Source organism: Rhinopithecus roxellana, chromosome 5 (assembly GCF_007565055.1).
Source record: "Rhinopithecus roxellana isolate Shanxi Qingling chromosome 5, ASM756505v1, whole genome shotgun sequence".
NCBI lineage: Eukaryota > Metazoa > Chordata > Mammalia > Primates > Cercopithecidae > Rhinopithecus > Rhinopithecus roxellana.
In genome coordinates this window covers 7111838-7256016 of record NC_044553.1, presented here as the reverse complement: position 1 = coordinate 7256016, position 144179 = coordinate 7111838, and the positions used below count along the sequence as shown (strand labels likewise).

Below are 144179 nucleotides of genomic sequence, written 5' to 3'. Positions count from 1 at the left end.
CCCCACGTGGCCCCAGAACAGCCTCACGAGGGCGGCCAGGACAGCCCCTCTTGCTGCGCCTGACAAGAGGCCCTTTGTCAGGCTGTCAGGACGGGTTTTATTTTTAGACTCAGCCAGGGCTGCCCTCCTGCCCAGAGCTTTTCCCTCGCACAGCTGTTGCCTCTGCTTTCCAAAGCCCTAGCCTACAGGTGCTGGGCTTCACTTGGCCTTGGTGTGGCTTGACAAGTTGGAAGAATGATGGTACCTTTAAAGAGAAGGGCCGGGGAGGGGTGAGCTCCCAGGCAGGCTTCTGGGCCCTTCCTGCTCAGCCCTGGGACAGCTTGCTTCCACCCATCCCAGCATGCAATTCCAACCCAGGCATTTTAAAACCAAACAATCCAGGGCCCCCTGGAGGGGCGGCCCCATTGCATTGGGTGGTTGGTTACCCCTCTGTCTGGGTGTGGGACACTTTACCTGGCACTGACCTGTTGAGTAGCCAGTGAGAAAGCTCAGAGCCAGGAGTCAAACTGCACAGCCACTCCTGAACCTCAGCCCCTTCCTGATCAAAGGAGTTACTTGTACGTATTATATTCTAGATGGCTTATTTCTTCCACGACAAAAGAAATGTGCATTTATTGTAGCATTTCCATCCAGCTCGACTCTCTATACAAATCTAGGCATAATTTTATGTTTCTGATGCCATACTGGATATGTAACTTTGACCCTCCATATGTGTATTTAAAATCCACACTGAGACAGGGACTATCTCTGGGTACTAGGATTAGGGAAATGGGGCATATTTGCTTTTTATTTTCGGCCCTTTTGTATTGTTTAATCTTTTCCCAAGAAATGAATTTATTGTATTTATTTCTTTAATTTTGTATCTTTTATTTTTTTTAAGATGGGGGTCTCACTCTGTTGTCCAGGCTGAAGTGCAGTGGTGCAGTCATAGCTCTTTGTCACCTACAATTCCTGGGCTCAACTGATCCTTCTGCCTTGGCCTCCCCAGTAGCTGGGACTACAGGTGCAAGCCACCATGCCAGGCTAGAAATGAATTATTTTGTAATGTAAAAAATAAAGGAAAGAGAACAGCTCTAACTGAAGTCAGGACCATCGCTGTGTTGGACATGCCTCAGCCAGGACTCGACATAGCAAGTGGGTTTTCTCTGTTCTTAAAAATATACTTACGTTGGGCCGGGCACGGTGGCTCAGACCTGTAATCCCAGCACTTTGGGAGGCCAAGGCGGATGGATCAGGAGGTCAGGAGATCAAGACCATCCTGGCTAACACTGTGAAACTCCATCTCTACTAAAAATGCAAAAAAATTAGCTGGGCATGGTGGCACACGCCTGTAGTCCCAGTTCCTGGGGAGGCTGAAGCAGAATTGCTTGAACCCAGGAGATGGAGGTTGCAGTGAGCTGAGATCACACCACTGCACTCCAACCTGGGCAACAGAGCGAGATTTCGTCTCAAAAAAATAAAATAAAATTATATATATAAGTTCTTGCTCCCACTGCTGTGGTCCCTTTAGCTAAAAGAGTTTGAAGTGGCTATAGTGTCCCTGAAGACCTATTTTTGAAGAGCAGGCTGAGACCTTCCTTCCTCTGCCTAGCCCCCTCCCCCATGACTTTTTTTCCTCTCTTTTTCAAAAGCCTGATGCTATCAGGCCCAAGAATTGGCCAGGAAAGGACTCAGTACAGACAGGACCACTCAGAGAAACAGTAAGATAAGTCCACGTATTTACAATACTCTGAAAAGCAAATTGTCCAGAGAGGGGAAGAGAACTAGTTGTTCTTTATTTTCATTAGCACTTTTGTCCTTTGATTTGTATTCTTTCTTTCCATTCAGCCTCTGCTATGGTCTGAGTGTTTGTGTCTCCCCAAAATTCACATGCTGAAAGCCTAACCCCAGAGGTGATGGTATTAGAAGGTGATCAGGTCCCTCATGAATGGGGTTAGTTCTCTTATAAAAGAGGCAGGAGGAAGCTCGTTGGCCCCTTCCATCACGTGAAGACACAGAGAGAAGGCTCCATCTATGAGAAAGCGGGCCCTCACCAGGCACATCTACCAAAACCTTGATCTTGGACTTCCCAATCTCCAAAACTGTGAGAAGTAAATTTCTGGCTCTAGGCGGCACCTGGGTTATGAATGAGGGTGCCACATCCCTGCCTGGAGGACGACGTGTTCAATTCAGGACACAGGTAAGTGACGAGGCTGTAGTGAGTTGGGCAGGTGAGCAATGAAGTCCAGAGCAGCCAGCCCAGCTCAGCCCAGCCCAGGCCAGAGAAGGTTCTCAGGATGGGGAGATGCCTGCATCTTAAAGGACTCATTAGGTGAGCAAAGACCAGGAGGAAGGCTATTTCCCCAGGGAAACAGGAACTCATAGCAAGGCCCCTGTGCTGAGCTTTTCTATACATCACGGCCCTGCCCTGCAAGGTTCTCATGTGGTATGTCACTGAATCCCCCACAGCCCTGCGTGGCCAGTGCCCTCATAACTCCCATTCTGAAGCTGAGGTCCCCGAGGCACAGAGGAGCCGAGGGACATTACCAAGGCCATCAAGTGACTGATGGAGCTAGGATTTGAACTGAGGCACGCTGGCTCTCGAGACCCCACTTTTAACCCCTCAATCATCCTGCAGTTTGGATAACTTAAGAAAGGAGGGATGGCTGGAACACGGAGTTGCAGGAGCTGGGTTGGAAAGGTGGACAGAAAGCCATGCCACACTGAGGAGCCTGAATTTCATCCCGAAGACAACCAGGAGGATGAAAATAGCCATGCAACCTGACCCAACCTGGGTTCTAGATAGGTCTGTGCCTTTGCAAGAAGGATTGGTGAGGCCGGGCGAGGATAGCAGTGTGGAGGCTGTTGTAGTCATCTAACGAAGAAGGCAGGCACTGGAGGTGGGTGGAGAGGGTGGCAAATCTGAGCTCCATTGAGGAGTCAGGGCTCCATCCAAACAGGATGTGTAGAGGGAAGCCTGATGCTCAGCTTCTGGTGTAGATGAGTGGGTGGCAGCAGCTCCTCTCGGGTATGCAGGGAACAGTGGAATAACAGCAGGCTTAGGAGAAAGGGGAGGACTCAGTTTGGGTGGCTGTGGTGAGTCCACATGGAGATGGGACTCTAATTAGGTCAGTGGCAGGAGGAATGGAAAAGGGGAGGTGATTGCCAGCGATCACTTTAAAACAGGTGTTCTTCACCTGGCCAGAGCTCAGGGGTCTGTACACTTGTGTAGGAAAAGCATTGTATCTTTTTCATTTCCTTCCTACTAAAGTTTACCATCTTCTTCAATTACTAATGTTAAGAAATGACTATAGTAATGTTAGCAATATCTATGACTTTGTCTTCAATAGAAATCACAGATTTTTCACACCATATTTTCACCTCACATTTCAGTTGTTGCAGATATTTTCAGATATCATTTATGTTCATCACTACTAGGTGTAGCGGCTCACACGTGTAATCCCAGCATTTTGGGAGGCCAAGGCAGGAGATTGTTTGAGCCCAAGAACTCAAGACCAGCCTGGGCAACACAGCAAGATGATGCCTCTACAAAAAAAAATTTAAAAATTAGCCGGGCATAGTAGCACATACCTGTAGTCCCAGCTTGCAACTTCACACACATACCTTCTTGCTGCTTGTAGAAATGCTATAATTCTATTTCACGTGATTCCCATTAAGAAAGAAAAAAATGGGCCAGGCATGGTGGCTCACGCCTGTAATCCCAGCACTTTGGGAGGCCGAGGCAGGCAGATCACTTGAGATCAGGAGTTCGAGACCAGCCTGGCCAACATGGTGAAACCTGGTCTCTACCAAAACTACAAAAAAATAGTTGGGTGTGGTGGCGGGCACCTGTAATCCCGGCAACTCATGAGGCTGAGGCAGGAGAATTAGTTGAACCCGGGAGGCGGAGGAGGTTGTAGTGAGCTCAGATCATGCCACTGCACTCCAGCCTGGGCAACAAGAGCAAGACTCCATCTAAAAGATAAGAAAGAAAGAAAGAAAGAAAGAAAGAAAGAAAGAAAGAAGAAAGAAAGAAGAAAGAAAGAAAGAAAGAAAGAAAGAAAGAAAGAAAGAAAGAAAGAAAGAAAAAGAAAAGGAAGAAAGAATATATGTATGTATGTGTGTCTTAGCTTAGGCTGCTATAGCAAAATACCATACACTGGGTAGCTTAAGCAACAGATGTTTATTTCCCACAGTTTTAAAGACTTGAAAGTTCAAGATCAGGGTGGAGTTCTGGTGAGGGCTCCCTTCCTGGCTTGTAGACAGACACCTTCTTGCTTATATCTTCACATGGAAGGGAGAGAGAGAGTAGGCTCTCTGATTTCTTTCCACATGAGGACCCATCACTCATGGCATCATCTAAACAGAGTCACCTCCCAAAGGCCTTATGTCCAAACACCATCACACTGGGGGTTCGGGCTTCAACATATGAAGCGGGGATTGGGGGAAGAGCACAAACATTTAGCCCATAACCATGCATTTATAGTCATAAATTCTGCTTTCTCTAATATGTTCCTGAGAGGGAAAGACTTCTGCTTTGACTGTGACCTGAGAGCCAAATCCTCCTATTCATTATTTTTTGTATTTAATTTTTTTTTTTAGCTATAGCATCTCACTCTGTCACCTAGCCTATAATGCAGTGGCACAATAATGGCTCGCTGCATCCTCAAACTCTCAGGGCTTAAGCAGTCCTCCCACGTCAGCCTCCTGAGTAGCTAAAACTGTAGGTGCAGGCCACCATGCCTGGCTAATTTTTAATGCTTTTGTAGAGACAGGATCTTGCTATGTTGCTCAGGCTGGTCTTGAATTCCTGACCTCAAGCAATCCACCTGTCTTGGCCTCCCCAAATGCTGGGATTATAGGAGTGAGCCACCATGCCCAGCTCACTTACAATTTTATATGCCAGAGAATTATCAGAGTTTTCCAAAGACTAACTTCTTGCTCTGCACATTTTGAGCCTGGTTTTCCTCTCTACCCACATGCCTCTGCTGCGAGGCTCTGTGGGACACTTTACCATCTCCATGTCCTGCCCTGCAGCACAGTGGACACCGGAGTCCTGGGGGCTGCTTCAACACCAGCATGACCAGCTGTAGCTGAAATCAGCAGGGAAATGAACAAACCACATGGACATTCCCACACTAAACCCAAACTAAGTGTCTCCAACTCAACTTCCTCTTAGCTGGATCTCCAAATGCCCATGGCCACCTCAATGCCACTAACATAAGGAAACAGATGGCATCTTAACAATTTGTGGTTAAAATATCTTACTTTTGCAAACTTGACTAAAGCACCACATGAACACAGTGTGAGGGCGCCTGTCAGAGACCTGGAAGGGGCCTGGCACGGGAGGGGCTCTACCTTCACAGTGAGTCCACCTCTGCCTCTAGGACACCAGTTATGGATGTGTTGGCCACGGTGAAACCACTGCTTAAAATAAGGTAGCTGACAGTTACATAGCACCTACCAAGGGAAATGCTTTGTATGTATTATTTAATCCTTATAACAACCCTAAGATGTTGGTGTTATGATAATCATCATTTTATAGATAGAGAAGGCCAGCTGACTTGCCCAGGGTCACACATGTAGTAAGGGTGGGACCTGCAATTTGAACCCAGGCAGCCTGGCTTAAGCTAGCATCTCATACACTTTCCACAGCAGCCCCACAGCCTCCACCACCATTCCAGGACTCTACAGTCTCACCTATCACCTTCCAACATAGCACACATCTTACTGATTTGCCCATTATCTATCCCTTGTTACTAAAATATAGACTATGAGGACAGAGCTGTTTGTTTTGCTCACTGCTGAATCACCAGCACCTGAACAGTGCTTGGCACATCATAGGTATGTAGTAAATCTTTTGGGATTCTCTCTTCCTCCCTCCTCTTTGTCCTCTTTCTCCTCCTCCTCCTCCTTCTTCTTCTTTGAGACAGGGTCTCACTCTGTCACCCAGACTGGAGTCCAGTGGCACCATCAGGGCTCACTGCAGCCTCTACCTCCCTGGGCTCTGGTGATCCTCCCACCTCAGCCTCCCAAGGAGGCACGCCACCATGTCTGGCTATATATAGAGAGAGAGAGAGCGCGCGGGGGTGGAGTGGTTCACCATGTTGCCCAGGCTGGTCTCCAACTCCTGGGCTCAATCCATCCGCCCACCTCAACCTCCCAAAGTGCTGGGATTAGAAGTGTGAGCCACCGCACCCAGCTGTGATTCCCTTAAATGCTTTACTTCTCCTCCCAGAAAGTAACCTATTTACTTCCTGAAAACTGCAAAAGAAAATAAAAATAAGAGGGGGAAAACACACGCCAAAAAATGTGAACAGTCTGGTTCACATGAAATCCAGGGAGAAAATACTTTTTAAGAAGGTAGTTAGCTCAGTCCTAAGTGTCAGTGATTCGTAGTACCATATATTTCAGATGAGGCAAGTTGTACAAAAAGCCAACTAAGGATGATCAAAAACTTTCAGATGATCTTGGCTGTTCAGTTGAGGTTCGAAATTAAAAATCTATATGAGCACCTGACTGTATAAGTAGGTGATTTTTTTTCCCAGTAATATAAAGAGCCAAGGAAAACAGGTGGGTAGGTGGATCCAAGATTGAGGATTTGTTGGTGGGCTGTGCCAGCAAATCAAACAAGTGTCCTTCAAGCCAAGAGCTCTGGAGGTCATTCGATGGGAAGGCTGAAGGTCAGATGCTTTGTTAAGACTGAAGCTTGGATTACAAGTGGCTCACACTTGTAATCCCAGCACTTTGGGAGGCCGAGGCAGGTGGATCACTTGAGATCAGGAGTTCGAGACCAGCCTGACCAATATGGAGAAACCCAATCTGTACTAAAAATACAAAATTTAGCTGAGCATGGTGGCGGGCACCTGCAATCCCAGCTACTAAGGAAGCCGAGGCGTGAGAATTGTTTGAACCCAGGAGGCAGAGGTTGCAGTGAGCCGAGATCGCATCACTGCACTCCAGCCTGGGCAACAGAGCAAGACTCTGTCTCAAAAAAAAAAAAAAAAAAAATTACTGAAGCTTGGTAGGATGAAGGTGTAGGGGAGGGAAAGGGTATGGGTTTGAGGACAGAGTGGAATTTCAAAGTTCAAGATTTCAGAGGAGAAGCAATTATAGGTGATGACCAGGTCTTGTAACAGGATAGGAGATATTGATGACAAGTGAGTAGAGCTCTAAGATGAGTCACAGGACATGAGAAAATTTGATATTATGTGGAATAGGCACTAATGTGTACATTTATGAGCTGGAGCTATGATTTGTAAAACCTACAAACTGTAACGCCAGCTTTAAATATCACCTTCTCCAACAATCTACTTTTGATTGAAAATACTCTGTTTATAGTAATTCTAGGCCGGACATAGTGGCTCACGCCTATAATCACAGCACTTTGGGAGGCCAAGGCGGGTGGATCACTTGAGGTCAGGAGTTCGAGACCAGCCTGGCCAACATGGTGAAACCCCGTCTCTACTAAAAAATACAAAAATTAGCTGCGCTTGGTGGCGGGCACCTGTAATCTCAGCTACTCGAGAGGCTGAGGCAGGAGAATCATTTAAACCTGGGAGGTGGAGGTTGCAGTGAGCTGAGATCGTGCCACCGCACTCCAGCCTGAGCGACAGAGTGAAAGAAAAGAAAAGGAAAGAAAAGATTCTAAAATAGCAATCCTCCTAAAAGTAACAAACCAGGATAGTAACATCACCTCGGTTTGGTAGGTTCATAAAGTTGGAGATCGTGAGTTAGGCTTGTTAAAGGTTGATTCTGTTCAAAGAATCATTTGCAATTGAACACATTCCAAAAAAGTGTGAATTTTATAGCTCCAGATTAAAGTCCCTTTTGAGATAATACTGAAGAATCCATATCTTATTCAGTGCTGCATACATCATAGAAGATCTTTAGTCTCCACAAGTTCACATTGCAAGGCTATGAGACACTCAATAAATACATAAACATAATGGTAAACAACAGTAGGGTGGAAAAAAGCACTTAAATCTCCCAGACACCTGATCTATTGAAATGCTCCAATTAGATGTAACCAGCTGATTTTCAGAGAAACAAAAAACATTAGTGGTTTTTTGTTCTCTGGTCACTTAAAAAAAAAAAACATAATAGGAGGTTGAAATTACATGCAATGTGTAGTGAGAAGCAAAATTTCAATGTTTTTCACTGTCAAGTATAGCTGGGATAGGGAGAGAAATTTTTTTTCATATTTTAAAAAATCCAGTACTTAGCTTGAAACATTGAAGAAAGAGATCATAAATCCCAAATCAACTGTAGCCTGCAAGTAAATTGATTATATTCTCCTTTGAGGAAATTCATAATAAAAGAACTAATATGTGCATTTCATTAAATTCACCTGAAGTGATAAGAAGCCTTACTGAACTCTTTCAAAGTAGTGGCTGGGTAAAAGGCTTTCTATCCCGTGAACTTTCCGACCAGGAAACAACTAAGCAATATCCCCTTTCCCTGCTTTGGAAGGCACAAGCGCCTGGAGCCAATGCATCTCGTTTGGCAGATTGACAGGCACCTGGGTAGTGTTGTGGACGTTGGAAGTGAAGGAATCCATGCACTAGAGCTTACATATGAAATAATTTTCAGAAATTTTATAAAACAAGGAAAACAATTTTGCCCTTTCCATTTTTCCTCTACTGAGTTTTCCATATCTCTGAGACAGATGGAGCACATGTAACAAAACCAACCCAATGCAGAGGATGCAATCTGGGATATTAAAAATAAAATCTTTTCCAAATCTTCATAAGCTCCTTTAAAAACACTTCCACCCAAGTGTTAAAGCCTCTAACAGAGGTATCTAAAAATGGAAGGAAGAAGAAGAGATGCCCCAAGGGCTCTTATTTCAAAACCAGTCAGAATTAATATTTACTTCTTTACACAATCAGCAAATATGACCACATTTAGTCATATGTGAACTAGAAAATGAGTATATCCCAGAGGAACCTCCATTAAGAATCTTAAAATATAAAAATGCCGAATTAAATACAGAAATAAGACAAATCAGCAAATGCAACTAATGCTCACATATTGTTAATATATTACTGGACTCCAAATAAACACTCTGTACCATTAAGTTTTTCAAAAAAACTAGTAAGTGTGTATGTATAAAATGCCATATATACCATTGTATATACAATTGTATATTATCATTGTATACAGACATACTTGATGCATATATATATAAATCTATATATATAGCTAGATTTTGACATTGTGTTCTCTACCCTTACTAACTATAAGTTCTTTATTATAGAAACATTGTAGCTTACATTTTCATAATATTTAATTTTATATTTTCATAGTATTTTAACATAGGAATCTATCCATAGTGGCTCCTGGGTTTTACATTTTCTATGAAAAACTAATTTATTTTGAGCCATATGTAATTTCAGGTTTTCTAGGGGTAGATTAACCTCACAAAATTATGTTCAAATATCACTATTCTATTCGCACTATCCAAAGAATGCATCAATATTCAATTATAAGTAAATAAAATTATTTTTTCTCCTTTATCTCTTTTCCACTGGGACATGTAAGCAACCTGTTTGAAATCTATTACTGATGGAAATTAAATGTAAATTGCTATTTTTTTTTTTTTTTCCGAGATGGAGTATCTTTCTGTTGCCCAGGCTGGAGTACAGTCTCACAATCTTGGCTCGCTGCAACCTCCACCTTTCGGGTTCAAGCGATTCTTCCGCCTCAGCCTCCTGAGTAGCTAGGAATACAGGTGCCTGCCACCACGCCCAACTAACTTTTTGTGTTTTTAGTAGAGATAGGGTTTCATTGTGTTAGCCAGGATGGTCTCGGTCTCTTGGCCTCGTGATCCCCCCGCCTTGGCCTCCCAAAGTGCTGGGATTACAGCATGAGCCACTACACCTGGCCTTTTTTTTTTTTTTTTTTTTTTTTTTTTTCCTCCAGATAGAGTCTTGCTTTGTCAGCCAGGCTGGAGTGCAGTGGTGCAGTCTCGGCTCACTGCAACCTCCACCTCCCAGGTTCAAGTGATTCTCGTGCCTCAGCCTCCTGAGTAGCTAGGATTACAGGCATGTGCCACCACACCTGGTTAATTTTTGTATTTTGTTTTTAGTAGAAATGGGGTTTCACCATGTCGGCCAGGCTGGTCTCGAACTCCTGACCTCAGGTGATCCACCCACCTTGGCCTCCCAAAGTGCTGGCATTACAGGTGTGAACCACTACACCCGGCCTAAATTACTTATTCTTAATTTATGAAGCCTCTATGCATTTGGGAACTTTTCTAGGTGATGGGTATAGCCATGAATCAGGCAAACAAAAGCCATTTAGTTGAATAGAGAACACTGGAAGCAAACTCATAAACAAGCAAATGAACAAAGACAATTTCAGATAGTGATGAGTGCTATGAAGAAAACAAAATCTGCCAGTGGGATGGATAGTGGCCGAGAGAGAGTTGTGGGAGAGAAAGGGAACAAGGTGGTCAGGAAATTGGAAAAGGTGGTATCTGGATCAAGACCAGAGTGGGGGAAGAGGCTAGCCTTGCAAAGAGCTGAGAGTGGTAGTGGGGGGATGCACGGACAGAGTATTCCAGGCAAAGGAAGGACCAGAGAACGCAGAGACCCTAAAGCAGGAAGGAGCTTGGGACTACAGTGTGGGGAAAAGCCAGGAGTGGGGCTAGTGAGAGATGAGATCCAGGAGTGAGGCAGGGCCAGATTATGTAGCAAAGAATTAGGGTTTTATTTTAAGGAGAAGAAGCCACAAGAACTGGGTGCATTTTTTAAAAGATCACTCTGTCTACCATGAGGCAAATGGAAGAGGCAGTGTACATAATAAAAATACATATATTTGATCCAGGCATGCTGGCACATGCCCATAGTCCCAGCTACCCATGAGGCTGAAAGGGAGGATCACTTGAGCCCAGAAGTCCAGCCTGAGCCACAGAGCAAGACCTCAGCTCTACAAGAAAGAATAAATAATAATATATGTACACACACATGCACACACACATACACACACACTTTCTGTTTTCAGTTCCTGGCACAGAGCCTCTAAAACCCTTGTAATTTCCTGACACAGAGTTCCTAATCCCTTGGATCCCTTGGAATTTCCTGGGTAACAGGACAGTCTTTTGTTCTAATGAAGAGACTCTTGGTGGCCTCTGCATGAGGGCTGGTCACTGGAAGGTCTAAGCCATGATTAGATGCTTACAACTTTCAGCCCTACCCTTCAGACTCTAGGAAAGGGAGAAGGGATGGAGATTGAGTTAATACTCCATCATGCCTTTATGATAAATCCTCCATAAAAATCTTTGAACTAGGAAGTTGGGCAAGTTTCCAGGTGGGTGAACCCATCCACTTGCCAAGAAGGTAACGCACCCAGCTCCACAGGGACAGAAGCGCCTGCGCCCAGGACGCTTCTGAACTTTGCCCATGTAAGTCTTCGTCTGGCTGCTCATTTTATCCTTTAAAATATCCTTTGTAATAAATAGGCAATAGTAAATAAGCTGTTTTCCTGGGTTCTATGAGCTGCTCTTGCAAATTATTGAACCCAAGAAGGGGGTCATGGGAGCCTCTGATTTGCAAGCCAAGTTGGGCAGAAGTTGTGGGGAACGTGGCAACCTATGACTTGCAATTGGCATCTGAAGTGGGGGGCAGTCTTGTGAATTTGTGCCATGAACTTGGAGATCTGCGCTAACTCCAGTTAGCAGCAGAATTGAACTGAATTGTAGGACACTCCGCTGGTATTGGAGAATTGGTTGTTTGTGGGGAAAAATTCACATATCATTGTGACCAGAAGTGTTCTGTGTTGAGTGTGAGTAGAGAAAAAACAGTTTGACTTTTTGCCGTAAAGGAAGGGACAAGAATGGAAGCAGGGAGACCAGTTAGGAGACTAACACAGGAGTCTAAGGAGACACTATGGTGACCTCAGGTAAGGTGCTGGCAGTGCTCACCATGGAGATGGTGAGAAGTGTTCAGATATAAAATATATTTTAGAGATACAACCTATACGACTTGCTGGTAGATCGTTTCATTTTGCCTAAATATTATCTCTCTTGAGCTACATTTCCAAAGCTTTTGCAAAACAACTTTAGATCCAAGCCCCTTGCCCTTACTTCCCTACTCATATGTACATCCACATACCCATCTTGTGCCTCAGAAAAGTTCCCCCCACCCTTTTTTTTTTTTTTTTTTTTTTTTTGACATGGAGTCTTACTCTGTTGCCCAGGCTGGAGTGCAGTGGCACGATCTCGGCTCATTGCAACCTCCATCTCCTGGATTCAAGTAATTCTCCTGCCTCAGACTCCCGAGTAGCTGAGACTACAGGTGGGCTTCACCATGCCCAGCTAATTTTTGCTTTTTTTTTTTTGATATGGAGGCTCATCCTGTCTCCCAGGCTACAGTGCAATGGCACAATCTTGACTCACTGCAACCTCCCAGGTTCAAGCGATTCTCCTGCCTCAGCATCCTGAGTAGCTGGGATTATAGGAGCACAACACGACAGCCAGCTAATTTTTTTTTTTTTTTTTTTTTTTTTTTTTTTTTTTTGAGACAGAGTCTCACTCTGTCACCCACACTGGAGTGCGTGGCATGATCTCAGCTCACTGCAAGCTCCGCCTCCCAGGTTCACACCATTCTCCTGCCTCAGCCTCCCGAGTAGCTGGGACTACAGGCGCCCGCCACCACGTTTGGCTAATCTTTTTTTTTTTTTTTTTTTTTTTGTATTTTTAGTAGAGACGAGGTTTCACCGTGTTAGCCAGGATGGTCTCAATCTCCTGACCTCATGATCCGCTTGCCTCAGCCTCCCAAAGTGCTAGGATTATAGGTGTGAGCCACTGCACCCAGACAATTATTTGTATTTTCAGTAGAAAAGGGGTTTTGTCATGTTGGCCAGGCTGGTTTCGAACTCCTGACCTTGTGATCCAACTGCCTTGGCCTCCCAAAGTGCTGGAACTACAGGCATGAGCCACCACGCCTGACTTACTCTTCTTAAATCACAATTGGTCCAAATGGCTTACCCAGCCATCCATTCCAGGACACCAAGTGCATCTAAGTCACTGCTGTGTCTGCAAAGCCCAGAAGTAACTCTATAGCTAACTGTTCCCAGGCCTTACAGTTCATATCCTCCTACAGGCTCCTAGAGAAATTATTTTCAAACTTGTGCATGAATCTTTGCATGCCCAAGACTTCTGCATCTCTGAGGGTCTACTCTATAAACCTCCAGCAGCCCCAGTGACATGCAGTCGATGGTTATCAGGGCCCAGCTCAATAGCAGGACTTTTACATGATTCATTTACTTAACTCTTCACCACTCTCAGAGAACAGTGCCTATGGCTGAGGAAAACAGTTCATAGACATGTTTTGCAAATTGTGAGACAACACCTAGGTAGGATTTAAATCAGGTGGAGCTCAATGTGACTGTTAACTTGTGGCCCCACTGAGAACTGCTTCTCCAAGAACTGCTGCACCAGGAACAACCCTTTCCCCGCTTAGTTAATCATCAGAGTTAAAACACAACTCTGGAGCCAAATTGCCTGGAATGGCATCCGAGTGTCACTACATTTTAGTTGCATTACCTTGGGCAAGGTATTTAATATCTCTGTGCCTCTGTTTCCTCATCCATAAAAGAGAGATAATCATAATGCCAGCCTCATTATAGGTGAGGACTAAGGGAATTACTATATACAAGGTGTTTAGAATAAAACCTGGTATACAACAAGTGCTATATAAATATTAGCTATCATATCTCATCATCATCACTCCCCTGTCCCAACCACTGACGCATCACCCTCATTTTATATTCGTGCAACAGAATTTCAGCTACGTGATCACTGAGCCATTACCAAAAGCCCCTAGGTAGGTGTCTCTTGAGTAGGTTGTTAAGGTAATGCATAGAAAGGTCATTACAAAAAAAAAAAAAGTTGGTGGGGCACAGTGATGAGGTGACTGTCAGAGATACGAAAGAGACACTTAATAAGTTGTGATTAATTTACTCTGAATAATGCATTGAAGTGAAGACATTTTCACAGCATTATTTGGATTAAATTACTTACTGTTCCAAGGCTCATTTCACTAACCAGGAAGTGTATGGGGTGGATAGAGATGAGTCTGTCCTTTCCAATATCTGTTTAGTCATTGACATATACTGCTCCCAATCAGTTTCCTGGCAACTCAGGGTTAAGGCCCTGCATCTCAAGCTCTTGCCTTCACTTCATTGTTTTTAGTACTACAGCGTTCAGGATGTCTACTAGTCAATATAGACTGCATGTATCTGAGATAACAAGAACAACACATTTAAGCAGCAACAATGATCAAGCTTATTTCTTGTCCATTCCACATGTCCGTTGTGAGAGGGACAAGAAGACCCTGCTTATTATAGTCATTGAGAAACAAGGCTGAAGGAGGCTCTGCCTCAGCATGCTTCCCTGATCACAGGGCCAGGGGAAAGGAAGCATGTCAAACCACATATTGACTTTTGAAACTTTTACCTGGAAATATCCCATCACATTGCTCATGTTTTATTGGTCAGAACAAGTCACATGGCCAAGCCTGGGCTTAAAAGGAAGAGTATGTACAATTTTCCTGCAGAGAAGTGCCCCAAATATTTGGAGACAATAATACAGGCTTCTGTAGGAAAGATTTGTCTGAAAGCAAAATAACCATCTAAAAGTGGCTTAAATAATTGAGGGGTTATTTTCTGACACAACAAAAAGTCTGGAGGTGGATCAAGGCCCAAGGAGGTAAATTTGACATCTCAAAGATGCTTTCAGGGATGCACTTTACTTCCATCTTTCTACTTTGCCATCCTTAAGATGGCAGCAATATCTCCCTTCATAGTTACAAGATGGCTGCAGCAGTGCCGGGCATCACGGGTAGACCAGTGATATCCAGAGAAGGGTAGCAGTGTTTCCTCCATTAGTCTCATATTGTTTTGTTTTTTGTTTTTAATTTAAAAATTAGGCCAGGAGTGGTGGTTCATGCTCATAATTCCAGCACTTTGGGAGACGGCATCTTTGGGAAGATGGCTGGAGCCTAGGATTCAAGGCTGCAGTGAGCTGTGATAGGGCCACTGCACTGCAGTCTGGGCAACAGAGTGAGACCCTGTCTCTAAAATAAACAAATAAATAATAAATAAATAGTAAAAGTAAAATAAATTAATAATTCCATAGTCTGGTTCAAGCACTGTGGCCAGCACTTATTCCACGGCCTCATCCCAAAACTCATCACAGTTAATCACGTGGCTCATCACAAAACTACTCTTGCAGTTTTGAGAAAATCCTTCTCAGAACCCCAGCTTACTTCCTTTTGGGTCCCATCAGCCGCAATGAAATCGTATGTTCATGACTTAGCCAGTCATTGGCAAAAGGAATAAGACTACCTTGACTACCTTCTGGGGTAAGAAAAGACCTATATTCCTTCTGTAGGAGCAACTCTGTTTTCTGTAAGAAATGTGGCACTGAGCATAAGAATCAGGTAAATGTAACCTTATTTCACCAATTTGGGGAAGGTCCTTTTTGCAGAGTGTAAATAAAGAGGGACCACAATGTCCATTAGTGAAAAGCCTTCATTTGTGCTTATGTCATTAATTTAGAGTGGAACAACTATGGGCAAATAAAGCAGTCAAAACAGGCATTTAATAGGGAAGGATCATTTACCAAAGGGTCAGGGAAATAAGAAACTACTTTGGGTTGATATTACATCCGTCTCAAAAGAGTTGACCAAAAGAATTCACCACTCCCTTCTCTGTGGCCCCCTGACGAGAGTCTCCGTTCTTCATCATTTCACCCACCACACTTACCACGCTTTATTGCCTTTATCTGTGTACCTGTCTGTCTCCACCTGCAAGATTGTAAGCTCCTTGAAAATATAATCTGTTTCATCTTTTTATTCCTGTGCATAATATAAAACAGTGGCTAAAATGAATTGATAACTCACTGTGTCCGAAAGCCCATTCTAAGTTCTAAATGAACTGACTCTTTAATATTCACAACATCCTATGAGGCATGTGTTATTATTATGTATGTTTTATAAATGAAGAGATGGAAAGTCAACAAGTCCTTGACCAAAGGTACATAACTGTTAAGTGGGAGAGTTGGGTTTCAAATGAAGGCAGCCTAACTGGGTTATGTTTAGGACATTTGCCCAATAAATGGGTGAACCCAATATGCTTTAATATATAATAGGAAGGGGAGAGAGAGAACAAGGGTGAAGAAAAAGTGATAATCTTTTATTTACACATAGAATCTGAAATCAAATATGATAGACTTATATTCCATGAGGGTAGAGATTGTGTATGTTTCACTTGTTTAGTGTGGTATCTCTAGCTTCTAGTATAGTCCCTGGCACACAGTATGTATTCAATAATTCCTGGGAGTGGGAGAGAAAGGGAGAGACAGGGGGAAGGATGAAAGAAAGGAAGGAAGAGATTGAATGAATAAACACAACCAATGACCTCTTTATCTTGCTTTCTATTTTTCCTGTCTTCTCTTCCTCCATTATTTTCATGCATAACTTTACTTCTTAAATCTACCTCTTGCCTAGGATAGGAGGAAGGGGTAGAGGCTCTAAGTATTAAGGGTTCTCAAAGAGAATTTAAATGTAACATTGTTGCAGAGTAGCAAGTCCTCTCTGCTGCCCTAATTCATTTGGCTTTTGAAACAATGTGTCTTGTATGAAGTAGACTTTTCCGCAAACTAAAACATTTTTTAACAATTTGGACTTGTGCTTTTTCTTCTAATTGTGTGCTGCTTAAAATGTCAATGCAATGCAGGGATGCCAATTCCCACATGGGCATATTGATTTTTATAAAAATCAATGCAGGCTGGGTGCGGTGGCTCATGCCTGTAATCTCGGCACTTTGGGAGGCCAAGGCAGGCAGATCACTTGAGGTCAGTAGTTCGAGGCCAGCCTGGCCAACATGGTGAAACCCTGTCTCTACTACAAATACAAAGATTAACCAGGCATGGTGGTGCACGCTTGTAATCTCAGCTACTCAGGAGGCTGAGGCAGGAGAATCACTTGAACCTGGGAGGTGGAGGTTGCAGTGAGCTGAGATTGCGCCACTGCTCTCCAGCCTGGGTGACAGAGACTCTGTCTCAAAAAAAAAAAAAAAAAAAAAAAGACTGTCTCAAAAAGAAAAAAAGAAAAATTAGAGCTATAGCCATAAGCAAATGAACAACAATAATCAAAGGCTAGGAAATGACTACTGTCCATTGATGGGACTAATACTCCAAAGCCTCTCTACAAAAAACTGGTTACATTACCCAGGTAATAGTGTGTAAACACTAAAAGCACTATTTTTGCTTCTTGATTTCAGCACTATTGTCATAGGGCTCTGCTTTCAAAGAATTGCTTCAAACAGCCATACAGACTTAACATTTCAGATTCAATCTTGAGACCATACAGACTCCTCACTCTAGTTTCAATAAGCAAAGTACAGTCGTGATGAAACTGAAGCATTGCATTCAGAATTCTAAGTGTTCCTACTCCTAAAGGATGTCTGGGTTTCTGTTGTTAATTTTGTTGTTTTGATTCCTGTCTGGAAAGCTAATTTTTAAAAGTATCTTTTTGTTCTAATTTTTTTTTAAGAGACAGTGTCTCATTCTGTCACCCAGGCTGGAGTGCAGTGGCATAATTCTGCTCACTGCAGCCTCAACCTCATGGACTCACAGGATCCTCCCACCTCAGCCTCCCAAGTAGCTGGGACCACAAGTGTGCACCACCACACTTGACTAATTTTGTTTTTTCCTGTAGAGATGAGGTCTCGCTATGTTGCTCAGGGTGAACTCAAACTCCTGGCTCAAGCAATCTTCCTGCCTCAGCCTCCCAAAGTGCTGGGATTACAGGCATGAGCCACCGTGCCCAGGCTTTTGTTCTAACATTGAACAAGAACTTCATAAGTATCCAAATATTCTGACTTTTTTTGTTTGTTCTTCATTCTCAGATTACTTTGATTCCATTCAAACGTATTTGAGCCATTGGGTAATTTTTTTTTTTCCAAAAATAAACTCATTGACTTTTCTTCAGCCTGATTTTCTCCTCCTGGCTTCTCTCTTGGTTAATGGCACCATTAACCACCGTGATCCAGACCAACACCTCAGCCACTTTTGACTTCTCACGTTATTGCCTCATATGTCCAGTTAGCTGCCAAGTCCAATTGTTCAATCTCTAGAGCTGTCATTTTCTTTTCATTCTCATGTCAAGGACTCTAAGTCAGGCCTTCATCATCCCCTCTTAAAATATTGCAATGACCCTCAGACTGGCTTCCACTATTTGTCTCTTATTCTCCAACCCATCTTTTATGTTTTTGCCCATTTGTTTTCCCAAAAGATTTATCATATTTCTCCCCTGCTCAAAAACGTACAATGGCTCACTATTGCCATTTTTTAAGACTTTAAAAGTCAAACTCTTTAATGGCATTGAAGACTCTTCCTCAGTTCATCCCAACCAACTCTAGCAACCTCATCTCCTATCACTCCCTGTCATTACTTTGATTATTCCTTCATTAATATATTTCCCCCAGATTTATTATGACATTTCTTCATTCTATCTGTCTGGAAAATTCCAAATTATGTTTCAAGGCCTTGATCAAATGCTCTCTCCGTTTACGGAAACTTCCTTGTTCTCCAGGCAGAATTAATCCCTCCTTTCTGTGTTCCGTAGCATTTTGTTCAGATTCCTATTATGCCCCTTATTGGGTTCCCAGAAGCAGTTCATGAGAGGAGGATTTGTAGGGAAGGGTTTTGTTAAGGAAATGCTTCCCAAAGAGTCTGGCAAGTGAATGAGGGAGGTAAGACAGAGAAGAGAAAGAGATCAAGCAAGGGTGAGAAATTTGGTGAAAGTCCCAAGGCGAGTAGCCCAGCTCTATTCCATAGGGGAGCTCTGGACATTAATTGATGTCCTTCTCTAAGACAAGGGAGCTGAGTTTGCTTTCTCCCATACTGAGCAGTCACTAGCTAGGGATTCAGTTCCCAAGCACTTCTTGCTCTCTGCATGCATTTGTACACAGCAGCCCAAGGGCAGCCACCAAAAGAGAGTCACAGGTGCAGGCCAGTGGCAGCAAAAGCACTCCAAAGTGGACGGAGGAACACACAGAAATGGTTAGAGAAATCCCAGAGTACCTGGGAGGAGGCTGACGATGTCAGCTATGCTTCTTAGTATAGTCTGCCTTGTATCCACCTAATCAAGGCAGGGACTGTCATCCCCTGCCTCCTCCAGCCAGTGGATGCTGAAGCACTTAGGAGCAAAGACTGCATCTTAGTCATCCTCGTGTCCCTACAGCAGGTAGGCTATCACTTTACACCTGGAAATTGCTTAAATAGGATTTATTGATTCAAATGGAATATTCCTTGTGCAACATTTTGCTTCTACTAATCGTTTCACAGAAATTTTTTTCCCTAGCTGATTTTAGGTCAACGACAATAAAACATGTGAATTCTGGAGTTTCAAAACCTCAAATCTTCAACTTTTCACCTCGCACTTTTATTCCTGGGGCAAAAACTTGCTCAGCACATCTCTTCCTAAATTCCAAGACAGGCTGCTTGTTCTGTTCAGTCAAGAATGCCAACCCAAGAAACATTTTTGAAAGATCACAGTCAACGTCATTGCCAAAAGAAGAAGCTCTTGGCACACAAAGAACCTGGTTCAATATGAGATGCCAGATGGTGATTTCAACTTCAGCTAAATTCCTGCTGAAAAGTGTTTGAACTGCAAATGAGAAAATCTTCTATGACAAATTTCCAAGTGTTAGAAGATTCAGAGGAAAATGGCAAGTGTTGATACCCTCCCTCCCTGCTGCCACCACCACCAACCACATGCACACATACCATGGAACATACCTGCATCTGGCAGCTAAAATTCCAACAAAGATGCCTCTGTCTTTTAAAAAGTCTATGGACCCTGATTTGATTTTTACTAAAAATGTATTAACTGAGTCCATTGGAGCAAATACCATTTGATTAATATGCAGTGCTTTTTCAAAGGATGTGTTCCCTTAGCATCAAAGATAAGGCTTTCCTGTCTACCAATAATTCTATTGTTTATTGATAATTAATTGATAGTCAACTGATACTCAGTGTATCTCCCCTCCCTAAATACTTTCAAATTCCAGGAGATATATGTGAGGCATAAACTGATGTTGCTCTGCCCGGTGCCCTGGAATACCTTTTGCTGGTTCTGTGTGCCCACGCCCCAGCTTCAGTGTGTTTTGTTTTCTAATGATGAGCTTCTGCAACTATCTTCAGAGGGTTGCCCTTGAACTGCTGGAGTTTCACCTGTTTGCACAGAGAACTGAAAGTACCTGGGAGCTTACTGTGGCTGTGAGGTGCCCACAGCCAATGAATTACTGGTACAGGAAACTGAAAGCCCAGCTCCCCCGAATCAAGTCTGGGAAAACTCTGAGGTGTAGTATACCCTCCAGAGCTCCAGTCAGCAATAGGCTGAGACTGGGACTCTGCCTGAATAACACCTGCACTTGGCTTTTTTCCCTCCTTCTCTCCCTGCGTTGCTCCTGCCTTCCCACGTACCCCCTTGGAGGTCTCTCCTCTAACACATCTTTCATATAACTCATATACAAATCCTTGTCTCAGGACCTGCTTCTGGGAAACTGACCTGTGATGATTCTGGGTAATGGAAAAGTTCAAGGAATATCCTGCTAATAAAGAAAACAGAAATTCTTTCTAGAGCAAGGAACATATGCATACTCACTTTATCAATCAAAGTCTCAGAAGGAAATAGCGGATAAAGTCAACGTAGGTATTTGGAGAAGGGTTAGTAATAAAGGGACTATTTACAAAGGTGTGGACTGGGTTCAGAGAAACAAGGATAAGTGCCCACCTGGAAGCTAGGATCAGGAGGTGCCGTTGCCAACTTTAGGACTCACTGGCAAAAGGAGAGTGTGGCTTTGCAAGCTGGTGACAGAGATGTGTGGAGAGGCTGTGAGACAGGAGCTGTGACTTTATGGGTTGCAGCCAGCCTGCAGAGACCCTACAGGGAGTAAGCACCAACCTTATGCTCCATCTTGTCTCCAATCTTTTGTCAGCGCTACCCCATCAGCTGAATATAATGGGAACTAGGGCTTGAGGGAGCCTGCTAATGTAGTACATCTAGGTTCGCCTCTTGGGGAACACAGCAGGTGGAGAAGAGTAGGGAGAGGATCTGATGGGACAAACAGAAGCTTTCCAGCACACTTGCCTATCTATCTTACACACACACACACAAAAACACACACACACCCCCAAACACCCCCAAACACACACACACCACACACACACCACACACACACACAAACACTCACACACCCAAACACACACACACACCACACACACACCACACACACACACAAACACACACACACACCCAAACACACCCACACACAAACACACACAAACACACACACACACCACACACACACAAACACACACACACCCAAACACACACACACTCTCAAACACACACACACCCAAACACACACACATACCACACACACACCCAAACACACACACACACCCAAACACACACACCCAAATACACACACACACACAGAGTTTGGCTGGTTCTTGATCTTGACCTGTGACCAGATAAACCTAAATAAACACCACTTTTCTCTCTGCTGCCCTTGTTTCCTTCTATATTATTTGCATATTGAGGGACCCAGAGATAGGCTGCATGATGTGTGAGAAGGGAACATCAAAAATCAAGTGACAAAATACATTTTTATTAAAGTCTGAGTATGGCATTTGGGTATCAGCATAGCCCCAGCACTTCAGCCTCTAAGACAATTTATGTAGAGTGAGATATGACTCACAGACCCCACTGCCATAAGATTTATCATCACTTTGATCTCAGTATTTTAGTACAGAGGTCTAAACTACATCTTTAGAGAATTATACCCATTCTCTCACAGTTGACAAAATGCAAATCAAAGATCTTTATGTTGCCTTTGGTAATGCCCTATCTAATTGCTTTCTCATCGGTCCAGGTGCAACAATGTCCTCGTTATTCGGTTTACTCCCCAGTGTTCTCATTATTGAAAGCAATGGTCTCTTCCTAGCGGGCTCATTTTCTGTTTTTGAAATGGTCACTTTTCTTGGATTTTGGCTTTGGCTTGATTCAGAATATAAGGCACTACAAAGTGTGCAGAGTGGGAAAAAAAAGGTCACTCAGTTATTTTAAGGCCTTTGAGATTAATCATGGCAGACAGCATGGGTCCCTGGGATGCTGGCAGGAGCCGATGTGGGTGGGATGGAGGATGGAAGACAGAAAAGCACCCCTCCCACACATCCCTGGAGGACAGGCAAGGCCCAGCAGCTACTGCCTCCTTGGCCTCCAACCCTCTCTCTGCCGGGTACCCTTCAAATGCCAATATAGCTGAGTCAAAAACATGTGGGGTGGACTTTAACAAATGGCCTATGGGGTTGTCATTTCTAAGTATTAAAATAGTATATATCGGGGCCAGGCGTGGTAGCTCACGCCTGTAATCCCAGCACTTTGGGAGGTTGAGGTGGGTGGATCACCTGAGGTCAGGAGTTTGAGACCAGCCTGGCCAACATGGCGAAACCCTGTCTCTACCTAAAAATACAAAAATTACAGGAGGCTGAGGCAGGAGAATCGCTTGAACCCAGGAGGCGGAGGTTGTGGTGAGCCCAGATTGCGTCATTGCATTCCAGCCTGGACAACAAGAGCGAAACTCCATAACAACAACAACAACAACAACAACAACAAAAATTAGCCGGGCAAGGTGGCATGTGCCTGTAGTCCCAGCTACTTGGGAGGCTGAGGCAGGAGAATCGCTTGAACCTGAGAGGCGGAGGTTGCAGTGAGCCAAGATTGTGCCACTGCCCTCCAGACTAGGCATCAGAATGAGACTCCATCTAAAAAAAAAAAAAAAGAAAGAAAGAAAAGAAAAAATAAATAAAATAAAATATTATAAATTGGGCTATTTTCTTCAGAAATTTTATGTCTAAGCATATTTTGAGGGGCCAATGGACTTAGAGGATGGTGATTGTTTTAAAATGTTAGTAAACACTGGATTTCATTCCATGGCAGCTGTCTGAGTCAGTCATAAGCCCTCTCAGGAGGCGAGTGCTGAGGTGGACAGGTCAGGCCTAGCGGTGTGTGATTCACTGTGTGATCCTGAGCAAGGCACCAAAGCTTCCTGAACACAGCTTTCTTTTAACAATAATGGAATTGGGTTGGACAGATTCCGAATCCTCTTCTTGTTCTGACACTGCATTTGTGGCAGCCACTAGCCCCGTGTGGCTGGTCTGAACTGAGATGTGCTGCAAATGTCAGGCACACACCAGGTTTCAAAGGCTTAGAACAAAAACAAATGTAAAATATCCCATTATTACTTTTTTGTTGATTACATGTTGAAGTGATTGTGTTTTGGGGCATATTGGGTTAAATAAAAATCTAAAAATTAATTTTACATGTTTTTACTCTTTTAAATGTGGCTACTAGAAAATTTTGAACTACAACGTGTGGCTCACATTATATTTCTACTGAACAGAAATGTTTTAAAATGTATGTTTCTGGGTTGCCATTTCTTTTGTGTGCACAGTCAAATTCTAGAGATTCAAAGTAGTTTTGCTTGGGGAAAAATGTTTCATTTTCCATTCAAAACTCTTCTAATAAAAAAGTAAAGATTTTATGTCATATTGGTTTAGTGTTTAAGAGTGTATGAGGGAGGGGCCGGGCGTGGTGGTTCACTCCTGTAATCTCAGCACTTTGGGATGCCGAGGTGGGCCAATCAGCTGAGGTCAGGAGTTCAAGACCAACCTAGCCAACATGGTGAAACCTCATGTCTACTAAAAACACAAAAATTAGCTGGGCATGGTGGCACGTGCTTGTAGTCCCAGCTACCCCATAGGCTGAGACAGGAGAATTGCTTGAACCCGGGAGGCAGAGGTTGCAGTGGAGGAGCTGAGATTATGCCACCACTGCCCTCCTGCCTGGGTGACAGAGTAAGACTCCGTCTCCAAAAATAAAAATAAATAAATAAATAAAATTTTAAAAAAGAGTGTATGAGGGAGGGAATGCGAATGTCTCTTAAACTAACATTTCATTTCCTCCCCCCTTCAAATGAAGCTAGAGTGGCAGTCCTTTGGCACTTACAGTCTCCAGAACAGTACACCATTGCCTGCATCCAGGCACATGAAAAGGGATAATTCCAAAAGTAAAGATCAACCCCCCCACCTGCCCATTCCATGTATACATATGCAACATCTCTTCTCCACATGAATGCCAAGTGTTTGGAAAGTACCTAAATGCTCAGTCCATGGGATCCAAAAGACACATGTGCAATAACCACTTCCTACTATGCTTCAATTGCTGGGTCAAATAATGAACAGATACAAGGCATTCAATACACATTAGGACTGATGATCTGGGCTGAAAGAGCAGCAGAGGGAAGATTAGAAGGTCCACATGAGCAGAGTGGAGGGAGGGTAGGTTTCCCGCAGACACTGAGGATACATACATTTGCATTGATCAGGAAGGACCTTCAATGTCAGGAAAAAGATCTAGGACCTGATGTGAAAAGCAATGTTCAGAATGCTCAAACAGAAGCCATGTTTTAGGGAAATCATTGCTCTCTTCTCTGCCTTGCTGTAGCGTGTGTATGTCCCCCAACTGGTGAACGTAATTGGAGTCCAATGCCACCTAACATCATTCCCTTACTGTCTCATGAGTGCATATTTTTACCTTCCGAAAGGAGAAAGATACATCCCTCAAGGGCAAGAAATAGGGTTGATTTTTGCTTCATTTTGTTTTGTTTGAGACAGGGTCTCTCTCTCTCACCAGGCTAAAGTGCAGTGGTATAATCATTGTTCACTGCAGCCTTGACCTCCTGGGCCCAATTTACCCTCCTATATCAGCCTCATAAGAAGTTGGGACCAGAGGCATGTGCTACCCAGCCTGGCTAATTAAAAAAAGGAGAGTAGAGAAGGGGAGTCTCACTGTGTTGCCCAGGCTGGTCTTGAACTCCTGGGCTCAAGGCATCCACCCACCTTAGCCTCCAGAAATGTTGGGATTACCGGTGTAAGCTGCCATGCCCAACCTGATGTTTATTTTGAACATCGTGTGACTTTCAGGACAGTATTAGGCACAGGGTAGGCAATCAATGCTTACTTAAAAAAATAAATTGTATGGAATCCTGGTTTCCTCCTCTTTCATTTTCTTCATAAGGAAAATAAAGAGATAATCCTAATTTCTAATAGGTGTCCCCCAGGGGCAAAAGTGTAAATCAGTTTGCCTTCTGTCACCTTCCCTTCCGTTTTCTATACTTTCCTTCTTTCTTCCTGGGTTCTTAACCACCAACATTTTGCTCCTGGAACTCTTAGCCCTTGACTTGTATGTCTGGAACTCAAATTTCTCCCTTTTTCCTTTCCTCATTCATCTTTCTTAGGGCCTTGGGGGGCTCATTGATGTCCCTTTCTTTCACGCAGTGAGTTCCTGGACTAGACTATAACTGATCATCTACTTTAACAATTTGGCTGTCCTTGACACAGCTCTGCAACTTGCCTGAAAACTGTCCTGCTGAGTTCAAATGGTCACAGAAATAAGAAAGATATCGATTAAAAAAGTTTAAAAGGAGCCAGGAGCTGCTACATGAGTGACAGGCTGTTTGACTACTCTGTGAATGAAAAATAGTTTATACCCAACTGTGACTTGGAAGAGGGTAGACCATGTTTGGTTAGAGCCTTTTTTTGACTAAGAAAAAAAAAATAACTTTTCAGGTTCCAGTAAGTTTACAAAGCCTGACTTTCTCTCTCTCTCTCTCTCTCTCTCTCTCTCTCTCTCTCTCTCTCTCTCTCTCTCTCTCTCTCTCTCGTTTGCCGTCTTGACTCTAAATTGCTAATTTCAAAATTACTTCAAGAAGAAACAAAGAGTAGGCCAGGCGCAGTGGCTCACGCCTATAATCCCAGCACTTTGGGAGGCTGAGGCAGGATCACTTGAGGTCAGGAGTTCAAGACCAGCTTGACCAACATAGTGAAACCTTGTCTCTACTAAAAATTCAAAAATTAGCCAGATGTGACTGTGCACACCTGTAATTCCAGCTACTTGGGAGGATGAATCAGGAGAATCGCTTGAAGCCAGGAGGTAGAGGTTGCAGTGAGACAAGATTGCGCCACTGCACTCCAGCCTGGGGGACACAGTGAGATTTTGTCTCAAAAAATAAATAAATAAATAAATAGGCCGGGCGCGGTGGCTCAAGCCTGTAATCCCAGCACTTTGGGAGGCCGAGACGGGCGGATCACGAGGTCAGGAGATCGAGACCATCCTGGCTAACACGGTGAAACCCTGTCTCTACTAAAAAAAATACAAAAAACTAGCCGGGCGAGGTGGCGGAGTCTGTAGTCCCAGCTACTCGGGAGGCTGAGGCAGGAGAATGGCGTGAACCCGGGAGGTGGAGCTTGCCGTGAGCTGAGATCTGGCCACTGCACTCCAGCCTGGGTGACAGAGCGAGACTCCGTCTCAAAAATAAATAAATAAAAATAAATAAATAAAATACATAAATAAAAAGAAAGAAAAGAAACAAAGAGTAACTTTCTCTTCCCTGGATTATTCTTTAGTAACGTTTTAGAGCTTTAACCATCTGAGAAAGCCAGTTCAGTCTTGTGAAATATGGCAGAAAACCCTTCAAAAACTTCATGTTCAAATACTTCAAGGATCCTGGGTCCTTGAACAAGTTTCTTTGTAAAGTGAGAGTAAAAATCAGAGGCAAATAAGCTGCAGCAGATAAGAGTGAAGTTTTGTTTGTAAAGTGTAATAACTCTGAATAAACATTTACTTTTTAAAATCTTATATTGGTTATAATGTAGAATTGGATCCTGGTTGCTACTTCTGCTGTTATTTTGTGTTTAATAGAGAAAAGATCAAGTGATGGGCTCTAAAGGAAGTCTCTGCTTTTTTTCCTTGTGACTCCAGTCTGGACTAAGACTAACCATTTGCTCAACGCAAACCAAATTGCAGGCCCATTGTGTTGAATAGATGATCTTTCTTGGTAGGGTTGCTTTTGCCAACCCACACCATGCAGTAACCATGTTCCATGCTTTCCCTGCTTTGTAGCAAGGCTGGAGATGATCCCAGTTCCCAGTCCCAGCGCTAACTCCACCCCACTTACTCCTCTCAAGAAAGCGCATCTTGTGTTTTTCAAATTACACAATCCCCAGTAATTCTGATCTTCCTGCACAGGGAGTGAATGCCACTTCCAATATCCCCTGACCCCCAAGAATCACTGCTTTAAACTAATGAGCAATATCATCCTTAAGGATTCTGCCAGTTTAAAAGTGATGCTTGGAGAGGTAACCAGTAGGATGACGCTTCCATGGCAGAGATTAGGTGAAACAAAAAAGACACCTCTTCATTCTTACCTTCTAAGACTGTTGGCTCTTTTAGTGCCCAGTGAGCATTATTGTCTGTCTTACAAGATGACCCCTATGTAAGTATTCTGGTAACATGTTAGCTATCCTCTTAATGAGCTCTGTGTGTGTGTGTTGTATAATTATTACTGGATGACTGAACAACCATGCATACAGTATAAGAGTGTGTGTGTTTGTGTGTGTGTGTGTGTGTGTACTTATTCAAGAGTGTTTAAAAAGGAGAGAGGAGCATAACTCTCTCTTATTCTGCAGGCACACTTATATGCCATGTTGAAAGAAGAGAGCCTGGACTTTTGAATAAGATTGATCTGTTTAAAATTTTTTAAAAAATTTTTGAGATAACTGTAAATTCGTATGAAGTTGTAAGAAATAATAGAGAGATCCCCTATAGACGCCTCACTCAATTTTTCTCAATGGTAACATTTTGCATAACTGTAGAACAATATTACAATCAGGAAATGGACACTAGTGTACTCCAAATGTCTTATTCAAATTTTATGAGAGTTTCACGTGCTCTCATTTGTGACTGTATATTCAGTTCTATGCAATTTTGCCACAGATGTGATCTGCTTTTGAATCTCAGTTCTGTGGAGTTCCTGCTGTGTGATTCCTGAGGAAGCTCTTTGACTTCTGCGAGATCCATTTTCCTCATCTGCAAAATAATGTCTGCCTCCTAAGGGTGATGTGAGAATTAGGTAACATAATTTCTGTCGAGTTTCTAGCACACTGGATTCTCAAGGAATGCTGGTTTCCTCTTGTCTATTGCTTGCTCTCTCGGAGCTACACCAGTTTCTTGCTAAAATAACCACACTTGAGGGTTGTAATCCATCAGGCGGATCCTTCAGGGGCAATACATTTAACACTGCAACTCAAAGAGAACCATGGCCTGGACTTGGGATCCTATTTGACTGCAATGTGATCAGAAGTGTAGGGATGGGGGAGTGAGAACGGCGACTCTGGGGTAGGGGTAGGAGGCGGTAAATATCGAGCAACTGTTGGGCTGGGAACCATCAACTCGAAGGAGTTTCCGTCCTGTGTGGCTTGCGACCGAGGGTTAGCTTCACCCGGAGAAGGCTGCACAGGGGTGGGAGCCTGTGAGGACCCGGTGGGCAGGGGTGGAAGCCAGTGTAGACCCGGCAGGAGGGTCGCGCTCGCTCTACAGGACACCGAGTCACTTCTAGAGCCCTTCCGCCTCCTGAACACCCTTTCCAATGTTGACGGCCAGTGGACACCCGAGGGTTGGAAAATCCAGGGCCGCCCGAGAGCAAAAGAGGCACAGGGATCCCCCCCTTAAAGTCCCGCTGGCTGAAGGCGGGGGCCCTTCCTCTGCGCGGAGACGTTGCTGCCCGAGTGTCAGCGGTGCGGGTGAGTGCAGGCGTGTTGGGAAAGAAAGGGAGGCGGACAGGCAGGAGGCGAGGGTGGCAGCGCCAGCCCCAGCTCGGCGGCGACCTCGGGGCGCCAGCCTCCTCCACCCGCACCAGGAGCCCCGTCGTTTCTAACTTCAGATCTCGGAGGCGGGCACTCGGAAAGGGAGGGCGCGTCCGCGAGAGCCCAGGCGCCGCCGCCTGCTCCTCCCTCAGCTGCCGGAGCCGCGCGGGCCGCAGAGGAGGAGCAGCGCCGGAGCCGGCGTCGCCCTGACTCCTCCTCCCCGCGCGGGCCGGGCTCTTCCTCCCCAGCGTCCAGAGCTCCGGGTGGCCGCGGCCGAGCCGGGAGCCGAGCGCGCTGGGCGCGGCCGTCCCGCCGCCGCCGCCGCCAAGCCCGGAGTGCGCCAGCGGCCATGGTTCCCGCGGCGGCGCCGGGCTCCTGAGCACCGGGAAGCAGTAAGTGGCGCAACCCCGGGGACCCGGACCCACGGCCTGGGGATGCACGGAGGCCTCGCGCTGCCCCCGCGCCGTCGGCGAGGCCCTGAGCGCCCGGAGCGAACTGGGTACCAGATCACGCGGGAGCTTCCCATTTGGGGTCCGGGGCCAGGGCGAGCGCAATCCCTGCGGGCCGGGAGGAAGCGGCGGCCGGGCGGGAGGACGAGGCGGGGATGGGGCGGCTTCGGAGGCGGGAGGAGGGGCCGGTCCCGGAGGCGCGGGCGGGGGGCGGGCCGGCGGGGGTGGGGAGGATGCGCGCTGCAGCCCGCGGCCCCCGAGAGCCGAGCTTTTGTAAGAGCTGGCCCCTTACATATGGAAATGACGCTCGCGCGGGTCCCCATTCGCGTCCTTTTGAAGGACACCCGCCCGGAACCGCGGCGCCGGCTGCGAAGTATTGTCCTGCTTCTCGAACAGCCCTAACAAAGCGTCCTCCTTCGCTTTGCAGAGCGCTGGAGGCGGGCGGCCGGCTGTGCTGGCGCTCCGGAGAGACCGACAGAAGGTAGGCGAGGGCGGCGGGGCCGGGGGGAGCGCGCTGCCTGTCCACACAATAGGGTGTCTGAGGTTTCTGGTGGTGGCGATGGGCAGGCGAGTTGAGGACGCATCGCAGGTGGCTAGGGACTTGGGAGGCGCGCCTGTCCTGCGGCGGCACCTTCGCTTCCCCGTCCGGCGGCACCCCTGGGTTTGGGCACCCCCAGTACCCCCGAAGCCCCGGCCGCCTGCCCGGAGCTGAAAGCCGCTTCTGTGCGCTGTCCGAGAGCAGACTTGAGTCCCCGAGGGAACAGGAGGGGTGGTGGTTCCGTTGGCATGTGCCGCCCGCACAGTCTTGTGATTGAGACGCTGAAGAGGAAGCTGCGTGGGGAAACCCGAGGTGTTAGCCTGGGCTGTCTGAGTAGCAGAGAGCTGCTTGGAGCCCGGAAAGTGGAGATTTTGGAAGGTGTTTGGGGTCGATGCGAGATAACAGTTTCCCGGTGTAATGCCTAGGAGAAGGGGAAAGAACAAAATGACATTTGGTTATTGCCTAAAAGGTGTGGCATGGAGGTGTGGAGTGTCGGGGAAGGAAGCTTCCAGCGGCTAGGCTTCTGTAGCTACCCAAGCGGCCCCTGACAGAAGGACACTAGGTGATGAGAACAGTCACTGCTTACAGCTTTCGCTGCGAAGTTAAAAGATAGAGACGGAAAGAGGCATTTTCCCCAACCCCAGCCGTGACGACCCGAGGTGAAGGCACCAACAAAATGGGAGCTGGAAAGACTACCCTACCATATATCATGTTTCCAGACAACTTGGATATTATGAGATCTGCTTTTTGCACCTAACTAGGACAGATCCTCTCCTGGCGTTGAGGACTTCTAAGATGGGCTTGCCATACAGCTCAACTCCTGAATTTATGACATCGAAACAGATTGCGTAGTTGTCTTTTATGACTGACGTGGTAGCTTTGTAGGATGAGAATCCTGATAAAGTCCATCCCGACACATGAGGGAAGCCCCTGGAACCACGACGTTTCTCAGTTGGGTCGCCTTAAACACCATAACGTACACATATGTTTGCATGCTTCCGGAGGCTTGATGATCTAACAAGGAACATTGCTTTTTTCTGTCAGTTTAATTTTACCTTGAGTCTTCTCTCGTGGTGAGCATATTATACAGGTGGCTGACCTGGAATATTGGTGGCTCCTGCTCTGGAGTTGAAGGGAGCTGTGAGGATTTCCAGAGTGTGTATAGGAGGAACATTACAGGCTGGCTGAAAAACGAGTTTGTGTGTTGTGGTCTCTTCAGCTGTTGTCAGTGTCCTTTGGGAGGTGATGTGGACTGCCTGGGAATTTGTTTGCAGATTTGTTTATTTTCCCTGTTCTCTGGTGATTCTTTAGAGGGAAGCATTCTGCAGAGTGGGGAAAAGGTAAGTCATATGAATGTTCCACAGGGTTGGACATCGGCAAAGTTATTGCCGATACAGGGAAAGGCTTCACAGGGGGCAACAGAGAGGAAGCCATCATACTCACAGTCTTTGCATTAAAATGTCGAGGATCAGTCATTTTAATAGGCACTTGCTCAGAATGGCGTAGGGTTCTTTTTTCTTATTTCTTTTTAATTTTAGATGTGTAATGACCCTTAATATCAAAAGATGTTAACTGTCACAGAGGGGGAGAATAGGGCTCCAGTGAATTCTGAACAGCCAATCTTAATTTAATAGGCAGTATTCTTATCATGAGTCAAATGTTTAAATAAATTGTTTTAAATGTCACTGCAAATGACTTTCTAAACTAACATTTCAACAATCTTGATGCTTCCATTTTATGATGATAATGAAAATACATTTTATCAGTCTTACATTGATAAAGGGTGGGCAAGCTTAGAGCATTTTAGAAGGATTTAAACAGCGTAAAGCCTTTTTAGAAAGCTTATTTTTATAGATGCCAATTCATTTGTAAGCCAATAAATTATCTGGGTTGAATTCTGGCTATTGAACTTGCATCTGTTGGGCAGGGGCTTATGGAGAGACTTAGTGAAGCTTGCAAAAAGATTTTTATCCTATTTATGAATAAAATAGAATTTTGAAAAGATTATGAGATTCTGAAAGTGAGCATCCTTGTTTGAAATTAGGACACTTCTTTATTGCAATTTAAGTCAGCAATTAACCATTTATTCAAGCTTTTGGATGGAAAAATTACAAAGCATCTATCTATACCCTAATGCTCACTTTAAAAACAAAGTTGGGAAAATATTGTTCATAGACGTGAGAAGAGATCACCTTCACTTACACCTCAGGGTGCCATACTCATAGCCTCAGGCATCCTAAATTAACGTGAGTCAATATGGCTCAAAAAGTGGAAGTTGTTATAAGCTTTCTCCTTTTTTTTTTTTTAAGTAACAAACTCTTTTTTTCAAAGTAACAAAGCTCTGTTTTCTGCTTCTATAATTTACTTAGTAGTTGATTACAGGTTATTGAATGCACGTTGTGTGAGGCTAATGGTTTTTTTTTTTTTTTTTTTTTTTTTTTTTTTTTCCTGCAGCTAACCTGAGTTATTTGATGGGGTAATCTACCAGTTATTAGCTTGAACAAAAGCATGGGTTTATTACATCCTTCAGAATAGCAAAATAATAAAGCTTGCTTACATTTTTGAATAAATGTTAGTAGGATTCCCTTAGTTAAATATTATGGTGTAGTTGACAAAGGTTGTTATTTTTCTTTTTCTTTTTCTTTTTCTTTTTTTTTTGACATGGAGTCTCTCACTGTCTCCTGGGCTGGAGTGCAATGGTGAGATCTCAGCTCACTGTAACCTCCGCCTCCTGGGTTCAAGCGACTCTTGCACCTCAGCCTCCTGAGTAGCTGGGATTACAGGCGCGTGCCACCGCACCTGGCTATTTTGGTTTTTTTTTTGTATTTTTAGTAGAGATGGGGTTTCACCATGTTAGACAGGATGGCCCTGATCTCCTGACCTTGTGATCCACCCACCTGAGCCTCCCAAATTGCTGGGATTACAGGCATGAGCCACCGTTCCTGGCCACTTTTTCAAATTTATTTAATGTGACTTTTTTCCTGTGCATTTTAGCTTTTGTGTTATATTTTTATACCATGATTTCATTCAGAGTGATATTGTTGTGCTTTTGGTATCCAGTTAGGAGTGACACACTGTCTGAGCAGAGAGGAGGCATTCTGACAGTAATCAGTTTGCTGCTAAGCAGCACTAGTTTTTGGCAGAAGTATTCTCCTATATAAACTCGTAAATGGCTGCAACTGCTTTTTCTATTGAGCTTTTACTAAACTTGAATTTATCCTTGTCACTCTTTCCTTTATACTGAAATTAGTCCAATATGGTGAGCCTGAAAATCTTTGCAGCCAATTAAAGTATTTGCGGAAAAGAGAGAAGAAGAAAAAGGAACACTTTAATTTGATCATTGGCATTATTAGGCTCCAAGTTGCCAAGTGGTGAAAGCTAAAGGCATAAATGGAGAGCTTTGCCCAAGTGGGGTTTGTTGGTGTTCATCACATCAGCTGTAGAGTAAGTAAATGAGTCACTGGTTGTCACTGCCTGGTCTGTGGACCCCCAACAGCTATGTCTGCACACAGGTCCAAAAGCATCTATTATGATGCCCTGTCAAGGAAAGCAGCTGAGCCGAGGGGACATGCAGACATTCCACAGAGCTCTTCAGCTGCTGAACCATCTGGAGGGGAAATAAAAGGCCTGGGCTAGGGGCTCTGGCATTGTGCATATTTATTATTTGGTTTTCACTTGCAAGACTTTGTCCCCTTTTTACTTCCTCTGGCCCAGAACAGACGTCCCCTTTAGCTGGGGTGTCATTCTTACAAGCTCCTTTCTGTCCCTTGGTTGAACACTGAAAAGTTCATAAATCCACATATCCACTCATGATTCTAGTCACACCTCCACCTATTTCATTTGCAGTCCTATTTGGCACTGTGATTTCATCAGCTGGGGTAATGAACACTACTGTCAGAGTCGGCAGCATTTTGGCAGCCTTATTTTGAGTTATTTGGAATGAAAATGCTCAGAATAATTGTCATGATGGGTGGTTATTGAGTGGTAAATGTTTTGATTAATGGTTCTATGCATCTGCTTCGTATTTAACCATCCCCAGTTAGAACTCCAAAATATTGCCCATACTGGTTCTTTCATTCCAGAAGAGTCATAAAGCCTTCTAACAATTTGATTGGAAAGGTAGGTAGATGGTGAGGAGAGGCCCAGGTTTATTATGGCAGGCTTCATAACACTGGAGCTCTTCTTTGCAATTTGGAGAATTTCTCACTCAAAATGTAACTTTCTTAATCTCTGAGTAAGATTCCTGCCTCTGGTGGGTACCAGTTAGGGTTTGACTCTGAAAAGCATTGGATTGCACAGATTATACATACTTAAGTATTTATTTAGGGGAAGTCATTTACAAATTATCAATTCCTGGACAATGCCCATTGTTGAAGATATGGGACGCTTCATGATCATTTTTATATAAGAATTTATTTCTTTCATGCCCTAAATCCCAAAGCTGCTTTAGAAAAAAAGGGGATGTGTATTCTATTTGTATATCCCTGGTGCCTTGTAGGCTATAATTATTCAATAAATGGATCAAGGGAGGTGGGGAGGAAGGAACTCTGCTTCTCAATTCCAATTTGGAAAAGTTTGTGGCCATGGAGTGTTCTGTGGGGATTTCTGCTGCTTAGTACTGTTCAACTGGCTGACACATAAAGGTGGAGATAAGTGGTTTGCCAATGGCATCATTTCAGAGGTCTCATTCATGTGTTCTATGTGCATGTGTAGGATTGAGGGATAATATAATTGAGCGTCGCACTAGAGTTCAAATCTTGGCTCCACCTCCATTTTGTTCAAGGAGATGAGTGCTGTATCCTTGGACAGTTGCTTAATTTTGTCAAGCCTCAATTTCTACATCTTGCAGGGAAAAATGAGAATATCTACTTCTAAGAATTGGGAGGATTAAATGAGATAATATACATAAAGTACTTAGTTTAGGCCAGACTCATAGTAAATGTTCAGAAGTAATTCCCAATTACAGTTCAGCTTTCTGCTTTTATTTGATCTTACATTTAATAACCTGCTTTTAAAGATAGAGGAAGCTCTGAACATTACCTGCTGCCATTATCATTTAGTAATATAATGATGTTTATGTACATAGTATACTCCCTGCCCATTCTCAGTCTGTTCTACAGCATTTCACATCTCCTGCTTTGCTTCTTTGGAGGTAGATCTGTAGATGATTCACGTGTTACCTCCTCTTCAGTTTACCACTCCTTTGTAGCTGCAGGTATTCTCTTGGTTATCTTAAATTCCCTCTTGTATCAGCTTTCTCTGGGATTAGACACTCTCACTTGCTTGCCACATTTAACTCTCAGAACAAACCTTCCAGATGCACGTTGTTATTCTCATGCTGTAATCGAGGGGACCTGAGAAAGGTTTTAGTATAGATTCTCCTCCAAAGTTCCATCCCATAGCAAGATAATGCAGCCAAAGTTTGTGAATCCATTTACTTAATTACTAGCCTATGGAATTAAACTTCAGACAGCACTGCACGGTACAGATTGGCAGTTGGTGTTGGCTTTCTACTTCTTGCTTATGTCTAAGGCTGAAAATGCCTTTGAGAAAGGGTGGGGTGGAGGAAGTGGAGGTGTGTAGGTGGAAGAAATAGACATTCCAAAATTTTCATATGCCAACTTCTGTAGACCTTATTAAGGGTACGTTTCCTCTCAAGGAGTGATCCATACAGGAAGTCAATCCATGATATTTACTGAATCCCTGGCGTGAAGAACAGACTGACTCTACTATGCATTTGGGGGAAGATGTAAAAGAAATAGGAACGTGGAGCTTATCATTAAAGAACTTTCTGCCAAGTGGGGAGAAAAAAAAAATTCTTGCACATGAAATTACTGATGAACATTTGGGAAATAATATCAACCAGTAAAAATGCCTTCTGTACCAGATGAGCACTGACAACTTTTCACCATGAGTAAGATCTCCTGGATGTTTCAGCATGAGCGTTTGTTCCACAGGAGTGGTGCTTTTCTCCCCTTCAGTCAAGCACAGTGTTTTGAAAAGGAAGGAGATGAAATGAAGAGATAAAGAAAAGAAAGCTGCCATAAAATGAAAGAGGTTTGATTTAGTGAAAATCCAATGACCTCCCAAAGAGTCGGTCGTGATAGTATATCAAATTCGACACCGTGGATAAGGTCAGGACATCTCAGTACATCAGTGTTTTATTCCTCTCTTTCATTGGACAAATCCCCGCCCCTTACAAGTGATTTTTAAAAAGGGAAGTGTTAGAATTCTTTCACTTTTGAGTTTTCAAACATGTATGCAAAATCAAGCAAAAGAAGAGTCTTGCTTTTATGAAATCGGTCAGATAACAGCCCAAGGGACTGTAAAACTCAGAATGAGACTGAGAGCTACCAACACTGAAAATCCTGGAGCACCTTGGGGATTCTCAGCATATCTTAGTTGACAATTAACTGGTGGACTCTAAGTGAATCTTGTTAGCCAAGTATTGGCCTTGTCTAAATTCTTAACTCCTGTGGCTTTGCATAACAACTTCGTATTTCTTTTCTGAGGCTTTGATGTTTATATAACACTCTCAACTTATTTTGAAAACATTTACATAGTGATTAGTTAACCCAGCAGACCAATCCTGGGAAGACAGCCAGAGCTTGCAGCACCTTAGTAACAGAAAAACTGATAATTAGAAGAGACCTGTCCAAGACCAGGAACCTGGACCAAAATTGTGCCATGTTGCTTTACTTTAATGAGTGGCCCCAGTAAAACCTGAGCTGTGTGGCAGAGCTGTTCACGTTTATCTTCTGTGTCCACCCAGTTCTGCTGAAACCCCTGGCAAGATCATGGCTCTGTTCTAGCTTGTCAAGTTTTGAACAACTGTCTATGGAAAGAAAGCAAATACAACCTAGAGCAACGCTGATTTGTTTTAGAAAGCTCTTTTATTTTCAGTTCTGGCTGTGTTCAACATCTTAGCTTACGTTTTTCATGTTGTAATGATCTGCTGTACGGATGATCACCTCTAAGTTAGTTTTCTCTAAGTTGACTTGGATTAAAGATGCTTGGTTAGTGAAAGCTGCTGCTTTTTTATAGTCAAGGGACTGGTTCTGAGAGCTTTGTTGCAGATGGCTGAGGTCACCATCCCAAGGGTGTATGTTGTGTTTGGCATCCATTGCGTCATGGTGAAGGCACCTTCAGATTTGTAGGTTTCAGGCTTTCATTGGAAAATCCAGCACATTAAAAATGAATTGTCACACAAAGAAAAAAAAAAAGATTTCATTTGTAAAATACGAGCTACCTGGAATTTTATGATGTATATTTTTAACAAAAATGATTCAGTTTTTGATGTCTCCAATTTTTTACTGATCCTAAGGAAGGTGGCAAAGTGGAAAGCCTAGAGTATGGGTAGGTGAGAGAGACGGAAGACAGGTTAACCAGGCATAAAGAGGTGAGATGCTCTAGTGAGTGGAGGTTCCCTGAGATGCTGTATGATTCATATAAACCAGTCTGTGGCTCCTTTAAACCTCACTGTCTGAAAGGTTGAAATAGTGTCTTCCCTTTTTTCTAGGCAACTAAGCATTACCTAAAACTCACTGGGACTAAAGCAAGCTTCAGGGAATATTCTTCCCGTCACACCTCATGTAATTGCACCAGTGAAGTTAATTGAGTTGCTTTTTGAGGAACTCATGTAAAAGGCATTTGGTTTCATGTAAACAGGGAGGTGGTTTTGTAGCAGACGTCGTGTTGATCTAGTGCCTCTTGTTGCAGCCCTCCAGTCTAGCTTTGATGGGGACCATCTAAGCTGAATGAAGTAGAACAAATCAGCTTGGCCACGCTGATCAATTGCAACATTGGGGCAGGTTATCTAAAGCTTGCCAGCTAGCATGGAAGTTCTGACCATACAGTCTGCTGTTGCTAACAATTAGTTCACTTGAATAGTCTTGTGGTCTAAGTGGCGTTTCACCTTCTTAAAATCCTTCTTAAAAAAGTGGCTAGAAGAGCTGGGAGAGAACTGCCTTCAGCCTTGAGTTTGGCAGTCTGGCTGTCCGCCTGAGAACCAGGCAAGAGAGGAGGGTGTCTCCTACTGTACCTGACCCCATCATTCTGGTAATGTTGCTCCCAGTGCGTTCTAACCTTGTGTATGTGGCCCTGGTGTGAGTGCATGCGGGAGTGTCACTGGCTAGGGCTGGTCCTGCAGAGACCGGAGGTCTTGCTGTGGGGTGCATCAGAAACTGAGTGTTCCTGAGCATTCCCTAGGGACTGGTGGGGTACAGAGAAGGGAAATGTGCCAGGGGGTGACCACAGTAGGACTGGAGAGGCTGCCACAACCTGTCCTTGTCTCTGTCCTGCACAGGTGAGCGCTGTGGGCTATGGGATGGATGAGGTGGAGCAGGACCAGCATGAGGCCCGACTCAAGGAGCTGTTTGACAGTTTTGACACGACGGGCACAGGGTCCCTGGGGCAGGAAGAACTCACCGACCTTTGCCACATGTTGAGCTTGGAGGAGGTGGCCCCAGTGCTGCAGCAGACGTTACTTCAGGACAACCTCTTGGGCAGGGTAAGGTCTGGGGAAGAACATGGCTGTGGGAAGTGGGGTGCGGTTTCTACCAGGGTGCTGGGGGCGGGGCAGACCACACATGTTGCAACTTGTTTCTAGCATCCTGGCTGTTACATGATAAAAAGAAGAATGTAATGGATGTGGCATCACAGTCTAGTTTGCTAGGGTGACAAGGGCCTGCTTTAATTTGTGCTCTGGAGTTATGGTGTACAGTGAACATCTTAGATAAAGAAAAAGAGGTAATGAAAGGATGTTTTCCAACTTTTGTTCTTTGTAGTTTATTTTATTGACTCCACATTCATCACTGGGACAGAAAGGAGGAGGGTGAGATTTCCATTGAAGAGAAAGAAAATGCAGTAAGAAAGCTATTGTTATGACTTTTACTCCCAATGAAGCTATTTCTTCTCTGGATTATTTCTGGGTGAAGCATTAATTAAACCTTCTACTCAGGAAATAAGACAGCGGGGTAAATAAATGCAGTGTAGGTTCATTTAAAACCCAGCACGACTTGCTTCCAGCAGGGATGTGTGTGTGCACGCCAATGTTAGCCTCTGTGTTTGACGACAAATAGTCATGTTATTACCATAGATCAAGTCACAGATATGAGTAAGGAGTGAGAGAGGGTCTTTTTTTTCCTCTTGCCAATGGTGGATATTTGATCTTCCATGACCTGAGATTGCCTTCCATTCTCATAATTATAGCTAATAGCTTTTATTTTTTGCCTTGTTTATAATTAATAGCTATTTATTATCAATAGCTTTGTTTATATGGCTTTGAGTCAGGTCTCTTGCTGTTGGATTTTGGAATGATTAGAGAGAAAGATGGACAACACTTTTTTTTGTTGTTTTTGTTTTTGTTTTTGTTTTTTGAGATGGAGTCTCGCTCTGTCGCCCAGGCTGGAGTGCAGTGGCCGGATCTCAGCTCACTGCAAGCTCTGCCTCCTGGGTTCACGCCATTCTCCTGCCTCAGCCTCCTGAGTAGCTGGGACTACAGGCGCCTGCCACCGCGCCCGGCTAATTTTTTGTATTTTTACTAGAGACGAGGTTTCACCGTGGTCTCGATCTCCTGACCTTGTGATCCCCCCGCCTCGGCCTCCCAAAGTGCTGGAATTACAGGCGTGAGTCACTGCGCCCGGCATGGACAACACTTTTTACACTGTGTTGCTTCATTCTGGTTTTTATCACATATAAATTGAGGAAGCAGTCGTGAGGCTTAACTTTATTCTAATGACTGAACTTCCTTTTCTTCATTTCATTTTCGCTGTCTTTTAGCTGACAAGGGAGGTAAGTGACTTCAGATATAGTACCATGTATTGGCTTTCTGTAGCCTAAGACAGGAGTAGCCATCATCCTGAAATTAATGTGCAAAAGATTATATTCTGAGGCACTTGGCACATGAATGTGATGTTAAATGGGACTCACACTTGGAAAAAAATGTGAATTCTTTGCAAAAACTGGAGCCATTCTTGGCCTCTCATGGGGGAGGGAGGGTTAGCTGTCTATAAATACATGTGGTCCCCATAAAAAACTAAAAATCTTCCTCTAATAATCTTAAAATGAAGCTTTGAAGATTGAACCATTTGCTCCTCCTCATGTCGTGCATTCACATGGTTTCCAGTTCTGCCTCAGTCTTAGACCCTGTGGGGAGCAAAAAAACTGGCATCTCAAAAAAACTGGCATCTCCCGGTATGGTCCTTGGGGATCTCAGTACTTTTGATGTCTAAAGGATAGTATCAGTGGGCTGATCTGTTTTAATGCTCATTAAAGCCTGAAAAGGCATGATACAACTAAGGTTTCCTTGAGTGGTTTTCTTAGAGTCAGCATAAATATGGAATGCCACGCCATAAACAGACTGCACCTTGGCAGCAGGTCAACAGTTTGCTCTCCAGATGTTGCACATCTTTACCCTCATTTGGTAGACTCAAACAGGGAATAGTTATCAATTGATTTGTTAACAACTTGACACTACCAGCCTGCTTTTGACGCTTGCTATTTGCCTGAATAATGAAAACTTAAGTGGTCTATAGTGTGATATTTACTTAGTGAGCCAGTGATAAAAGTTAAATAGATGGATGCATATTGATTTCATGCGGGAGGTCCCTGGTGATGGTCTTGAGAGTAGGGGGTTTCCATGAGTTAATGCACTACTGTTAAATTTGCATTTTTTAATGAAACCAAATTATTCTCCTCAGATGATCACACAAACTTGACCATATGCTATTAAGATACTCTATATGGTCTATAATTTTAAATTATAAGAAAAAATGCCATAGGATTCACTGGAGTTATCCAAGTATTACCATTTTCATGATGCATACAGTAGGGATTATAGTTGTAAAATTATAAGTGTTTTTTACTGCCAGTCATCTTTCTTCTCTTTAGAAGATATTTCTTTAGAAAAACTTATAAGGTTTAGCAGCTTGGTTTAATTAAAAAAGAAAGAAAGAAATGGTAGTATAACAAATCTGAATATATTAATCTATTCATTAATTCAACAAATATGTATTGTGTATGTCCTGCCTGTGAGACATTCCTGTAGTCTTATGGCATGGGGTCTGTATTAGCCCATTTTCACACTGCTGATAAAGACATGCCCGAGACTGGGTAATTTATAAAGAAAAAGAGGTTTAAGTTCCATGTGGCTGGGGAGGACTCACAATCATGGGGGAAGGTGAGAGAGAATGAGAGGAGGAGAGAAATGCCTTATGTGGTGGCAGGCAAGAGAGAATGAGAGCCGAGCAAAAGGGGAAACCCCTTATAAAACCATCAGCTCTTGTGAGACTTACTACCCCAAGAACAGTATGGGGGAGACCACCCCCACGGTTCAACGATCTCCCCCCAGCTCCCTCCCACAACACATGGGAATTAAGGGAGCTATAATTCAAGATGACCTTTGGGTGGGGACATAGCCAAACCATATCAGGGTCTAAGTTATTTATATTTACATTTACTGTAAACTACAGTTTTCCATTAAGTCGGCTTTTGGCTGCATTAGTATCCATCAACTTCCTGGATGCTTCTGGCTTTAATTTTGTCTTTTAAATCTTAATGAATATAATTTTTAAATCAAATACAACTTCCAAGTTTCCTCTATGGGACTTAGGCTGAATTATCTTAATGAATATAATTTTTAAATCAAATACAAATCCATCCATCTATTGGACTTGGGCTAAATTACTCCTTTTTTTCATGAAAAAGAAGTACGATGAAAAGCATTGTCTCGCTCAACCAGGAATACAAACATCGTGTATTTATTTTTACATTTTACAACCCATCTTCAATAACTTGGTTTTTTTTAAGGCCTAATGTTTAACAGTTGTTAATGAAAGTCTCGCTCTTAAATCAATTTGCCATTTCTATGTTTTTTACTGATAGGTCATTTCCCTCCAAATTATGTTTCGATTCATTTGTCTTGCTTTATAGCTTGAAACCATATTCACCTAAGCAAGGTGGTTACTGTACAAGTGTTTGAAATGCTTAAAGCTTGTGGATCCCTGATTTGAAGGAAAAGGGATATTGCCAATATGTGTTTACCACTAGATTATGAAAAGAGTTCCATCATATCTCTGTCATCAGTTAAGCACCTGTCAGCTAGGTGAGGCCTCATCCCAAGGGGCTCCTCAAGACACTGAAAAACTTACAATCTAGTCGGGTAATATATATGACAAATGAGTAGCATGGGGAGCAAATACTACGAAAATCTGAGGGAACCATGAACCAAGTTTTATCCAAGCAATCATATTAGTTGTAGATGCTTAAATGAAGTGTTTCTGCATACCTCTCTATCTCCTTTATTAGTAATCAGGACATGAAGCTAATTTGCCTTGGTTTTGTTGAAACATTTAGTTATATCCAGTGTTTTTCTTTGTTTTTGTTTTTGTTTTTGTTTTAAAGACAGTCTCACTGTCACCCAGGCCACCCAGGCCAGGAGTGCAGTGGTGCAATCTTGGCTCACTGCCAGCTCCGCCTCCTGGGTTCATGTTGTTCTCCTGCCTCAGCCTCCCAAATAGCTGGGACTACAGGCACCTGTCACCACACCCGGCTAATATTTTTAGTAGAGACTGGGTTTCACCATGTTAGCCAGGATGGTCTCGATCTCCTGACCTCGTGATCCGCCCGTCTCGGCCTCCCAAAGTGCTGGGATTACAGGCATGAGCCACCGCACCCGGCCATATCCAGTTTTAAAAATGCATTCTTGGCCAGGCACGGTGACTCACGCCTGTAATCCTAGCACTTTGGAAGGCTGGGACAGGTGGATTGCCTGAGCTCAGGAGTTTGAGAGCAGCCTGGGCAACACAGTGAAGCCCCGTCTCTACTAAAAATACAAAAAATTAGCCGGCATGGCAATGGGCGCCCGTAATCCCAGCTACTCGGAAGGCTGAGACAGGAGAATCGCTTGCTTGGGAGGTGAAGGTTGCAGTGAGCCGAGATGGTGCCATTATTCTCCAGCCTGGCGACAGAGCGAGACTCCGTTTCGAAAAAAGCATTCTTTCCTTACACAGTATACCAACTTTGAGACAAAACAGCCTGCTGAAGTTCTGAAGAGTTTCATTGCTGTATTCTTAAAATGAATTTGGATGCTGAAATACGCCTTGTCCCTGGCACACTTTAAAGTGAGAATAAGCCTCCAGGCAGCAGAAATCACCATTGGTTTCTAGAGTACCATAGGTATATCGACTTTGGTAATCAAAGACGTGTTGAAATTTTTAGTATTAAAATTTAATAGCTGTACAAATATATATAATTTAACTCGGTTCTCTTACATTTCTGAAAGGGTTTGAGGTTCTCTGATAAATTTCTTGATTAATTTCAGGTGGTGGATTTGTTTCCGACTCGAAAGCTTTTTAAGATTTCTTTTTCTTATGTACATTTTAATCATTTGAAGTGTAAATCGAAAATGGAGAAGAACTTCCTTGTAGTGCTTATTTGGACTTGTTCTCTGTATGCAAAATTACATTCAATATTAACTGCCATTAGTTTGTAATAGTGGTCCTGCTGATGGGGTTGTCATTATATAACTCAAACAAAAGTCAGACTGGTTGTCTCTGACTTGTGGAAGGGAGGCTAGGGAGACTTAAACCCATGGAGGGAAATGGCCTATGCTGTGGGAGAGAAAAGATAGCTAGGAGGAGGTTTTTTGCATATGTAGACTTGGATCTAATCTCTAACTTTGAACTCCTAAGGGTCTGTGGTTTTCCATTTATAGACAAGAAGACCTGATTAGGAGACTGCTCAACTTGCTTTGACTCTGTATTAATGCTTTCTCATCAAACTCATTGCAGAATTAAGTGTGTGTTTGTGTACAGTAGGTCGCTGTGTCTGTCAGAGATATTTAGTGTGACAAGGATCAAAAGGGAGAACTGTTGGGAAGGTCTGGACTCAGAACGGCAGGGAGGAACAAGTGCTAAATGACCATTCTCTTCTACCGACCTGGTTTCAGAATGTCTTATTTCTACGATTAGGGATGCTCATTAGATTTCATCATTATTTCCTGGATACTTTTATGAGTAGCTTCCTGTCTGGACAGAGGGGACTTAAAGTTCTTCAGTGTCTGCCTCAGATTTTAGACCTCAGAGTTCATCTGTCTGACAGAGAAACCTTGGCTTTTCCAAGGTCAGATGACTCATTTGTGTCAGTACCAGGATAGGATCCTAGATTTCCCAGCCCCTGTATTTGAATACGTATCTCCACAGTTTCCTCAAACTCCAAATTTGCAAAAGTGAATCTCCATTCCCTCACCCTGCTCCCCAAACACTACCAATACCGCATGCAGATAGTATACAGTTAAGAGCACAGGCTTTGAAGTCAGTCCTGGATTCAGGTTCTGCTTCTTGTCACATTTTCTTTCCCTTCAACTTTTAAGCTCTGGGGTACATGTGCAGGATGTGCAGGTTTTTTACATAGGTAAATGTGTGCCATGGTGGTTTGCTGCACAGATCAACCCATCGCCCACATATTAAGCCTGGCATCCATTAACAATTTTTCCTGATGTTCTCCCTCCCCGCACCTCACAGGTCCAGTGTGTGCTGTTCCCCGCCTGCCCCTAACCCCTACCAATTAGTCCATGTGTTTTCGTTGTTCACCTCCCACTTATTAGTGAGAACATGCGGTGTTTAGTTTTCTGTTCCTGCTTTAGTTTGCTGAGGATAATGGCTCCCAGCTCCATCCATGTCTTGCAAAGGACATGATTTTGTTCGTTTTTGTTTTGTTTTGTTTTTTTGACATGGAGTCTTGCCCTTTCGCCCCAGGCTGTAGTGCAATAGTGCGATCTCAGCTCACTGCAGCCTCTACCTCCTGGGTTCAAGCGATTCTGCTTCATCCTCCTGAGTAGCTGGGATTACAGGTGTGTGCCACCACGCCCAGCTAATTTTTTGTGTCTTTAGTAGAGATGGGCTTTCTCCATGTTGGCCAGGCTGGTCTCGAACTCCTGACCTCATGATCCGCCCACCTTGGCCTCCCAAAGTGCTGGGATTACAGGCCTCAGCCACCATGCCAGGCTGATTTTGTTCCTTTTTGTGGCTGCATAGTATTCCATGGTATATATGTACCACATTTTCTTTATCCAGTCTATCACTGATGGGTATTTGGGTTGATTCAATGTCTTTACTGTTGTGAATAGTGCTGCAATGAACATATGCATGCATATATCTTTATAATATAATGACTTACATTCCTTTGGGTATATACTTAGTAATGGGATTCCTGGGTCTAATGGTATTCCTGCCTCTAGATCTTTGAGGAATCACCACACTATCTTCCACAATGGTTGAACTAATTTACACTCCCACAAGCAACATAAAAGTGTTCCTTTTTCTCTACAACCTCACCAGCATCTGTTGTTTCTGGACTATTTATTGATTGCCATTCTGACTAGTGGCATCTCATTGCATTTCTCTAATGATCAGTGATGTTGAGCTTTTTTTCATGTTTGTTGGCTGCGTGAATGTCTACATTTGAGAAGTGCCTGTTCATGTCCTTTGCCCACTTTTTAATGGGGTTGTTTGTTTTTTTCTTGTAAATGTGTTTAAGTTCTTTGTAAACTCTGGATATTAGACTTTTGTCAGATGGATACATTGCAAAAATTTTCTCCCATTCTGTAGGTTGTCTGTTCACTCTGATGACAGATTATTTTGCTATGCAGAAGCTCTTTAGTTTAATTAGATCTCATTTGTCAATTTTTGCTTAGTTGCAATTGCTTTTGGCGTTTTTGTCATGAAATCTTTGCCCATGCCTATGTCCTGAATGGTATTGCCTAGATTTTCTTCTAGGGTTTTTATAGTTTTGGGTTTTACATTTAAATCTTTAATCTACCTTGAGTTAATTTTTGTATAACGTGTAAGGAAGGGGTCCAGTTTCAATTATCTGTATGTAGCTAGCCAGTTCTCCCAGCACCATTTGTTAAATAGGGAATCATTTCCCCACTGCTTGTTTTTGTCAGGTTTGTCAAAAATCAGATGGTTGTAGGTGTGCAGTCTTATTTCTGAATTTTCTATTCTGTTCCACTGGTCTGTGTGTCTGTTTTTCTGTCAGAACCATGCTGTTTTGGTTACTGAAACTTCATAGTACAGTCCGAAGTGGGTAGCATGATGCCTCCAGGTTTGTTCTTTTTGCTTAGGATTATCTTGGCTATTTGGCTCTTGCCACTTTTTAACCATATGAGCATGTTATCTTAAATACTCTGAGCCTCCGTTTTTTCATCAGTATAATGGGAAGAATATTTCCCTTACAAGAATGTGATGAAGGTGGACTGAGATTTGTGTGTATCAAAGGCTTATCATAGACCCAAGGACACAGTTAACTTGCTGTATCTGGCTGTATGCTCCTTTCTCCTACCCTCTACACATCCAGAATGACTCTTTGATAAATGGTGACTTCCTAGTAATGATTTACTGGGAAATATGGTTAGAGTGAAGAGTAGATTTGCTAGAAGTTCTCTTGCATGGTGGTAGTTTGAATTCATTTCCATCTGTAAATAGGATTCCTTGGATCAGTCTTGGAGTACAGCTTCATATAGTTGCTTTAGATTTTATAAACCTACCTTTTAAAATAGCCTTTGCCTCTCTCTACATTGTCTGCAGTAAATGAATATTAAGTTACAATATTACAATTTAATAAATGAATATTAAATACAATAATATTAAGTTAACAATTCAAGTTATAATAACCTAAATACTTGATTTAGAATAAAATAGAAGTGTATCTTTCATTATGAAACTGCCTCTTTTTTAGTCTATGTCATTTCTCTTTGCATAATGCTGTAAGCACTTTCCTGTGCATTGACTTCTGATAAGTCCATATTTCTGTAGCCATTTCAATTAACACAATTTTTTGAATCTTCTTTCATTAATTTCTCTTTATATTAGTAAAGACAAACCTACTAAGTTTGTATTAGTTACATAGACCTTTCTCTCGTTTCATAAACTCACCTGGTTTAGAGCTAGCTTGAGTTCTCCCACCTTGGGTCTATTCCCAGTAGTGCCTGCACACGTGAGGAAACTGCCTTTGATCTCCATGATTGCACGAGATGGGTTTATGCAACATTAGTTTCCTTGTTCCACTTCCTGTTACAGGGTTTGTGTGTTTGTGTGGTTTGAATGTGTTTCTTGTGTGATGCTTAAGTTCTTTTTTTAAAAAAAGCAAACTGCGTTTCTAAAAAAGCATTCCTATGAAATGTGGAGAGGAAAAGTGATGAGGTAAATTTCTCCTAAGAGGTGGTGACACGTGACAGAAAATATCAGACTTGACCGGTCTTCCTCTTAATTTAGTTTAAATGTCATGTGTGGTTTTCGTCAGTCGTGTAGTTTCCCCATTGCTGCAAACTGCCCTTTGAGGCATAGGAGGTATAGGAATGCTTGCAAAATGAATGGCAGCAATTATTATTCAAATGAAGAGGTACCAACCAGTGTATGCACAACTCGGAAACTTGTTACCTTGTGAGACTTAATTGTATTGTATATGTGTGAAGATTTCTAATTTTTAACAAAATACAGTAGTAAAGCTCCCTTGGAGGAGAAAAGTGGTACTTAAAACTTGGCAGTTACTGAACATGGTTAGCCCACTGGTGGGGGGTGTTCATCCACATTTCGGTTCTGGGTTGTGCCCTAAGGGGCTTTTCCACCACATCAGTGTTCATGAGCATTGATGGAAAATCGCAGTAGCCTCCTCCACAGGAGAACTATCTCTTTGAAAGATGAGGCATTTACTGCTATTTAAATCCAAGTCTACACTTGCAAGAAGGAAAATAAAGATCAATGCAAGACTTAAGCTGCTCTAATGGTTTGGACCAGCTGCTGTGTGGTGTGTGAATTTTCGGACTTTTAGTTGGGAAAAGAGGAATTCGACCAAGTAGACGTTATTGGGTTATGAAGAGCCTCTGAGTTAATAATCCTGTTTAATCTTTTATAGAGCCCCTTTTCATCTAAAATTAGGCCGATTTACTACATCATAAGTAAATTTTGGAAACCTTTAATCTCTGTCTGTGAAGATTTTAGAGAATTCAAGCGTTGCAAAACTGTCCCTCTTTTCCTCCCTATTGGCCAAGTAGGACATGCTTGTTTATCAGAGGCCCCTACCAGCTTTTGTCTCTCTTAGGCACATACCAACTTCTATCTTGTAGTTACTAATAAACCTTCCTCTCTTTTTCCCCATTCTGTCCTTCCACTTTCTGGAATCTGTGGGGTAACTGATAAACTCCTTGAGGGCAGAGGTTGTATGTCTTCTTGATCATGTATCTCCTGATCCTGCCTTATACCTGGTGTGTGCTTTACACCTGGTGGCTTCGTGTGAAGTTGAGGATTTGACTTCCAGCAGCAAGGGATTTCCCTGAGGGGTCAGACCAAGAGGGAAGTGGGCCTGAGCCAGGCAGGCTTGCTGGGCTCTGATGAGTCCAGTCAGAGGCCTGGTGCATGCCTTCTCTACCTCTCACCTTTCAATTTTGAGGTAGGGTCTCTGCCTTGACTGTGTCACATGGATATTGTGAGATTCAAATGACAAAATGTCTAGGAAAGACTGAACCTACGATAATACCGTCATTCATCTAGCATTATCCATGACCCACATTCATAAAAAAAAAAAACTTTTTTTTTTTTTCAGAGACAGAGTCTCGCTCTTTCACCCAAGCTGGAGTGCAGTGGTGCGATCTCAGCTCACTGCAATCTCCACCTCCTGGGGTTAAGCAATTCTCCTGCCTCAGCCTCCCGAGTAGCTGGGACTACAGGCACCTGCCACCACGCCCAGCTATTTTTTTTTTTTTAATTTTTTTTTAGTAGAGATGGAATTTCACTGTGTTGCTAAGGCTGGTCTCAAACTCCTGAGCTCAGGCAACCTGCCCACTTCAGCCTCCCAAAGTGCTGGGATTACAGGTGTGAACCACCGCAAAAGCTCATAAAATTGTTTAATAGCTCGAGCTTTTACCCCATTTAATGGTAGACCAAAAACAAAAAAAGGTTGACCACTGGGGATTCAAGGTTTTAGTTTTATCATATACAAGAGTAGATTAAACACAATTAGATTGTTCGTGATCATTTCAAATCTCCTGACCCATGAGTTTTTCTTCTGTGTTATAAGAGTAATACCCTCAAGGCCGGGCGCATTGGCTTACGCCTATAATCCCAACACTGTGGGAGGCCGCGGCGGGTAGGTCACCTGAGGTCAGGAGTTCGAGACCAGCCTAGACAACATGGTGAAACCCTGTCTCTACTAAAAATACAAAAATTAGCCGGGCGTGGTGGCGGGCACCTGTAATCCCAGCTACTCCAGAGGCTGAGGCAGGAGAATTGTTTGAACCCTGGGAGGCAGAGGTTGCAGTGAGCCAAGATTGCACCACTGCACTCCAGCCTGAGTAACAAGAGCAAGACTCCATCCGAAAAAAAAAAAAAAGTAATAGCTTCAGGATTCACTTAATGAATCCTTGCCTCAACACTAAGCATGGATACATGCCCCAACACCAAACAACCCCAGCCTATTAAGTTTTTGAATGCACATGTTGTCTTTTTTTATAGTTTATGTAGTTTTTAATAGAGTTTTAAAAATATGTTTGTAAAGTGTAAGAAGTATTATACTTTATTTTTGTTTGAAGGAGGATGGTTAATGTCTTTCTTCAATCTCAATATGTCAATAATTGCTTCTTTTTATTTTTTATGTTTTGAGATGGAGTCTTGCTATGTTATCAGGCTGGTCTCAAACTCCTGGCCTCAAGCAGTTCTCCGATTTCAGCCTCCCAAGTAGCTGGGATGACAGACAGGTACATGCCACCATACCTGGCTAATATGTTAATAATTACTCCTTGTACTTTTAGCTTGGAGTGCCCCTGTCTTTTATTTGCTGCTTCCAGTCTAGTGAGTTGGGAAGCAGGATTATGAAGTTTATAATAATCAGGTAGAGTAGGAATGTAGAAATACTGAACTGGTCCTGTGGCATTTTCTATGGGAAGAGTGCCTGGGCTTAATGGCACCTCCCTCAGCTTTTGACCCTCTGTGTTTCTTTCCTGGTTGTCTGCTGTACTCTAGATAGGTGAGGCTGTGAAATAAACTCCACATAAATGAAGCTTTACTGTCTCAAAAGCTTGTGTATTTGTCATACCATATTTAAGGTGTACTTAGGCCTCATGTAAAGCTGGAAGTGTGTTAGAATCAATTCCAGATTATAGATGTCTTTGTCATTTGTCAGGGAAAGTAAAATTGAGGTACATGGACTACTGAGTGACCTTCAAACAATGAGTTGAGCTATGTCAGGACCAAATTCAGGAAGGTTATTTCCAATGGCCTCCATCAAAACTTACACCTTTAGAAGACCCGGGGAGACCCACAGAGTCAAATGTAAAGGATGTGAAATCCTCCAAACACCTTCCTTTTGAAAGAGAGCCTTCTTTATGTTCAACTTGTAACTCTAGCAAGAAGAGACTTACATTTCATTCAGTCCGCTCCATTAATATCCTTGAAAGAGAGAAGAAACCTAGAGTTACAGGTCCCTAAATATAGCAAACTGGATCAGTTTCTCTGATGCTGCGCAACTCCACAGATCCCAGAGGAGAAGGCAGGCCCTTGGACCTCCTTGCTGCTGCCCCCACTTCTCACCCTTGGCTATCTTGGTCTCTCTCATGGCCATTAGCTTTGCTTGAAAATATGACCCTGATTCTTTTTTTTTTTCTTTTGAGATAGAGTTTTGCTCTTGTCACCCAGGCTGGAGTGCAGTGGCTCGACCTCGGCTCACAGCAACCTACGCCTCCTGAGTTCAAGCGATTCTCCTGCCTCAGCTTCCCAAGTAGCTGAGATTACAGGTGTGCGCCACCATGCCCAGCTAATTTTTGTATTTTTAGTGGAGACAGGGTTTCACCATGTTGGCCAGGCGGGTCTCAAACTCCTGGCCTCAAGTGGTCCACCTGTCTTGGCCTCCCAAAATGCTGGGATTACAGGCGTGAGCCACTGTGCCTGGCCAGGGCCCTGATTCTTTATAAAAATGATGGGAACAGTCAGTCACCCCTATTACTATACCTATTGGTACTATTAACTACCACTTGCTGGGTATCTTACAGTCCCAGGACATTCTTGATACTTTACTCAATTCTCATTTTATCTTCCTAACACAGGGAGGCGGTATTATAAATACCATAAAATACGTGCAGTGCTCTTAGCAGCTGCCTGGACACTCTGTGACATTTCCTGAGACTGTGAGCATTGTGGCACAGGGACTTGTCACTCTCATTCACTACTGTGTCACCAGGACCAAGTACAGTGCCTGGCATAGAGCAGCTGCTCAATAAATATTTATTGAATGAATAATAAATATCAGTTGTTAGTTGTCCTCAGTTTTCCAGACAAACGAACTAGAGCTTGGAGAGGCTTTGTAATGTCGCCAGTTCACATCAGGCAGTGAAGGAAGAGCTAGGGTTAGAGCCTGGACCCACCTCGCTGTAGAGTCTTTGTGTGTCCTCCTAACCCTGCTTCTGGCTGCTCTGAGAAGAATGAATGATTCTGTGGAAATTCATAGATGCTTGTCATGTGGCCCTGAGTGCCAGAGCTCTTGAGTTCATGATGTTTGTGAACTGGCTGATTGGGAAGCTGGCCTTGCCCATGTTAACTGGTGCCTATTTTTGACTCTGGGACAGTAGCAGGACCTGACCTCCCCTCCATCCCCCAGGCTGCTTGACTGTGAAACCTAATTAATGTAGCCTACCTTTCCACAGTCTTTCACCCTTTCAAGGATTGTACCTCCCTGGATCTTTAGCAGGTGCCTGGTTTTCCTTGACAGGCTTCTGCTCTGGCTCCTTAGGTTATGTAGATTTTTTAAGTCTGTATAAAGGTAACTATGTGAGGTGATGTATATTTTAATTAGCTTGAATGTAGTAATTATTTCACATTGTATATATATATCATGCCATCAAGTTGTACACCTTAAATATGTGCAATATAATCCAATGATTTCAGTAATTCCAATCAATCAAAACTAACACAGTAGAGAAATCACATATATTTTGGGAGAATGTGGTAAATTGCAAGCAGATACAATTTTATGACATATAAATCTCAATGGATTCCTCTCGTTTTGATTTGCACAGATAAGACATGATATGATTTTTTGTCCGCTGTTTCAATAACTAATGAAATTTGCTGCTTTTGTAAATTTGATTTGGAAGTTTATCTGTCACCTATATTAAACCTCTGGGCAGTGTTTTGTCATGACATCCAAAGAGACCCATCCCGTAACAGTACAAATTACAAATTTACCAATTTTGCATTTACATGGGGGTTCTGTGTCAATAGGTGCCACGTTATCAAACTAGAATTGTGATGAGAAGACCCAAGGTGAGATTACATACATTTAAGTTATAGAATATCCTCGGCCACAAAGAAAATGCTTTTACCTTTTCAACAAAGTCATATCCTAGTTCTGACTATTTACTTAAATAAAACTCAGGTTCTTTCCAACTTCAGTCAAGATAACTCTATTTTTTAAGAATTCAGGAAAATACTTCTTAAGATTCTTTTATCCTTTGTGCATCTGCTATTGATTTTTGCTTATTTATGGAGTCATAGGGGTCTTGGGAAATAAATATTACATACCTTCCCCCAAGGAAGACTGTATTCAAGTCATCTTCAAAAGACAACTTACTCCCTTCTAGAATATCTCAAGATATGGCAGCATCTTTGGGACACCATTACATTGGATCATTTGCTTGGGAAGGCTTTTCTAATGTCTAGCCTAACATCTTTCTCTTCTGGTCTTGTTCAGAAAAATAAAAGGAGCTAAGAGTTTAAAATATATCTTTTTCTGAGTTTATAAAGACGATTTTGCTATATAGTTTTTTCCTTGGGGGTGAATACATATTGATATGAGTGTTTATGGCACTAGGTGTCAAAATGATCAGCCTATTTTCCCTTCTGTCTTTAGAGAAATGAAAAAGGCAACAAATCGGGTTCTGACTCACTTCAAGGCTGTCAGGTTGGGAAGAAAACAGTTCTGGTACCTTGTAGATAGGTTTGCATTCTTAGAGTTGTGGAAATTACTTTAAATCTATTTTTATTTAGGCAACAAATTGGGTTCTGACTCACTTCAAGGCTGTCAGGTTGGGAAGAAAACAGTTCTGGTACCTTGTAGATAGGTTTGCATTCTTAGAGCTGTGGAAATTACTTTAAATCTATTTTTATTTTTTTAGGTACATTTTGACCAATTTAAAGAAGCATTAATACTCATCTTGTCCAGAACTCTATCAAATGAAGAACACTTTCAAGAACCAGGTAAGGGCACTCACTCTTCTTCTCTGCATTCCCCTTTAAAAGTTATCCAGGGAAGAATCTGGGGACCTTGAAGCATGTCTATGAAGGATTGGGGACATCTGCCTTTCACAGATTGAGCAGTTATTTTCAGTGACTTCTCTTCAATATTATCAAAAGCTTTGCAGCTGTTGAACACTAAAATGAGACTTCTCTACTACAGCAGCATAGTATTATGGAGAAAATAATTGGATTGTTTCTAGGCAATATGTCAGATGGTATGGCAATAACTCATTCTTGGAATGAGTAGAGTGAAGCTGAATGGTAACTGCTTTCATCCTTATTTCCTTTTACGTGGAAGGATATGATTTGGGGAAATTTTTTCCCGAAGGTAGAAGAGTGGCCAGTGTAGAGACAATTTTACCTAGTCGTAGTGAGTGGATAATGCTCTGCTATAGACATTATCATATTACATTATAATTTATCTGTCTCCTCCTCTCAAGTGATAATTCCTTGAGGACCATGCTGTTCATTTTTGTATTTCCAGTGCCTAGAAGAATGCTTAGCATGTAGTAACTATTCAATGAACGTTTCAAAATAAAGGACTTAATATTGTATTTCACTGATTTTCTTCTAAGCACCATAGGTTGTAAGACACATTGTTATTTCCTGTATCTCTAAAAACAAAAATTGTTGCCAATTGTAATGAAAAATGACATTAATTGCAAATTTTCATTTCAGAGTTTCTGGTGTGTGTGTGTGGGGTGTCTTCAAATCAATGAAATATGGTAGATGTATAAAGGGGAGTCTAAACACTGTGGACATTTGTATTACAGTACAGTCTGGTTTTATCAAATTCGTGGTTGCCAGGGCAGGGATAGGAGTTGACTACAAAGGGGCATGAAGGAATCTGGGGGACAATGAAACTTTTATATCTTGATGGTGCTAGTAGTTACAGGATTGTGTGAGTTTTTCCAACCCAGAGACTTGTGCAATAAAAGGATTAAATTTACTCTGTGTAAATTATGCCTCAATAAACCCTACTTTAAAAAAGAGAACATCAAAAATATGTCCAGTTTTGAAACTGAGGATAAATCATTAACATTTTGTCACTACAAGGAGTCATTCAGTGTGAACTATTTAGGTGAGGCACAGATGGAAACTCATTTCTCACCCTTGCTGGATGATCTAGTTCTTCATCCTGCCCTCTAAAGTGCTCTAGATTTGTGTTGTGTGGATGGACTCTACCTTTAGCAATGTTTTAGATTCTGAATTGAGTCTCCCCCTTTTTCGGTAATGGTGACACCCCTAGCAATGTTATTCTTAACTCTGACCCTTGATAGAGCTCTTTAGAAGCCCCCAGTGAGCCTGAGGGAGGTTATTGCATTCTTGAAATTTTCCAGACAAACATTGGCGTTTCCACAGGTGACCACTGCTAGAACATGGACTTTTGTTTTTTCATGTGGTCTCATTTTATTAGTGTTTTCACTTTTTTAAGGTTGTCTGTCATGTTGATAACAATGGTACGACATCTGGGGGCCTGAGACATCTGGGGGGCCTGAATAGAGCTATGGTGACATCACCACCAGGGTAGATATTAGCTAACATGAGCATAGGTCATATAAGCATAAATTGAGGGTTCTGTGTGCTGATAACGTGCTTTTATGTGGATTTGGAACCAACGGTCCTGCTGCTAATCCACATGATCCTCCTGCTGCCATTTCTTCAAAACCCGTACTGTCACTGTCACCTGCCAGAAACTTATCATAATAAATATACAGATTTATAGTGACTACAGATGTGAAGAGTCTTCACCCAGAGTTGTACATTGCTGGGATCCAAGCAGTAGGATGAGCTAGACCAAGCTTGTCCAACCCACGGCCCATGGGCTGCATGTGGCCCAGGACAGTTTTGAATGCGGCCTAACACAAATTCGTAAACTTTCTTAAAACATTATACATTTATGCATGGACCTCTATTTTTTTTTTCTAGCTCATCAGCTATCATTAGTGTTAGTGTATTTTATGTGTGGCCCAAGACAATTATTCTTCCAGTGTGGCCCAGGGAAGCCAAAAGATTGGACATCCTTGAGCTAGACAATGGCTGGTTGAGCTTGGTCACAGCCAGGAAGTAAAATTTATAAATCTAGCTACAGATGGTGGTTTCATAGTTATGTGTCTGCCTCACTGCTATGCAGGCAAAGATCATAATTTGCACAAGTCTTCCAGGACGACACATGGAAGGGATTTTTCTAGTTTTGCTGTGTGCTCCATCCTTTGGGTAGGCAGTAAGTCTTCATCTCAAAACTGCCCCACGTCAGTGTAATGCAGCAGAAAAGTACTTACTGATAGCATTTCTTGTAGCTTTTATGACTTCCCTAACATTTGTCCTGGCAGGATAAAATCTAGGATGGAGCCTGCGCTTTGAGATATGAGTCAGCTTTTCCTCCCACATTCCCCACTTTGTTCCTGAGCATCTCTGCTTTTTCTGTCTTTTGCCAGTTTCTCCTTGGCCCCTCCAGTTGTTCGTGGGGATCATGCAATTCTTTCTACTCAGACATTCTTCCATCCACTCTAAAATGTGACTCTTAGCCAGGCATGGTGGCTCACGCCTCTAATCCCAGCACTTTGGGAAGCCGAGGCGGGCAGATCACTTGAGGTCAGGAGTTCAAGACCAGCCTGGCCAACATGATGAAACCCCATCTCTACTGAAAATACAAAAAATTAGCCAGGTGTGGTGGCAGGCACCTGTAGTACCAGCTACGCAGAAGGCTGATGCAGGAGAATTGCTTGAACCCAGGAGGCGGAGGTTGCAGTGAGCCAAAATCACACCTTTGCACTTCATCCTGGGTGACAGAGTGAGACTCCATCTCAAAAAAAAAAAAAAAAAGGTGACTGTACCCTGCTACAGGCAGACTGGTTTGGCTGGGTAGAGACAGAGGAAGTAGGGTCGGGATTCGAATGCAGTACATCAAGAGGCCACCTTCATTTACCTCTCCCTCTCCCTTTATGGAAGTAACTATCCCTTAAATCATAGATCATAGCATGTTTAGGGCTGGAGAGAACCCTGCCATTTCATCCACGAGCAAATAGAGGCCCAAAGAGGTACGTAGCTTAATTGAAGTCTTACAGCTAGTGGCGAGGAGGGTGCTTACACTGTATCACCAAGGGATATGATTCAAGGAGGCTTTAGGTGGAGGATTTTAGCTTTCAGATGGGTGAGCCAGTCCTCAGTCAGTGCAACCTGGCCAAAAGGGTCTGACAAGTGGCCAGAGGCAGCAAGGAGGAATACACAAAAAGCAAGTTTCACCTGATAGTTAGGGACAGGGATGCCTGTGTCCTCTGCATTATTTGGCTGGTCATGCTTAGCTCATCTTAGAAAGGACCAGGTCTGTGTTTTTGTTTTTCTATCACCCAGGCTGGAGTGCAGTGGTGCGATCTTGGCTCACTGTAACCTCTGCCTCCCAGGTTCAAGCAATTCTGTGCCTCAGCCTCCTAGGTAGCTGGGATTACAAGTGCCCGCCACCACGCCCGGCTAATTTTTTTGTATTTTTAGTAGAGATGGGGTTTCACCATTTTGGCCACGCTGGTCTTGAACTCCTGACCTTGTGATCCACCCGCCTCGGCCTCCCAAAGTGCTGGGATTACAGGTGTGAGTCACTGCGCCCGGGCAGGTCTGTGTTATTTTTGTCTTGCCTTTTTGAAATCAATGGAGATGGTAGTCTTTGAGATAAAAGGTTACCTTTACACTATAGAAGGAGACTGAAAATAATAGGGGGGCCATAGTGCACAGCCTTGGAAACCAAGAGGGCCATGAATTGATATTTTATAACACCAAAGCTTTTTATAAATATCAGATATTGTACCAGACTATAATATAGAAAAGTCAGCTTGATTTAATAGAGCCACCCTTGAGTGAGGAGTTAAGAAATGCTGGTTCTGTCCCTCTAATTGGGTGATCTTATATATCATGACCTTAGTGGTCTTTGGTCACCTCATATGTGAAAGTGGTTGTGCTGAAAAAATACATAAAATCCCTTTCAGCTCCAAGATTTGATTGTGTCGCCTCCTTATATCTAAATGACATTATCCATATCTGTGAAAAATGCTAGCCTTGTGTTTGTGTAAGATTTTACTTAACATTCATTGAAACTATAAAGTTCTTCTTCCTAAGGACAAATGCATAGTATATCTCATGTTTTTATAGCTTCCTAATAAAAGGCAGTTGTATATAAATTCTGTAGAAACAAAGCTGTCATGGGATTTGAGAGGAGATGAAATGAAGTTATTATTTCCATAGTCTTGAGCTCTGCCACTTGTAACTCCTCTGAGGTACAGTTTCTTTATTTTTAGAATCAGGAGATATGGACTGGATTATTTTCAGCATCTTTTTAACTCAGATATTCATAATTCTAAGACTCTTAGAGTTTTTCCCCTAAAAAGCAATTTTATAATAACAACACAGTGAAAAATATTGAAATTCAAATAAAGGCAGAAAAATGGATTGGGATGTAGGGAGTCTTTTGTAAATTCCAAACTGATTAGCATTGCCAGTGGCATAATTCTCTCATATCTATGTGTACAATTTAATTTTTAAATTGTTCTTCTGGAATAGGAGAGGGGCAACAACTTAATTATTAGCTTTTTATTCAATTTGCCGTGGCTTTGGATTATAGGATTTTTGTAATGGAAATGCTGGCAGAAGCTCCAAGCTCCGTGGCATCAACATGCCAGCTGGATCCTGTCTCCAGAGATTTTGTCCTCGTTTGATGCATCTTGCATTAGATTTCTGTTCTTTAGTAGATGTTAGCATAATGCAGGAAGCCCTTTCTTCCTTGATGTGATTCATTGGAAATGTCTCTTTGTTTATTTGTGGGAAAAACTCAGGTTTGAAAAAGCCAACTCATTAAAAAATAGGACCAGGCATTGTTTTGGTGCAGATGATTGTTTTATTGTAACAGACCTTCCTAATTTCAAGGACTGCCACAATTGTAATTATTTTCCTTATATTTTGAAGAAGTGATACATACAGTTAACAGACATTTTTTCACTTACTCAGCAATTGTGCCTTGAATCAGGTCTTATGGCCTATCACTGGGCTAGCTATTGATTTCGGTGATTGAAGAGTTGTGTTTATAACTATGTTCAGAGGCCTTGGGGTAGGCACTGAAGTCGGGCTGAAGTCCTTGATTTTAGGAGGTATTACACACAGATGGCCCAAAGGCTCGTTCTGTTGTCCTCTCTTGGTTAAATAAGATAAGTAAGAACTTAGTCCCTATTCTGTTGGCGTCAATGAAATGCTAACAGTGAGGACCAGAAGTTTTCTCCAAGAGTTAAAAGCAAAACAAGCTGGGCACGGTGGCTCACACCTATAATCCCAGCACTTTGAGAGGCTGAGATAGGTGGATCACCTGTGGTCAGGAGTTCGAAATCAGCCTGACCAACATGGTGAAACCCCGTCTCTACTAAAAATACAAAAATTAGCTGGACATGGTGGCAGGGGCATGGAATCCCAGCTACTTGGGAGGCTGAGGCAGGAGAATCACTTGAACCTGGAAGGCAGAGGTTGCAGTGAGCTGAGATGGCGCCACTGCACTCCAGCCTGGGTGACAGAGCGAGACTGTCTCAAAAAAAAAAAAAAAAAAAAAAGACTGGGTGCAGTGGCTGACGCCTATAATCCCAGCACTTTGGGAGGTCAAGGCGGGCAGATCACGAGGTCAGAAGTTCAAGACCAGCGTGACCAACATGGTGAAACCCCGTCTCTACTAAAGAATATAAAAATTAGCTAGGAGTGGTGGTGCACTCTTGTAATCCCAGCTACTGAGGAGGCTAAGGCAGGAGAATCTCTTGAACCCAGGAGGCGGAGGTTGCAGTGAGCTGAGATTGCACCACTGCACTCCAGCTTAGGCAACAAGAACGAAACTCTATTTCAAAAAAAAAAAAAAGCAAACCATTACCACCACCAGTGCCAACAACAACAAAAGAGGATATTAGGATTGTGTTTATAATCCTGAAATTGGAAACACCCGCGCCTACTGATGTTTTGTAAAATGATAGAACGTTTCTAGGATTACATAAGATAATAGGCAGCAAGAACGGTAATAATGCTTTTGGCTAATCCATGCTACTCTCAGATTTTATGCTATGTATATAATTATAGATGTACATAAAAATGTGTGTATAAGGTTAGTCATTTAAAATAGTGAAAAAATATATATGTCGGGCATCCCTAATCCAAAAATATGAAATGCTCCAAAATCCAAAACTTTTTAAGTACCAACGTGATACTCAAAAGAAATGCTCATTGGAGCATTTCAGATTTCAGAGTTTGAGATTTGGGATGTTCGACTGATACACTTTATATTTTCTAAAATCTGAAAAAGTCTGAAATCTGAAACACTTCTTTCTGATCTCAAGCCTTTCAGATAGTGGATACTCAGCCTGTATAAAGCAAGTGAAGAAATTGGACAGTGTATTCATAGGCAAATCATGCTCTATCTATGTAATCAGTGATTAAGTAGCTATTAAACTGTGCTATGAAAGAATACTTATTTATGTGGTAAATTTACTAAGAGTAAAAGGCAACTTAAAAATATGTATATGTGCAAGAAATGCTCATGTCCTTTAAAATTAAATAGGACTGGTGAGAATTTTGATAATGAAACAGTTTACTTGGGAGTTGTGTCTATATAGATATATATCTAGACACACACACATACATACATACACACACATAGATAGATATATACACACACACACATATACATATATACACCTTATGTGGAGTTTCCAGGAGAGAGTAGTTGGGGAGGGAGGTGCTAATGCCCTTCCAAGCAGCTGCCTTGGAAAGGGCTTAGTGCACACAGAAGTGTGGTGAGGCTGCTTACTGGTGATGGCCCTAGAGTCAGGGAGTGCACTGGGAAGCAAAAGGAATGGCAGATCATGTCAGAAAGCTTTTGCTGATGGCTTTTTAATGTTTAACCTTTCTTGGCCTCCTCTTCTCCCTTCCCATCCTTGAGACATTCCCCTCCCCACTCCCTTGTTTCGTCCACGCTAGCTCACCTCTCCCCTCCTCCTCCTCAGTCTCCTACTCCACCCTTTCCCTTCCTGGTGGTCCTCCCACATCTATATCTCTTGCTCCCCTTCCCTACCCCTCCATAGGCCTCTAGGTCCCTATTATCTCCTGTTTCCCTACCCACTTCTTTCCCTCTCTTGGTCTCAGTCTCTGTCTCATCCTCTCTCCATATCTGTCTCTGTCAGTCAGTCTCCACTGGTCTCTGTCTTTATTTTTCTTGGTCTTAGTCTTGCCTTGGATTCTCTTCCCTTCTCTTATTTAGAATCAGGCGTGGGTTTGCGTTTTCACTGTGTAATCCCTGTGTGATGGTGCATTCAGCAAAGGCAAGGAGGCGGGATGCAGAATGGGGCTGGGTGAGGCTCATTTGCTGCATGACTGCCTTTTCCCAAGAAAGCTTCTTGGGGATGCTGTCCTGAAGGTTTGCGCATGCTTCATTTTTTACCTTTCCTTTTCAAACGATTTCAGCACTCCTGTGAGCTCAGCAGCAATGTAACATGAACATGGGCCTCCTGTGCTGAGGTTCTTTGGATGGGGGTGGTGTCTCTGGGAATGATTTCCCAGGCTCACTAAATGGGTCAGGAAGGGACATAGAAAGCAAAGTCCTACGCGAGCAATTCCAAAATGAGAATACCAGCACCCTAAGGACAGGGTTTTCTTCTTCAACCTTGGAAATGGCCTCAGGTCATTTGGGGAACAGGGAATTTTTTTATTCCAAAAAAATGATAAAATATCCATCTTATTCCTCAACAGGGACAACATAATGTTTTGCCTATGGCAGGTGTTTGGTAAATATGCTTATGCGTTAAACGAATCTACCTAACACTGGGGAGCATGTTTGAAAAATCTCCTTCAATTTCCCGGAAGCAGCTATGGCTGCCACTTCATTCCAGGTCCTGAGCTTGTGTTTTTTTGCAAAGAAAGCGTTCAATTGGATATCTAGTGTTCAGGTTTTGCATAATGATTTTAGCTTCCCTTAGCTCCTCATTGCTTTGGCTTTGGCCATTCATGCAGTGGTTTCAGGAGAGCTGAGCATTTTAAGCAGTGACCTGTATCACATCTGATGCAGACGTGGTGATCTGATGCAGTGGTCAGTTTTAGGGGAGAGCTTTGAAAAGTGTACTCTGTGTTGCTTGAAACCTGGAGTAGGGGAGGCTGTGTTTCTCCCCTCCACACTGCTAGTGGGAAAGGAATTGGGCGAGGAATGAGGCGGCTGTTGGTTATTTCCCCTGTCTGCAGCTGGCTTATCTACTCAGAGTGGTCATTTTCCCTGACACCGCATTTTAACTTTCTTTTTATTATGAGTGCAAGACCTCTGGTCAAGCATCATACATGTGCATGGTGGTTTATCCTGATTTGGAAGGGGAACATTATCACAGCTCTGGAGTTTCTCTTCTTGGGACAGATGCGATGTGAAATAACAAATGTGGCATGTGAGCATCCCAATTGTCGTTTCTAAGGGCAGAAAGAATAGTATTTTCTTCATCTTTTTAACTCCTGGATCAGATGTTTTTCCTACATGCTCTGTAGAGACTGTTACTCACTTCCACATTACTCCAGCAGAGGATTGAAACAAGGTTTCTCTATTGTCCCTTGCTCATAACCAAACATTTGGTTTATGGAATAAAACCTAGACCATTAAACTAGGTCAGGTTGGACTGCCTCAAAGCCACCTTCTTCTGATTGGTGTGTCTCATAATAAGCTTTCCAGGGATGGGGTCTGAGACAGCTCTAGGCAAGCCGGGCTTGTCTGCTTTCCTTTGAAGCCCATTTTAATTTTTGTAGTGATGCCAAGTAGGAGAAAAGGAAAATGGGAAAGAAGGAAAAATGGCTCAGAATTTTGACAGTCCAGGGAGAATCATAAATATACTTTCAAAGAACTCAAACACTGAAACACTGAAGGAATGGCAGTCCTTTATACTTTGTTTTGGTAGCATTTCTTTTTGTTTTGTTTTGTTTCTGTTTTTGAGGTGGAGTCTCGCCCTGTTGCCCAGGCTGGAGTGCAGTGGCACAATCTCAGCTCACTGCAGCCTCTGCCTCCTAGGTTCAACCGATTCTCCTGCCTCAGCCTCCCAAATATCTGGGACTACAGGCACAAGCCACCACACCTGGCTAATTTTTGTATTTTTAGTAGAGTCAGAGTTTCGCCATATTGGCCAGGCATTTCATGTCTCTTCTTGGAGGTGGTGATTGGAGCAGTTACTCTCACCTGTGTTAAAGGAAGCTCTGTGATGTCGATAATTTCATTTCTTAATAAACCAAAAGCCTCCATGTTATCTGACATAGGTAAGATTGTTCCAGAATGACACCCTGAAAAATAAAGGTTCCATCTGGATGTGCTCATAAAGTAAGTAAACTTAGCCCCCGGGTTGCAGTTTTGGATCTCTTCCATTAGGCATGGTCAGAAAGGCTCAAGGCATTCTTTAACTTGAGTGGGTAAGCGTGTCTTAGAGTTCGCATGGTTCCTTGAACTGTTGCTTTTCAGTTCAAAATCTCTGATTGAGATTGATAAGGAGAAACATAGTGCTTTCAATGCTTAACCCAGGAAGGGCTGTTGACCATGAATGTTCTCTCTGGACATCCTTACCTTTGCCATCTCTGTTCCCTTCGTATCATGTTAAGTGCAATGAGGCAGATGCTCTAAATGGGAGAGGGATGTGTGAGTGTGTCATTCTAAGAGGTGACTATTTTTAAATGGTGTGATTAATCCACTTAGTTATTGGTCACATGCGTGGTGATGAGAAAACTTTAACCCATTTTTCTTTGTGTGTGCTAATGTCTTTATTCCAGAAAGGTTACACAGTTTAGTAGATGTCTCTAGAAATTGACTTTATCATGTTTGTATATTCTATGAAGGATATTAACTTAAAGTTTGCTCAAATTGGTTATTATAATAAAATAAGATAATGAAATAAACGTTTTAATGCCTGGCAATGCAAAAAATAAATGAGTAAATAAACCAAAACTCCACAGGGTCCCTGATGGCTCATAATCTATTACCTTTTATTGTTTAGAAAAAGAGCTGTTTAGAATCCGCTACTGCATCTACACCATGCACTACATGGGGTAGTGAATAGTAAACAACTAGGGAACCATTTCATCCACGGTAGGTTTGAGATTAGATCACAATGGATTTTTAAAAGATAGTTGTGTTGTTCCACTGCTTTTTTTTTTTTTTTTTTTTTTTTTTTTTTTTTTACTGCTGATTAAGTGCAACATGCAATAAGAGCTCCTTCGCCACTTCTATCCCCAGGATACGACTTTGTTCTTACACTGGGAAAATACCATGGTTCATTATCCAAGGTTCTAAGTGTTCCTTTTAATCTTTTCCAAACCCTATGGTCACTAATGGTATATCTTGTCTGCCACCAAAATTTAAGAATAGGTAATAAATTAAGGATGGTTCTGCATTGCCTCTTATCTGACTAGCATCTGTGGGTGTCAGCTGCCAACAAGTAGCTCGGGTGTCTGGGCCGCTCCTGAATGGTCACAAGCTGACACACTGTCTTCTGATAAAAGGTACCTTCAAATATGCATGCAATTTTCAGTATAAATTTTGTATGCTTAAACACTTCCTGTAAGAGAATCACTCGACCTAATAAAATGACTTGACTGGGACTTTTTTAAAGCTGGATATAAATATCACTGGAAATGATATGGCTAGCATAAATACTTCACTCTGAGCTTTGCTGAGCATTTTCAGGATGTGTCTGGCCACATTTGTGAAGTTAGTGAAATCTGAGCTTGTCTCAGCGGAAGGACATGGCGGGGAGGTGGTTAGTCAAAGAGGGTCGCCAGTCCTCCCTGGGAAACTGTGAAGTAATGGCTGAACCCCAACATGGTTTCAGTGGTGGTAAAGGAACAGTCATTCTTTTAGTTCTTATCTAATCAACTATTGTCGTTTTTATAATATGTATACATAATCTCATTTAAAAGTCTACATGTCTGAGTTCAGACATACCTTGCTAAGACTCATGTTCAAACAGAATACATATCTGTTCTTGAGAGAGTATGTCTGTGTGGACAATCAGACAACAGAAATCAAAGCATTGCCATCTTTTGTACTTTAATGAAACATTTTATTCTAATCCTGTACAAGGTGCTAAAAAAAATCTATATCCGAGATAACATTTGAATAGAGTGAAGTATTTATTTTATTGCTTTAAAGCTCCAATTGTGGAAAAAGCTTAGCCTGTAGTTGTGGTGGTGGAGGTGGTGGTGGTGGTGGTGGTGATGGCAGTGGTGATCCAGCAGTGGTGGTGATGGTGACAGGGAAGGTGGTGAATGTTGAACCTGAGACATGTGATATCAAAATGCTGAAGTCCTTCTTTGAGGTCAAGAGATGACTCTCTCCTCATGCACATTCCTTTTTATTTTGTACAACACCGATGCTTACAAAGAGATAAAACAATACAGTGTTTTTGTTTTTGTTTTTGTTTTTTTACTGTGGTTTCACATTTGCTATTTTATTTCACTGCTTTTAATTTTACAATGAGATCTTGATGCCAGGTTTCATATAAGTAACTAGCTGTCATTAATTACTTAGAATGTGCTGTGTCCGTTTCTTTGTTCTGTCATCCTGCTTGTTTGATAGATCAGAGAGTGGAATGGTTAACAGCGGAATCACTAAGGTAAGGGAGGGTGTTTCAGACTAATTGATGTGGATACTAAGTTTACAGTGCTGATATGGTGTCCGTTGTATTACCATTTTCTAAGACTTCCTCCAAGGTGACTCTTTGTTAATATGATGTCTCCCCACCCTGCTGGAAAACCCAGCTTAATAAACAGAAGAACAAATGTGACCCCTCACCTTTTCCTGACCTTAATCCTCTACTATTAAGTCAGATCCCTTGCTGCCATTGTTGGATGGCTCCCATCATGTGCAGATATATACTCATGGTCCCATAAATCATTCAGAATTAGAAGGCGTGTTCTGCATCTGACCTGATGGTTCATATACACCCACAGCCACCACAACTGGCAAACAGTGGTGGTCTATTTTGAGGCTGGTATAAGAGGCTGTGTCCGATGGCTGTGAGTGGCAGCTAAGAACTGAGATTCTGATGTCATGTGGCCTCAACTCTTGTCTCCTCACTCAGACTGCTCACTAGAAGCTCAGCCCAAATATGTTAGAGGTGGGAAGCGTTATGGACGAAGGTCCTTGCCTGAGTTCCAAGAGTCCGTGGAGGAGTTTGCCGAAGTGACAGTGATTGAGCCACTGGATGAAGAAGCGCGGCCTTCACACATCCCAGCCAGTGACTGCAGTGAGGTAAGGAGTTGGGCGTGCACGTTCATCTGGATCACGAGCCCCACATCAGTGTAGGACAGAGACAGAAGAGCTGAGGGGGTTGATGACACAATGTGGGCTTTTCTCAGTTACCAACTCCTTGCTAATCTTATTACTTGCCTTTTGGACACATATAATGTTTCTATTTTTTGAATGTTTTTACCTCGTTTCAGCTTTTGGAGAGCTGACATTTCTGTGCATGCGTCATGTATACATTTAGAGTTCAGGTATGTCCACATCATCTGGGGTCTCCCACTTCTAGTTCTTGAATATCTCTCTCCTCTATAGCATGATCATTTTTAGCTATTTAAAAGGTGAACCAGCTCCTCCCCTCCCCTTGCCCCAAACTATAAAACAGCATCTATAGCAGGAAATGAAAGCAATGTGTTCAGGCATTTTGAGAGCCTGCATCTTATCTTTCATAGTGTGATAAAGCAGCTCGAACACTTAGTTTCTGCCTCAAGATACTGAGCCAGGGGTGCTTTCCAGTGCCCAGCAGTTGCCATGGTTCTTCCTGCTGGTTTCCTTGCACCCAGGACTGTCTCGTTCTCCAGCATGCAGAGAGTTGCCAGCCTCCCTCATTCCCCATCTTTTCATTTTGCATATTGCCATAATCTACCAATAAAGGAGGTTCAGTAACATTTTCTTTATTCTTTCTTTATGGCTCATTTACCAGCATCCCATTTATAGAACATGATTGAAAATGCCATGCTGAGCAAGCTGTAAATATTTCTTGCAAATCCCAGCTCAGACTGGGGCTGCAGATATTTCAGATACTAATATAAATTGGAAAAGAAACAAAGCACCTTAACTTTCTGAAAGTGGTCTGTAGATTGTCAGTGGACTCTGTGTGTGTGTGTGTGTGTGTGTGGGTGGGTGTGTTTGTGCACGCACACCTGTGTGTTCATTGCAGTCTAACATCCATGTTCAGCTTACTGAAATCTACAGGAAGCTTGCTCCCAAAAATGGCCCCAGCAATCAGACATCCGGTGTCCTCCTCAACTTTCCAGAATACCCCAAAATCCAAAAGTAACTAAAAAGAGTCCAAGTGTTGAGCCCAAATGTTGGCAAAAAATATGGATATTTGTAAGGACACATGCCCAGTCTGCTGATCAGAGGTCTGCATCATTTTTTAAAAAAACAAATGACACTTGTCCTTCACCATAAGTGAAGCAGCAGTGGCAGAAATGTTATTGAGAAGAGAGGGAGAAAAGCAACTAGAAGAGAGAAGAGGGAAAAAAAAAAAAACCCACAAAAGTGGTATAAGAGTAGTGTGGATGAGAAGTGACAGCTGAAAATAGAAAAAGCCAAAAGCAGAAAAAGCTGAGAACAGTTTCAGGAGTCCTTCTGCTTTCTTGGGTCTCTTTGCGAATTGAGATAGGGGTCTTTCCCCAGTAAAACACATATACTCATACACACAAAAATTTTACATATATAATCTCAGGGATGCAAGTAATTTACATACTTCAGTTAGTACAGCATTCATGATCATTTTCTTATTGTCAGGAAAGGTATCATAAAGTCTGTTCTATAACCCTGAGTGGTGTGGAATGTCCATCTTTATGAAAAAAATGGTTCCAATGTCTCAGTCCTTTAGGGGGTAGATTTTTGTTATTTGGAAAACACTTTCAAGTTTAATATCTCATTTCCCCAACTATTTCAGTCCCCAAGGTATTATTATTTGGTACTAAGAAAGTCAATGCTTACTTATTTTTTGACATGAGTTTCTAGTCCTCATCTAGGAATACCCAGAAAGCTGTTGGGCAGAGCTGACTTTGTTGCTGGCAACATATTTCTTATATCCTTGTTATATGTTATCTACTGGTGCCCAGGGAGATTTACTATTTTTAAAGTGAGACTTTGGTTTCATGTATAAATAAAGATAAGAGTTGAGGTCTGAGCCTGGGCAAAATCTTGTGGCTTATGTCTCAGTTAAAGGGTATTTTGGGACAATCATGTCACCCTTGATGTACTTACAACTTCCCTTAACTCCTCCAGAAACCTCTTAGATACAAACTCTTGATGCTATACACAGAAGCTGTAGCGTTCACCACCCTCCATCAACAGAACTGCAAAGAGAGGCCTAGGGCTGGTCATTTCTCTGGATTTCTGTTCTCAGCAAGGACTCCAACTGACTCAACTTTGCTATTCTGTTATATCCCACACCAGAGCAATGCCTGTAGGAATACAAGATAATACCTTTGTACCACACCTTTTTTTGTTACCAAAAGTAGACTCAAACCAAAGCCCATCCAACTGCTTTCTTGCCTAAAAATAAAGTGTTTTGTAAGCTGAATTGTGCCTGTCAGTTTTCAAATCACTTCATCTCTTTAAAAAATTAAGTTTCAGTGCTAGGCATGGTGGCTCATGCCTACCAGCACTTTGGGAGGCTGAAGCAGGAGGATCACTTGAGCCCAGGAGTTCAAGACCAGCCTGGGCAACATAAAGAAACCTTGTATCTACGAAACTTAAAAAAGTTAGCTGGGCATGGTGGTGCATGCCCTTTGGTCCCAGCTACTGGGGAGGCTGAGGTGGAAGGATCGCTTGAACCCGGGAGACAGAGGTTGCAGTGAGCCGAGATCATGCCACTGCATTCCAGCCTGAGTGACAGAGCAAGACCCTGTCTCAAAAAAAAAAAAAAGTTAATAGCTTCACACAAGACATTTTCGATGTTCCTGTTGGCAGTTAAAAGGGCAAAGCCCAGCTCTGCACAGCAGCTATGGCTATGGGTCACACTCGCTGCCTTCACTGCCGTGTATGCAGGAATCTTGTGGTACAGCCTTGTCAATGCGTCAGTCTTGCTACTTACTATTATGTCAAGACAGCATTCCTGTTTCTGGCCACTTTCCATATTAGGCTTAGCAGTTGAGGGCCATTCTGTTGGCCTTCAGAAGTTCATGCAATGGGCAGCACAAGCTTGCTCTAGAAACCTCTGTTCCTTCTACAGAAGCTGTGCAGGTCTCTGAGGAGACCCAGTGATCTTCCCTGTTCTAGAGTGGCCCCCAGCTGCAGAGCAGGAGGAAAAAAATTCTCAATGATGTGTGGAATCGATTTCCTCCTCTTATAATGAGTTCTGAATCTGACAGTTCTTGTTTTTGTTTTGTTTTGTTTTTCTCTTGAGATGGAGTCTTACTCTGTCACCCAGGCTGGAGTGCAGTGGCACAATCTCCCCTCACTGCAACCTCCGCCTCCCTGCAACCTCCGCCTCCCAGGTTCAAGCAATTCTCCGCCTCAGCCTCCCTAGTAGCTGGGGTTACAGGCACGTGCCACCACACCTGGCTAATTTTTGTATTTGTAGTAGAGACGGGGTTTCACCATCTTGGCCAGGCTGGGCTTGAACTCCTGACCTCATGATCCACCTGCCTCAGCCTCCCAAAGTGCTGGGATTATAGATGTGAGCCACCGCGCCCGGTCTCTTGACAGTTCTTTATTTTACTACTGGCTGTTTTTTTCTCCCTTTTGGTTGCTGAAAGCCCTTCTGTCTCCTCTCTTTGAGGATGTTGGGAATTTGGGCTCCCAACTTGGGCTCATACTTAATCCTGGGGCTACTGGGCAATGTGGAAGGAGGGACTGGGGTCGAGTCTCCTCTGATGTGACTATTTCATAAGGAGTAATAAGATGGGGAGTTGGAGCCAGGCCTTCTTTGTTTTGATTGCCATTTTCCTTTGACTTCGGGATCCCAGCTTAGGGAAAGGAGGGATTCTCAGCTCACTTTTGGACTTCAGTTTCCCCTGCTCTCAGACATGCCTCATTTTTCCTAAAATGACTTTTTCTGTTTGTGATGAAGACAATAAAAGGCCTAAACCCATCATCCGAAGTTAAAGAGAGGGAAATCTGACTGTTGCTACTCAAGAGAAGACGAATTTTAGCTCTAGGTTGCATCAAAGAATAATTTTATTTTTCTGAGGATTGTGGAGGGGTGGGCAGTGGAATGGAACAGTGTCACAATTCCTGTAAAAACTGTCCCCAAGGGGGCTGGCTTCCTTCTAGGAACTCATCCTATAGGGATTAGTGAGCAGACAGTCATCTGAAAAGATAAAATAATAGTTTCTCCTTTTTTGCCCTCTAAGGTGATTTCATAGTACGGGAAGTTGCTACAGGTCAGCCAGAATTCCTTCCTAGGCTCTTGGGTTAGTGGTTCACAATGTTTTCTCTGCGTCCTTATTTGGAGGGCCTTCTCCTATTGCCCATAAGCATAATCCAAATTACGGGTCATCCTCAGTGATTACTGAGAATCATTCACTGCAGTCTACTTACAACTCCACCCTTCATCTCCCACTCAAGAAAACATCTAGAAATATAGGCATGTGAGAGGGAGGCTATTATAGAGATTGCTTTGAAGCAACTAAGTTTATATTTAATGTAAGTCCACTGTGAAGCTTCAGGCTTCATTACTTACAAGGGACTTGGAGCTCATCTGGTGCCTATTCAGAGTGCCCACTGTGATGTGGTGGCACGGGTGGGAGAGCCCATATTGGCACTAGGGGGTAGCAAATGTTCTGCCACCTTGGCCTCCTCTCCTGAGTAGAATGTATGAAAATAAATCTTGTTACGAGTTGCTTTTGATCATGTTTTACTTTTGTTTTAGTTTGTATACGTTAAAGCCCCAACATAAATTGTAAACATTTTAGTAGTTTCCATCCCTTCCCCCATCCCATGCTTCTATCAGGCACTTTGATTCTTTCCTGCTGAAACAGAAAATATATAACCTAGCTATTAAGCGTGTCTCTTCTGCCAAGTTTAGTTTACAAGGCAATAAAGCTACTCTGTAGGGAAAGGCTGCTGTAACCTAGCCAGATTTTCAGCACTAAAATACGCATTTCAGAATTTCATTTGGAAATCCCGAAGCAGAATGTGCTAATTCATAAGTGACAGGTAGGTCCCACCATCAGGATACCATGAGGGTTCGACTTCCAATTTCACGTGTTTATCTGACAAATGGATTCCTTGGGAGTCTGACCTCTCATCTTGGGTGATATTGAAAAGAAAGTGGTGATTTTTCTTTTTTTATAGGATCATTTTTGCTCAAGTCAATTCAGTTGGCCATTTCTATTCTGAATTAATCCAGACTAACAAAGGGTACCTTCTTGATTCCAACCTATGGTGTGATTAATGAGAAGATTTTGGTTGTCACTGTTTTTGCTTTACTTCGTTAAGAAACAAGTGAGAGTCAGAAGAGTACATTTTTTGCCTTGTGTATTAATAGCTACTGAACTGTCCTTGAATTTTATGCTCATGTTTCTTCTGAGGGTAGGTGGAAAGGAAAACAAAACTAAACTAAACTAATTCTCAATTCTGTTCTCGATTACTCAGACCTGGTAGAAAAGGTTGTGCAATTAATACAATTGGGGCAGGGCCACTTTGCTTTCTGCCCTGGTTGAAAACAGGGTACACCTTGTTAACTGTTTTCCTCCACAGGGAATAAATCGGGTCTAGTAAGATTCTTATCAACAGCAAGGGTGTTATACAGTCATTTTTCCAACTGTAGACAATAGTAGTGTAAGCCAAAACCATTGGCTTGCACAGTGTGGTTTAAGTGAGGACCTGAGAGAAAAGTTAAAGCTGATTACTGCACTACAAGCAAATCCAGTCTTTGTGTTGGGACTGTGAGGGTAGGAGGATGGGGAGGTGGTTGTTAAAAAGCTTAAAAAAAGACAAACTGATTTTACTACCCTACATAAAATGAAACTTCTTCAAGAAGTGTGAAACTGACTTATCTTTTCCCTTATGTTCATTTTCATGTATGCATAACTTTGCAGTTTATGAATTATTCATTTACATCGTACAGAGTCAATATTTAATTCTGGAGTAAACTTAATAACCAAGAGAAGTTCTGCTAAGATCTTTTGTAGCTGAAATGCACCTATTTTCCTATTACTCCCTTGTTAAATTTTCTGTTCTGGTCTTTGACAAAGCAAGCAGTTTTATTGTTGATGCCATTTATTCTACCAAAGGCTATGATGTCTTCAGGATAGACTTTTTTTTTTTTTTAATGGAATTCCAGTCTTTTCCTTCATTGTCTTAAGTCTTATCAGATCATATGGCTATTCCCAGAGATGAAACATTCATTCAAGATGCAATTGTAGATCATTTGAAAGTGATAGAAAGAAGCCCCTTCAAAGCTTATAAAATGTCTTTTTTTCTGACACATACTTTTAGGCTTTGGTGTCCTGGTAAGCCTTCCTGACTTGATCCCAGCGGCAATTCTCTTGGAGACCAGACCCCACCCCCACCTCCTTCCAGATCAAAAATTTATAATATTTATTTTCTAACTAGAAACTAAAATAGGCAAGAAATCAAGAATTAATTTTCATGATGACAGTAACATTTTCTGTCCTACCTATCATTAACTATTTTCCAACAGAAAAGTAGTATTCGTTACTTACTGAGCAACTCTGAGGAGCAGGAAAGGTATTTTTTTAATCTCTTTCCTTTAAGGACTTTAAAATCCAGTGAACCAAAACTAGTCCCCATCCTTGCTTGGTAGGAGAAGAGGCTTAAGGCCCAAACTCTTAAATTCAGCATTTCCTTGAACCAGTGGTACCAAAGGCCTTTTAGCCTTCAGTGTAGCAGGACTCATCTAAATGTGTGTGAATTTATAATAGGACTCATCTAAATGTATGTGCATTTAAAAATCGTATTAATTCCTGTTATCCCCTGCATGCACTTGTAGCAGTTAATTGCCTTAAAAGATAAAGGCACTGATTTGCATTCTGGTCGTGACAACCCTGGCCTTAGGAGCTTGTCCCGGAGTTCAGAATGGAGAGATTGGGAGCTGGGCTGTCAGGCTCTCCATTGCCTTTGCCTTCAAAGGTGGCATAGTGGAAAATGAACCACAGTCCCAGGAAGTGTGTCCCTGCAGAAACAATAGCCAGCCCTGCCAGGCGCACTCAGCTTCCACTACCCAGCTCAGAGCACAGGCTTTGTAAATACTTAGGACTGTTAGTGAAATACACCATAAATGCTGTATTTTTTTTGAAAGTCTTGAAGTTTCTTTAATGAGCACTCTTCTTAAACTGATTTCTGGTTTTTCTCAGAGACTTCCTGTGCTTAGCTAAATGTGCTGCTCTTCTAAATGCAAACTACAGCTCAGTTTGGGGAGCTGTGTTACTCTAGTACATTTCCTTCCTCTTCTCTCTGGGTTTACAGGGCTTTCTCCTTTCCAAAGGAAAAAAAAAAATCTACGCCAGGCTCTGAGGCTGCTGAGATCAGCTCGGCAACCTCTGCTGGGAAAGAATGGCCCACATCTGCCCCCGTAATGATTTTAATTAGCCGTACATTCTGCGGGGTGCAAAGGTCTGCGCTGGAGCAGATGGCTGGTGGGGGTAGTGGCTGGGCTATTGTGGGCAGGGGCCACACCAGGACCACAGGCTGCAGATGCTGGCCCGGCCTTGGGACTGGAAGCTGGAGATCCAGGAGGCTCGGGCCATCTGCTCTGCAGTCCAGCAAAGCAGATGTCCCTCCAAAGAAAGCATTCCAAAAATCGGTGCCGCCTGTGCAGCCGCCGTGTGCAGAGCACCCTTGTCCAGCTGTAGGACAACGCAAGAGCTGGCTACAATGGCCAGCATGACATTGAGATGCATGGCCCACAGAGTGGGTTTGGGGGGACTCCCTTTGTCTGCCTTAGGGTGTGGGGACTGTCTTGTGAGCAGCCATTTTGGGGCTGGACAACCTCTGACCTTCTCCCCTCTGCCTACTCTCAAGTGGGGCTGTTGGCCAGTACACTGGCATGGTAATGAGGAAGGACAAGGCAGCCCCTGCCAGCCGTGGCTGCCTAGGGGACACTGTCTGCAGGGAGGGGCCCCAGGGGAAGCCCTGATCCTAAGGTGAATTGGCAGTTCATCGCCTCATCACAATCATCATGCTCAAAGCTATAGTTCTGGGGGATTTCCTTAACTTTATTAAAGTATGATTATAAAAGTTATGTACGTGTACAGTGTACAACATGATGTTTTGATATATGGATACATTGTGAAATAACTAAAACCAATTAACATATCAAGGCTGTAACTTTTAAAGAGAGTCTCTTCTGGGTTTGTTCTTTAAAGCTGGCACTGGTCTGTCTGCTGTTTCTTCTGCCCTTGGCCTAGTTTTACACATCCAAGTAGTAAGAATAGTAATTGTAATATTTATTAACAAATGCTTGGCACTTACCGGGCACTGTTGTAAGTGCTTTCCAAATATGAAGCACACCGTCAGAGGTACATGTTGTTATTCATGTACTCATGAGGAAACTGAGGCATACAGAGGTTAAGTAACTTGGCCAAGGTCACACCACGAGTAAGTGGTAGACCTGAAATTGAACTCAAGTGTGGCTCTGCAGTCTAAACGCCTAAACACATTATTTTTTCTGACTGAAATAATAACAGTAGCTAAGGTTTCCTAAGTGCCAAGCATATGGCTGCATGTCCCTTTGGGTGCACTGGAGTGCCCTCCTCACTTTGTAAGGTACTGAGGGGTCACGGAAAGTGGTGGAGCCAAACAGCCCACACAAGTGTCTCTGCCAAACCTTTTTGCTTATTTGTCCACAACGGTGCCTACAGAGTAGGGAGAAACTGAAGTCCCACCGGATGATTTTTATGTGTTTTAATATCCATTATTTCTCCAGTGGGAGGCTACATACATTTCAAGGGAATAAATAAACCTTATGAATTCAGTCTTGTGAACACATCTCAGCCATTGTCCCTTGCTTTCCCCTCTACTTTTCCAAAGATTTTTGTGATAATCGTCCTTCTAGTGTTCATCGCAGATCTATGTCTACAGGCCACCTGCCAGGCTTCCACTGTGCTGCGAAAGCCATCAGCAATTGAAGGACCCTCTTCCAGAATGATGCCTCCCTTTACTGGTGGTGTTCCAGTAACCGAATGATTTAATACTTCCCAGCCTTCTAACCTCCTCCTCTCCCTGCTTTCTAATTGGAACTACTGGCTCCAGGCAGTGAGAATGAAAATAAATGAGCTGTGAATGAATTGAATCTTCCTCCACCCACCCCCCGAAATAGCAATTTAATAACAAATGCTCAACCACCCTGTGCTTTTCTCCCTCTGATTAAGGGAACAGATCCTCGGTGGAGACTAGGTAGGATGAAGCACAGAATTCCTCATATCTGTGTGGTAAGCCCCATCTCCAACTGAGGTGGTCTTGGAATGAAAATGTAGCCATTAGTCTAAGCCTGTTTCTCCTTTTAGCAGGGTGGTCCTGGCTGGATCTGTGTTTCTTACAAAGGAATTCTTGGGATACCGCTGCTCCCAGAAGACTTTAAAACATGTTTAAAGTGACTCGGTGCAGTGACTCACACTTGTAATCCCAACACTTTGGAAGGCTGAGGTGGCTGGATCACTTGAGCCCAGGAATTGAAGACCAGCCTGGGCAACATAGCAAAACCCCATCTCTACAAAAAAAAAATACAAAAATGAGCCTGGTGTGGTAGCAGGAACCTGTAGGTGGGTCGGCGGGGAGGGCCAGAGGATCACCTGAGCCTGGGAGGTTGAAGCTGCAGTACAGAGTGAGACTCTGTCTTAAAAACAAACCCAAACAAAAACCATGTTTATCCTTTTCCCCCAACCTCCACCCCCACTTGCCTTAAGATTTTGTGTGAAATCATTGAAGATGAGGATGCTGTCTGGGCTTTCGAAGGCTGTGCCATATCTGACGCTTTGGGGTTGGACTGTCTCAAGAATGTCTCTTTGGGATGGTCTCAGTCCGCAAGGCAGGTCTCAGTTGAGTGTCTCTGATCTTGCCGCAGTCTGCTAAGTTTAGGAGGCGTTGGCATCCAACATTCACCAGCCTGAGCAGCACCTGGGCTTCCCACCAAACCTCCTCATCTGTCATAATATGGGGAGATGTTGCAGATGCTGCAGAGCAATATTTGCCCAAAGGAGGGAGCTTCCCTTTATCCCACCCCCAAGTCACAGGAAATGAATTTAGTGAAAACTTAGTGGGCAAATAGTGAGAGTTGTACCTGTTTCTGTTGCATAAACAACATTTATAACAGTAAAAGAATAAAAGGAAATTGTTTCCCATCATCCTTCAACCAAGATGCATCTGTTTTTATTATCTCCATTTCCTTCCAGCCTTTGTCTAATTGTATAAATATTTTTTCATCGTATAGATAGCATTTTTGTAATGGTCTTTCATTTAACGTTTCATAAGATGCTTTTCCATGTTCCTACATGGTTTTTTAATTATGCTTTTAATCGCTACATTATAATGTATCATTATACTTTAGGCTGTTGTTGAATATTTAAATTGTTTTTAATACTTTCTTGTTACAAAAAGTGCTGTGATGTACATATTTACACATATGGCTTTTCTTCCTCGATTTTATTGTCTTTGAATACCAAGTGAAATTATTGGACCAAAAAGTATGAACATTTTTATTGCTTTTGATACATAAAGCCATTACGTTACTAAAAGTAATAACCATTTACGGTGCTACCCATGACATATAAACAGACCTATTTTAAATCATAACCTTGATAATAGTAGAAGTCATGTCTTAAATACTTTGCTAATTTAATAGGAACAAAATGACCTTTTTGTGGGGAACAAAATGACTTCTTGGTTTTAATCTTTCTTTGATTGCTGTTGAGATGAACCTTCCTCCATTTTTTTTTTTTTTTTTAAATTATGTAGCCTCATGTGAATTGTCTGTGTTTCTTGCTTCTCTGCTGGGAAGACTTGGCATTTTTCTTACAAATGTATATGAATGACAGATACCTTCCCAGGCCGACCCAATTGAATGCTTTAAGTTTAAATATGGAAATTAAAATAAATTCTACATGTATCATATAAACATATGTCCAATAAAAATAACAAAACTGTATAGAGCTTACTATGTGCCAGGCACAATTCTAAGCACTTTACCATAACTCCGTGAAATACGTACTACTTTGTTCCCATTTTAGAGGCAGAGAACCTGAGGCAGAAGTCGTCAGAAGCTTGCCTAAGGCCAACCTGATAGGGAAGCCATGATTCAGCACCAGGCACTCTGGCTCCTAAGTCTACACAGTGGCCTCCGTACTCGATCCCTTATTAGTTAGGAGTAAGAATCCAGGGAAGAAGGCAGCAGGGAAGTGCTGTCCCAGAGAGTGAATCAGACATAAGCACCCAGTCCCATAGACTCATAAGACGTTGGAAACAGTATATTGGAGCATCTTGCTTCTCTGAATTCTGTGCTCACTATTTTCAGATGAACTGAGAAGTAAATGAGCCAATGCTTTAGTAATGACAAGGATTTTTCGAAGGTGTGTGCTTTGCATTTTTACAGCTGTATATTCCAACTGGGACTCTCTTTATGTTTTGGGGCCAGTGATAACATTCTCCTGCCATTTCTCCCATTTGTTTCTGCTGTTAGAAATCATCCCCTGTTTGAGATTTGGTAGGTTTTGACCAATGGTTCTGAGACCATAAAACCCTATTTTATTTGTCATAGGTGGAATTAGTGGATCTAGTTCTGGGGTGTTTCCAACTGGTATGCTAAATAATGAATTTTATAATTTTGGATGCCAGAGTAGTATGAGCATTTCAATTGTCTGCTCTGTTGACTAGGGAAATAAATGTGGAGGGACAGACAGGCAGGATGATTTTGTTCTTTTAAATTTTCTTTTTTTTTTTTTTTTGAGACAGAGTCTCGCTCTGTCTCCCAGGCTAGACTGCAGTGGCTGGATCTCAGCTCACTGCAAGCTCCACCTCCTGGGTTTACGCCATTCTCCTGCCTCAGCCTCCTGAGTAGCTGGGACTACAGGCACCCTCGCCCGGCTAGTTTTTTGTATTTTTTAGTAGAGACGGGGTTTCACCGTGTTAGCCAGGATGGTCTCGATCTCCTGACCTTGTGATCTGCCCTTCTCGGCCTCCCAAAGTGCTGGGATTACAGGCTTGAGCCACCGCGCCCCGCCCTAAATTTTCTTATGCAAAAACAATTTAATTCTGACCAGAAATGAGAATGTAAGAAAATTTATGAAGGACCGTTGACTTTACGATTCACTCCCCATCCCCACCATGCCTCAGACATCCACTAGATTGGAGAGACGTCTTTATGTAGAAATGTAGGCTGAGTGAGCTGATGAAATCGTTATCACAAGCAAAACTCACACCATGTCCTAATTCATTTTTCATTGATACCGTGTTTATTAGTGACTTTCCATTGTAATCTGCATGAATTGTAGTGAACTTCAGCATTTTGAGTTATGGCCTTTTGGTGTCTTCCGTTTGTCAGCAGTAACCCATCTCAGCATTGTCAGTTTGGTATGGTCAAATTAAATGAACTCTCTGAATTGATACTATCTTAAATATCTAAGTAAAACGTGGACCTGTGAAACCATGATAGGTGGTTGGACCTCATTTAAGAGGAGAGAACTACCACTGTTGAGTGTGGAGAATAAAGTAGATGAGGGTAGATTGCCTGAAAGAAGAACTTCAACTCATATTAACGTGAATGAACTACTGAAAAACAACATTTCATCTAAATTGTACGTGGCATACCATCTGTCATGAGGAATCCAAGTTCTAGAGACAGGTATTAATTAGGCTGACTTTCCTGTCGAGTTTATTTTCGGATTCTAAGAAATCAAGTCATCTTGTACAGGTCAGCTACCCAGAAAATGTGCTGGTTACTTGTTACCAAAGGCAGCTTCATTCATAAAGCTAGATCACTGCTATGACAGCAGCTGCATTTGGAAAGGGCGATTCACCTTTTCTAGCAGGGTTTTCTTTGATGGTTGTAGTAACCCCCCATAACAGTGATTAGTTTGGGGCAGTTTGCTGGAGAGGATAAAGCCATTTGCTGGAAGCCACAGCCACTGTGGACCTACTTGTTGCAACTGGTCAAAAGACGACCTGTACCGTCCCCAGCCAGTGGAGCAAGGGCTGAATTTTGGTCCTGACCTGTGCCCTTAGCAGGGCACTTTTGTGCAGTGCACAAATTACAACTGTATGCTGTGACTTTGGAGAAGAGGCAGGAGTAATGAAGCATGATAAGGTGGCAAAATGGTCCAATTCAGATAAATTGAACTGCCTTTAATGTAATTTACTGATAATGTACATTTTACTTACACTTTCTCTAGCCTACTTATTTTAAGTTGCATCTCTCTCCTCACTATGCCACAGATAAACCAGGCTCATTATTGCCTTCTTGCTTTAGCAAATAACAACTGTCCCCTACTTTTCATTTGGCTCTCTGCAGTTTATCCTTCGAGTCTCAGTTTAGACATTGCTTCTTCCCGATCTACCAAGTCTAAAGTATCCCATCTGTGTAGCCACATAGCATCTTGAACTTCCTTGTCATAGCACTTAAAATACTACCCTGTTGTATTTCCTGTTTTCTTGTCTGCTTGTCTTCATTAGCATATAAACTTCTTGAGGCAGGAAATACGTTTGTCCTGTTCATGGTTGTTTATGGTTGTATTACCAAGACTTAGCACAGTACCTAGCACAAAAAGAAGCACTCAGTACACATTTATTGAAGAATAAATTCATAAATGCATGTGTATAGATACTTGTTGGTTGATGATACTGGATATTTGCTTTGGCTGGGTTTAATTGGTTTTGATAGGTTTTGCTGTTGAATAAGTGACCTAGCAAATGAGGACAAATCATTGGTGAAATGCTGCAGAAGGCTGTGTGGTGTTTCTTAGGAGTCTCGTCCTGATTGGCTGGTTAACTGAAGAGAACTCATCTAGATGGATACACTAGAGAGTCCTGAAATTATGTGACTCACTTAGATGATGATTTCAGAGCCAGAGAGTGATCTGCTCTAAGAAAAGCTAGGATAGTTCTTTCTGAATAAGTTATAAAGCACACTAATCTTCTCTTGCCTCCTCTAGCACTGGAAGACGCAACGCAGTGAGGAGTATGAAGCGGAAGGTAAGAGCCGAGTGTGTCAGGACATGCCTGGAAGGGAAGGGCTGCCAGGTGCTCTCCACACCCCGTCTTTCTGATCTCTTATGCTGGAGGCCAGCTGGGAATTAACATTAAGAAAAACAGCAACAAAAAATTTATTCACAATTGATAGCTTTTAGTTTTAAAATCCTAGCATTTAATATCATGCAAGAGATGGTAACTGAGATACATAATTTCACTTATGGGCTAATTTCTCTCATACAGACTTTCAGATTAATTTTATAACAGTCCTAAATAGTGACCTATTAAAATGCATCCCTTGGCCAGGCACAGTGGCTCACGCCTGTAATCCCAGCACTTTGGGAGGCCAAGACAGGAGGATCACTTGAGCCCAGGAGTTCATGACCAGCCTGGGCAACATGGCGAACCCTGTCTCTACTAAAAATAGCCAGGTGTGGTTAGCACGTGCCTGTCGTCCCAGCTACTCAGAAGGCTGAGGTGGAAGAATCCATTAAGCCCAAGAGTTGGAGGCTGTAGTGAGCCGTGATTGTGCCACTGCACTCCTGCTTGGATAACAGAAGAGACTCTGTCTCAAAAAATAAAAATAACAATATAAATTAATTAGTTAACTTAAAAATGCATCCTTTGACAAGTTTCAAATGTGTTTCAGAAGCATCAGAACAAGTTGATCCTCTGGCCACAAGATGGCACTGTGGTTCAGCTAACAGAACCTCAGCCCACTTCACAACCCTCTGTGGATTAGCTGTACTTAAGTGTAATTACAACCTGTTCTCTAGGTTGAAACGCCACAGCAGTAATGGGCTTAATTCCTGTCAGTAAAGAGTGGGAGTAGCACTAAATATGCCTTTCAACCCTCTGAGGTTCTTCCAAGCACACAAAATTGTGCCAGTAATTATCTCATGTTTAAGTAATGACTTCACAGAATCTCTAATGTGTAAAGCAAAATTTACAAGTGAGGGCTTTTAATAGAGAATAAATAAGCAGTTTTGATTTTTAAATAAGTAGTTTGATCCTTAAGTCTTCAAATGAAATTTACCTTAATGTATAGATAACTGGGAACTTACAGCTTACAACCATTGAATTTTTTTTTTTTTTCAGTTGAACTGTTGGTTTCTGTATGTCAGAATATTCATATATAAAGATTTGGGAACAGGCTAATCTTGAGACTTTTTTTTTTTTTTTTTTTTTTTTGAGATGGAGTCTCGCTCTGTCGCCCAGGTGAAGTGCAGTGGCCGGATCTCAGCTCACTGCAAGCTCTGCCTCCCGGGTTCATGCCATTCTCCTGCCTCAGCCTCCCGAGCAGCTGGGACTACAGGCACCCGCCACCATGCCGGGCTAATTTTTTTGTATTTTTAGTAGAGACGGGGTTTCACTGTAGCCAGGATGGTCTCGATCTCCTGACCTCATGATCCGCCTGCCTCGGCCTCCCGAAGTGCTGGGATTACAGGTGTGAGCCACCGTGCCCTGGCCATCTTGAGACTTTTATCATGAGATTATTTTCTTTTCAGTAAAAGATGCTGTAGTACTTAGACTGGAAAGAAAGTGGAGGTAATACATTCTGGTAGCTATAGCTGAGATAGAGCTTATAGAGTTCTCGATAATGGCTCTCAACCAGCATTCTCTTATGATCACTATAGCCTAAGCTTGTGATGTGCTCAGTATTGAAATAAAACAAACCTAGAACTTTGCAATATTGCACAGGAGATTATATTTATTACACAGTAATGACTGTCAGGGAGCCAAAAAGTACCCATTTACTCTAGTTGCAGCCTTAGAACCATTGATTCTGTTTCATGGGAGCTTCAGGACCAAATCAAAATGGAATTGACATTTATTGTCTTTTTCTTATAATATTGATTTTCAGAAAGCACAGTTTTCTTTAAGAATAGGCACTCTCTCTTTGTCATTCCTTTAGAAACCGTGCAATATTTGCTTCTCTCTCAGGCCAGTTAAGGTTTTGGAACCCAGATGACTTGAATGCTTCACAGAGTGGATCTTCCCCTCCCCAAGACTGGATAGAAGAGAAACTGCAAGAAGTTTGTGAAGATTTGGGGATCACCCGTGATGGTCACCTGAACCGGAAGAAGCTGGTCTCCATCTGTGAGCAGTACGGTTTACAGAGTGTGGATGGAGAGGTGAGCCTCGCAGTGTAATTCAGGAATAATAGTGATGGTAAAAGCGTGGCTGGCCACAGGCTAGGAACAGCTGTGGTGTGGCTCTCTGCAGCTTGTTTTCTCCTAAGAAGTCATTCATAAAGATTTTTTTTCCTAAGAAGTCATTTTTCCGAAGAAGTCATTCATACAGATTCTGTCATTGAGGAGCTCTTGTTGTGTTGTGGAAAAGAAAAACTGACAAGGGCTGACACTTACCCAGCTATTGCAAGCTCACTGTGGTAGGCAGGTTACCCCGTGTGAAACTGTCAGGCACTAGCTCTGTGTAGCCATGATGTCACATGTATTTGTAGAGGTGCCATTCGCAGAGCAAAATGTGGGAAACATGTGGAGGAAGAATTAAGCAAGGATTTCAGTAGATTTGAGTTGGGGGAGTATTTTGTAGGCCAGAAGGATAAATTTAGGTTTTTGGAAAGAACATCTCAATATCATCCCTGAGTTCTTAAGCAGATTGAGCGATATAGAGAAAAATCTTGCTTGCTGACAGGAGCGAAACTGCTTTTACATATTGGCATGAAGAGAGCCTTGGGTGAGAGCAGCCAGCAGCCATCACAATATTCTGGTCATGAGAAAATGGTAAAGGGTAGATTGGTTGTTTTGAAAGTACTAAGAAGAGTTTGGAGTACTAAGGAGCCCCCAAAAGACTATTCTTTGGGAAAACTCTGAGCTTTATGTTTTCTAAAAAATTAAGAGAGGAACTGGTAGGACTGGGTGCATGAATAGCTGTGAAACCTAAGAATAGAAATAATTCTAAGATGTGCCTTTCAACGAGCTGAAAATAAGGACTGGAGAGAGTTAGGTTAGGGCTACAGTTGTCGCTTTGGGAATCTTTGATTATAATGATATTTGAAACCATGCTTTCTGCTTGCTCAGGAGGTAAGTGGTATTATTTTTCTAAACAAATAATAGAAATATTTGTTTAGTGGTATTTTTGTAAACAAATAATAGCTTTTGACTTATTATCAAAAGCTTCCAAGTAGCCTTACAGAAATTTTTTGTTGTTGTTTTCCCCTTCTTCCGTGTGTATTTGACCATTATATCCCCTTTTTAATGGCTTTATATACCCTTTTTAATGGCTTTATATACCTTTTTAATGGCTCAGTGGTCATTTATTTTTCATTGGTGACTATTGAGTCATAAAATTAAATTTATTCTCCTGAATTGTAAATCAGTGCAGTATGCAGAATCTTGGGTTGTTTTTGCCAAAAAATATTGCACAAACTTGGATTATTTATCTAAAACCAATTCTTGGAATAAATTGTAGCCATTTGTGGAAAGCTGCGTTTTCTTCTGTGGTGGAGTTTCCAAAGCTCAGGAAAAGAAATAGCACATTTAGTTATTTTCCTCTGGCCTGAGGACAAGCAGTGTGAATATAGCTTTTGCTTAGTGTTTTTCCTGCTAAAGAAAAATAGTGAAATACTGTAGTACTTAGTATTACTAGCTCTAAACCGCAGAGGAGCTGGAAGTTCAAGATGATCTCATTTACTTGGAATCCTAAAATTTTACAACTGAAAGCCATTTTAGATTTAGTCACCTCTCATTTTATAGGTAGAGAGAGCGAAATCATGGCTGTTCCCTGCTTCCATGAAGGGGAAATAGAGTCACTGTCTTATGCCTATAACTAGCACACTCTTTTCCAAAAGCAAGAACAGTGACGGGGCAGAGATGCACACTAGCATGCTCGATGCCAAATCTGGCCCCAAGCCTATTTTATTTGTCGTGTTCTTAAAATTGAACTTTTTGCTACATTGAAAAAAAAAAATCAGGAGATTTTTCTCAAAATCCAAAGATTTGGCTCCATTTTGTGGGCAGTAAGATGCAGCCAGCTCCTTTGGAGAGAACATGCACCCCTGTGTTCAGTTTCCCAGCACTCACTACTTTCTGATGTCTTAAACCCATCTTGCCTCATTCATTGACATCATTTTCCGGCCCTCTTTGAGTGTGTGGGTTTGTGATTATTTTCCAACTTACACTTCCATAAACCAACCATCCAAAGACCTGGTCCATGTATCCTGGAGAATTAGAATGTCCTCACAGTTACAGAGACAGCTCCTGCTCGAAGTGTAGAGCGTGCCCCAGTTGCCCATTTAACCAGCATTGTTTTCTGCCTAGCCCTCCCGGTCTTCTGAATCCACACTGTTTTATTCATCACTTGCCCACTCCACCACCTCAAATAACTGGAAGGACTTCCCAGGTGCAAGGTCTTTAGGCAGTCTGGAAGTGGTGCATTGATTTGGCTAATGTCACAGGTCAAGCAGTGTGGATCTAAGGTTAGAGCCAAACTTTTAACCTTGTTAACTTCAGTCAACACACCTGGACTTGATTATAATTTCTGGTATGATGGTCCTGAAAGCCTTGTCCTCTAGGAGAGTATTATTTTGGTTGATAAGAATAGGATAGAAAAGTTAAGGGATCTTGGCAACCTCAGAATCTTGCCCCAAATATCTCTCCATTGATTTGATCCTCTTTTAGGATTGTTGCTTCTTGCAAACGTTTCCACTCCTTAGAATGGATTTCTTGTTTCAGAGTTCCCACCAGAGGAAGTAGTATGAAAGCAAGAATGGAAACTGATGTTTCCTATTGGATATGAATTGGGGGGAAAACAACATTTGAGATGAAAGAATTGCCTCAAGCCCTTACACGAAGAATGAAATCAACAATAATGAGATTGTATAAATCCTAGCAGTAGTCCAGATTTACAAAATGAATATGAAAATTTTGAGAATGTGTTGCAGAGAATTTAGGTCTGTGTTAGAATGAGTCCAGTTGTAGACTCAAATGCAACAAGAGCAATTTGTTGCTTATTCTGTCTCCTTACTGCTCAGTGGCATGGGCCTCAACTGGGAGCTTATTAGAAATGCTGCGTCTGAGTCCCCACCACCAGACTTACTATATTAGGGTCTTCATTTTAACAAGCTCTCCAAGAGATTTCTGTTTTTTACATTGGAGGCATGTTCCTGTAGAAACATTTTAGCCCCCAGAATAAAGAAGAATCTGACTGTTAGTAGGAGGGTTTTGCCTTTCCTCCTCGTTCTGTGGCTTCAGTGATTCACGTTTCTCTGTTCACCTTCCCATTCCTCTGTGGAGCTAGGGAACCAGCCATCCCCAGGCAAACTTCTAGATGGGACTGTAGCCCAATCTTCCCTTCCCTATTACAGGATAGGGGCTATTTGATTACCATTAGAGAGTGCAGACTAGCCAGTCAAAACTCCCTTGCCTTTACATCTCTTGGAACCCATCTATTGCACACACATAAAATCTTTGTTTCTCCTGTGCTAAAATATTAAAGCAAAAAGCCAACACACTCAGTATTGTTACAAGTAAGGTTCTAAACCCTAGGTTATGGATTTCAGAACCCAAATCTGAATTGTAATCAGATCATTGTAATCTGTCCCAGACCAAATTCTGCTGTGTTAGCATACCAGTTTCAAAAATTCAAGATAAAGAAAATATCACCAAGGGTCACCACAGTATAAAGGTATAACAGATGTCTAACCACTTTCTTTCTGCTGTTATGACACTGGGAAGCTCTATCTTTTTTTTTTTTTTTTTTTTTTTTTGACAGAGTCTTGCTCTGTTGCCCAGGCTGGAGTGCAGTGGCGTGATCTCGGCTCATTGAAAACTCCGCCTCATGGGTTCACGCCATTCTCCTGCCTCAGCCTCCTGAGCAGCGGGGACTATAGGCGCCTGCCACCACGCCCAGCTAATTTTTGTATTTTTAGTAGAGACGGGGTTTCACCATGTTAGCCAGGATGGTCTCGATCTCCTGACCTTGTGATCCACCTGCCTCGGCCTCCCAAAGTGCTGGGATTACAGGCGTGAGCCACCATGCCCAGCCAGGAAGCCGTATCTTTGTATTATTTAGGTAATTGTTTTTAATTTGTAAGAATAATGTGTAACAACATTAAAGACTGCCTATTGTAGGAGTGTGAGTAAAAGAGAATATAGTTAATTGCTAAATTGCATAAGATTATGAATATGCTGGAAATTGACTTATTTAGTTTGTGTGAAGGAGGAGGGCATATCATTACTTGAAAGGGAAATCAGTAAAATGAGGATAAAGGGGCATAATTATATTTCTGGAGTCCTGGGACCAACCATGGTGCTGATTACTATTGGCCAGAAGTATACTTTGGGCCTTGTGTTATTTTCAGTGAAGTATTTAAAATATGTGGTGACTCTTTTCTAGATGCTCGAGGAAGTATTCCATAATCTGGATCCTGACGGTACAATGAGTGTAGAAGATTTTTTCTATGGTTTGTTTAAAAATGGAAAATCCCTTACACCATCAGCATCTACTCCATATAGACAACTAAAAAGGCACCTTTCCATGCAGGTAAAAAATAAGCAAAAGTGCTTTCTTTGTGAATAAAAGTTAGAACCCATTTGAGTAATGTCTAATAAATTAATCTGTTGTCTGAAACAAAATACTAAGGAAAGAGAGGGAAGCAAAAGAATTAGAAAGCCTTAACCATTAGGAAGGGAAGGGTGGGTCTGAGAAATGACCACAAATTACAATGGGAAGACGACTAATTATGCCTTGTCATGTCAGCTCTGGGTCAGAAGAAACCTGGTGTTAATTAGGGATGTATCTCGTCTATGTCATAGAACTCTCTTCCAAAATAGTTGGTCTTGATAAGCTCTGTAGGCTTGACTCACTTGGGAACAGAGATCAGAGAGGCTGCATGACTTTTTTCCTGGCACGGTAAATTAGAGAAACATGCCTTCTACCCATCGTGGTCAGGACTGACCAATATCTTGTTGAAATACCTGGAATCAAGCTAGGCTTACTTAAGTCTCTTCCTCCTTCCAGTCTTTTGATGAGAGTGGACGACGTACCACAACCCCATCAGCAATGACGAGTACCATTGGCTTTCGGGTCTTCTCCTGCCTCGATGATGGGATGGGCCATGCATCTGTGGAGAGAATACTCGACACCTGGCAAGAAGAGGGCATTGAGAACAGCCAGGAGATCCTGAAGGTGTGGCAGCTAAAATTGAGAAAAATGACAAACCGGAGAAGGGTTGAAAATTTTCAATTTTTTTTTTTAAACCGTGATTTGATTTTATTTCTCCCTAATGGTACATCTGTTCACAAGGTCTCAAAGATAAGAGGTAACTTTTTTTTAGCCCTTTTAACTAGGAGCCTTTTGTTAAGTATTTTCCATGTTTTTAGTCCCCAGATTACTGACATGAGAAATACTCTTACAATTGTGTTTATTTACAGGGCCAGATAGTTTTGTTGTTGTTGTTGTTTGTTTTGTTTTTTTGAGATGGAGTCTTGCTTTGTCACCTGGGCTGGAGTGTAATGGCGCGATCTCGGCTCACTGCAACCTCTACCTCCTGGGTTCAAGCGATTCTCCTGCCTCAGCCTCCCAAGTAGCTGGGATTACAAGCGCACACCACCATGCCCGGCTAATTTTTGTATTTTTAGTAGAAATGGGGTTTCACCATGTTGGCCAGGATGCTCTTGAACTCCTGACCTCAAATGATCCACATGCCTCGGCCTCCCAAAGAGCTGGGATTAGGGGCGTGAGCCACTGCAACCTGGCCAAGATAATTGTTTTTTCTTTTTAGCACAAATAACCATGTTATGCTTTCCTTAGAGAAAACTTAACTATGTTCTAGACTGATAGCTGTTCCTAAGCAATCACTAAAGCAATGGAATTGTCTAGTTTCTGGATCATTGTCAGCTCTCAGAGTTTGTGTAGCCTTCATGTTTTCTGCTTTCAGAGGATGGAATAAGTGATTTGTTTTTGAATTTATGCCTTGCTCTGATTTCTAGGCCTTGGATTTCAGCCTCGATGGAAACATCAACTTGACAGAATTAACACTGGCCCTTGAAAATGAACTTTTGGTCACCAAGAACAGCATTCACCAAGCGGCTCTGGCCAGCTTTAAGGCTGAAATCCGGCATTTGTTGTGAGTTGAGCAGAAGGTTCGCCTGCCCCATTCCCTTTCCTACTTGTCCAGCAAGTCATTCGGATGCCTTGGATAGACATCCTTCTATTCTGTATGCAAATGTTGCTCATCTTCTATCCAACTGCTGCACACATCTTCCTTAAACTATAGGAAAATTAAGGAGAACGTAGATTGACATGTGGGCTTTTGAAGGGAAAGGTGGAATGCCTTTTTGCTTTGGGAGGGTTTTGGTTGTCTTGGTTTTGCTTCTGCATTGATGCAAGCCAGATGAGAGCTTTTCTGGGTCTACTTGTTGCTTAGAAACAGTTTCCCATTAACTCAGTGTACTTATGATCCTAGGGAACGAGTTGATCAGGTGGTCAGAGAAAAAGAGAAGCTACGATCAGATCTGGACAAGGCCGAGAAGCTCAAGTCTTTAATGGCCTCGGAGGTGGATGATCACCATGCGGCCATAGAGCGGCGGAATGAGTACAACCTCAGGTGAGGCCAGCAGTGAGGCTCCTCCTCACCCACCACCCTAGCCCAGCGCAGTGGCGCCTGCAGCTGCAGGGGCAGAACAGTGCACTGGGGACTCTGCTGGCCAGCCTGTTGGCCACACCTGGCTGGAGTGACTCAGATGTGGCCACACTCTAAGGGAAAGCTGGGTACACTAGACATTTTATCCAGGTGCTTTTCATCTCTGTGCCTCTGTGTTTCCATTTTTGGTAGATCAATACTGGGACCTCTGAAAGACGTGATGGCAGCTTGTCCATTTTTCTTCCTCACAGGAAACTGGATGAAGAGTACAAGGAGCGAATAGCAGCCTTAAAAAATGAACTCCGAAAAGAGAGAGAGCAGATCCTGCAGCAGGCAGGCAAGCAGCGTTTAGAACTTGAACAGGAAATTGAAAAGGCAAAAACAGAAGAGAACTATATCCGGGACCGCCTTGCCCTCTCTTTAAAGGTAATCATCTTATTAGTTCTGTGGTCTGCATCCCTGCTGGGAACACCACATGGAAAACTACAGCTTTGGAAATGGGCATGTTTGCACAGGGTTCAGTCCAAAAATCCTCTAAGTTTGCCCAGCTCAGTCTTCACCCAGACTTGGCAGGGCGCTGCTAAAATCTGGATTTCAGCAGAGCTACCCAGGCTCCTGCTTTGCTCACGGTATTGATTAGCATAGCTTGTTCTTCTCCCCCACTGCGGGTTCACTAGGTCTTCAGGGCTGTTTGGCACCTGGCTGACCCCTTTGTTCCTCCCGCTGCTACTCCAAACCTGGCCCTCACCCTCAGATCCCCGTCTCCTCGCCTGCCCGCCCCCCTCATTCTCAGCAGATGGTCTTGCCTCCTGCTACATGGATGCCTGTTTCTCCCGGCCTCCAAATGTGCCTTTTCTTCTCTCTTTTTTGAGATGGGGTCTCACTCTGTCACCCAGACTGGAGCGTGGTGGTGCAGTTATAGCTTACCGCAGCCTCAAACTCCTGGCCCCAAGTGATCCTCCAGCCTCAGCCTGCCAAGTCGCTGGGACTATAGGCTCATATTATTATGCTCAGCTAATTAAAAATGTGTTTTGTAACCCCAGCACTTTGGGAGGTCGAGGCGGGTAGATCACTTGAGGTCAGGAATTCGAGACCAGCCTGGCCAACATTGTGAAATCCTGTCTCTACTAAAATTACAAAAAATTAGCAGGGTATGGTGGTGCATGCCTGTAATCACAGCTACTCGGGAGGCTGAGGCAGGAGAATTGCTTGAACCTGGATGGCAGAGGTTACGGTGAGCGGAGATTGTGCCACTGGACTCCAGCCTGGGCCACAGAGCAAGACTCTGCATGTAAAAAAAAAAAAAAAAAAAAAAAAAATTATAGAAGCGGGGTCTCATTATGATGGCTAGGCTGGTATCAAACCCTGGCCTAAAGTGATCCTCCCACCTTGGCCTCCAAATGTGCCTTGTCGTTCAAACATCCTCCCCTCTTTCCTGTGCCTCAGTAAAAGAAGTGGTCCTTCTCTTTACTGGACTCTTACACCAGAATATAAGGTGCAAAGGCTCTGGAGTCAGGCTGCCTGGTTCAGATCTGGGTACCACCACTTACTGAAAACTTAGATCAAGTTCCTCAGCCTGATGGGCACCATAATAATACCTACCCTATAGCGTTGATGTGGGGACTAAATGAGATGATGCACATACAGTGTCTGGGAAATAATAAGTACGTATGAAATGTTTGCTGTTACTGCTATCATGAAAGGTTCTTGAAACTCCATACATCAAAAACTGAGCTAATTATCACTCCCTAGCCATCCAACTGTTTCATCTCGTGAATTTCTCCCTAATCAACATCAACACCATGAGGTATAAGTCTCAGAAGCTAAAATTCTTCATCATCTTCCCTCATCATTACTCATCAGTCTGTAAGTTATGTTGATGCTCTGAAGTGACTCTCAGATTTATCTCCTTCCTCTGCATTTCCCCAGCCTCTGATTAGGTTCAGAATTCATCATGATGTCTCAGCTAATTAATGTGTATCCTGAACAGTTCTTTCTTCCATTTCTTCCACCTCCATATGGCTACCAGTTACTTAACTAAAGATCAGTTACAATCATGCTGTTACCACCCTTTGCAAAAAAACAACAAAAACAATGTGTTAACAGTCAAGGCTCCTGAAAGGCAGCTCGTCCTCATACCTTTCACACTTTAGCTGCTGCCAGCAAGTCCCAGTGCCATGCCCTCCTCCACCCCACTGCACCTACCTCAGTTCTCTCCGTTCCCCAGAGGGCAGAGCACATTTATGCTCCTTCACTGCTTTCCCCAACACTGCAGGCCAAATTACCTTTTCATTCCCATTACATTTACTTGTTTCTTGCCAAGAGATAGCACATTTCCTGTTGGGTCATATAGAGTTGTATCCACATCTGCCTCCCTCCCCAAGATAGCAACAGTATCTGATTTGTCAATCTCCAGAGCACCAGCACTGCCTGATACACAGAGATTACTCCATGTTGTTCTAGCCTCTACATTTAGACATACTTTGAAAGATTAATGTTATAGAACTGGCATTTTAGGGGAAGGTGGTGTTTTTTAAATGCTCCAGGTACATTATTTTTTACTTATATTGCTATATGAGGGTATGAACTAGAATATACTAAAAATATACTGGCTCTGTATTCTTTTGGCAAAATGTACTTAAAAAATGATGTTCTTCCAATCAGCCTTTAACATTGGAAAAGAAAAATGTCAAATGGCATGTCTGTGTGTGTGTGTGTGTGTGTGTGTGTGTGTGTTAGCAAATGTGGTTGGAAATCTTCCTTAAAAATACTATATATACAGATCCTTTTAAGTTAAAAAAAAACTTTTGTGGGTTTTAGTCAATGTGTTATTTTATTATAATATAAACATATACAAATTATGAGCAATGTATATGTACAGTTTTTACATCTTTAAACCAAAATAAATTTATACATTAAATATATACCAAATCATAATATCAATAAATTGATTATAGAGTTACTCTACTGTTTTTTTTTTTTTTTTTTTTTTTTTTTTTTTTTTTTTTTTTTTTGAGACGGAGTCTCGCTCTGTCACCCAGGCTGGAGTGCAGTGGCGTGATCTCGGCTCACTGCAAGCTCTGCCTCCTGTGTTCACGCCATTCTTCTGCCACAGCCTCCCAAGTAGCTGGGACTACAGGCGCCCGCTACTACACCCAGCTAATTTTTTGTATTTTTAGTAGAGACGGGGTTTAACTGTGTTAACCAGGATGGTCTTGATCTCCTGACCTCGTGATCTGCCCGCCTCTGCCTCCCAAAGTGCTGGGATTATAGGCGTGAGCCACCATGCGTGGCCTAGAGTTACTCTACTTTTTGTACTTTTTCTGAGTTCTCTTTTGCTGGCAGCTGAACAAGGTATTTTGTAATCATTTTCTTTCATTTGTCATTACTATGTATTGAGAATATTTTCATATTCTACTGCAATGCTGTCCAATAGATACACATATGTGGCTTACATTATAACTTCAGTTTGCAAGTAACCACATTGAAAGGTGAAAAGAAACAGGTGAAACTAATTTCAAATAATCTTGTTTAATCCAGTTATCTCTAAAACATTATCATTTTGATACATAATCAGTATACAAAAAAATATTACTGGGCTATTTTACATTTTGGGGCTATTCAAAGTCTGGTGTCTATTTTAAACTTACAGTTTGTACTAGACACACTTCAAGGGCTCAGTACCCAGTGTGGCTGCTAGCAGCTACCTGTTTGGGACAGCACAGTTCTATGTGGTCAAAAACAAAAGGGCAAACTTATTTTGTTGTTATAAAATAGATATCAACCTTTTTATATTTACTTTTGCCTCCTGTAGTCTACTACAACTCTTAAGATGGATAAACATCTTTAATCTACAGTGCTGATTTATGCTGTATATAAAATGGTACCACAGTTTGCTAATTTCTTAATCTGTGCCACATTTAATTTCCCCATACTTGTTCAGGAAAACAGTCGTCTGGAAAATGAGCTTCTGGAAAATGCGGAGAAGTTGGCAGAATATGAGAATCTGACGAACAAACTTCAGCGAAATTTGGAAAATGTGTTAGCAGAAAAGGTAAACCTGCTCAAATCTCATTTCCTGATAGGCAGCCTACTTTATGTAGTTTACTCAAAAGAACAGAAGCAATGCCACCAGAACGTTTTTATTAGGGAATTACTGGGATAGCTAAAGGATGCTCTAACTTTTGCAAGGATATAATTTACTAAGTTGGTTATGAAGGAGAACATGCCTGGCACTGAGAAATGATCCCTGTGTTCATTGAACACGTCACTCTAGTGCGTTCTCCCCATCACCCAGTTGGTGGTGTTTGTGTTTAAATATCACATTCCTATCATACTCAAGAGACTGGGTGAATACCAGAAACTGGGCCTTTGCTGTGTTGGGTCAAAGAAGAGCACTCGGGAAAAATGACAGCTTTGCCCTTTTCCCCTTCTAGTTTGGTGACCTCGATCCCAGCAGTGCTGAGTTCTTCCTGCAAGAAGAGAGACTGACACAGATGAGAAATGAATATGAGCAGCAGTGCAGGGTAGGTAGACACAGAGAATCGAGTAAGTGCAGGAGTGCCTGGGTTCAGACCCCAGCTTCACCGTTCCCTAGCTTTGTGACCCTAAGCAAGTCACTTAATCTGTGGGTACTTCAATTCCTCATGCATAAAATGGTAAAAATAAAAGTACCCACCACAAAAGGTTGTAGCGAAAATTCCTTAAGTGAGTATATGTAAAGTGCTTAGAGCAGAGCCAAGGATAGAGTAAGCACTTACATATGTTAGCTATTAATATTATTGTTCAAAAATTAGGCTTTCCTGATTGATCATTGCAGATCTAATCTAATGTGGTTTGGTTTTGTCCTGTGGGTTTTTTTTTTTCTTAATATATTTTTTACTCCATTTATTTATAAAATGCAAATGAAGCAGAAACATCTCAAGTCTTAGCTAGTAAATCATTCCCAATTTCTGCCAGGAGGGACGGAAACATTTTTACAAATAGCAAGAATCTGACTTAAAAAAGAATCCCCTAAAGTTAGGAATTTGAATTTTTTTCTTAAACCAGCAATATGTATTTACTTTAATGAGACAAATATAACTGAGTTCTGGCTACTTAGATAAAAAGTTTAATTGTGCAGAGATGAGGAAAAAATCATATTATGAAGTTACTCCTTTTCAGGAAATATATGTACACATTTAAGGAAAGAAACATTTCTACTGCTTTTATAATTAAATTTTAGCTCTTGGTTCTAATTAAATAGAGGTATTTTCTAAATATCTTTAAATGTAATGAATTCATCAGTAAAATCTGTCAGCTCTACCTTCAGAAATTCTCCCAGTTCTTCCACTTGTTTTCTTTCTTACTTTTTTCTTTAAAGACGGAATCTAGCTCTGTCACCCAGGCTGGAGTACAGTGGTGTGATCTCGTCTCACTGTAACCTCCACCTCCTGGGTTCAAGCGATTCTCTTGCCTCAGCCTCCCAAGTAGCTGGGATTACAGGCACCTGCCACAATGCCCGGCTAATTTTTTTTTTTTTTTTTTTTTTTTTTTTTTTTTTTTTTTTTAGTAGAGACAGGATTTCACCATGTTGGCCAGGCTGGTCTTGAACTCCTGACCTCAAATGATTTGCCCACTTCAGCCTCCCAAAGGGCTGGGATTCAGGCATGAGCCACCATGCCCAGCCTCATCCACTTGTTTTCTTAACAACTTTGTACACTATATGTTTTACCCATTGAAAGTATAAATTCAGTCTTTTACTGTATGGACAGAATTGTGCAAACATCACCGCATTCAATTTTAGAACATTTTCATCACGTCAGGAAGAAACCCGTGCTCCACTTAGCTATAATCTCTCCCAAGTCCCCCAGCCCTAGGCAATTATTAGTGTACTTTCTGTCTCTACAGATTTGCATATTCTATACATTTTATATAAATGGAATCTTAAAATATTAGCCCTTGTGACCGCTTCCTTCATTTAACATGTTTTTAAAGTTCATCCATGTTGTAGCATGTATCAGTTCTTCATTTCTTGAATAATATTCCATTGTGTAGATATACCACATTTTGTTTACTCATTCACCAGTTAATGGACATTTGGTGGGTTTTGGCTATTAGGAATAACACAGCTATGAAAATCTGTGTGCAATTTTTTGTGTGGGCATATACCTAGGAGTAGAATTGCTAGGTTATATGGTAACCCGATGTTTAACCTTTTGAGGAACTGCTAAACTTCTTCCAAAGTGGTTGCACTATTTTATACTCCCACTAGTATGATAGTTCCAATTTCTCCACTTCTTCACCAGCAGTCATTATTGTATGTCTTTTTGATTCTAACCACCCTAATGAGTGTGAAATGGTATCTTATTGTGGCTTTGATTTGTATTTCCCTGATAGGTAATGATACTGAGTATCTTTTACATGTATTTATTAGTCATCTGTATATCATCATTGGAGAAATATCAATTCAGATCATTTGCTCATTTTTAAAATTGTCTTATTATTGAGTTATAATAGTCTTTGTGTATTCTAGTTACAAGTCCCTTATCAGATACGTAATTTGCAAAACATTTCTACTTTCTTGATGGTGTTCTTTGAAGCACAAAATGTTTTGATGATATCCAATTTATCGTTTTTGTTGTTGTTGTTGCTTGTTGTTGCTTGCTTTTGGTGTCACATCTAAGACCTGTGATGGTTTATAAACCCCAGGTATTACAAGACCAAGTAGACGAACTCCAGTCTGAGCTGGAAGAATATCGTGCACAAGGCAGAGTGCTCAGGCTTCCCTTGAAGAACTCACTGTCAGAAGAACTTGATGCTAACAGCGGTGGCATTGAGCCCGACCAGGGTAAACACATTCAGACAGGCTGTAGATAAAGACTTTACCCTTGTTTTTAGAACCATGGTTCAATATAAAATTGCAAAACTTTGGCAACTTGAAAAAAGAAGAAGAAAAAAAAAAAGAATTTGGCCATACTTTTTTCTTGAGCTGTTTCACTTGTGGTCTGGTTTTTCATTTGTCCTTGAAGTTTTTATGAGAACATTTCCATCTGATTTTGATATGCATCAACAAAGGAATGGAAGAATCAAACCACAAGGGTATTTGCTTTGTTTAACAAAACAAACAAAAAACTGGCTGCAAATCTGGGAATCCAGGCCTTGGGAGTATTAGAGTTCAGACACTGAGCTATTGCTGTCCGCTTCGAGGAGAGTGCCTCACTCGTATGAAGATGGCTTTAGAGAGCAGGCCAGCCAGAAACTACAGAATCCATAGCTGGTTTGCTTATACTGGCTGTGTTGAATGTTGTATTACCTCAGCAGAACAAAGAGGATAAATTACGGACTGGCCTCCTGGGCCTTTGAGGAAGATTTTGAGTGGCAAGTTTGGAAGGCAGTTTGGGAGCCTCCCACATTAACAATGAGTTCCTTTCCTCTCTCCCGATAGCCTGCCTCTTTTCTTGGGGATGTTGAGTTTAAATTTCAAAGAGAGCTCATAATCAGTCATTCTGTTATAAATAACTTTCCCCAGTGCTACTTGGGATAGGAGTGTCATTCTTACACATGTTGTTTTTCCTCCTCTTACTGCAGAATAGTTAACAGATTGGGGAGGGAGGAGACAAAGAGGCCTTAAGACCTCCCTTCTGATTCTTAGCTTATTCTAGTCTGAGGATCTCACAATATATCTTGGGAGCTGTTATGGACTTTTCCATAGATGGCCAAGTGTTGGGGTTGTCCTCATGGGGACAAGAAGCTGTACCATCGTGGTGTGGCTCACACCCTGAGTGTTACTTCTCAGTTGGGAATATGCCATCAAATATGAAGGGCAGACCCAAAGCAAGACTGCTAGTTGCAGCTGCTAGACCTATACCCAAGAAAGTTCCTTTCTCCCATCTGCCTGTGTATCCCCACATGCAAAGCTATTTTGGGTCCCACTGCCTTAAGAGATTAGTCATAATCTTTTCTTCTATGTACAAGCTCAGCCCCCAACTTATGCTTCGCATTTTCAGTGTCATTCTCAGTCATCGTCATGGGCAGTTGCAGAGATGAGCTTATGCGTGAGTTAAGAATTTCTACCCACAGCTGCCTGTATCCTGGTTCCTAACCTATGCCCTATTTTTTAAAAATGTAGCTGATAATTTAAAATGGGGATCTACCCACACTCCAGGAAATTCATAGGAAATAGCCAGTCTCGGGCCGGGCGCGGTGGCTCAAGCCTGTAATCCCAGCACTTTGGGAGGCCGAGACGGGCGGATCACGAGGTCAGGAGATCGAGACCATCCTGGCTAACACTGTGAAACCCCGTCTCTACTAAAAAATACAAAAAACTAGCCGGGCGAGGTGGCGGGCGCCTGTAGTCCCAGCTGCTCGGGAGGCTGAGGCAGGAGAATGGCGTAAACCCGGGAGGCGGAGCTTGCAGTGAGCTGAGATCTGGCCACTGCACTCCAGCCTGGGTGACAGAGCAAGACTCTGTCTCAAAAAAAAAAAAAAAAAAAAAAAAAAAGGAAATAGCCAGTCTTCTGTAATTTTGGGTGATAGGTTGTGGAGAGTGTAACCCATGAAGCTAACTCCTCAGGGCATAACAACTCGTATGTTGGCCACTCATTTTCCTGCCACATCATCATTCAGTATTTGTTGGATGGGTAGGAGTCTGGTTGGTTTGACCAAACTACCTCATGCTATTACGTCAATTTGCAGCAGTTTCATTAGGAGGTAGCCACCTTTAAGCAACAATTTCCACCCCTACCACCACCTACTGTTCTAAGAGATGGATTCTATTAAGGTTTTTTCCACTGCCTATAGCTGAAAGAATCTGTTCACCTTCACTTCTTCTTGTTTGCCCTAATGCTTGAAAAGAGAAAAGACTTCTCTTGGCCTCTGTTAATTTCCTATTTTCCTGATTTCCTATTAGTTCACATCTGTGGCAGTTCAGGCTGAAAATAATTCCTTAGTTAAACTGGATGTCCCTCCTCAGATGCCACATTGTGCTATTGAAAGAACCTGCTGCAGGATCAATGAGTCCCATGTGTTTTCAGGGCTCGGTTCTGAAGAATGCAATCCATTGAATATGAGCATTGAGGCAGAGCTGGTCATTGAACAGATGAAAGAACAACATCACAGGGACATATGCTGCCTCAGACTGGAACTCGAAGATAAAGTAAGTCCTTCCCACCAATCCACTTCTCTAATTTCTTTTGGCTCTGACAGCCTTGTGTGTGTAGGGCATTTCCAATTCCTTTTTCTCATAGAGCAGCACATTCTATATTGGGAACCCACATGTTCAGGATGGTTTTGTAGGGTGATAGCCAGGCCCTTTTTTATCTGGAGAGTTTCTCCAAAATGTAATATCTTCAGCCCTGGCAATCATGGAACTTGAAGCTTGAAACCCATTATATTATCTCCCAATTTATGTTTTAAAAACATCTCAATGAAACCAAAACCAGCCCTTTGATGTTGCATTGCCTACTATATTAGGTACAAGTTCTGAACCTTGGCCTCTAAACTCTTCACCATGAGGCTTCAACGTACGTTTCCAGTTTTCTCTTACACCATTCTTCTGAGTTACCTTATCCTCCAGCTGAACTGGCTAATTCCCAGTTGTCCATCAAACTCTGTCCTCTTTTGCTTGTGCTGTTACAAACTATGCTGATATTAGTTTCTTTCTGCCTTTTGAAAGTCTACTTACCCTTCAGGATTTATATCTAATGCTGCCTCTTGCATGAAGCCATTCTTGAATTTCTCCAACTAAAATGTGATTTTTCCCTCCACTGAATCCCTGGGTTACATGGTAGCTGTTTTTTCTATACCTTTTATTTTCTGCCTTCTACTATACTTACAGTTGTCATATCCATGTCTAGACTGGTTTCTCCTGGATAGCAGGAACCATGTCTTACCCAGAGTGTTATGTTCTGAGGCCTGCAAGTACCTGATAGGTGTTCAATAAATATTTGAATTTAATTAAATATTTTAAGACACAGCCGGGTACAGTGGCTCACACCTGTAATCCCAACATTTTGGGAGGTTGAGGTGGGCAGACCACTTGAGCCTAGGAGTTCAAGGCCAGTCTGGGCAACATGGTAAGACCCCATCTCTACAAAAAAAATAATAATAATAATTAGCAGGTCAAGGTGGTGTGTGCCTGTAATCCCAGCTACTCAGGAGGCTGAGGTGGGAGCATTGCTTGAGCCCAGGAGATGGAAGGTTGCAGTGAGCCATAATCATGCCATTGTACTCTAGCTTGGGTGACAGAGTGAGAACCTGTCTCAAAAAATATGTGTTTCAAGACTTAAGTTTACGGTTGGAAAGGATGCACGGGAAGACAGAGGGTATCTATGTGTAACGGCTGCTCAGTTCTTAATAGAGCTGTTCAGAGACTAATAAAATTCAGCCAGTTAAAAGAGATATGTAAACCATGCCTGACCTAAATATCTTACTTAAAGTCTTGAATTCAGTTACTTTGAAACAAGATCGGGAAATGCGAAATGTCTTGTAGGAAAAAAAAAAAAAAAAAGCACTTGCTGCTCCGTCACTGCGCTTTAAGTGGCCTTGAGCTGAGTAATCTTGTGGTGCTGTCACTCTCTGCCTTCAGGTGCACCATTATGAAAAGCAGCTGGATGAAACCATTGTCAGCTGCGAGAAGGCACAGGAGAACATGAAGCAAAGGCACAAGAATGAAATGCACACCTTGGAAAAACAAATAAGTGACCTTAAAAATGAAATTGCTGAACTTCAGGGGCAAGCAGCAGTACTCAAGGAGGCACATCATGAGGCCACTTGCAGGCATGAGGAGGAGAAGAAACAACTGCAAGCAAAGCTTGAGGAGGAAAAGACTCACCTGCAGGAGAAGCTGAGGCTGGAACATGAGATGGAGCTCAAGGCTAGACTGACGCAGGCTCAAGCAAGCTTTGAGCAGGAGAGGGAAGGCCTTCAGAGTCGCGCCTGGACAGAAGAGAAGGTGAGAGGCTTGACTCAGGAACTAGAGCGGTTTCACCAGGAGCAGCTGACGAGCCTGGTACAGAAGCACACTCTTGAGAAAGAGGAGTTAAGAAAAGAGCTCTTGGAAAAGCACCAAAAGGAGCTTCAGGAGGGAAGGTAAGAAAGTGAAGGGAAACGGAACTACCTGGGGTACCATCCCTCAGGGCATTAGAAGTGCCAGTCGCAGCCGGGCGCAGTGGCTCACGCCTGTAATCCTAGCACTTTGGGAGGCCGAGGTGGGGGGATCATGAGGTCAGGAGATCAAGACCATCCTGGCTAGCACGGTGAAACCCCGTCTTTACTAAAGATACAAAAAAAATTAACAGGGCGTGGTGGCGGGCACCTGTAGTCCCGCCTACTCAGAAGGTTGAGGCAGGAGAATGGCATGAACCCAGGAGGCGGAGCTTGCAGTGAGCTGAGATCGCACCACTACACTCCAGCCTGGGTGACAAAGCAAGACTCCGTGTCAAAAAAAAAATGCCAGTTGCTTAAGAGACTTGGAGAAATCAGAAGGCATAGTAGCCCATTGATTGAGTAGATTCTTTTAAATATTTTTTTTACTGCTTTTGCCATTGTTTTGATGTGAACCTACCTTGGGATGATTGGAACTGTTTTTATTTTGTTATGTTTGTAAAAGAGGAAAGTATTCCTTGTATTCAGATTTATTATATCTTATAAGGCTCAAGAGGAGGATAAGATTATCCCAAAAGTGGCTCCTTCCTAGTTCAATCCTGTTGCTTTCTGAGAAAAGCTAAACTGGACTCCAGGCAAGGTTACATTTCCTACCAGAATTAAGAAACAGCACTTCGTGCTTACGTTCCTCATGTGAAGTCCCAGGTTTGTTTGAGGACTTTGTTTCATCACATCCTGATTGACTTAGTGCTACTTTGTTAAATAAGAAGTAAAAGCAGAATGAATTTGTTAATATGTGTCATTTATGTGACTGATATCCTATAATGCATGCTTAATTAACATGAAGGAATGGTATATATTTCCCAAGTTACAGATTAGATTAATACACCTTTGGTTATTTGTCTTTGGTTTAAAAATCCATAAACAAATACATCCGGGAGTATGCCAGAGAAATTAGTTTCTAAGATTTCCCCCTAGCTCCGGAGAGAGGTAAGTCTTTTAAATGAATTATGGCTGCCAGTCTTAGCTTTCAGAAATGAGATCCCCTTCCAGTATAAATGAATCACACAGGAGTAAGTTAAGACCATTTTTAGGGAGTATGTCAGTTGTTTGCTTAGCAGCTTTCTCAGTGCATGGGAAAATGGTTTTTGTTTGCTTCTGGAGTTGGCGGCAGTTTCAATAATGCTGTATGTTGACTACATTTAGGGAAAAAATGGAAACAGAGTGTAATAGAAGAACCTCTCAGATAGAAGCCCAGTTTCAGTCTGATTGTCAGAAAGTCACTGAGAGGTGTGAAAGCACTCTGCAAAGCCTGGAAGGGCGCTACCGCCAAGAGCTGAAGGACCTCCGGGAACAGCAGCGCGAGGAGAAATCCCAGTGGGAGTTTGAGAAGGACGAGCTCACCCAGGAGTGTGCGGAAGCCCAGGAGCTGCTGAAAGAGACTCTTAAGAGAGAGAAAGCAACTTCTCTGGTCCTGACGCAGGAGAGAGAGATGCTGGAGAAAGCATACAAAGAACATTTGAACAACATGGTTGTCGAAAGAGAGCAGCTACTCCAAGACCTGGAAGACCTAAGGAATGTATCTGAAACCCAGCAAAGCCTGCTGTCCGACCAGATTCTCGAGCTGAAGAGCAGTCACGAGCGAGAACTGAGGGAGCGCGAGGAGGCCCTGTGCCAGGCAGGGGCCTCGGAGCAGTTGGCCAGCCAGCGGCTGGAAAGACTAGAAATGGAACATGACCAGGAAAGGCAGGAAATGATGTCTAAGCTTCTGGCCATGGAGAACATTCACAAAACAACCTGTGAGAAAGCAGATCGAGAAAGAGCTGAGATGAGCACAGAAATCTCCAGACTTAAGAGTAAAATAAAGGAAATGCAGCAGGCAGCATCTCCTCTCTCCACGCTTCAGAGTGGTTGCCAGGTGATAGGAGAGGAGGAGGTGGAAGGAGATGGAGCCCTGTCCCTGCTTCAGCAAGGGGAGCAGCTGTTGGAAGAAAACGGGGATGTCCTCTTAAGTCTGCAGAGAGCTCATGAACAGGCAGTGAAGGAAAATGTGAAAATGGCTACTGAAATTTCCAGATTGCAACAGAGGCTACAAAAGTTAGAGCCAGGGTTAGTAATGTCTTCTTGTTTGGATGAACCAGCTACTGAGTTTTTTGGAGATACTGCGGAACAAACAGAGCCATTTTTGCAGCAAAATCGAACGAAGCAAGTAGAAGGTGTGACCAGGCGGCATGTCCTAAGTGACATGGAAGATGATGAGGTCCGGGACCTGGGAAGTACAGGGACGAGCTCTGTTCAGAGGAAGGAAGTCAAAATAGAGGAGTCTGAAGCTTCAGTAGAGGGTTTTTCCGAGCTTGAAAACAGTGAAGAGACGAGGACTGAATCCTGGGAGCTGAAGAATCAGATTAGTCAGCTTCAGGAACAGCTAATGATGTTATGTGCGGACTGTGATCGAGCTTCTGAAAAGAAACAGGACCTACTTTTTGATGTTTCTGTGCTAAAAAAGAAACTAAAGATGCTTGAGAAAATCCCTGAGGCTTCTCCCAAATATAAGCTGTTGTATGAAGATGTGAGCCAAGAAAATGACTGCCTTCAGGAAGAGCTGAGAATGATGGAGACACGCTATGATGAGGCACTAGAAAATAACAAAGAACTCACTGCAGAGGTTTTCAGGTTGCAGGATGAGCTAAAGAAAATGGAGGAGGTCACTGAAACATTCCTTAGCCTGGAAAAGAGTTACGATGAGGTCAAAATAGAAAATGAGGAGCTGAATGTTCTGGTTTTGAGACTTCAAGGAAAGATTGAGAAGCTGCAGGAAAGTATGGTCCGGCGGTGTGACTGCTGCTTATGGGAAGCCAGTTTGGAGAACCTGGAAGTCGAACCTGATGGAAATATACTCCAGCTCAATCAGACACTGGAAGAGTGTGTGCCCAGGGTTAGGAGTGTACATCATGTCATAGAAGAATGTAAGCAAGAAAACCAGTACCTTGAGCAGGGGAATACACAGCTCTTGGAAAAAGTAAAAGCACATGAAATTGCCTGGTTACGTGGAACAATTCAGACACATCAAGAAAGGCCAAGAGTACAGAATCAAGTTATCCTGGAGGAAAACACTACTCTCCTAGGCTTTCAAGACAAACATTTTCAGCGTCAGGCCACAATAGCAGAGTTAGAACTGGAGAAAACAAAGCTACAGGAGCTGACTAGGAAGTTGAAGGAGAGAGTCACTATTTTAGTTAAGCAAAAAGATGTACTTTCTCAAGGAGAAAAGGAGGAAGAGCTGAAGGCAATGATGCATGACTTGCAGATCACCTGCAGTGAGATGCAGCAAAAAGTTGAACTTCTGAGGTAATGTATGTACCTTCTAGACGTCACGAATCCCACAGAGCACCTCACCAGATCTAACTTCCGTTGCTTGCTGTGTCTAGAGAAACTAACCTATTAGTCTTCAAGAAGAGAGCAGTACTCTCTAGACTTCCTTCTGCTTCTGTGCCGTATTAACAAATAAAATAACCTTGTTTAGGAGGCATTCCCTTCCTCTGTAGCAAACAAATGTTCATATGGGGTGTGAAAGTTCACAATGGCGAGTGTTTGCTGTTTAACCACATGCATCCTCAATGTACCTCTTTAACTTTGTTCTAGCACTTATTTCATTTGGATGGATAGGGATTTTTTTTTTTTTTTTTTTTGGCTAAGTGTTACTTTCCTCATTTTGAGGAAACATATTATATACAAATGAATGACTTTTTGTGCGTTATTGACTTAGTAGATAAGAACTTATTTCTTATGCTAATATAGAAAAAATGTTCTGTCTTTATAGTTTTGTACTCATATCACTTGAAGCACATGCTGATAACCCATAAACAGTGCAAATGGCCAGGCACCATGACTTACGTCTGCAATCTCAACTCTTTGGGAGGCCAAGGCAAGAGGATTTCTTGAGGCCAGGAGTTTCCAGACGAGCCTAGGGAACATAGCGAGATTGCCTCCACAGAAAAATAAAATATATGTTTGCTGGGTGTGGTGGTGCACACCTGTGGTCCTAGCTACTTGGGAGGCTGAGGTGGGTGGGTTGGGTTGCTTGAGCTTAGAGGTCAAAGCTGCAGTGAGCCATGATCATGCCATTGCACTCTAGACTGGGTGACAGAGTGAGACCCTGTCTCTTAAAAAAAAAAAAAAAAAGAGACAAAACAAAACAGTGGAAATTTATCTTAGAACATATAATTTGAGGAGCCTCCAGATTCTAATAAATATGCTTGAAAAGCAGAGATAAAAGTAGAACTAATTTGAACCACTGTCCACTTGACATTGTAAAATATAATTGCATAGTCTTCTAGCAAATTTGTTTTAAAAAAAAAAAAAACTTGTAAACTATTACAGGATGTTTGAAATGTCTCTGGAATAATTTAATTCTGAATGTAGTTTTTCCTCTTCTTCAGACCATTTTTAGTCCTAAAAAGCAGAATATAATGAGATGAATAAAATCACGAAGTAAACAGTGTACATATTTCATTATGGCCCTTTGATTTACATAGAGAATTTTCTTTCCCTAGGTACCCAGGGGCCTAAAACTAAGCTAATATAGCTTTGTAACGTGGCTTATGTGTATTCAGAACAGGTAGGACTTGAGACTGAGATAAATGAAGTCATTTGCTCAAAGCAATATGCTTGCCATTGAGAAAAATCAACAACCAGAATGAGCATTGAGTCTCGATTCATTTCTCCAGGCTTAAGGTTTTTTTAGTTACACTTCTCTAACATCTTTTAGTGAAATTCTTACTTCCCAAAAGAAATGTGTCAATATGTCATTACTTGATTTCCAAGTACTAAGAGACTACTAATTTAGACTTTTCTTTTTAACTGGCATTGAATACTCATCCTTTTGGAAGTTACTAGAAAATATTTTCCAAAGATGCCAGATGACTGCCTTGTAACTATTTTTTTCAATCTCTGTGCTTCAGATATGAATCTGAAAAAGCTTCAACAGGAAAATTCTATTTTGAGAAATGAAATTACTACTTTAAATGAAGAAGATAGCATTTCTAACCTGAAATTAGGGAAATTAAATGGATCTCAGGAAGAAATGTGGTAAGACATATACTTACATTTTCCTAAGACATTTTTGCAAAGACTAAAATTCTTTTACATCAACGTTTAAAGTCTAACTGTTAAATTTTATTTTCATCATTCCTTTAGGCAAAAGACGGAAACTGTAAAACAAGAAAATGCTGCAGTTCAGAAGATGGTTGAAAATTTAAAGAAACAGGTAAGGAAATACTTAATATTTCTCAATGTTTTTTGACTCCAAAATTTTCCCTTTTTTTGAAATTTATAAATTTACAGTACACGGTAATGAATAACGTATAGCTAATGATGGGAAGGTTGTAAATTCTGAATTTGAAAATGGAAACTTACCTCATACTGACTCTGAACTTAGCTTCCTGTTTTATGTTAAATAATGTATATATTATTCTAGGCCCTAAGTGCTTAATAAAGCTTTATAATCAGCAGAGTTGGGGAGGTGATACGTCTAAAACCATACCTACGAAATATTAGCTCTAGCCTTTGTGCGGTTTCAGTTCATGTTAGCCCTTCCTTTTCTTCACCATGATTGAAAGCAGAAAGTTAAGGACAGAATTTCACATATACAGAATGCCAGCTAATCAGCATATCATTTCACAGAATTGCAAGTTATTCAGATAGCTGGTGCCATTCAGTGCTCAATTTGTGTAATCTTACAACATGCGGGTATAAAAAGGGAAGGCCGTTTAAGAATCTGTCTGAAGCAGTCAAAAGACAAGGACATATTGGGAAAGAGTATTTCCAGCACTTGAAATAGACAAGGTGTTAACATCCAAAATGTATTTTGGACTCTCACAAATAAATGGGAAAATCCAGTTGAAATATAGGCAGTCTATGTGAATGGTCAAGTCACAGAAAAAAAAAGAATACAAAAGATGGTTAGCCTTATTAGTGATTAGAGAAGTGCAAATTCAATATGTTTCTTTTTTAACCGATTGAATTAACAAAAAGTAATCTAGTATTTAAAAGGATGTGAGGAAATGACTGTGCCCATGCATTGTTGTTAGGATTATAAGGTGGTAGCACTGTGAGGAAGACATATTGGAGGTATCTGTTGAAACAGTAATGAATATATGTATGTATACAGATCTTCTAACCTAGCAATCCTACTTCTAAAAAATAATTCTAAATACAAAATGCTACCATGTAGAAATGGACTTTCTAAAAGATCCATTTAGAAGAAATAATGATTTTAAAAACTTTATCAATGTGGGAACAGATAAATACATATCTTACTACATGGAACATCCTGTAGCCAATCAAAAGTAGAGTATGTGGTGGCTGCTGAACACACTGACTTGGAAAGAGTCTTTTTTTTTTTTTTTTTTTGAGACGGAGTTTCGCTCTTGTTGCCCAGGCTGGAGTGCAATGGCGCGATCTCAGCCCACTGCAACTTCTGCCCCCTGGGTTAAAGCGATTCTCTTGTCTCAGCCTCCTAAGTAGCTGGGATTACAGGCACATGCCACCACGCCCGGCTAATTTTTGTATTTTTGTAGAGATGGGGTTTCATCATATTGTCCAGACTGGTCTCAAACTCCTGACCTCAGGTGATCTGCCTGCCTCGGCGTCCCAAAGTGCTGGAATTACAGGCATGAGCCACCATGCCTGGCCTGGAAAGAGTCTTTAAGATACTATAAGTAGAAAAAGCAAGCTGTCCAAACACAAAATTTCCAAATTTTTGCTAAAGAGAAGAAAAGAATCTGTATGTGTGTATGGGTTCTGTATATGCATAGAAAATGATCTGGAGGGACACGTATCCAGCTGTGGACAATGGGCTCCCCTGTAGAGTGGGGTTAGAGTGGGGTTAGACTGAGTGTCTCACTTCTTCATACACTTCTGAATGGATTGAATTTGTAATAATGAGTATTATTTCTGTTTTGAAATATATATATAGATGTATTTTAAACTTTACATAGAGAGGGAAAAGACAATTATGTCTCTAGATCTGTTTTTTTTTTTTTTTTTAGCACAAGTAGGGTAACAAGTTTTAAAAACTTATTTTAATTTTAACTAGATTTCAGAATTAGAAATCAAAAACCAACAGTTGGATTTGGAAAATACAGAACTTAGCCAAAAGAACTCTCAAAACCAGGAAAAACTGCAAGAACTTAATCAACGTCTAACAGAAATGCTATGCCAAAAGGAAAAAGAGCCAGAAAACAGTGAATTGGAGGAACAGGAACAAGAGAAGTTTAATCTGAAAGAAGAACTGGAACGTTGTAAAGTGCAGGTATGGTATGTAGCCATCCGGCAGCTTTTTTTTTTTTTTTTGAGGAAATCCCAAGAAATAGAAGAAATGTTTGTATTAAACTTCCTTAAACATAAAGCCTTAGTTATTAAAACAGTACGGTCCTGGCACATGAACAGACAAGTAGATATGTGGAATAGAAAGGCTAGAATTAGACCCAAATACAAATGGAAACATAGTATATAGCCAAGGCCGCTTCTCAACCCACTGGGGTAAAGATGGACTTTTTCATTAGTGGTGCCCGAACAACTGAGTAGACATTTGGAAACAGATAAAATTAGACCTGTATTTCATTCCATGCACAAGGATAAACTTAATTGGATTGGGAGACTAAATATAAAAAAAAAACTATACAAATACTTGAAGAAAATATAGGTGAATTTGTCTTTAACCCTGGTGTAAAGAAAGGCTATTTAACTGTAACTCAAAAACCAGAGGCAATAAAAGAAAAAATTGCTTATATGTAAAAAATGTTTACATGGCAACAAGATACCATAAACAAAGTTAGAAGACAGCTGACAAACTAGGAGAAAATATTCAAAACATATACCACAGTAAAAAGGCCTAATATCCCTATTAGTAAAGAACTCTTAAAAATGGAGGGACATGGGACCAAAAATTTGATAGCAAAATGGGAGAAACATACGAACAAATAAATCACACACACAAGATAAAAATGGGCCAGGCGTGATGGCTCACACCTGTCATCCCAGCACTTTGGGAGGCCAAGGCAGGAGAATAGCTTGAGCCTAGGAGTTCAATACCAGCCTTGACAACATAGCAAGACTCCATCTCTAAAAAAAGTTTAAAAATTGGCTGGGTGCAGTGGCGCACACCTGTGGTCCTAGCTACTCAGGAAGCTGAGGCCGGAGGATCCCTTGAGCCCAGGAGCTTGAGGCTGCACCACTACAACTCTAGCCTGGGTGAGACCCTATCTCTAAATAATAAAATAAAATGATTAAAATGGCCCTCAAATCTATGGGAAAATGTTCGGAATCACTCATAAGTAGAGAAACGCAAATTAAAACAACACTGTTGTGTAATTTCTCACCTGTAAGACCGGCATCAATTTTAAAATATGACAGCATACTCTGTGGGCACGGCTGTGGGGAAACAGACTCTTTCATACTTTGCTGGGAGAATGCAAACTGATCTGCATTTTTGTAGGTGAATTTGACAATACCTAACAAAATTACATATGTATCTAGCTTTTGCCCTGGAAATCTCACTTCTAGGAATCTACCCCAACAATATGAAAACTCGTACGCAGAGGGTTACTCACTGCAGCACTGTTTCTAATTGCAAAATTGTAGAAACAACATAGATGCTAATATGTAGGAGAATAGGTGAATAAATGTGGGGGGTATGTGCATACCATGAAGTAATATTGTGCAGCTGTTAAAGAAAAAGAAGAAAAGAAATCCCTATTTATATGAAATGATTTCCAAGACATACTGTTAAGTGAAAAAAAGTGCAAAAAAGTTATCTATAGAATGCCTTTGTGTGTGTTAGAAAGGGATATTAAAAATACATGTCTGCTCCATTTGTGCAAAACATGTCTGCTCATTTGTGCAAAAGACACATAAGAATGATAAACCAGAAACTAAAAAGGGAGGATGGGAAAGGGATGGAACAGAGGAACGAGAATGCGCTAGAAGGGACAAGAAAGGCCAGTGACACTTCTCTGAGTTTATCTTTTCATGTAGCTCTGACTTAGAACCACAATGATGTTTCACATACTCTTCACTTACCCCCAAAATAAGTGCACAAGTAAAACTAATCAATATGGTAGTGGTGGGGGAAGAAACCCAAAGGGAGCACATACATGAACAGATGAGCCTAACTGTATTATAAATGGATAATATAACCACACTGAGGAAGAAAACAATTATCTTAAGTAATTCAGAAATTAATATCTTGACTGGATACTATCTGGGCTAAAGACAAGATGAACTGTACCTACGTGCTATGATAATCTACTCAGTAAACAGGATTCTCATGAGAGGTATGGGTTAGTAATTCTGAAACTGTATGTATTACTAGAATTGAACAAATAATAGGTTGTGAGCAATAAGAACTAGATTTCTCACTGTTGGAGAAGTTGCAAGTGGGGCAATGGGGAATGCTAAGATGAGCCCTCTGATGTTAGATTGAGATCTGAGATATTTGTATAAATTCATGGTTTCTAACATATATAAAAAGCTAGATAGATACAGAAACATAGATGTGTATATATGCATGGATTGCCCAGATCTTGGTTACCAAGTAAGCACCATTCTCTTATAAAAGGAACCAGGGTTCCTTGGAAAAATGGTTCTAGAGCTGGGGCAGAGAAAATACAGGATAAGCCTGGAACATCTCATGGGACCAGAAGGAAAAAGGTGTTTCTTTGAAAAAAAGACAGGACATGTCAAAAGGACACAGGCCCCTAGCTGAAGGGGCTCCTAATGGCCAAAGCTGGAACAATTTGGTCATCAAAATAAATGATAGTATAGAATAAAATAATTATGAAATAAACATAGACTACAGTAAATGCCAGCCACGTATAGTGCCTTATGCCTGTAGCCCCAGCACTTGGTGAGGTCAAGGCAGGTGGATCACTTGAGCCCAGGAGTTTGCAGCCAGCCTCGCCAACATGGTGAAACCCCATCTCTACAAAAACTAAAAAAAAAAAAATTAGCGGGGCATGGCCCAGGAGTTTGCAGCCAGCCTTGCCAACATGGTGAAACCCCATCTCTACAAAAACTAAAAAAAAAAAAATTAGCGGGGCATGGCCCAGGAGTTTGCAGCCAGCCTCACCAACATGGTGAAACCCCATCTCTACAAAAACTAAAAAAAAAAAAAATTAGCGGGGCATGGTGGCATGCCCCTATAGTCCCAGCTATTCAGGAGGCTGAGGCGGGAGAATTGCTTGAGCCCAGGAGGTTGAGGCTGCAGTGAGCCAAGACTGCACCACTGCACTTCAGCCTGGGCAGCAGAGTGAGACCTTGTCTCCCCACCAAAAAAACTGAATAAATAAATATGAGTCCATATCGATATAAAAAAATTAAGCGGGGAGGGAAGACAGCAGGTCTAATTCCAATAAATGAAGAAAATAGAAAAACATCATTAGGCAAACACCCCAGTAATAATAGTTGTAGACAACGTGCATTGATAGATGCTAGAATTAATAAGCAGAAGTTTGAGGAGAAACAGGATTTGTATAGTCTCAAAGTATCTCCTCCAAGAAAAAGACAGTAATTTTACAGTGTAGAAACATGCAAAACTTACCTTAGAAATCATGAAGTCTTTGTCCATACCTATGTCCTGAATGGTATTGCCTAGGTTTTCTTCTAGGGTTATTAGGGTTTTAGGTCTTTTAAGTCTTTAATCCATCTTGAGTTGATTTTTGTATAAGGTATAAAGAAGCATTCCAGTTTCAGTTTTCTGCATATGGCTAGCCAGTTTTCCCAACACCATTTATTAAATAGGGACTCCTTTCCCCATTGCTTTTGTCAGGTTTGTCAAAGATCAGATGGTTGTAGATGTGTGGCATTATTTCTGAGGTCTCTATTCTGTTCCATTGGTCTGTATATCTGTTTTGGTACCAGTACCATGCTGTTTTGGTTACTGTAACCTTGTAGTAGAGTTTGAAGTCAGGTAGCGTGATGCCCCCAGCTTTGTTCTTTTTGCTTAGGATTGTTGTGGCTATATGGGCTTTTTGGTTCCATATGAAATTTAGTTTTTTCTAATTCTGTGAAGAAAGTCAATGGTAGCTTGATGGGAACAGCATTGAATCTATAAATTACTTTGGGCAGTATGACCATTTTCATGATATTGTTTCTTCCTATCCATGAGCATGGAATATTTTTCCATTTGTTTGTGTCCTCTCTTATTTCCTTGAGCAGTGGTTTGTAGCTCTCATTGAAGAGGACCTTCATGTCCCTTGTAAGTTGGATTCCTAGGTATTTTTATTCTCTTGGTAGCAATTGTGAATGGAAGTTCACTCATGATTTGACTATTATTGGCATATAGGAATGCTTGTGAATTTTGCACATTGATTTTGTATCCTGAGACTTTGCTGAAGTTGCTTATGAGCTTAAGGAGATTTGGGCTGAGACAATGGGTTTTTTTTTTTTTTTTTTTTGAGACGGAATCTTGCTCTGTCGCCCAGGCTGGAGTGCAGTGGCCAGATCTCGGCTCACTGCAAGCTCTGCCTCCCGGGTTTACGCCATTCTCCTGCCTCAGCCTCCCGAGTAGCTGGGACTACAGGCGCCCGCCACCTCGCCCGGCTAGTTTTTTATATTTTTTAGTAGAGACGGGGTTTCACCATGTTAGCCAGGATGGTCTCGATCTCCTGACCTCATGATCCGCCCGTCTCGGCCTCCCAAAGTGCTGGGATTACAGGCTTGAGCCACCGCGCCCGGCCAACAATGGGGTTTTCTAAATATACAATCATGTCATCTGCAAACAGACAATTTGACTTTCTCTCTTCCTATTTGAATACCCTTCATTTCTTTCTCTTGCCTGAGAAAGAAATTCCTGGCCAGAACTTCCAACACTATGTTGAATAAGAGTGGTGAGAGAGGGCATCCTTGTCTTGTGCCAGTTTTCAAAGGGAATGCTTCCAGCTTTTACCCATTCAGTATATTGGCTGTGGGTTTGCCATAAATAGCTCTTATTATTTGGAGATACAGTCTATCAGTACCTAGTTTATTGAGAGTTTTTAGCACGAAGTGGTGTTGAATTTTCCATGCCGTTTGTCTTTTACGTATAAGGATAAAAAATGGTCATAAAACAGTGTCATTGAGTTCATATTATTGCTTCCTTCCTATGGCCTTTAATGAACCTAGTAAGTTTCCCCAGTCTAAATATGTCTGTTGTTTGACTTTTTTTTCTCTTAGTCCTCCACTTTAGTGTCTTCTCTAGAGGCAGAACTCTCTGAAATTAAAATACAGACCCATATTGTGGAACAGGAAAACCTCCTTCTCAAAGATGAACTGGAGAAAATGAAACAGGTAAGGCTGTGTGCAGCTTAGGCGGGTTCACAGAACAATATGTACCTGGTGGGCTCCTGGTGGGCTGGTATTTCTAGCCACTAGTTGTCTTTTGTACCGAGTCCTATCAACTAGCTTGGTAGCTGAGGACTTGCTGCTTAGCAAAGTTGAGGACCTAAAGTGCAAAATCAGATTTGTAAAGGCTATTGCTAATTATCCATGTGTCTAATTTATATATGTTGTACACTCTAAAATTCCCCCCCTTTTTTTTAAGAGTTTCCTTCTTCCCTCTGTTGCCTAGGCTGGAGTGCAGTGGTGCAATCTCAGTTCACTGCAACCTCTGGCTCCCAGGCTCAAGCAATTCTCGTGCCTCAGCCTCCCGAGCAGCTGGGATTACAGGTGCCCACCACCACGCCCAGATAATTTATGTGTTTTTAGTAGAGGTAGGGTTTTGCCATGTTGGCCAGACTGGTCTCGAACTTCTGGGCTCGAGCATTCCGCCCACGTCAGCCCCTAAGGTGCTGGGATTACAGGTGTGAGCCACTGCATCTGGCCCACTCTAAAATTCTATTATCATGAATGAATCCCAACCACTTCAGTTTAAGAAATTGTTTTCACCCAGTCAGGTTATAGATAAAGTAACATATGTTTGTCTAAAAGGAGGGGGACCATCTTGCTTATAACTTTTCTAATTCTGTTCACACTGATTTGTGAGACACTGATGAAGCTGGTCCTTCTGCCTTTTTCTGTAGCAACTGAGGCATCAGTTCTAGAGCATGATGGCATGCAGTCTCACTTATGAATTTGGCCTTCAGAAGCCTATTTCAAAATTTCAAAGGCTTAACTTTAGACCAGGCGCAGTGGCTCATGCCTGTCATCCCAATACTTTGGGAGGCCGAGATGGGCAGATCACTTGAGGCCAGGAATTTGAGACCAGCCTGGGCAACAGGACAAAACCATATCTCTACAAAAAATTAGCTGGGCATAGTGGTGTGCACCTGTAGTCCCAGCTACTCAGGAGGCTGAGATGGGAGGATCACCTGAGGTCGGGAAGTCAAGCCTCCAGTGAGCTGAGATTGCGCTACTGTGCCCCTGCACTCCAGCCTGGGCGACAGAACACTCTGTCTCAAAAAGAAAAAAGGCTTATTTTTAAATATGAAAATTGAAAGAGATCTCAACTTAAAAAGTATATCCTCTTATGGAGAAATGCATTGTTGGAAAAAAAATTGTGTCCTAAACATTGTCCTGTTTTAATTTTCAGTATTTACAGGAGTCTTTCAATTGGAACAATACGGATTTATAGTAGGAAAATTTAGTTATTCCATTTGTTTACTTCAGCATCAGATTGTGATGGCACTCATATAAAATTTTCTTTCTTACATCTGTGTCTTCAGCCTGTAAGCGCAAAGTTGTCCTCTCCTGAATGTGGAAACATTGAGTCTATACCATCTGGTATTATGTTTATGTTGATCTGATTGACTCCTATGAGTCTGGCTTTCTTAATAGCATTATAAAACCCTCAGGGTATGTGTGTCTTCCATAATGCCTAGTACAGTACTGGTACTCAATAAATGCTTTATAAGAACCTTTTCAAGTCAACTACTGCTATGCAAAATGCATGTTCTGCTGTGACTAGAGAAGTTGCCTGTCCATACAAACATAACAGAAGTTAAAACTCATAGGGCCTTTCTGTGGGGTGAGGTATTCCAAGGCCGTTATTACCAACTTTATCCTAATTAACTTGAACATTCTTTTTTCCTTGACTTTTTGAAAGCCTATCTGTTGTTCAGCCTTTAGATGATAATGATTGGTTTCAAATTCATAGTATGGGAAATGTGTGCTTTGTGGCTTTGCTAAGCTGGAGAACAGAAGGAAAGGAGCAGAGCTAGGAGAAAAATAACATGATGAGGACGTCATTCAGCACCTTTTCATTTATTTATTTATTTATTTTATTTTTTAAACAGAGGCATTGGTATAAATAGTGAGATGAAGAAATAGCCTGGTCTGCTTTTGGTAGAAAGCTGTTTTATCAGGCACCTGGATCCTTTTGGATCCCAAGAATAGGGTAGTATCAGCCTATCATTGCTGTTATACAACATGGACCTAGAAGGCATGTGTCACTGTGTATGCTACTGTGATTCATAGTTCACGAAGCACATCTATGTGTGTTATTTGTTGCACTGAAAGGAAACACAGATAGCATTAGCAGAAGTCACATGCCAGTTTACAGACATCCAAAGTGGTATCAAGCTTTATGGGTGTCTGGAGGGTGGGGAGGCAAGGCAGTGGATAAAGTAGAAGGTCCTTTATTAAACCAGTGCCCAGGCATTTCAAAATACATTTTCCTATATCCTTCTGACTTGTTCAGATTTGTAAGGTATGCTGGATTTGTCGCCAGTTGAAACAAGATTCATCCCTGAAGGTCTATTCCTACAGCTAAATGTGAAAGAATTTCAGGTTCAGGAAGTAGAAAGATGGTCGTAAAATCATAATAATAAAGAATTGAAGAGCCAGGTGAAATAGAGGAAAGTTAAAAACCTATGAACTATGGGAAAGGGTTAAGTATAAGAAACAGCCTCTTTAAAGCGTGGGTTCTCAACAGGGTGAGGGGATGAGGATTGCTCTCCCACCCCAGAACATTTATCAGTGTCTAGGCACATTTTTTACTTTCACAACTGGAAGCTAGGGGGTTACTGGCATCTTGTGAATAAAGCCAGAGATGCTGTGAAACAGCCTACAATGTCCAGAATGTCCCCTGACCCCCAGCTCCTGACGAAGAATTATCCAGCCCAAAATGAGATTAGTACCAGCATTGATGTGGAAAAGGAATAAAAACAGTATTTGGTTTGTCTTGATTTCATCAAGTAGAGAGGAAAAGCCAGTGTGTTCACGCCAACAACATTTTACCGGCCAGTCAGCGTAGGCATCTTCTGAAAGGAAGAGTACAGGGAACAAGCTGAAAACACGGTTTTATCTTTAAACTTGCCTTTGGGTTTTGCCGCATACCTTGTGTGTGGTCCATGCCAATTCTAGGGTGCTTTTGTTTTGGAGACAGAGTCTCTGTCGCGCAGCCTGGAGTGCAGTCATCTCGGCTCACTGCAGCCTCCACCTCCCAGGTTCAAGCGATTCTCCTGCCTCAGCCTCCCAAGTGGCTGAGATTACAGGCGTTCACCACAATGTCTGGCTAATTTTTGTATTTTTAATAAAGACGGGGTTTCACCATGTTCACCAGGCTGACCTCAAACTCTTGACGTCAAGTGATCCTCCCCACCTTGGCTTCCCAAAGTGCTGGGATTACAGGTGTGAGCCACCCCCACAGCCCAATTCTCTAGTCTTGACTGATTTTTTGAAAAACATTTTTCTAGTTAAAAGCATGAGGAAAATGTAATATACCACATGTGTTAAATTGATGACAGAATGGCAGTATGTTATTTTACCCTGAAGGTAAAATGGAGAGCTAGGATCATTATTTAACAATGTCTGTCTGGTTGAATCTACCTAAGCAGACATTTCAACAGTCAACTGGGGAGCAGAGAGAAGCCAGAAGGGAATCCTTGAAGTTTATTATAGTCTCTGCTAGAGTTTATGTCCTCTGAAATATCTACAGATAGGCAAATAGCAGCAGCTGTGAAAATGCCTTATTTAGAAATACCCCTTTGTACTTACAGCTATGAGATATGATGGGATGGCTCATTTGTTTATCTCTTACAGCTGCACAGATGTCCCGATCTCTCTGACTTCCAGCAAAAAGTCTCTAGTGTTCTAAGCTACAATGAAAAACTGCTGAAAGAAAAGGAAGCTCTGAGTGAGGAATTAAATAGCTGTGTTGATAAGGTAGTAAAAATAATAAGACTTTGCCATCATCGTATACAATACACACTATAATGAACCTTTCTCTGTGAACAGTGGCACAGGGGCCTTCTGTGGTAGTCTGTTGTTCCAGAGTGTCCTGGAGCAACATTTCTTTGGCATTCTATGACCCTAGACTTCCTGCAGCCAAGACTGATGGAGTCTAAATTAGTTGTTTACTAATTATATTATTAAACTCGATAATATAAAATTTGTCTCATCATATCACAGTACTACTTTATACTATTTTGTTATAATATAAATGTGTTTAATAATCTGTGGTCAATTTTATAGACAAACACTTTTTCTATTTTATCTTCTTTAGCAAATCCAAAAACACCACCTTTTTCCCCTACTTACCTTAATAGATATTCTGTGTTTTCTTCCTGTGGTGTGCTCTTGAGATTTTTAACGGCCTTCCAGCTTACCATCTTCCACCCTCAAAACATGAAGCAGTAGAAAAGAAAAATAGGAAATTTCCAAAAAGAAGCAACTCCTCAAAATTAGGCGTATAAAACAGTCTTTGGTTTGTCTTGATTTGGAGCTAGGAAGACCATTTCCTTTGACCTTGTCCTGCTCCCCCACATAAATAGATGGTACTTATTCTTGACAATGTAAGTGCAGGCATATAAATTAAGGCTAGCTATGTTTGCAAAAATGCCCTCTTACCTCTTTTTCCCTTCCTGAAACAGTTGGCAAAATCAAGTCTTTTAGAGCACAGAATTGAGACGATGAAGCAGGAACAGAAATCCTGGGAACATGAGAGTGCGAGTTTAAAGTCACAGCTGGTGGCTTCTCAGGAAAAGGTATGTGGACAATTCTTGTTTCATCTTCACAGTTAGTATTCTCCTAGATCTTCCAACAAAAATCCCAGGAAAAAGAATGTTCCAGGTAGAAGTAGCGTAAAAGGGTTCCAAATGATTCAATTTGACCAATGTTTGATGTGTGTTTATAGCGTGGCAAGGCTGGGCATGGTGGCTCACGCCTGTTATCCCAGCACTTTGGGAGGCCGAGGTAGGGAGATCACTTGAAGTCAGGAGTTTGAGACTAGCCTGACCAACATGGTGCAACCTCATCTCTACTAAAAATTAAAAAAAAAAAAAAGCCAGCTGTGGTGTCACGTGCCTGTAGTCCCAGCTACTCTGAAGGCTGAGGCAGGAGAATTGTTTGAACCTAGGAGGCGGAGGCTGCAGTGAGCTGAGATCACGCTAGTACACTTGGGCCTGGACGACAGAGCGAGACTCCATCTCAAAAAAAAAAAAAAGTAAATGTAGTGTGACAAAATGATTTAAATAATATTTCAAATATATTGTGGCACAATAATTTAAATAATATTTCCCTCAAAGTTTATTAATTATGAAGGCTTCAGAATAGTGCGTAAAAGTGACTGCTTGTTCCTAATTTATAAATAGGACTTCTAAGGCAGTGTATACCCTATTTTAAAGATCTGTATCAACATTCCTTTTATGAATTTAAATTTTTTAAATTGGAATTTATATGCAATATTAGCGTAAAATAGGATTCTTCTTTAAGAGGTGATGTCTCAGCCAGGCGCAGTGGCTCATGCCTGTCATCCCAGCACTTTGGGAGGCTGAGGCAGGCGGATCATGAGGTCAGGAGATCGAGACTATCCTGGCTAACACAGTGAAATCCCGTCTCTACTAAAAATACAAAGAATTAGCCAGGCGTGGTGGTGGGCGCCTGTAGTCCCAGCTACTTGGGGGGCTGAGGCAGGAGAATGGCTCCCGGGAGGTGGAGGTTGCAGTGAGCCAAGATCACACCACTGCACTCCATCCAGCCTGGGCAACAGAGCAAGACTCTGTCTCCAAAAAAAAAAAAAAAAAAAAAAAAGATGAGGTCTCCCTTTGTATCCCAGGCTGGATCACCGCTCACTGCCACCTCAAACTCCTGGGCTCAAAGGATTCTTCCACCTCAGCCTTCCAGGTAGCTGGGACTACAAGCGCACGCCACCACACTCGGCTTTTTATTTTTTGTAGAGATGGGGATCTTGCCATCTTGCCTAGACTAGTTTCAAACTCCTGGGCTCAAGCGATCCCCCTGCCTTGGCCTCCCAAAGTGCTGGCATTCCAGGTGTGAGCCACCATGCCTAGCCTAGAATAGGAGTCTACAAGTATACATTTTCTTTTTTTTTTTTTTTTGAGAAGGAGTCTGGCTCTGTCGTCCAGGCTGGAGTGCAGTGGCCGGATCTCAGCTCACTGCAAGCTCCGCCTCCCGGGTTTACGCCATTCTCCTGCCTCAGCCTCCCAAGTAGCTGGGACTACAGGCGCCCACCACCTTGCCGGGCTAGTTTTTTTTGTATTTTTTAGTAGAGACGGGGTTTCACCGTGTTAGCCAGGATGGTGATCTCGATCTCCTGACCTCATGATCCGCCCGTCTCGGCCTCCCAAAGTGCTGGGATTACAGGCTTGAGCCACTGCGCCCAGCCACATTTTTATTTTCAACTAAGAGGGCCCTTTACAGTCCAACATCTCAGGCTAAAACATAATTTCTACAAAAATCAGTGAAACCATCTTTTGTGATACCAGTTGGTACCCACTGGTTCTGTAAGATACCATTTAGTAATCTACCAGATGACTATCAGCAATACCTTGCGCCAGACATAGTTCATCATTGTCCTAAATATAATTTAACATCCTGTAAATATACATACTATCCTGGGTTTCCCCTGAGCTACTGACAAGAAAGCTGGATTTAGTAAAGAGAAACAAAGGGACCTGAAAGTTCTTTTGTCCTTACTCATTCCTGAACATGCTAGAGGTGAGACCACAAGTTTGTGTAGCGGTAAAAGATCATTGTCATGATACAGGTTCAGAATTTAGAAGACACCCTGCAGAATGTAAACCTGCAAATGTCCCGGATGAAATCTGACCTGCGAGTGACTCAGCAGGAAAAGGAGGCTTTAAAACAAGAACTGATGTCTTTGCATAAGCAACTTCAGAATGCTGGTGGCAAGGTGATTTGTTCTTTTTTTATTTAGGTATAAGTTATTTACAGTAAAGCATACACATCTTAAGTCTACAACTTGGTTATTATATGTATATGCATGTATATATAAATATGCATATTTTATGTATCTGTATGTATGTGTTTGTATAACCATCACTTAGATAAAAAGGCAGAAAATTTCCAGCACCCAACAGGCTCTCTCTTGTTCCCTCTAGTTGGTAACCCCAAGGGAACCACTTTTGTACCCTCTGCCACTGTAGTTTAGGGATGCTTTTTTCTAAACTTCATATAGATGAAACCATAATGATATAAAACAGGTCTTTTTTTTTGTATTGAGCAAGTCAGAAGACCATGACTGAATTGAGTTTTGTAATAACAAAACTAAAACATTTTGTTAAATGGTAGATAAAAGTATTTGTGGACCTTAAAAAAATCAAGTGAAGAAAAACATGGAAAGAAATTAATCTGGGAACATATACACAGACTTGCAAAAAAGTACAACTTCTGCTAAAAAGGCATAAAACAATAGTATTGACTTTCAGGAGATAATTCATTGCTACAGATAGGTTGCTGTGGCACGAGAAAGTCCAGGAAGAACTGATTAAAGCGTTAGCTGGCTGACACATTATGGTGGTGTGGTAGAAAGTGTCTCATTTTAGTAAGTTACAATGCTGCCTAATCTGAGTGCAAATAAATTAAGAACAATGTTATAGATGTCAGTTTTGGGGTAGATGTCAAGATTTTGTCCTACAATAAAAGTAGACACTAATTCTCTTGGTGAAATTTTTGTAAAAAAATAAGATAGTTGTTTTGGGCTGGGCGTGGTGGCTCATGCCTGTAATTCCAGCACTTTGGGAGGCTGAGGCAGGCAGACTACTTGAGGCCAGGAGTTCAAGACCAGCCTGACCAACATGGCAAAATCCTGTCTCTGCTACAAATACAAAAATGGCCGGGTGTGGTGGCTCATGCTTGTAATCCCAGCACTTTGGGAGGCCTAGGCGGATGGATCACGAGGTCAGGAGTTCAAGACCAGCCTGCCCGACACGGTGAAACCCCATCTCTACTAAAAATACAAAAGTTAGGTGGGCATGGTGGCAGGTGCCTGTAATCCCAGCTACTTGGGAGGCTAAGGCAGGAGAATCTCTTGAACCCGAGAGGCAAAGGTTGCAGTGAGCCGAGATCGTGCCACTGCACTCAAGCCTAAGCGACAGAGCTAGATTTTGTCTCAAAAAAAAAAATTAGCCAGGTGTGGTAGTACACGCCCCCGCCTAATCCCAGCTGCTGGGAAGGCTGAGGCATAAGAATTGCTTGAGCCCAGGAGGTGGAGGTTGCAGTGAGCTGAGATCGTGCCACTGCACTCCAGCCTGGGTGACAGAGTGAGACTCTGTCTCAAAAACATTTACATTTTTGAAATTACTTCTGGGTTGACTTTCTCAAAATGAGATTGTACCTTTTTTTTTCATGTTTGGTTTAAAAGGCAAGAGGCTTATCTATTTGTGTTATCTTTTTTATTTTTTAAATCATTTTCAAGATTCAGAAAATCACTTTGGTAGCTGAAAGCACATTTTTGAATTCAGATGTTAATTACATGGACAATATGTGCTTTGAATTCTAAAAAAAGGATATGATTGCATATGTGAAAATGAAAGTAGAGTTTAGCTTGTGAAAGCTTTCGAGTTAGCAGTGCATTTCAGCTTTCTCTTTATGTCCTCTGTGAATCAAATGAATATCTTCTGGGCTCAAAGATAACTTCATAAGAATGAAGCAACTTTATTTATTTATTTATTTAGAGACAGAGTCTCACTCTGTTGCCCAGGGTGGAGTGCAGTGGCGCGATCTCAGCTCACTGCAACCTCCGCCTCCCGGGTTCACGCCATTCTCCTGCCTCAGCCTCCCGAGTAGCTGGGACAATAGGCGCCCGCCACCATGCCCGGCCAATTTTTTTGTATTTTTAGTAGAGATGGGGTTTCATGCTGTTAGCCAGGATGGTCTCGATCTCCTGACCTCGTGATCTGCCCGCCTCGGCCTCCCAAAGTGCTGGGATTACAGGCGTGAGCCACCACGCTCGGCCAGAATGAAGCAACTTTTGAGCCACCAATCTCAATGCACTTGAGTCCTTTATGGAACTGGACCTTGCCCTTCAGTCATATTCACTATTGGAAATGACATGGCTGTTTTGTCAAAGACCATTTTAAACAGAGACTCTCCAAACCTTTTTTTAAAAATCAAACTTCAAGAATATTGTTTTATTCTTATTTATATGTACATACACATACTTTCATTAGAAGACTGAGGGGACAATTGAAAGGTACTTACTAGGCGTCATTGTCATTGGGTAAATATGACACCTGTCTCAAAACAGAAATTACCCAATAGCTTGTTTTATAAGGCTTACACTCTACAATTCTCTTAAGAGCTGGGCCCCAGAAATAGCTACTCATCCATCAGGGCTCCATAACCAGCAGAAAAGGCTGTCCTGGGACAAGTTGGATCATCTGATGAATGAGGAACAGCAGCTGCTTTGGCAAGAGAATGAGAGGCTCCAGACTGTGGTACAAAACACCAAAGCAGAACTTACACACTCCCGGGAGAAGGTAACTTGAGAAGCTGCACATCATGGCATATGTTTGAAAATGACTAGTTTGATATGAAAATGAATGTTGGATATGATTGGAATGGTTCTAAGGTATGGATTTGAGTATCTTGCTATATAGCAGACTTATTTTAAGAATGTGTAATTTATCATTTACTCACATATAATTTTATCCTGATGTTTATAAAATATTACAGTAGTTTTATATTAAAATATATTTGACTTTAATCTTCATATCCAAAATGTAGACTCATGGAAATTATGTGAACCGTGTATTCTTCACATTAGCCAGCCACCAAGACTAGTGTACAAAAATGGTAAAACCAGACTCAGATCTTGCAGGTCTAAATAACTTCTCACGAGAGAAAAAGGTGCCTCCTTTAAAAGACAGCATTTAGGCCAGGCGCGGTGGCTCAAGCCTGTAATCCCAGCACTTTGGGAGGCCGAGACGGGCAGATCACGAGGTCAGGAGATCGAGACCATCCTGGCTAACACGGTGAAACCCCGTCTCTACTAAAAATACAAAAACTAGCCGGGCGAGGTGGCGGGCGCCTGTAGTCCCAGCTACTCGGGAGGCTGAGGCAGAAGAATGGCGTGAACCCGGGAGGCGGAGCTTGCAGTGAGCTGAGATCCGGCCACTGCACTCCAGACCGGGCGACAGAGCGAGACTCCGCCTCAAAAAAAAATAAATAAAAAATAAATAAAAATAAAAGACAGCATTTCAAGGTTAGAATCATCTTTAAAGGTCTTTTCCAACCACCAACTTGGTGCTGGAATTCCTTACCTCTGGTGCATAGTCTCCCAGTGATATTTAACCTATGCTTAACACCTCTTTTGAGGAGGAACTCTGAAGAGTCGCAGATATTTATTTAGAACGTCTACTCCATGCCAGAAGCTGCTATCACTGACGCTGCAGTGGTGAGCAGGACAGACGTGGTTCATGTCCTCATAGAACTGTTTTAGATGTGAACAGTCCAATAAGAGCAGATGGGACTGTCAGCCCATTCTCTCCTAAAAGTAGTGTTCATGTCAGAAAAAAAGGGCCTGGGACTGCTGTGCCTGCTTTCCTGGCAGCCACATCACATACACTGGTGACTCCTGGAGAGTTAGTAGACCCAGAAGTCTCCTCTTCCCTGTCTTGTTCCTACAGTCTTGGGTTTGTAGACCTAAGCAGACTTACCTAGAAAGGGTCTTTTGAAATCCAGAAAAGCTAGCTTCGAGTATTTACAGGCTTGACTGAAAAAGAAAGTTATAACAGGACCCAAGTACTGAATTAAAACTTGCCCTATGTTTGTTGTTTTTGCTGGCTGGGTGATTGTATTAGCATTTCTTCCTCTTACATTTGTTCTTGATAGGTCCGTCAACTGGAATCCAATCTTCTTCCCAAGCACCAAAAACATCTAAACCCATCAGGTACCATGAAACCCACAGAGCAAGAAAAATTGAGCTTAAAGAGAGAGTGTGATCAGTTTCAGAAAGAACGATCTCCTACTAACAGGAAGGTGAGTTTTTGAGAATATATGGCGTGCGTCTGTGTTCTCACTATAATATGTTCCTAAGTGTGTTTCTTCTCAGGTGTACTTCTAAGGAAATGATTACGATGGCATATTTTGGCATATATCTCTTTATGCTGATGTTCTCTTGTCAAAATAGCATCATGGTTCTTTTTGATTGAATAATGGTTGGAAAAAAACAACAATTTGGCTGGGTGCGGTGGCTCACACCTGTAATCCCAGCACTTTGGGAGGCCGATGTGGGCGGATCACGAGGTCAGAAGTTTGAGACCAGTCTGGCCAACATGGTAAAACCCCATCTCTACTAAAAAATACAAAAATTAGCCAGGTGTGGTGGCACGTGCCTATAGTCCTAGCTACTCGGGAGGCTGAGGCAGGAGAATTGCTGGAACCGGGAAGGCAGAGGTTGTAGTGAGCCAAGATTGCACCAGTGCACTCCAGCCTGGGTGACAGAGTGAGACTCTGTCTCAAAAAAAAAAAAAGAAAAGAAAAACAATTTAACCTTTCTTAAAGAAGGCAGTTAATCATCTTTATTAGTATTAGAAGCTTTATAAGTTGGCAAAATATTTATCACCCGAATATTAGAAACATCTTAATATGGGCTGTACGTTTTATTGTTATGTAACAACTTAAAACAACATTTGTTGTCTTTCTCTACAAGTTAAGAATTCAGAAGCAGCTTAGCTGGGTGGTCCAACTCAAGGCTCTCATGAGGATGCAGTCTAGATGTTGGCCAGGCCTGCAGTTGCCTGAAGGCTTCACGGGGGCTAGAGGATCTACTTTCCAAGCTCATGTATGCAACTGTTAGCAAGAGGCTCCTGTTCCTTGCTGGCTGCTTGCCTGAGACCTCAGCTCTTCACTACCTGGGCCTTTTCTTAGGGTATAACATCTGGCTTCCCCTAGAAGAAGTGATGAAACAGACACTGAGACCAAAAGACCAAGACAGAAGCTGTGGTCCCTTGTATGATCTAAGCCTGCAAGTGACATACCAACATTTCTGCTGCATTGTATTTGTCACGCAGACTAACCCTAGTATAGTGTGGGAGGGGACTGTATAAGGGTGTGAATACCTGGAGGTGGGGCTCTTTACGGCCTCTGGGAGGCTGGCTACCCTATGGTCACAGCTCTGTAGTGCCACTCAGTTTGCTTTCTGTAATTTGTCCCATGAAGTTAGAGTTCAGACCAGACTTCTCAGAGTTGTTTTCTTTTTCTAAACTGAAACTCAGTTTTCACTATTACCTCTTTGTTAAAAAAAATGGTTTGTTTAGAAATCTGAGAAAAATATTTCATTATAAAATATTCATAAAATTTTTGTTTTTTGTGAAAGTTGTGACCATTTGCAGTAAGAAGGCCTGGTTGTGCTCTAAAGCCGAAATGTCATTTAATTTCAGGTACATTCAAGTAAACTTTGCAGAAAGAAAATGGGTTTCATTTAGCTGCTCTTTGGGGGAAAAATGTCTGTGGCTAGGCTTTTCATTTATATTGAATTTTAAAACGGACCTGGAAGACTACACTTCTGCTTCACAATTCTTGCTGTTCTCTTCAGTTCTTTTTGATAGAAGCAAAATCAGCTTTCTAAGATAGTGTTGTATGTTTTTTACTGAGCAATATTCTGACTCAGTGTCCCATAGCTCACTAGGTTCTTCCTGTAGTAAGAGTTATAAAAGTGAGGCTGGATGCGGTGGCTCATGCCTATTATCCCAGCACTTTGGGAGGCCAAGGTGGGCAGATCATGAGGTCAGGAGTTCGAGACCAGCCTCACCAACATGGTGACCCCTCATCTCTAAAAAAAAAAATACAAAAAATTAGCTGCGCACAGTAGTGCACACCTGCAGTCCCAGCTACTCGGGAGGCTGAGGCAGGAGAATCGCTTGAACCCAGGAAGCAGAGGTTGCAGTGAGCTGAGATTGTGCCACTGCACTCCAGCCTGGGTAACAGAGTGAACTTCATCTCAAAAAAAATAAAAATAAAAAGCACTCATGAAATCTTTAAAATTGAAAAGTTATATAAATCAGGTTTTATGTACTCTCAATTTTAAGCCTTTAACTTTGCCTTAAGACAGTATTTTTCCCACTGCAGATCCATAGTAGAGGATTATGAAATCAACTTAATGGAAACCAGCATTTTTTATTAATAAAATACACAAAATATCAGAGTACATGGTCCATGGTAAGGATATTTCAGTGATATGTACCTATGTACTGTACATATGTATGGGTGTGTGTGCTGTGTTGTAAGATAAAATGTATTTCTTATAGTGGGTGGCATCCAAGTTTAAAAGCCAGCTGCCTTAAGGAATCTATTCTCTATGATGACAGGTGATTAAAACTATATCACTTAAATGTAAGCAATACACTGAATTGTATTATTTGTTTTCTGTCACTGAATTAACTTGGCTTTCTTCCAAGAGTCGAGATTTCTGACAACCGCAGATTTGTCAAAATAAACTAGAGCAACTCAAGTGTTTTTGTTTTTGTTTAAAGGGAATATTTTGTTTTTTTAAACAGGTCAGTCAGATGAATTCCCTTGAACAAGAATTGGAAACAATTCATTTGGAAAATGAAGGCCTGAAAAAGAAACAAGTAAAACTGGATGAGCAGCTCATGGAGGTAAGTTTCTCAGCAGATGGCCTTAGCTATGAAGAATATTTTAATCCATGAATGAGCCATTTGTTGGGAGAGACTAGACATGGCATTGAATTTCCGTTGTGAAAATCTAAGTACACTGCCAAGTTGAATTCTTTGGTCTGTCTTACCAAGTTTTATAGACAACTTTGCTTAATTATACTGTCATAGGAAGCCATACTGCTTTTCAGAGGAAGTAATAATGATGACCTAAAATGCAAAGACCTGTACCTCTGCAAATCCAGGTTGCAGGGACTCTCTGATCAGCCAAGGGGCCCTGAGCACTCTTGCCATCACCGTGTTTATGCCAGTTCCCCTGATCCCTCCTATATTGCAACATTTTATAGACATGATTGATCTCTAGCACCCTCTTCAGTTGGGAAATCCATGCGGGAAATTTGAGAGCATTAACATTTGGAAGTTTTCATTTCAAGTGCTGCTATTCTTCATTACTACATTTAGAACTCAGTACTGCTTTTGTGAGAGGTACATCTAATAACTATGAAAATGTATTTGTGGCCAGGCATGGTAGCTCACACCTGTAATCTCAGCACTTTGGGAGGCTGAGGCAGTCAAATGGCTTAAGTCCAGAAGTTCAAGACCAGCCTAGGCAACATGGTGAAACCCTGTCTCTACAAAAAAAAAAAAAAACACAAAAATTAGCCAGGTATGGTGGTATATACCTGTAGTCCCAGCTACCTGAGAGGCTGAGGCAGGGGGATTGCTTGAGCACAGGAGTTGGAGGTAGCAGTGAGCTGAGATCACGCCACTGCACTCCAGCCTGAGCAACAGAGAGAGACCCTGTCTCAAAAAGAAAGAAAAAGAAGAAACTGGATTTGTAAAACTAACTTGTCAGCTTGGACTTTGGGTTCCAGTCTTCTAGATTGTTATATCCTATAATTAAACTAAGTATTCAGAAAACAAACTTATGTATAAATCCTTCTTAAGGATTTCATTGATATACGTTGGGTAGATGAAATTAGTCAATCTAACATTTAGTGAACTATAAGACTTATGTAAGGCAGAAAAGAACATGTAGAAATTCTTTTTGTGCTCTTAAAAAGTACTATGTATACACATATTTTTAAATCCAGAATTATAAGAAGAAATGGGGCCAGGCACAGAGGCTCACACATATAATCCCAGCACTTTGGGAGGCCGAGGCAGGTGGATCACCTGAGGTCAGGAGTTCGAGACCAGCCTGGCCAACATGGTGAAACCCCATCTCCACTAAAAATACAAAAAAATTAGCTGGGCATGGTGGTGGGCGCCTGTGATCCTAGCTACTCAGGAGGCTGAGGCAGGAGAACTGCTTAAACCCGGGAGGCAGAAGTTGCAGAGAGCCGAGATCACACCACTGCACTCCAGCCTGGGCAACAAAGCCGGACTCCATCTCAAAAAAAAAAAAAAAAAAAAAAAAGAGGAAAAAGAAATGGAGCCATTTTTTTCTTTTATGAAGCTGACCACATGCAAAGGTAGCTTTTAAAAACCAAGTACCAAGCACTGATTTTTAATGTGAAATATGGGCATACATATAGCACTAACATTTAAGTCACCAGTGAAGTTTGTCAATTTTGTGTTCTCTGATCTGTCAGCTAAAGGGGAAATTCATGAAACTTTAGTGAAATCTAAACCATTTTTTCTTTTTTTAACAGCAATAAAATGAATGCATTCAAAACTGAGCTGTGGGCTGTACTTAGATGTAGACGTGCTTTTCTCATGAAATATAATTATATACTCTGAGGAATAAGATGTCTAAAACTAAGCCCATATTGTCTAGTATCAAACTGAAAAGTAGCAGTGTGTACTTAGTCACCGGAGAGCCTTTCCAGAGGCTCTGCCAAGAGGCCAGTTCTTCTCCCGCCTGTTCCCCTGTCTTACCAGGGACCCGTTGACAGTATTAGCCATCATAAGCAATTTCCCCATGTTTTTTTCTGACCTAGTAGTAAATATTTGCTAACAGAGGAGGAAAATTAAGTGTTCTTGACACTGGAGCCAAATAGCTAAGGAAAAAGCATGAATTTTTCTATTTGAACACTGAAATAGCTGTTTATTCAAATGAAGCTTTCATTAGGAAATGGAACCGAATTATTGGCTGGGTGCGGTGGTTCATGCCTGTAATCCCAGCACTTTAGGAGGCTGAGGCAGGCGGATCACAAGGTCAGGAGTTCGAGACCAACCTGGCTAACATGGTGAAACCCCATCTCTACTAAAAATACAAAAATTAGCTGGGTGTGGGGGCGTGCGCCTGTAATCCCAGCTACTCAGGAGGCTGAGGCAGGAGAATCGCTTGAACCTGGGAGGCAGAGGTTGCATTGAGCCAAGATCACGCCACTGCACTCCAGCCTGGGCGACAGAGCAAGACTCCATCTCAAAAAAAAAAACAAAAAACAAAAAAACAAAAAACGCTATAGATTTATACAAATGGGATATTTTTTTGAGATTCTGTCACCCAGGCTAGAGTACAGTGGTGTGATCACAGCTCACTGCAGCCTTGAATTCTTGGGCTCAAGCAATCCTCCCGCCTCAGCCTCCCAAAGTGTTGGGAGTTCCCTGATCCCTCCTATATTACTCCAGATTGGAGTGTTTAAAAACAGTGTTATTGGCCGGGTGCAGTGGCGTGCACCTGTAGTCCCAGCTACTCAGGAGGCTGAGGCAGGGAACTGCTTGAACCCAGGAGGTGGAGGTTGCAGTGAGCCAAGATTGCACCACTGCATTCCAGCCTGGGTGACAGAGCAAGACTCCATCTCAAAACAGACAAACAAAAACAGTGTTATTTAGGTATAATTCACATACTATATAGTTCACATATTTCAGGTATACAATTCAATAGTTTTTAGTATATTAATTTTTAACCTGTGATAAACATATAACTAACATAGAATTTGCCATTTTAACCATTTAAAAATGTACAATTCAGTGGCATTCATTAAATTCACCACATTCTACAACCATCAGCACTACTTCCAAAACCTGTTCATCACACCAAACAGAAGCTGTAGCTATTAAGCAGTAACCATTCCCCCTCCAGCCCTACAAATTGGATTTGTATTTATAGTGTGATATCTATAGAGCAGGTTAATTTGGGGGATGTACAGCGTGTCCCAGCTCACCTGAGGGGTAGGTAAACTCCTTCTCACTCTGGCAGGGATTCTTACCTGATTGGAGCAATGGTGGTGGGCTGGGCAGGGACAGGTTTCTACATCAGAATCTCTGGAATCGGGATTTGAGCAAAGCTGTCTTCCAGGTTCTGATCTGACCTGTGCACTCCCTTGGGGGAAGTAGTCTCTCCTCATCTCTATGTACTAGTTTAACAGTCACGGTTCTAATATAACACATCCCCCCACAGTAATTAAAGATCACAGATCACTAGACTAGGAAAAGGGAAAATTAGGGCTAGAATTTGACTCCTACTTCAGGACTTTTTCAATGTGAGCGGTTCAATAAATTCGTTTTGAACATTCAGCAGAAGGGTTACAGACTATATCAGCAGTTCTCGAGTCTGTTGTGTACCTCTCTGATAGCCAACGTTTCAGACACTTAACAAAAATGGTTTATACTTTATACTTCTTTCTGCATCTCCAAGTGGCAAGAGATTTAACGTCAGATCCATTCCATACTGGACCTGGAATAATCTTTTTTATTTATTTTTAAACAGAATCTGGCTCTGTCACCAGGTGGGAATGCAGTGGCACGATTTCAGCTCATTGCAACCTACGCTTCCCAGATTCAAGCAATTTTCCTGCCTCAGCCTCCCACGTAGCTGGGATTACAGGCGCACACCACCATTCCCGGTTGTATTTTTAGTAGAGACAGGGTTTTACCAAGTTGCCAGGATGGTCTCCATCTCCTGACCTCATGATCCGCCCACCTTGGCCCCGCAAAGAGCTGGGATTACAGGTGTGAGCCACCACACCCGGCATTTTTTTTTTTTTTTTTTTTTTTTTGAGACGGAGTCTTACTGTCACCCAGGCTGAAGTACATTGGTGTGATCTTGGCTCACTGCAATCTCCGCCTCCCAGGTTCAAGCAATTCTCCTGTCTCAGCCTCCCGAGTAGCAGCGACCAAAGGCAACGTGCCACCACGCCTGGCTAATTTTTGTACTTTTAGTAGAGACGGGGTTTCACCATGTTGGCCAGGCTGGTCTTGAACTCCTGACCTCAAGTGATCCACCCACCTCGGCCTCCCAAAGTGTTAGGATTACAGGTGTGAACCACTGCACCTGGCCTGGACCTGGAATCTTCTACATCATTATATTGAGAGGGGCACAAATAGGATACAGTAAGTGAAGATGCACTTGCAGAATTAGAATTGTAGGACATTTTAATGTCTGTAAAATTTATATACAGAAAAATGTAAATGTTGGTCTTTCATATGCTCTTATTCATGTATATAATAGACCTAATTAGTACTGTTCTTTCTCTTTTTATAACTCATACTTTTCTCTTTTTATAACTCCTATAATTTTCTCTTCTTTTTGTTTTGTCTATGGCTAACCTGTACCTAGAATTCAGTGGTTGGAAGTAGCAGAGAAGGGTGCAGTTCTCTGCCTGAGATAGTGTGTGAAGGTAGAACATTCTCTTACAATGAACTTTCATAGCATGGAGCCATCTCATTAAACCCCTTGCTCATGTTATCATTTCTATTGATTATAACAGTTAATAAGTACTTAAGCTAAGAGCCAGTATTCATTTTGTTTTAATGGTATGTCTGTTTACATCAAACTTTTCCTCAGTATTTAAAGCATTATTATGTATGAAGAAAATTATCCCACTGATATAAAATTATGGGATAATTCTCCACAATTTTAATCATAAAAATAAAGTGGTTTTCTGAATCTACAACTAGAAGTATCTCAAAGTGGGCAATGCGCCTGTCCCCACCTAGAAATTTAGATATAAGGAAATGGATAGTGGCTCTGACATTTCATGGTAACATTTAGTTATAGCCAAGTCTTAGAGGTTCTTTTCCACCTTTCTCACACAAGCCTGGAGGTGCCGCTTCTTGAATTTAGTACTTGGTCATGTTTGTTGCATGCTCTGCATATTTATAGATGTGAGGTGGCCTGCCTCACTGGCCAAAATGCCGTGCATCCTCCTCCCTTTCCTCTCCCCCACTTTGACTGGCATGTTGGTACACATTTCCTCATTGTCTTGAATTCTTCCATTCCATGTTCTCCAGTTCCCAGATGTTCTAGGATATTATTGCTTTATGCCCCAGAATTGTCTGTTTTGTGCTCTTTAATCTAAGGGTATAACTACATACCGATAAACTAAAGGTAGGTTAAAATAATTTTAGATGCAAGATGAGGTTCTTCAAAAAAATTGCTAACTTGGGGTTGGAAAAAAATGTAGTCATTGAACATTTAAGAATCTTTATGAATGGTAAGTAAAGTGGTAAAACCCTAAAGCATAACCACTTTCTCCAACCCCAGTTTTTAAAAGGGGGGAGGCAGTTTTTCCAGTGTAAGAAAAAATGAAATAGAATTCAGATGCATTATGTACATCGTGCCCTTAATATCACTCCAGAGTTGGGAAGGGCTTTTCTTTTAAGCCTAAAACTTTTAAGAAAGGCTACTTATTAAGCATATTATCTGCTAAGTGAAATAGCTTTTCTCATTTCCTCAGGCCCATATGCTGTCCTATTTCCAAGTTTCAGTGGATCTGGGGTTATTAATGAATTCATAGTCTTCATTCCTCACTGCCTGACACCATCAAGGGCAGTTCTGGGATTGAAGGGACTCAACTGACCAGGACTTTGCCCTTGTCCTTCAGATGCAGCACCTGAGGTTCACTGCGACGCCTAGCCCGTCCCCTCATGCTTGGGATTTGCAGCTGCTCCAGCAGCAAGCCTGTCCGATGGTACCCAGGGAGCAGTTTCTGCAGCTTCAACACCAGCTGCTGCAGGCAGAAAGGATAAACCAGCACCTGCAGGAGGAACTTGAAAACAGGACCTCTGAAACCAACACACCACAGGTGTGAAGCTCTCTCTTCTCTAGTAGTAGATCACCTGTTCATCACCTATTAATTTCACCTGTTTATTTGAAAGTTCTACCAGTTCAAAGGTGGAGAGAAAGAACCTAAATCTGATGGCACACACCTGTAGTCCCAGCCACTTGGGAGGCTGAGACGGGAGGATCGCTTGAGGCCAGAGGTTTAAGGCTGCAGTGAGCTACGATCATGCCTGTGAATGGCCACTGTCCTCCAGCCTGGGCATCATAGCAAGACTCCATCTCTTAAATTTAAAAAACAAAACAAAATCACAACCCTAAATCTTCTTTCAGAGTTATATTTTACCTGTATGACAAATCCACAGAACTGCAGTGCTGTTTTTTGGGCTGTGCAGTGTTACTTTAGAGTTCTCAGCTTCTAAGCTGAGTCATTTAGTGTTCTGGGTCTCCTTTGCCCGTTTGTAATAGACAATGAAGTATCAGGATCACTTAAACATAGTGTACAATTGGCCTAATGTTCCCATCCCATGCCAAAAATATTACAAAATTTAAATGTGGCTAGGATATGCGCTACTAACAAAGTATACTGAGCTTCCCTGTGCCAGAGCCCTGCAGCCTGCTGCATCCCATGAAAATCACAAATGAGGACTTTTCACAACAAATAGAGTATGTAGTCAGTGACATCTTTCTAGTTGACATAGTTCATACAACTATTTAAGAAAGTAAAAGTCTTCTCATTGTTAGCATGATCCCAGCTCACCACCACATCCAATCTTATATTACTTAGATTTTCAAGTATTCATAGTTATTTCTCTTTAGTGCCTCATTCATCATCCCTTTCTCAGAATTTTAACTCTTGGGGCTTGCCCATTTAGTTAATTCAGAATTAGGAATAAAACAGAAAGTCCTTCTTTGTGGAATTCAACGTTAATGCTTTCTGGTTTGCATGTGCTTGTGTGTTCAGATACCTTGCCTCTCAGATACCTTGCTTGATAAGGAATTTCCCATCTCTTATTTGAATCCCCTCAGCATGACTTTGCAAAGTCACATTAGCCCTGGAACTCTACATAGGAACAGTTCTGTTTCTTCTGCTAGTATCCATCCATGCTTAATTACTAAGTACTCCTACCACTTGTCAGTTCTAATAAACTTTTCCCTCTACATCCATACCTATGCTGTATTTCTAATGAACTTCAGAAGGTCTTTGTCTTATGAGCTTTAAAATCTGTTTTTGGAAGCTTTATACATACTTCTTCAACTTCCCAATATTAAAGTTCTTAAATTGTGATGGTCGAGTGTTAGATGCTTTAACTCTCCAGTATATAATTGAACTACAAAACTTTGATCTCGGTTTTTAGTGGACCTTCTGACCAAATGATCCACCAGGATTCTACGCATTGCTCTCGTACACACTATTTTCAAAGCCTGCTGTTTCCAACCCACCCACCAATGTTAAAAAAAAATATCCTTTTCCTCCAATTCCTTCAGGATTAGACAAACACTAAGATTTTTGAAAGAAAAAAAAAATCCTCCAACCAGATGACAGGGTGGACTGCTTATTACTCTCACCAGAATGCTACTGCAGGCTCACTTCCCGCTGCTGAGCTGACACTAATTTTAAGAATACAGAATATTGTTAAATCTGCACGTTTCTGTGTGTGGAGTGATGTGATCTCTTCTGCATTCTGTGTTGCTTTGCTTGCCTATGTATTGTTAATGTGTATGCTTTTAACAATTGTTTGCATTATAAATGTGTGAATTTAGACTCCCCCTAAAAACTCATCCTGACATGAGGGTGAAGTGTACCACTTGCCTTCTTTCTCTAGGCCTTGCTACCGGAGCAGCGAGCAGTGCATGCAGATTCCTACAGAAGGATTGGGCACCTGTGAAAACTGGGCTGCTATCGCTGGCATTTCTTACCATGGCAGACAGATGCACACACCCACCCATGCACACACACCACACACAGAGACATAAGCTGTGTTGGAATTAAGTGCTCTTTTGAATTCTTTTATTATTTTTACTGTTAAACCTTTGCAGTATTATGTCTCTTATTTATGTAGAAATGACAGATCTTGTGAATCAAATTCACAAATATCAACTTGTTACAAATCATTTTATTTATACCCTTTAAAGAGTGTGGATTTAAGATTCTTGAAAGGATGTAGTCTATATATTTTCTCATTCCATATGTTGTAACTATTTTTAACAAAAGGTACTACTTTTATATATGGAATTTGAAGAAAATCAGGGGTATTTATACTGTTTTGTATAAGATGTATAAATCTTTTTGACAGGAAATTTTTGATGAAACAATAAAATAAATTTTAAGTATATGACTGCCTTTGTTTTTCCTGTTTTTCTACTCTTTTTGCCAACTCTTCTTTGAATTATCTCTTATGTTTTTTTGTTTTGCTTTGTTGTTGGGCACATAGACATCAGACATTTTATATTTATATGTTTGAACTTTAAAAAGCTATTTTTTTTTTTTAAATATAGGCCTTTTTAAAAGCTAGATGTCCTCCAGGCCCAATTTTTTGTAACTTACTTCCTGCATTAGACCTTTGCCTGTTACAGTTTTTATCCTCAGGATAGTTACTACAATGATTTAGGGTTTCTTTTATGATTAAGTGTTATTACTTAGTATCCAAACAGATGGTGGCCTTTGACTCATGTTTGGTCATTCTGCATGTCTTTTAAAGTCTTTCTTAACTACCATCAGCTATTAACACCTTTATGAAATCTGAAATTCCTTATGGGGACATTTAGGTGGACTGCAGAGGGATGGGGGTTGCATTCTAGGTCTCTCTCCTCTCCAAAACCCACTTACTCCTTAACCCATCACTGTTGTGTGAGGAGATTTTTAATTTTCAATCTGCTCTGGTAGTAAACTCATCCTCCAATCCAGGTGTGTGCTTCACGTTTACAAGTGGGAAACAGATGACTAGAAAAATTGGCAGGAAGAGGCTGATTATTATGAAGAAAGAAAACCACCCTCACAGTTATCAGCCACGTCAAAGGAAAAACAGACATGCATATTGCAAGCTGTTGGAAATGTTGGGAAACCCTGAATCTATTCCGTGCTTGTTTTGGTGTTGAGAGACCCACAACATTGCAAAGTCCCAAATCACAGATGGGACGTTGATAACTGTCTTTTAAGTTACTTTGGATTTCCATTTTACTAGAAGTACACACAGGTATTAAATTTTGGGTTTTAAGAATTTTGCTTTATATCAGGGGGATGATGGTAACACAGGTAAGATTCTTTTGTTTTTTAAATCTGATTCTTTCTCTGATAGGGTTACTTTTCTGACCTGTGCAATCCATGCAGGGCTCAAAACTCTCATTTCATGAGAAATCCATCCTGCCTGTTACAAAGGCAAAACATTTGCTGTCCTTTCTTTAGGCATCTTGTGGGGAAAATAAACCAGTGTTTTCTTTTCAGTGTGACATGATTTTCGAATAATATACTTTTCTTCCCTTCAGGGAAACCAGGAACAACTGGTAACTGTCATGGAAGAACGAATGATAGAAGTTGAACAGAAACTGAAACTAGTGAAAAGGCTTCTTCAAGAGAAAGTGAATCAGCTGAAAGAACAAGTGAGCCTCCCTGGTCATCTCTGTTCACCCACCTCACATTCCAGCTTTAACGCCAGTTTTACATCCCTTTATTGCCATTAACTCATTAACTTACGTTGTCTAATAAAGGCAAATTCTATTATAAATGTCTACAAGAACTTAGGATTTCCTGTCCCTCATACCGCCCCAAAAATATGAACTGTGTATTTTTTCCAAAGCTCTGTTTAAGGCATGTTTGTCCACAATTTAAAAGTGTAAATCTTTGCTAACATGATTCACATGGACCTAAGATTTTAAAGATCAAAAAATATATATTGATTCACATGGACCCAAAGCATATCCATTCACATGCTTTAGGTCCATGTGAATCAATAGATTTTTCTCTGCCCAAGACAGGAAATACTCCTGTTTAAATTGAAAAATGATATTGGTTAAAAAAAAAAAAATTGGGAGGTAATAAATGGAACTTTAGCTTTCCTGTTCCCAACAGCTTATGAAAACCTCAAAAAGTATCTTATTGCTACAGCGACTCCAAAAAGATGTAGTTTGAATTACAGTCTAGACCCCAGATTCCAGGACCACTAAACAGCCTGCTCCTTTTCACCTGCTGGTGGCAGATGTGGCTTTGGTGTTTAGAAATTAGTTGCGCCTCCACTAAAGAGACAAGCAGAAAGTACTACCCTCTGGGAGAGTGTTATAGCCTCTCTGGAAGCTGAGATAAGCATGTTGGGTGGGGGGCAGAAATTGCCTAACCTAGTTCTTTAGATACTTAAAACCTAAGAATAACCCCAGAGAGGGTCTGAATTCAGCTGTAGACAGGAACTTTCTGTTGCCCTGTATCTTAATACACAGGGAAGAAAAAGTCCCGTTTAGTAAGCATTTATCCATTCAGTTCTTTACGTATTCAAGCATTCAGCACATAGTTACTGTGGGCCAGGTCCTGCCGTGGGCACATGGATACAACAGTCGCTGCCCGTATAGAATGCACTTACAAGGTGCCAAACATTTGGCCAAATGGTAGGTTCAGAAGTGAGTGGGATCCGTCCTGTTTTCAGTAGAGGGGAACACAAGAGAAGAGATACTTGATCCAACCCAGGAGTTTAAAGAAAGCTTCCTAAAGACCTCTTAATCTGCATCTTGAGGGTTAAGATTTCACCCAGTAAAGAAAGTGTGGGGAAGGGCATCCTAGGCTGTGGGAACGTCATGGAGTTATGACCACATGTGGGGTGTGGACACGTATAAACACTTCAGCATTGCCAATTCACACTGTCCTGGGAGAGGCAGCAGGAGAGACTGGAGAGGAAGGAGGAACAGGACAGTAGGCCTCCAGTGCTGAGCCAAGAAGCCTGATTTTTATTCTGTTGGTGATGAAGAAATATCAACGTGTTTTTTTAAGGAAAGGAAGGGACGGAGGAAGGAAAAAAAGTTGTATTTGGGAAGTTCAACAGAGAATAGTTTCTGAAATGTTATGTGATGCCTGCCAAACATCTAGGTTCTGAGCTTGAGAGTGCTGTCATCCTTATCCCTGCCCTAATAGGTTAAGTTACTCTTTAATTACTCTTTATTCTCATAAACCTTTATACTTTTAGATGCCTTACTTGAAATTGGGTGTAAAATGAACACTTAAAAGGTAACATGGGAAGGGGGTATGGAAAATATTAACCAGAACAACAATGAAAGTATCCCAAGGCTGCTAACAAGTTTTCCCACCCCAACCTAGACCATATATTCTAACTATAACGATTAGACTAGACAAAGCCCCATGCAAAACAAAACAAAACAAAGACATTTCAGGAAAAGTAACTGCCCAAATCTTATCTCTGTTATAATACATGAGCTATATTTTTAGATAATCAGTGAGTTGTAGTTATGAATGGGAAGTTCAAGCATCTGTTACAAGCAGAGTTAAACAGTCCACACCTGACACCTCAGGAATTTAAGGTTTAAAAGTATTTTATGTTTTTAAAGAATAAATAAAGAAATAATGCCTATTTAGGTAGAAAAAACCTTTTGTTTTGGTGCCCTCTAATATCAATCTGTTCTATTAGTAACCTACATCAACATCTTATGCAAAGAAATAGCTTGGAAAAAGTGGATTTGCTCCAGTGGTATCCCTGATGCCAAGTCTGATGTTGAAGCTATATTGTAAAATAAAACAATATAATTAGAAGAAGTGATTTGCCTTTATAAAACAACAGTCCTTATGTCAGACCTTAAACCAAAGGTTTAAGAAGAGTTACAGAAATGGAGTCAAGATGTTTCTGGTTCTGTTTCTAGCTCTGCAAGAACACTAAGGCAGACGCAATGGTGAAGGACTTGTATGTTGAGAATGCCCAGTTGTTGAAAGCTCTGGAAATGACTGAACAGCGACAGAAAACAGCAGAGAAGAAAAATTACCTCCTGGAGGAGAAGATTGCCAGCCTCAGTAATATAGTTAGGAATCTGACACCAGCGCCACTGACTTCTACACCTCCTTTGAGGTCATAGCCAAACCAAAGGGTACACTCATATTTGTGCACTTTACTGAAATAGATGGAACATTTCAGAAGGTTCTCAACTTTTTTAACCTTTATTGGCTTAAAGTTAAAATTAAGCAACAGAACTGGAGTTTCCATTTATCATAGTTTTTCTAAATAGACACTTAACGGGAGTTTGAAAATAAATACTCACATATTTCACTACTTAAATTATTCCCAAGATTTGAGTTTATTTTAAAATTCTAATAGCCACCAAGAATGTGGATGTATGAAAACAATTCAAGAACCTAAAAAATAGCAGTTTTGAATGAGTTTTTGTGGTTTGGTTTTTTTTTTTTTTAATCATTATTACAAATGTATGTATAAAGTCTAGATATTTGACGTTTGAGATCTGATGAGAATGGTTGTTATAAACTATATTTTAAAACCAAATGTAGGTGTTCTTACATATTTAAATACTGGAAAGTTATTGTAATAGTTTTGGTTCTTTTAATTGGTAGACAATTAATTGGTAGAGTGTAATTGTTTGGTTAGGAGGCAGGGCTTATTAACCACTGAGGTCAGACAAACCCAAATCTGTAGAATTCTAACCTTCTAACACCTGTGGCAGTATTACCACTCTTTTTGTATTATAGATTTAGAAGTGATTTACTCAATTGCACTCTTAACTAATGTTAAAGCTTACTTGCTTTAAACAGCCTTTTCTTTTCTTCTTTCTCTTAGAGGTTTCATTTGGGGAGCTGGTCTTCTAAGAAATGGATAAAGCCACATAATTAAAGCAGTTGAACTATAGGGAAAGCACTGAACAAACCACTTTGGAGTAAATAGCTACTCTTAGAAAAGAGGGATAAGCAGACCATGTAGGTTTTCTGTCTCTCAAATCTTGGAGTTCATGAACTTACTTGAGGTTGCCTCAAGAACTCAGGGAACAATACTGTAAACTGTCTTCCTGAACTACTGTAGGGCCTCTCTAAGAATCTGAAATGTATAAACCATGTGACCTCATTTATTTGTCTTATATATTTACAGCCATAGTAGAATTTTTATTTCTACGTTTTTAGTAAATTTAATATTCTGGGGAAAAAAAGGCCTTGATTTTAGGGTTAAAAACCTGACTTACAGAAGAGTTTATTTAATATAGATCAAAATTTTCCGTGTTTCTTATTCCTTCTATACCTCAAATCTGATTCTAAGAATTTCTTACTGTGATAATCATTGGCATGCCACCTGAGGTCAAGGAGTGCCAAATAGGACTCACCACTCATGCTCAAGATCAAAACTTTATAGAACAGTTACACATTTTAGATTCGGTAACTTTTTCTTCCAATTATAATCTCTGCTTCTAGCCACTTCCGCCAGCAGTTGGTGGAATACTTACTAGGTGCAGGGCACTATCCAAGCTCATCACAACAACCTGCTTGTTTTCATGAGACAATAATCCGAAAAGTTCGCTTTGATATATTCCTGGAGGGCCAAGCCCATCCATTTACAAAAGGTGTAACAGCAAAATCGAGCACTGCTTTATGGGCAGGAACACAAGAGAAAGCAAACTGCCCAAGAAGTCATCGTGTCAGAAACTCAATCTCAACAAAACAATTTCCATCAGGGAATTTCAGGGTTTCTTGGGGCTTATGAGTCTCACCGGTCAACCCAGGAGGCCTCACTACAAGAGCCTTGACAAGGCACGGTTTTTTGTGGGACTGGGAGTTCACACTGATGAAGCAGACCTTTGAATTTTTGCACAGCTCTTGTCAGAAAGCCCTGACTTCTCCCTGGATATAGAGTTAATTTTAATCCTTCCCTATTATTATACTTCAAAATATTTGACATCTGCTATCATGCCTTCTTTAGATCTTTCTTCTGCGGTGCAAACATTTCTAGTAGGTGTTTAACTACTTGTATGGCATTAGCTTTCACAGAAAATTGTTTCACTTAAAACTATGGATTGGCCTAGGCTAAGGACAGACATAAACTAAGTACCTGTAGTGTATTTGTGATATGCGCCAAGTTACTCAAGGTTATTGCTGTCGGAACTGAACAATAATATTTCCCAGATAGCTGGCCTTAGCATGTGATCACAGTTGTTGTATTTTTAATTTTCGTCTTTTACACGATAAGAGGTGTAGGTTAATTTGTGTATTACCTATAAATTTGTATTTATGTGTATATAAAATGTACAATGAATGTAAATATGACTTTCTGGAAAGTTTAGACTACATTTAGAATCTCTATTCAAAATCAAAATGCTGCTCAAATGAAAGTGAATTTAACCAATATCTAGGTGCTTAATTTCTCATTTTACCCCACTTATGAGATTGATGTTTCTCATATTGAGGTTTTTCCCATACAGATACCTTAAATGTATACATTTGTGCAACAATTTTTGAGAAGGTGAGTGGCAATTTATAATTTAGTTGGCAAATTGTAATAGAGCTTATAGCTTTTAAAAGACCTTTTAAAGAATTAAATGTAAACTTAAAATTATGTTTAGATGTTGTTTCCAACTTTACAATAGCACTCTTCAAAATATTAAGTTATATGTATTATAGGCATTTAGTTGCTTATTAAAAGCACTGATTTTTAAGCTTTTTTATTTAAGAACAATTATTTAAGATCATCTTAGAAGATGGGATCTTCATTTCAAGGAAAGGGAATCAAGTTTGCTTTTGTGATAATATGTTACACTAAGAAAAGGAAAATGTAGATAGTAAAACCCACCTCTCATCCTATCTTACTCTCATCTGTTCTTTAGAAGCTTGCACTTAAGCTCAGATTTGTGAAGGGAGAGTAGAAGGGGAGAGGTAGAACCAGTGTTTTATTTATTTTTCTAAAATTCTTACTAAATCCAGAGTTTTAAAACTGTTTTAAATGTGAATTCTTCCCAGAAACTTCAATGCATTGCATATTTTACATAAGTAGATCATGAAGTCATAGACTTTCAAGGCATAGGAAGCGATATTACAGGTCTAGTATTTTAATAATGCACTAATACCCAGGGCAGATATTATGAGAAACTATTTCTTCTCTCAAGAATAAGGGTTTATGGCCGACTTTGCTTTTTTAACATGTGAGAAATGAATTTTTTATTTTGTGATTTATGTGATTTCTTTTTTTGCCAAGTGAAGGAAAAGAGAAATTGTTGCTATTGTCAGCATCTTAAAGGTATTTCCAATCGAGGCAAGGCTAAGTGCTTTGTGACAGTGTTAAGCAAGTCATGTTTTGAATGGATTACCTGTAATGACGCATTGGAATGATACAATTATACAAGTAATGCCAAAAACCAAGTCAAAGCCTAATTGACCAAAGCACTCATTTAAAAATCATCATGTTTGGACCTATTTGGACCTGTCAGCACTGTCAAGTAGTTTTGGTTTTGTGGCATATGAATAGCTGTTTAACAAATCAAAGTTAGCTTTTTGCTTCTCAGCTGTTTTGGACAATACAAGTTCTTAATGGGGAGACATTATCATGGCATGACTTAAGGGAACATTGGTTTTGTGAAGAAAACAGATTATCTAAAGCCATCTCTATATTTCTGTTCAGATAAAGATTAGTGAGTTATGTGTTTATATCAGCTTTGTATATTTCATCTTAGCCATTCTATCCTAGAAAGATTTTAATGTGAGCTTAAAATGTAAATAAATAATTTTGCAAACATGCCTTTTGGTTTCTATATACCCTGACTTTTTAAATAAAGTTTCAGTGTATTTTTCATTGGTCTTTAGAATGATATCAAAATATTTCACCAAACACATTCTATAAATGCAGAATCTCAGCCCGCACTCCAGACCTACTAAATCAGAATCTTCATTTTAAAGAGATTCCCCAAGTGATTTGTGTAGGACTTAGAGCATTGAGATTCCATTTCTATTCTAGAAGGATGACTTTCACACCAGCCAGCTTGGGGTCCCTGTATACTGTGGTGGTGCATGCAGAATCATGACTTAACCTTGGGCAAGGCCCCATTTGTGATTTTGGGTGCTTCAAAGGTGGCTTTATTTCACGTTGCCATCTTTATGGATGGCTCAGAGTTTAATTGAGCAGCTCATGAATGATGAGATATACATAGTTGGAAACTCAAACAACTTAAAAGCATGTTAATATGCTGAACACCGAAATGTAGAATTGGAAATGTTGGCCAAACTAGACCCATCTCGTGAGCCCCGTTGTATTGAATTTCAAAGCTTTTATACCAACCTCACACTGCCTTTTCCTGGCAGAAACTACCAGTATTCCCATTTTATGGATGAGAAAAATAGAGCTTAGCACACTCAAGGCCACACTGCCAGCTAAGTAGGGGACTTGGGACTAGGGGCTTAGGTTTGTCTGAGTTGCAACACTTGTATCAATTCCTACTTCTGGCAGAACATTTTATCAGTATTGGTTCAATGGCAACCATGTACACTGCACTCTGAAAGGTACTGTATAAAACATTCCTGCCATCTGTTTGCGGTAGAGTGATAAGATTTACACAGAAAAGAAGATCAGAAAATCTGCATCCATACGGAAGACAATCAAGTGTTGACAGACTCTGTGCTATGAGCACCGAGATAGGATTAGTGTCAAATGTGTAAGGTCCTCAACCTAGAATTCAACATAATTCTGCACTTCACTGAGATTTGTGCAGTCTGTGTGTTTTGTAGTCTTATTTACTGTGCAAAATCACAAACAGTAATTTTCTAATATGTACTTGATGCCCATTTTCCCCATAATGTTATGTTTTGGCCCTAAGACTGGAATTCTCACCTAAATTGTGAAATGTCTATTATATAATCTCCTGATCAAAAGGTTAAATTTCACCCAGAAGTGCTTTCTATTCTTTGTTTGGTTGCTTCACTTGCAAAACAGGAGACCTGGCTAGTTTTGACAAAGACTTTTTTAAAATTCCAAATAAAGTTAAAATTCTAAAGCAGAGAACTGTATAACTAAATCAGTGAAATGTTGTAGTGAGTAGGCAACAATGTAAAATAGAGCTGAATACCCTTATGTTAAAATAATATTTAATTCTGAAAAATGATTACATGAGATATGCTTTACTAGTTAAGGCAAAATAGGCAGCTCTTAACAGTGCTTACAGCCCAGATGAACATTTACCAATCCTTTTTCTTTCCTGTTTGGAGGCATATCTGTCTTCAACTTCAAGATCAAGCAATAAGTAAGTACTGACCCTGTGTGGCAGGTACTAAGAGGTTATCTAGTATTAAAGTACTATGAACAACAAAAGGGACTCTTTAAAACTGTCAATGTCAAAAAAAAAAAAATGTGGCAATGTTCCAAATTAAAGGAGTCTAAGTAGACATGATAACTAAATGTAGTACCTAATCTTGGACTGGATTCTGTGTCAGAGAAGAAAATGTAAACCAGGTGGTCCCCAGCCTCCTGGGCATTAGGAACCAGGCCACACAGCAGGAGGTGAGCAGCCAGTGACCAAGCAAAACTTCATCTGTATTTACAGCCATTCCCCATATCTCCCATTACCGCCTGAGCTCTGCCTCCTGTCAGAGCAGCTGTGGCATTAGATTCTCATAGGAGTGCAAACCTTATTGTGAACTGCACATGCAAGGGATCTAGGTTGCGCATTCCTTCGGAGGATCTAACTAATGCCTGATGATCTGTCACTGTCTCCCATAACCCTCAGATGGGACCATCTAGTTGCAGGAAAACAAGCTCAGAGCTCCCTCTAAGTCTACATTATGGTGAATTATATAATTATTTCATTATATATTACAATGTAATAATAGAAATAAGGTGCACAATAAACATAATGCATTTGAATCATCCCAAAACCATCTCTCCCCTTTCAACCCTGGTCCGTGGGAAATTGTCTTCCACAAAACCAGTCCCTGGTGCCAAAGAGGTTGGGGACCACTGCTATAAAGGACATTGAATTAACTGACAAAATTGGAGTATGGATAGTAGCTTAGAAAAGAATATTATATCAATATTAAATTACTGAAGTTAGTTACATTTATGTAAAAGTATCTTCTACAAAAGTATACACTGGTGTATTTAGGAATAGAGACTACGATATATGCAACTTATTTTTTTTGAGAGGAGTCTCGCTCTGTCGCCCAGGCTGGAGTGCAGTGGCATGATCTGGGCTCACTGTAAGCTCTGCCTCCTGGGTTCACGCCATTCTCCTGCCTCAGCCTCCTGAGTAGCTGGGACTACAGGTGCCTGCCACCACGCCTGGCTATTTTTTTTTTTTTTTTTTTGTATTTTTAGTAGAGACGGGATTTCACTCTGTTAGCCAGAATGGTCTCGATCTCCTGACCTCGTGATCCACCCGTCTCAGCCTCCCAAAGTGCTAGGATTACAGGTGTGAGCCACCGTGCCTGGCTGATGCACACATTATTCTTAAATGATTCAGAAACAAAATTGCCAAAAGCAATCCTCCTGCCTTGGCCTCCCAAAGCACCAGGATTACAGGCATGAGCCACTGCACCTGGCCTCTTTTATTTTTTATTAAAGGACCAAAGCTTTAAAAATATTTTAGCAAAGGCCTGAGGAAATTTTCTAAATAAGGAAAAATCATCTTTCAGCATGAGAAAAGTCAATTCTCAGGCATGTGCACACATGTGTGAGGGAGAATGTGAGAGAAATAAGACAATGAAGCAAGGAGTATTTGGATTATCATTGTAATCCTATTTGTAAGTTTGAAATGACTTCCAATTAAAATGTTTGAAGTGTTATGGATAAAAAAAATACTGTGTGGTGTCAAGCACCTTAACTTTCCTTGCCCTCGTAGCTACTCTGAAGAATAGATGGTATTCCGAGCAAAAACTCACTAGAAACCATTTATGCTAGCCTAACCATACACCTATAGTTTATTATGAAAAGTTCAGCACTGGCCGGGTACAGTGGCTCATGCCTGTAATCCCAGCACTTTGGGAGGCCGAGGCAGGTGGATGACAAGGTTAGGAGATTTGAGACCATCCTGACTAACACGGTGAAACCCCATCTCTACTAAAAATACAAAAATTAGCCAGGCATGGTGGCACGTGCCTGTAATCCCAGCTACTCAGGAGGCTGAGTCAGGAGAATTGCTTGAACCCAGGAGGCAGAGGTTGCAGTGAGCCAAGATCGCACCATTGAACTCCAGCCTGGGTGACAGAATGAGACTTCATCTGCAAAAAAGAAAAAAAAAAGAAAAAAGAAAAGCACCGTATTCAGTGCTGTCTAGTGATAAGTCACTCAGCACTATTTCTCCTATCATTTCATCTTTTGTCCTTGCTCTCTCCCCACCCCTTTGTCCTGATTCCTATGTATTCTCCAGATACCACATGTAAAGGTTCAACAGTGTCCATGCAAGTCACAGTAGGTATAATAAATGCCACCCACCATATCTTACTTAAGTGGCATGACCTGGTAGCAACTTACTTAAAATATTGCCAGTAAAGGTCAAAGTAAGGATTTAAATGTTATACTAAGGTTATGCATA

At 41.7% G+C, this 144179-nt stretch overlaps 1 protein-coding gene and 1 non-coding gene across 2 annotated transcripts; one reads left to right on the top strand and one right to left on the bottom strand.

Annotated features, from left to right (window-relative positions):
- Positions 1-15093: 15093 nt before the first annotated feature.
- Positions 15094-15175, bottom strand: LOC115898029. Its single transcript, XR_004057791.1, has one exon. It is a non-coding gene; the product is annotated as a small nucleolar RNA U83B (small nucleolar RNA).
- Positions 15176-28918: 13743 nt separating this feature from the next.
- Positions 28919-140448, top strand: NIN (ninein). Its single transcript, XM_030929904.1, is given in 32 exon segments — positions 28919-29154; positions 29639-29692; positions 38055-38258; positions 52911-52992; positions 65139-65308; positions 79150-79189; positions 81131-81321; positions 85547-85693; positions 86171-86338; positions 87142-87278; positions 87618-87758; positions 88046-88220; positions 91738-91848; positions 92231-92320; positions 94485-94623; positions 96809-96930; positions 98362-98864; positions 100086-102227; positions 103841-103853; positions 103855-103967; positions 104076-104145; positions 105976-106191; positions 111093-111206; positions 114897-115019; positions 115727-115840; positions 117862-118008; positions 120416-120595; positions 121950-122096; positions 124616-124717; positions 130507-130707; positions 134169-134282; positions 136539-140448. Coding segments are annotated over 30 exon segments (6405 nt in total). The 5' UTR covers positions 28919-29154; positions 29639-29692; positions 38055-38075; the 3' UTR covers positions 136749-140448.
- Positions 140449-144179: the final 3731 nt, after the last annotated feature.